Source organism: Xenopus tropicalis, chromosome 3 (assembly GCF_000004195.4).
Source record: "Xenopus tropicalis strain Nigerian chromosome 3, UCB_Xtro_10.0, whole genome shotgun sequence".
NCBI classification, from domain to species: domain Eukaryota; kingdom Metazoa; phylum Chordata; class Amphibia; order Anura; family Pipidae; genus Xenopus; species Xenopus tropicalis.
In genome coordinates, this window is record NC_030679.2 from 20,940,549 (window position 1) to 21,069,191 (window position 128,643).

The 128,643-nt window shown below is 40.0% G+C and overlaps 1 protein-coding gene across 7 annotated transcripts; it reads left to right on the top strand.

Moving 5' to 3' along the window:
• Positions 1-1,858: 1,858 nt before the first annotated feature.
• Positions 1,859-108,428, top strand: camk2a (calcium/calmodulin dependent protein kinase (CaM kinase) II alpha). Of its 7 annotated transcripts, XM_012958394.2 has the most exons (20): positions 1,859-2,509; positions 23,833-23,927; positions 45,847-45,906; positions 58,472-58,526; positions 60,376-60,441; positions 62,172-62,244; positions 63,061-63,163; positions 63,544-63,627; positions 64,460-64,554; positions 72,980-73,102; positions 73,198-73,281; positions 75,120-75,162; positions 79,328-79,368; positions 91,996-92,028; positions 93,537-93,585; positions 94,415-94,495; positions 96,367-96,442; positions 97,134-97,228; positions 97,311-97,539; positions 102,760-108,428. In XM_012958394.2, exons 1-20 carry the CDS (start codon positions 2,448-2,450, stop codon positions 102,761-102,763), a joined length of 1,551 nt encoding a protein of 516 aa, XP_012813848.1. In that variant the 5' UTR covers positions 1,859-2,447; the 3' UTR covers positions 102,764-108,428.
• Positions 108,429-128,643: the final 20,215 nt, after the last annotated feature.

Genomic DNA, 128,643 nt, shown 5'->3' on the forward strand with positions numbered 1-128,643 from the left:
CAATATGCTGTAAAACAGGAGCACCCTAGTTTCTATTTTCACTTTCATAACACCAAGGTAGTGAATGAATCAAGTCAGATTTACCGTCTTGCACTGGTACTTGAATATTATATAGTGATATAATTGTTGAGTTCTGAATAAATCAGATATATATTAGAGCATGATTAGCCATAAACCAATCACTGACTGTTTATAGGTTTTGCAACATTTCCCAATAAGTCACTACTTGCTACTCTTATTTTGAGTACATACAGGTATGGGATCTGATATCCAGAAACCCATTATCCAAAAAGTTTCAAATTATGGGAAGGCCATCTCCTATGAAGTCCATTTTAATCATATCTAGTTATTAAAAAATATTTTCTTTTTCTCTGTAATAATAAAACAGTACCTTGTACTTGATCCCAGGTAAGATACATGAATCCATATTGGTGGCAAAACAACCCTATTGGGTTTGTTTAATATTTAACTGATTCTTAACAACCTTATGGTATGGAGATCCAATTAGGAAAATATGGGTATGTTGTGGGAATGAACTGATTATTTCGGGCATGACTAGAAATGCGGCAAATAGTTAAACAAGAGGGAGTGGGCAGCTCTAGTAATGAGCGAATCTGTCCCATTTTGCTTCGCCAAGAAACGTCAAGAAAATTTTGCAAAACATATGCATGTCTTTTTTTGTGGCTCGCCCCTATTTTGCCATGATCACGGGCATTTTGACACAACTGTCCCCAATTTGACAGGACCACACCTGTTTAGATGTGACCGAGTCTGTTTTGACGTGACCGCACCCAATTTGACTCAACTGCAACTTTTTTTTTGCCGGGTGACAAATTTTTACACGGCAGTATTGTGAAATGCGGAAATTTCACTGGGCAACCGTGTCTTGTGAAAAAATTCGCTCAACCCTAGCCAGCGCTAGAGTTCCATGTGTTAAGGGTGAAGACACACGGAGCTACTAGTAGCAGCTACTTGTCGTGGCTACTAAAATAGTCAATGCTGATCATTTACTGATAATTGCCTCTACGTGTGTTTTAGCAGAGGCAATTCTCAGTATTGTCTATGGCAGGGGATTTTCTGGCGATTAGTAGCCATGTAGCTGCTACTAGTGTATGTAACTGCTACCCAGTGTCTTCACCCTAATTGTCAAAAGAGTTTCCATTTCAGTGCAGGAGCCATAAAACGGTCTGGTGGGGGAGAACAAAGTGGATTGAGTAATTACAGCACATGGAACCAATTAAATTATGTTAATTTACTATGGACTAAATTTAATAAATGGGAGGAAGATGATCTCTTTGGCAGCTGGTCTAATAGTGATTTTGCCACCAGGCAAAAGTTTATATATTGGCCAAAATAATGATATCCATTTGGTGAGCATCGATGTAACACCGATAGCAAGTATATTTATTACATTTTTATTCCAAGCTGCTGTGAAATGTCTGACATCCTGAAAAGGACATTTCTGCCCCAGCAATCAACCCTGCAGAATGAAATCTACTCTGAAACAATTTGATACCTGTTTTTTGTACAGTATCAGTCTTTGTTGCCATGGTAACAACATCTTGTCTTCTTAGGGACAAACTAAGAAACTGTCGTTACCATGGAGATGTGTCAGCCAAAGCAGAGAAGGGTCACTGTCCAGGAAAATTATCTTGATAGATCTGAGATGCTATCGTAAGATTTTTATTTGCCTGTTTGTTTGGCTCTTTTTAGTGTTCTGATCATTCGTTTAGGCTCCATAATTTGAGATTGTAAAAGTCAAAAGCAATTGGGAGGGGGGGCAGATGTTTGGGAAGTAGTTGCCCTGACAACAGGAGTTAGGGCGTATCAGAGGGTGGTTGCTATGGAAATCTGGATGCTGACGACGGCTGGTAAGGGAGGACAGGCTAGCTTCATGCTTAACTGCAGGCTTGTCAGTCAGAGCCCGTGCCATCCTCACCTTCAAGATAACAGAGAGCACCTAGCACAGCCTAAGAAAGATAGAGGGATAACAAAGCAAAAGAAAGCACAAAATAAAAGAGAAGAAACTGAAGGATACAGAGGCAGCTAGACACAGATAAGCAGCACTGGAAAGGTGACCGCTGGGAACAGCCAGGGGGGAAAAAGCAAGATACATAATTTAATAGAAACATTTCTTGATATACTGCCTAAAGAGAGAGACTGAAGGGCAAAGAGAGAAGGACAAGAAGAAAAGAAAGATAAAATAAGGCAGAGGGGGGGGTGAGAGATTTGTGCAGAGGGGAAATAGAATAATAGAGTTGAGGGAAAGAGAAAAATTAAAAGGGGGGAGTTTAAAAGGACCTTTGCCACCCCCCATACTGGCATATAAGGAAATAAAAGCACAGCATTAGCAACAAAACCGGGGATTAAAGGAAAGAAGGCGAACAGCCACCCTCAGTGCTCTGTCATTATCCCACCACTCTCGAGGCAACTGGGGGGCGACAGGAATGGCCACGATTACCTGCACGCGATTCAGCGAGGAATACCAACTTTTCGAGGAGCTGGGAAAGTGAGTTGCACAAGCTTTTATCTCGTATCATAGGTCACTGGTGACTTTGCTAGCAAAATTGCTTTAGATAAATATATATAGTTATTTTTCTTTTCAGTTCAAATGATTTCATTGCAATTAAAATCTTAATTTGTGTAGAAACAGTTTGCTAAAATGCAGGTTGTGTGGGATTACAGTATAACATAACTACAGGGTGCCTCTGTACCGATCAGCTGCTTTATAATACAGAAACTTACAGCAGCCTCTTCCTGATCTCTCTATGACATGTGCATAGGATCTAGATTTACACTGGTTGCATGGATGAGTAGGCTTGCAGATATATATATGGGATCAGTTATCTGGAAACCCATTATCCAGAAAGCTCCAAAGTATAGAAGTGCCATTTCCAATAGTCCAATTTTTGACTGATTTCTTTTTACTCTGTACTAATATTAATTGCTAAGCAAACATAAGTACATGTTGTTGAAAAAATTATAATAGTGTTTGTTTACTTTTAATATTTTATTAGCCTTAGATACTTAAATTACACTAAGACCCCGTATACAGAAAACCGCAAGTCCCAAGCATTCTGAATAACAGACCCTATACTTGTATAGAGTATTGTATTTGTGAGCCCGAGTATGATATTGTAGCATGACTGTCATCACCTTGTCTATTTGTATATCGTGTATGGCACTGCGTCTTCATTACAAGTCAAGTGCTCCCATTGCATAGAGTCTTAAGCGAGGCAGCTCTGCTGTTTGGCATCGGACTGTCAGGCATAGCGAGGAAAAGAGGAGAAACTGTTTGGGTAACATGCTGTGTTTATTGGAGGCAGGCAGACAAAAAGGGGGAACCTAAGCATACTGTAATGGTGCAATGGATTGGAGGCTTGATAGTATTCATTATGGCAAGGCATTAGCAGCAGTGATTCATATCTGCGCATATGTGCGAGCCCTATCTTTTCATGGCTCCTTATAGGAAATTGTTGCTGGCATATGTTTAGCGCTGGAAATTGGCTCACTTAAGCATCAAGGACACCTTAACCCCTTCAGCTGATAGCTAGTCAAGTGCAGTATTTTAGCTGCTAGAAAAGAATGGGCATTTACTAAGGGGAACAGACAGGACATTGCCTTCCCATTGCACCAAGCTTGTTCTTTATATAAAGGATATTATCTTCACATAATGGCCTGAGGTCATTATGGTGAATAGTAAAGTAGAGGTGCCGGCATATATTTATATTTAATTAGTAGGCAATGACAAGATCTACATTCACAAATGCAACAGCCATAAATAATATGGGTATATATATATATATATGTGTGTGTGTGTGTGCACCTTTCAGCTTCACCTGTACTCCAAGCAGTCATTATGACTTTCTAGAGCTTCAGAAAGCAGTAGTTGCATGCAGAGAGAGGGAAGAGTTAATGACTTTATTATTGTGAACAGTAAAGCAAAACTGTAAGAGGGAGTATGGCTGTAACCGCAGGGTAGGCAAGAGGGTGTCAAGGAAGGAGCTGTAATTGTGGGATAATGTGTATAGTAAGATACAATGGTACCATGGGGAAGGCCCTGCAGCTGGGGCGAGGTTGTATAGTAAGGCAAGGTGATATTAGGGAAAGGGGTTGTACCTGAGGTGTATAGTGTGTATAGAAAGGTTAAGATGGTGTAACCAACCCTTGATATGATGCCTCTGCTATCTGCAATCTCCAGCTGTTGCCTTAATTTGTTAAGGGATCCTAAGTACTGTTGGATAGTAACATAGAGCTGCAGTAGGCCTGTTAATGGGATCATTTACTGCTTATATTGGTCCAAACTCCTGCACCATCCAGCTTGGTTCTGACACTGCTTAAAGGCCGTCCGCAGAATGTACTGGTTATCAAATCCTTATGGAGAGCCCCTTGTGGGTTAAAACATTTTTCTCTTAATGGATTTGGAGATTCTCCAATGCAGGATAATGATTTAGAGTAATGTTTCCTTTACTATCCCAATATTTGCATCCTTTCAGCTTTATTGTTAACCCCTGCCTGACTGTTTCTGAGCAATCCCTGTGGCTTTGGAAGGGGTTGGACAGAGTAACCTGAATCTGATACTCCCCTTGCTAGAAGGAATCTTTCTGCAATTGTTTCTTCCCTCCCACTGCAGTGTAATGAAATCCAACACAAAAAAAGCCTTAATGGGAGACCCCTTGCTGTTCTCCTAAGTAGCCCCCCCCCCCCAAACAGCATTCCCAAGATATCGGATTGGTACTTTGCAGGGAATCCTGATGGGTCATTTGCATCTTGATCAATCATGCAGAGCATTCTGCACATAGTCTTTTGAAAAGAAATGTAGACAGTTTTGTTTTCTGTACGTAGGTATATAGATGATATTTCTGAATCAGACAACCGGAATACAGTCTATTTGGATATCCACAGCAGAGCAACCAAATCAAATTAAAGTGGACGCTGGCTTGTATAGTGCCAGAATAGCTTTTTAAAGTCCCCCAGCATTTACTGAGCCACCCAAAACCAACACAGGGAATATTGGAGATACAAAGCAATTTATAGAGATAAATTATAACAAAATGGTAAATCCCTGGGTTCTGAGACTGTTCCCAAGGGTTTAAGTTTACTTTGTGTACCCAAGCCTATTTTTACAAACATGACTCAAAATCCATAAAATGATTGCATGTAGCAAGTCTCTGAAAAACAAACCTGTGAAGCTATTTGCAAAAAAAAAATCTCTTGTTGCCAAGCAATGAAGTTCCAACCTCACATACTTCATTTAAGTGTGATTATTAGCGCTAAAAGCTTGTACTTGTAGCATTCTTGGATTCACTGTCTTAACGGTCCCTGATGTAATTCACTATTCATTATTACTAGATATCAGGTCAAGGGTGCCCAACCTAGGCAGCTACATTCTCTAGTATTCCACCGCATCTGGACCATATTCCTAACCCAGATGAACTGCTTAACTTTTGCAGAATCTAAGAAGCAAAGCAACAAAAATATAGTTTATAACATTTTTTAAAGCTTAAAAGACACACAAGTGGGGCTTATGCAGAGACAAGAGATCCTCTGCACTCACCCATTATCAATATATATAAGACATTAAGATATTCTGTGCATTAAGCTACTAAGAAATGCCCTCCCGTATAAACAAAACAGGGACTGTTTCTCCATATATCCCAATGTATTCAAGCTGGCCAACTATATCAATGTCTTTCCCCCCCAGTTTGGGCGGTCCTACACTTACCTTTATCTGATTCTAAGAATTATACTGCTTCAATATACATTTAAGGTTGTGGCAGATGGGGAGATTAGTCACCGCACGACAAATCTCCCTTGTTGCAGGCGACTAATCTCCCCGAAATGCCATCCCACAAATAAATCGCCGGTGGGATGGCATAAACGGCACCAAAATCACAGAAGTTTCCTCTCAAGGCAACTTCGCCGATTTCGGAAAATCGCTGCGCCGCGTATCCCATCCCACCGGTGATTTACATTCTAGCCGGTGGGATGCCATTTCGGGGAGAATAGTCGCCCACGACAAGGGAGACTAATTTCCCCGTCTGTCACGGCCCTCACAAAGGGACTAAGTTTTACCTGCAACTTGATTTTAGAGTTAAAACTCCCAAATGGTTGCTTTTTTATTGCCCACCACTGGGATCACCTGACTGTAGCTGGGAAGGATGGGAGCTACATTCTAGAACTGCCACTGCTCCTGTATAAATTATAGCAAAAAAACAAAAGTTATATTTACTATTTGTATGTATGTATGTATGTATAGTCAACTATCCCTACAAGAAGAACCACACAATGGTCTAACATAGTACATCACAATGTTGATATTCATATATATTATTAATATTCATTGATAGCCATTGTAGAAATAAGCTAATCCGAGCAGCCCAAACTTCTCTTATACTGGGGATAGACTTCGGTTTGAGCAGTTGCTCCCAAGCCAAGTGGCAGATACAAGTGTCTGGTTTTGTTTTGGTTCCCTGGCATCTCCTCCTTGTATTGGCACATTCAGCACAGCTCTAAAGAGAGAACGCCAGGGTGCATACTTATATGATATCAGAAGCACCTCAGATGACTTCCTGTGATTCAGAAGAACATTAGTTCTGCTCTGAACACTCCTGAACATATTTTATGGCTTAAACAGGTTACATCATTGACTTTGCAACCAACAAAAGTAAATCTGTGCCTTGGTCTTTGAGCCAATACCAGATGACTCTGTCCTTAAGCACAAATTGTATTGACGCTTGCAGAATTCCATCTGTTTCTTTAACCAGTTGAACTCAAAGGGGATTGCTAAAGTCTTGTCATGTAAAGGATTGTCCCGTGCATAAACATAACAGGGTAATGAATAATTTAATAAGGAGAATGCAGGATCTCAGTTATGAAGAAAAGAATGGCAACACAAGAGGTTAAAGGGGATATAATATAAAAGATCCATTTATTTCAATATATTAAAGAGCAGCACTGTATATAATGCTATACATGACCATGGTGGATAATCTGCCTGGAAGCCTGCTCAAAAAACTCAATTTTGTCTTTTAGTAAACAATGAAAGTGTAAATATTCTTGATGGTCAAGGCGTTCTCAAAGATATATTAGGGAGCTTTAAGGGAACAGAAACACCAAAAGTAGTCTTTTTGAGGCAAACACACCTGTTGTACCAGTGCAGGGCAACAGAGTATTATGTTGCAATTACTTTTATTTTTGGATGTTACTGGAAGTTTGGTGCCTTTTCGTAAACAGGAACTCAATGGGTTACTTAAATTTAGAAAAAAAATACCGCTATTCCAGATCCATTATCTACAAATGCATTATCCAGGAAGCTGTGAATTATGGGAAGGCCATCTCCCATAGACTCCATTATAAGCAAATAATTCTAATGTTTACAAATTATTTAATTTTTCTCTGTAATAATAATAAAAAGATATCTTGTACTTGATCCAAAAATATAATTAATCCTTATTGCGGGCAAAACAATCCTATTAGGTTTAAATAATTTCTTAGTAGACGTAAGGTATAGAGATCCAAATAACTGATCCCTTATCCAAAAAGCCCCAGGTCCTGAGCATTCTGGATATTAGGTCCCATACCTGTACAGCATTGCTGCGTCATTTTTGAGTCAGAAAGGAACTTTTGATTCAAATTGTAGAACTTCTCCCTGGGCCAAAAATCTCTGCTCTACATTTTACTTTGGTGCATTAAATAGTCTTTGAGATCGCACTACAAACAGTTTGCGGAATTCTATATTATGTACTTATAAATAGTTAATTTGCTAATAATTCGCTAATATTAGCAAATTAACTAATAATTAACTATTAATTTGCTAATAATTAATGTGCTCAGAAGTCAATTTATTGGTTGTCAGAAAAATGTACCTACAGAGTAAAGGGGTACAAAACACTGCAAAGCTTAACCATACCTATCTCAGCTGTTGCTGGTCTACAAAATCCCAGAACAATTTAACATGTAATGAAGGTTGAGGCATACTGGGAACTGTAGTCCAGCAACATCACGGTTGAATTATGAAAGCAATATTGCACAATTTAATTTTTATAAAACTATTCACCAAATCTCCAGGGCCAGCAGCTGCAATCAAATGCAAAAAATCATCCAATGAGAATCTCAGCTGATCAGTGTAAATCTGGCTGCCTGCTCTTTGTTCCTGCAATTGGAGTCTGTCCTTTATCCCCAGTGTCATATAATAAAGAAACAAATGACATGATTATCTCTATACAGAAAGATGCCTGACATAGTGCTGGGAATCAGCATTTTCATTGGTCACTTCTCTTATTTAAAATGAGATTTTTAGTCAGTAGAATGCTAAGTGGTGAATTTTTTTGCATCTATAATTCCGTTTTTCAACAACTTCTATAACAAAACTAGAGAGCACAGTGGGGCAACCTTATGATTGGGTTTACAACCCCTTTAAACTCAACACTGCTACCTTCTCTGTCGCACTGTTCTGCATGGTCATTGCCAGATACATACATTATATACATAAGTATATAAGTACACATAAGTATCTTTGTATGTATTCAAAGAGATTATTTTGTTACAAATAAAAGTGGTTATATAATGTAAAGTCAGAAGGGGGTGCAAAAGCCAATCAGAACTTAAGAACTTAAGCATGTTTAGCAAAGTTCAGCCATTTCTTCTGATCTGAAATAAATGCCTTTGTTGGAAAAAGCTCAACTACAATTTTTAGCATTTTGTTAAATAATGGCACAGGTGCTACTGTAAACTAAAGTGCAGTTGCCCATAGCAACCATTGACAATAAGTTAATTCCTTGTTCAACTTAGAGCCTATCTTAATAAATCAGCTCCATAATATGCTATGAGCCATGTTCAATTTCATGAAAAAAAATATATCTCATGGTTAATCATATGAAAATTCAGTTAATGAGAATCTGCAGCTGAATAAGGAGATACAGTCTCTTAAACGACTGGTTGCTAGGGTAATTTGGAGCTTAGCAACCAGATAGCTGCTACTGGACAGCTGGAAAAGCTGCTGAAAGTGCTAAATGATTCAAAAACCACAAATAATAAAAACAGAAGACCAGTTGCAGAATGTCTCAGAATATCACTCCCTACATCATGCTAAAATTTAATTAAAAAAACACCTTTAAGGCATCTATAAAACATTTACATATGAAATAAACCCAAAGTAATTGCTTTGCTACTGATATAGATTTGTGCAGCTTAGTTACCATCAGGTAAAATATACTGTTATTATTACAGAAAAAAGAAATGATTCTAACAATAAGAATGGTTCCAAAGGACTCCATGGAATATGGCATTCCTGTATTATAGAGATTTCTGGAGAATACATCCCATACCTGTATATGAACACATAGGTGTGTGGTGTCTTTAATGCCATTTCAAATCAATTGCATCCATAGATCCAACCCACAGAGGGAAGCCCGGAATTACTGACGGCTCCAGGCTGGAGTTAATTCTTACACCAACCAAGTTATAATATAAAGGGAGTCAGAGCCATAAGCTACAGGCCAATAAACATAAAACTAACCCTAGAGCAATATTGAAAGATACATATATGAAAAAAACAGTTCCACCAGTCCTCTGATCAGTGTTTATAAAGTAAAGCAGTCTGTGCTCTTTATCCTCCAAAAAGTGCTGTGGCATCACATCTGTGGCTGCAAGTGGAACGCATTTTGGAATGTAGGAGGGAAAAAAATGTTGCACAAACAGAAGGCTACTCCTACAGCTCTACAGTGCATTGCATCAAATAAGATAAGCACTCATTTCGTCCATCTTTGTAAGTGCATTACTTACATATTTTTTAAATGAAACAGGTTTACACAATGAAGGTAGGATACCCCTGTTTGTTAAATCCTTATTGCTCTCAAATAAAGACAAAAAAGACACGGGCGACAAAAAAATTGCGCAACAAATGCGTTTCATGATTTTTTCAGCATTTCGTGAATTTTATGTCGAAGCGAAACGGGACAGATTCGCTCATCACTAGTCCAACTCCAAACCTGTATGTGTGCCCTTGGTTTTGTGTGCTCTGTGAATCGTATGATCCCAGGGGGCCCTTAGTACTTAATATAGCAGTTTTCTAACTAAGATTACCCAATGGCACATACTACTAAGAAAGTATATTTTTTCTAAAACATGGTTTATTTGAATGAAGCAGGGTTTTAAATATGGACCGTTCTATGCAATATATTAATAGAGACGTACATTGTTCGGGGGTATAGAATTCCTTTAAAGTTGTGTTTCAGTCATGTATTGGAGTATAACCAGGCCACTTACTCTTGAGGTCTTTCATGTCACTACCTGGCACCAATGTAAAAAGGAGATTAAATGCATACTGTGGAAGTGAACAAGTTAAAGTATGAAGTGAGAATCAGAGCAATGAACTAAAATACGGCTGTGCTACATTAAACGTGCCCAAGCTCCCACGTGTAGCCGTGGTATGCACTACAGATGGAAGATGCAGCAGTGACCTTGAGAGCTAGTGACTAATCATAAAATGCCCAGTGTCACCTTGAATAGCTTTTATTAAAGTGCTAATTGCTACTTGTACCTTTAACCTGCGACACGACAATGACTTGTTCACCAACTGCTGACTAATGAGTGACCTTCTACTTTACTATTAACCCTTGGGTGTGACTGCAGTGCTGGAATGTCATTATGGGAATGGTGAGGGGGGGAAGATTCTAAGAGCCCATTCCATTATGGGAGGTATGATTGGGGGATTTGTAGATGGATTAAATTCTAAAAGTTAAAATATGTCATATCTCAATATCTTAGGTATGTACATCATAATCAGCAGCCTTCTTGAATTTGCTAATCGATAATTCCCAAAATGCCCAGGCTGGTCATGTTAAATCTGTGACCCAAAATGCCCAAGTGCCCAAGTGCCTAAGCTGGACCTTTTATAGTTACATATAGTTACATAGGGTTGAAAAAAGACCATCAAGTTCAACCCATCCAAGTAAACCCAGCCCACACAACCCACACCTACCAATCTATACACTCACATACCTAAACCATATATACAACCACTAGTACTAACTGTAGATATTAGTATCACAATAGCCTTGGATATTCTGATTGTTCAAGAACTCATCCAGGCCCCTCTTAAAGGCATAAACAGAATCTGCCATTACCACATCTCTAGGAAGGGCATTCCCCAACCTCACTGCCCTCACCGTGAAAAACCACCTACGCTGCTTCAAATGGAAGCTCCTTTCCTCTAATCTAAAGGGGTGGCCTCTGGTGCATTGATTGTTTTTATGGGAAAAAAGAACATCCCCCATCTGCCTATAATCCCCTCTAATGTACTTGTACAGAGTAATCATGTCCCCTCGCAAGATGTATAGATGTATATATAGAGAGAGAGTGAAAGAGCTTTCCGGAAAATGAATTTCTGAGATGCCTCCTATTTTAAGCAAATAATTCTAATTTTGAAATTTCCTTTTTCTCTTTTTCATTGTAATAATAATGATAAAACAGTACCTTGTACTTGATCCTAACTATGCTGTATGAATCCATATTGGTGGCAAAACAATCCTATTGGGTTTATTTAATGTTTAAATGATTCTTAAGATTAAGATCAGGAAAAGATCCCATATCTGGAAAGCCCCTGGTCCCACACATTGCTGATTCCTATACTTGTATATACATATTGCAAAATAATGCATAATTCCTGATTTGACATCCATAACCATATACATTATATATGTGTCTTTTACTGGCCATGCGCAGAAGAGGTCCATGCCAACTGCACCTCCAGCCAAGTCTCGCTCATAAAAAATTGAATTCAATAATTACAGCCAATAGCAAAAGAAATATTATAATCCATTTTACTGTATTCTATTAGAAATTCAAATTTTTGCTAACTTCAGATGGCAGCAACTCACTGCGGGGGATACTGGAAGGTATAGTTCAAATTAGTGGAACTGTGATGAATTCACCGAACAGTTAAAAAAGTTATAAGCTAGAATTCTGTATTTTTGTGCTGTTCCTGCAGCATTATACTTGCACCTACCAAACAGAATGCTGCTTGCTTTATATTCTAAAATACCAACATATGAAACATCCCTTTCAATTCTATTGCCAAAAGATTTTCTATTAAAGCAAATAGTTAAACAAGGGCAGTTTGTCTTCACTGTATAGCAACAGATTGTGTTTATCCTGCAGATGTACTGTTGGTGGGCACCATAGTACTTGGCTTAATGGCAGGAAGGCGTTCATACTGTGCAAAGTGGGAGAAGCCATCTGTGTTGACAGTATTGCCATGTTATGGATGCAGTGGATAGGAATTGATCAATGTACAAAAAAGCCCTGTCATGTGTGATTTCTCTTTTCACTTTTCAGATTAGTATTGGGCCTCATTTATCAAGACTGAGCAAATTTGAGACTGGGCAGGGACCTATGTTGACCAATCAGTGATTAGCCTTTTTCAACCAGCTGCAGGTAGAACAAAGAAAGCAAAAGTGGGGTACTCTATAGGTGTAAAATTGACTGGTGTTGATATATGCGACCCACTATATTTGTGCTCATTAAATCCCAAATAAAAATATGTTCTTTCATATCTAATGGTTGGGATGTAATGGTATGGTGCCTGCATTGGTAAACTGACCTCATGCATTTTGTTCCTGTCGGCAAGATATCAAGTGTTAGTTATTTTGCCTTAAATGTGCAGTAAAAACAACAAATGTACAGTAATGATAAACTGATAAACTGCACCAGGATTGGACAAGCCAGAGTAGTTTAATCTAGGTTAAACTATGACGTTTTGTCATTGCTCAGTGGGCGCACTGTTTATTTTAGTCAATAAGGTAAGAATTATGTGCAGTGATAGGTAAAAGTCATTTGTAGGAGACTGGGGAAGTGCTGTGGAACACCAGTAGGTCAGCCATGACATAGAGCAATGGGTCCCATGGCATGGATTATGCACAATAGAAAGGTATAAGGAGAATGGTGCCATGCTGCAGTATCCAGTAGGACAGTCACTGACATAAGGGAAGAAGGGCCCACAGGAACTGGGGTCAAGGCAAGAATTCTGCTTTATGAATGGTAAAAAGCATCCAAAAGGGATGCGGACATACTTGGTGTGCCCCTTATTCTGGAGGGCCTATGATGCCCCAGTCTGACAATACATGGCATTTATACATCCTCAGGGCTTCTGGGAAATACTGCACTAAGCTGTCTGGGAGCCCAGAACCCTTTATTTTAGCTGATTGCAAATAATGCCATATTTTGTGTTCCTACTTACCTTAACTAATCCCTGATTCCCTTTCTCTCTCAAGCAAAATGACAGCAGAACAGTATCACTTTATCTTCAGGTTTTCAATTTGTAATGAAGAGAATGTTTGTAATAACATTCCACTTTATCATTCCCTTGGCAATATTTGCACTTTTCTCAAGAGCTAAAGATACCTAAATATATCAATTTACTCTCCTGTTCTTCTCATGGCACATAGTACCATTGAATTTTTTTTTTTTTGGGGTGGGTAGAACTTTTAGCTACCAAAATGGTCTCTGATCTTCCCCCCTTCAAATGTATTATTTTTAATTAAGGATGCTACATATTTAAAAGTATTACTAATCTCTGAAGTCTAAAATATAATTGGTGGTTCAGGCTACGGTCTTATCTCTTTTAAACCAGACACATATAATATCCACATTTTGCATTTTGGACATCAGATCCTACACTGATATGTTGTTCTCTGACATATTTGTATTTCAAAGAACTTAAACTCAAGTTCTAATTGTAACATTGCTTTAAGAAAAGGAAAAAAATCTTAATAAATACAAAAGTATTGAAGCATGCTGTTTGCAGATATACACTCAGTTACAGCATTGTAGAAACTCTACATTTAAAGGAAAACTATAGCCCCACAATAAGTACTTAACAAGTATCCTATTAAGTGGCCTATTAAACAATATTACCGAACCGGAATATAAATATATATCAGTAAATATTACCCTTTTACATCCTTTCCCTTGAGCCACCATTTTGTGATGGGCTGAGTGTTCCCTCAGAGATCACCTGACAGGAAATAATGCAGCTCTAACTGTAACAGGAAGAAGTGTGGGAGTAAAACACAGAAGTTTGTCTTATGTGACCTAACATGTATGCGTGCGTTTGGATTGTTTGTGTGCACTGTAAATCGTATGATCCTGGGGGAGGCCATTAGTACTTAAAATAGCAATTTTCTATCTAGGATAGAAAGATTTACCCAATGGAACATACTACTAAGAAAGTATCTAGTAGAATTAAGTCTAAAACAACTGGACTTTTCTGAGTTTTTCGTTTCACCACTCATCCAAGTGGCTTCTTCAGTTCAAATGACTGGTAGGGAATTCCCCGGTATTTAAACCCTTGATGGTAGCACAGTCACAGACATCCAATCACAATGGTTCCATTGAACTTGTTCAGTTAGGTGTTAGCTGAAACTGAAAGGTGTGAGAAGGTATGATCCAATCACAATGGTACCAAGATTCTCATTGATGAAGGTGTTAATCCTTCAAAGTACATGACTGGAAGTGTGAACTGTTGTGAAACTGCCGGGGTAAGGATGTCAACGCGCCATTGTATGTTGGTGACAAGCGGTGTCTCAGGCCCCCTCCTCTGTTCAGGGATGGTTTTTCCAGGCTGGCATAAATGGCCTCTTTCACACCTCTTTCAAACCATCTGTCCTCTCGGTCCAAAATATGCACGTTACTGTCCTCAAAAGAGTGTCCTTTTTCTTTGATGAGTGGTGAAACGTTTTCAAGAAAAACTCAGAAAAGTCCAGTTGTTTTAGACTTAATTCTACTAGATACTGTATATCATGACCTGGATAATTGAGAATCTTCATAGACATACTAAGAAAGTATATTTTTTGAAAATGGTAATTGCCTTAACAAGGATACAATTGACTTCCACTCAGTTAAGCTGCCTTATTATATTATTAACGTTGGAAGTACAATTTCTAGCACCCAAAATCTTAGCAACCACTACATTTGGTCCAAGAGTTTGGTGGGGACCATAGATACACAAATGGATTTTTTTATAGGGAAATGCAGAGGCCTTCATAAGATTTTGCAATAAGGTAGTTTACAGTTTGTCCACTGACATTTATTCATCCTTGGAAAACTAGATTGTAGAGTTTTCTGCGTCTTCAACTATGCTCTCTTAATCCAGTAGGGAGCAGTGATATCACAGGTCGCTAAATGACCCTAGCAAATGGGCAGGGAGTTGATTGGCAGACAGCAAAGGAAATAGAAGAAGGATAGAAGAAAACAAAATTCTAATACAAATGCTATAACCTTAAGGGTTAGTACACTGGGGGACTGCTTTTTAAGCACCTGGTTTTTAGTAGCCCAAAAATTCAATCGTTCCAGGGCAGCTCCCATAGACAATAATAACCTCACAAGTGATTGTGTCGGCGATTGTAAGGCAATATTTACCTAAACTGAGTACAGAGATGCAGAATGCTGGAACCTCTCATTCACATTATAGAGGGTTCACTTAACCAAAGCATATAGATTGCTTTGGCATACACAATTTTTTTATTGTAATTGTGTCTTTCAAATGGAAATTTCTGCAATCTGCAATTTTTTGCATTTTGCAAGTTGCGTTCTGCATTTCTTGTATTGCAGCAGGACACTCTTTTTGGAATGCAGAGACATGCTGCTTGACCCTTAAATAGAATGATACTGCACTCTGCTTTTCGTGCCGGATTGAAAGGCTCAAGTGAGGCTAAGTGAGCACTAATTGTGGGTCGCCATTAGCACTCAAGCACTTGGAATAAAGTAAATGACCCCTAGGGGCTGATTTACTAATCCACGAACGGTCCGAAGGCGTCCGAATGATCGGTATTTTGCGATTTTTTTCGCAAATTGTCGCGACTTTTTCGTAGCATTACGACTTGCGCAAATTGTCGCGACTTTTTCGTAGCCTTTGCGCCGAGTACGAAAGTTTCGGATTCATTCAAGCTTCAGTATCGTGACTTTCCTTGGGCCAGGTTGGAGCTGCAGAGTGCCATTGAGCCCTATGGGAGACTTTCCTTGGGCCGGGTTGGAGCTGCAGAGTGCCATTGAGCCCTATGGAAGACTTTCCTTGGGCCAGGTTGGAGCTGCAGAGTGCCATTGAGCCCTATGGGAGACTTTCCTTGGGCCGGGTTGGAGCTGCAGAGTGCCATTGAGCCCTATGGGAGACTTTCCTTGGGCCGGGTTGGAGCTGCAGAGTGCCATTGAGCCCTATGGGAGACTTTCCTTGGGCCGGGTTGGAGCTGCAGAGTGCCATTGAGCCCTATGGGAGACTTTCCTTGGGCCGGGTTGGAGCTGCAGAGTGCCATTGAGCCCTATGGGAGACTTTCCTTGGGCCGGGTTGGAGCTGCAGAGTGCCATTGAGCCCTATGGGAGACTTTCCTTGGGCCGGGTTGGAGCTGCAGAGTGCCATTGAGCCCTATGGGAGACTTTCCTTGGGCCGGGTTGAAGCTGCAGAGTGCCATTGAGCCCTATGGGAGACTTTCCTTGGGCCGGGTTGGAGCTGCAGAGTGCCATTGAGTCCTATGGGAGACTTTCCTTGGGCCGGGTTGGAGCTGCACAGTGCCATTGAGTCCTATGGGAGGCTTCCAAAATCATGCAAAGTCTGAAAGTTTTGCCCGCCGTTTACAAGCGCTCAATACTTTTCACGCAAGTTGTAACGGCTATGAAAAAGTCACGACAATTTACGATAAAGTCGTAACGGCAACGAAAAAATCGCAAAAATACGAAAAAGTCGCAAAATGTTAGTTTCCAATATCTAGTAGAATTAAGTCTAAAACAACTGGACTTTTCTGAGTTTTTCTTGAAAACGTTTCACCACTCATCCGAGTGGCTTCTTCAGTTCAAATGACTGGTAGGGAATTCCCCGGTATTTAAACTCTTGATGGTAGTACAGTCACAGACATCCAATCACAATGGTTCCATTAAACTTGTTCAGTTAGGTGTTAGCTGAAACTGACAGGTGTAAGAAGGTATGATCCAATCACAATGGTACCAAGATTCTCATTGATGAAGGTGTTAATCCTTCAAAGTACATGACTGGAAGTGTGAACTGTTGTGAAACTGCCGGGGTAAGGATGTCAACGCGCCATTGTATGTTGGTGACAAGCGGTGTCGCAGGCCCCCTCCTCTGTTCAGGGATGGTTTTTCCAGGTTGGCATAAATGGCCTCTTTCACACCTCTTTCAAACCATCTGTCCTCTTGGTCCAAAATATGCACGTTACTGTCCTCAAAAGAGTGACCTTTTTCTTTGAGGTGTAGATAGACTGCTGAGTCTTGTCCTGAGGAGTTTGCCCGCCTATGTTGGGCCATTCTCTTACAGAGAGGTTGTTTTGTCTCACCAATGTATAAGTCTGAGTACCATTGTGATTGGATCATACCTTCTTACACCTGTCAGTTTCAGCTAACACCTAACTGAACAAGTTCAATGGAACCATTGTGATTGGATGCCTGTGACTGTACTACCCTCAAGAGTATAAATACCGGGGAATTCCCTACCAGTTATTTGAACTGAAGAAGCCACTCGGATGAGTGGTGAAACGTTTTCAAGAAAAACTCAGAAAAGTCCAGTTGTTTTAGACTTAATTCTACTAGATACTGTATATCATGACCTGGATGAATGAGAATCTTCATAGACGTTAGTTTCCAATCCGAATTTTTCCCATTCGGATTCGAATTCGTGGATTAGTAAATCAGCCCCCTAGTGTTTATTTGTCTATTTATTTCCTTTTTTCACGCAATATGCCACACCCTCGTACCTATAGTTTATTATGGGAAAAATCAGAGGAAAATAATATTTAAAACTGGAGTGGTCATTTACTTTACCCCTGAGTGCAAGTTCTAGAGTGCTAAGGGATAGAAACTTTCAATCCAGTTTGAAAAGCAGAGCACAGTGTCAAATGGCACAGCCGGCCCTGTTGTTACCATCTGCCGTAGGGTGACACACAAGTTATGGGATGGGCTGGATGGTTTTCCTTCCAACAATATATGTTTCTAATATCTGATGAAATAAATTTAGTTACCCTTTATTAAAGAAATGGCAGCACATACAATCAAGGTGATGTTCCAAAGTGTAATACACCCCTGGGCACCTCTGGTAATTTGTTACAGTGTTTTTAGTTTTTTTCACTTTACCTCCCCCTGATGGTCTAATTTGGTCATTATTTGACTTAGTTTAGAAAGAACTGGTCAGGGATCTTTAAATGGCTTCTTTAACACATTCTTCCAAGTAACTTTAAAAACATAATGTCGCATTAGGCTACATTTATGGTGAAAGCTTTCAGAGGGAGCAACAGTAAATAATTATTCTTTATAAAGGTGCAGAAAGCCAAAAATTATGGAAATTTGTTCAAGGTTTTTATTCCCATGATGGTTACCAAGGTAACAACTGAAATGTTTAATTATAAAACACTTTCATTTCCAAGTACAAGATCCTACATACCCATACACATTGTAGATAGTTTCATATGTATTTTGATTTCTCTGTTGGATACCATTCTGTGTGTGTAATTTTTTTAATGTACTCTATTCAATTTAAAGAATGCAATTTTCTTTGTACTGAATGTTAGAGACAAGGAATGGAGTTTTTAAAGAAGTATTCAGGGCAGAATTTCTTCATTATTCATAAAAAATAAAAATCTCAAACTGTTTCAGATTTATACAGCCATTTCCTTGGTTTGGATCCACCATTACTGAAGATGAGCAAAACAATTATGCAAGTTTAGATTTTGATTGGATACAAATTTTGATAAATATGAATATAAGAATTTGTCACATCTTTTTAATACATACTTTCCCTATGCGTCATTGTCATTAGAAATGACTGTGGGAGCAAAGGGGACAAGGATAAAATGTTTAAAGGTTAAATTAAGGTTTTAAATTAAGACACTTTCATGTGTATGACAAATCAACCCTTAGGGGGAGATTTACTAATCCACGAATCCGAATCCTGAAAGGGAAAAAATCGTATTGGAAACGAAAATTTTGCGACTTTTTTGTTGCCGTCGCGATTTTTTGTCGTATTTTGTATTTTGCACGACTATTTTGTCGGCGTGGCGATTTTTTCGTATTGAGCGATTGTAAACGGCGGAAAAACCAATCCGAAAAAAGTCGCGACAAATACGCAAAAGTCGCGACGACGACGAAAAACTTCGCAAAAATACTGATCATTACGAAAAAACGCATTCGGACGCCTTCGGACCGTTCGTGGATTAGTAAATCTCCCCCATAGGGGTAAATCTGCCCCTTAGGGGGGGGATTGTTTTTTCCGCTGTTTACAATCGCCCAATACGAAAAAATCGTGACGGCGACGAAATAGTCGCGCAACATACGATAAAGTCGCGGCGGCGACAAAAAAGTTGCGACAAATACGAACAAGTCGCAACGGCGACGAAAAGACGGCAAAATTTCCATTTCCAATCAGAATTTTTCCCTTTCGGGATTGTGATTCGTGGATTAGTAAATCTCCCCCATAGGGTCACTAAATGAGTGGATCTGGTTCAGATTAGCCCTTCACAGGCTGGGCCAAACCAGGTTGATTCAACTGATGTCTCTAGGGCCAACAATCAAATCATCTTTTGGGTCCTGGAAAACCATCAGATGAGGACCACATGAATGTGCTAATGCACTCCTCACCTGGGTTTAAAGTTTAATGTACAAATTAGTTAAGAATATTGCACAAGTGGCACAGGAATAATGTCGTTATTGATTAGGGCGCATTGAACAGACTGAATTATGGTTAAGGAAACAAGGAGCTTAGTAGTTGTGACTCAGAAGAATTGATTGTTGGAGAAAGCATGTAATGTGGGTTCGATAATTGGCTGAAAGTGTTTGATTATAGAGATATTAAAGAGGCATTGAGACCTTGATAGAAAATACCATATGGAGAAACGAGCTAGAATTTCTATTTCTTACATGCGTGCTGTTGCTCTGAATTGGCATAGAATACTAAAGTATACAAGGATGAGAACCTCTGGTGCATTTGTGATGATTCATGTGTCCTTTGAAAAGGAGATATCACACAACAGGGAGCAGGACTTCTGAAAGAAAAATTAAAGGTGATATGAAAGGCTGGGCATATACTGTAACTGGCACATACTGTAACTATCATGACTTCAGTTACAGTAAGTTAGAAACATCTTTCTGTTACTAAGTGTGGAAAAAACCTACATGAAAAATTATTTGTGTAGTAAACCAGATAATGTCCCAATTATAGATAAATAACATTATTATAGCTGAATAAACGAGAAGAAACAAATCCGATCTAGGATGGCCCCTCAGACACACTGAATGCCTGATAAAATCTAAAAATTTATGACAAATGAATACAGTTTTTAATATCCATTCTCACCTTTTTACTTGAAAAGTCCTTTTGGCGCATTTATTTATTTTGGGGGTTCTCAATCTTTGATCTTATTGCTTGATTAGGAAATTAGCACTGCTGCATTTAAATCATGCAGTAAACTCCACATTGGAAGCTGCAAGAAGGAAATAATGTGAGCAGAGGTCTGGAATAATGGTTATTAGGTCCAACCCCCCCCCCAAAAAAAACTCTCCCCAAACTCACTAAAAAGTACCTGTGATTGCATTTATAACTCCCTTTCATTTGAATAAGAATCACAGGAAAGAAATTTTTCCCCCTATATGGCTAAATTGGGTGGGCGATATCATGCTATTTTACGGTATACAAAGTCAGAGAGGAGACTTCTTCAATAAGCCAATGCAGTCCTGCATCTGACTAACAGATAAAACCTACACACTCAACACCTGGCCAGATATCGGTCAAGTAGGGCCATCGTAGGTGTCCATACACAGGCAGATAAGCTGTCAAATTGGTCTAAAGGACTCGAATTGGCAGCTGAAATCTGCCCGTGTATGGCCACTTTAACAAATGCAATTTCTGTGTTAACAGAAAAACATATTTTTAATCCAATATTAGAATGAATGGAGCTTATAACGTATAAAACACTTCTTATAGTAATAGATTGTTGAAACGGACCAAAGACCTAGTTGGCCTTGAGTAGATGACACACATACATTTTGCTGTATTATAGGGAAGACAAAAAGATTTTGAAGACCCTAAGATGGTCCTAAATAATTTTCAATATCTAGAACATCAGATAGTGGAAAAATGGTGGCCTCTTTTGTAGGGTCAGTATCTGAGAATGGAATATAATTTATCTAAAACATAATTATTAAGTCAAGGCATAATTAAAAATTCACCTCTCTAATCAAATATATTGCTTGATGATGCTAAAGATTCCACAGAATGAAGAGGATTTTGTTAGCAGTTGACTTTCACAATTAACTTTTCTCTTTATGAGGTGCTTTTTTTCACTTGATTGACCAACTTCCTTCATAATGAAATATGAAGGCACATGTATGTCTGCAAGTGCAGAGAGCAAAGTGCAATTTTGACACAATTGTCATGTTTTTTTCCCATAAAAGCTGCATTTTTCCCAGAATTCCACTATCATTGCAGCTGCAAGATGCATGGTGTGCTAGTGATGTCTGCCCATGATTCTTTAGGTATGTGCGTGCCTACTGATGCTGGGTGCAAAGGGAACCCTGGAGCTACTGCCTGGTCAGGAGGTGGTGGTAGCTTCAGGGTTTCCCATGTGTAAATAGGCATAGCAGCACTCGATACAGAATGGAAGGCAGGAAGGGCTAAGGGCACTGAGTGCAAATATGAGAAAATGCAAGAAGTACATTATAACGCAAGCACCTTTAATAAAAAAGTGTAAATGGTTTAACGCACAACTGACTACAAGGAGGGTGCAGAGACTGCAGGTGTGGACATACTCTTTTATCTTACAGCCATTGGCAAAGTGGAGTTCAACACATAAAAGTAATACACCAAAGTGAGTTTTAGTGCACTTCAGGAGATCACGGTATATCTGTATCCCATAGTATTTAAGGTTTAATAGGTCATTAAGAGAACAGACAAGAGGTAAAGTTTCAGGTTACATCTAACCATCTTTCAAGCCTGTTATAGATTAAAGCTACAAGGGAAACAATGTGGGATACATAATGTTTTCATTACTTCCAGATACTAACATGGACACACAGTAATGGAGGCATGGAATCTGACAGTGTGTGCATAGCTACTGTATCTTGACCCTTAAATATAATTACAAGGAACAGTAAATAAGCAATGTTAAAGAAATAGATTGTTTGGCAGTAATATTAGCACCCCATGTTTTACAGAGTATGTGGATCCAAGCACAGGAGAAAACGTAGTTTTGATGTTGACCTTGGAGATCTTAGGTGGTATGGAATTGTGTTGAAGTTCTTCATATTACATTTTTTTTTATATTCCTCTGTAGCTTTTGCCATTTGGGACCAGTTTATAAAAATGAAAATATATTTATAGCTCTTGCAAAGTACATAGAGCAATATGAATTTACTCTAGACTTCTTCTTGAAATGATCTTCGAACTGAAGATTCAAGTGATCCATTCTCCTAACCAAGGGCTGCAACAGCTCTGCTGGAAATGAAGGCCACTTGGCAGCTTTGCAATTTTTTTTAAAAGACGTAGTTGTTAGTTATCCATAATGGGTCACTCAAGCAAGTGAAGGAACAGATTGTAAAACATATTGACAGTGATGTCATTGGCATGCAGATAAGTGCTTTTCAACTGTTTATTTCAGCTTAAATGAACCCTGATAGCTTCCTTCTGCCTATTAAGTTTGTGTCTTTGGTCAGCATGTGTTTTTCAATAAATGCATGAGCATATGTTATTCAGTACAAAGAGTGGCCTTCCTGAGTGTATAGTCATTAATTAGTACGTGTGAGTTGCCATACGGCTTCCTCTGCTGAAGCTGAATAACTACAACAGCGGTCTAAACCCCCAGTCACTGTAATTCCAAGACTCTATGATATAAACATCAGTACTACACTGTGATTATTCCTTTTAGAATTCCATTTGGTCTCAGGAACATTTTTTCTTGCATTGACAAAAGTCTGTTCTTCATTTGTTGCATAAAAATCCCAACATCTCACAAAAACTGCTCTTCTGACATCCCAGTCTATATATATAACTGTTAATAGAATATTTTTGGGGATACACAATAGCCTAGATTTTGCATTGTGCATCATGCATTGTGCTCTCATATTATATATATATATATATATATATATAATAGGGTTTCTGGAGTAATTGGCTATGTTTCCTTTTGCAACAGATAGGGTTTGCACAGAACTAGAAGGGCTGTGTAATGGCCCTTAAAAAGTATTGTTGTCTCACTTTTTCTTTGGTCCTGTTAATAAAGATGTGAACTAAACAGTAAACTTGTAAGAAAGGCATTTCATAATAGCTATAATTAGCGGTGCACCAAATCCAGGATTCGGTTCGCCAAAATTCAACCTTCATGATTTTTGTGTATAATATATTTACTCATCACACATATGTGTACAAATGCTTGTTGAATCCTTTTACTACAAAAATTCCATTGACCCCAGCCCCAGTTCTTTCCAAGACATTCATAACCTGCTGGTTTATAGCACTAACGATATCTCAATAGCTGCAAGCGGAAGCCTTTATAGTTAATATACTGGGCTTTGCCAAAATTCCATTTAACCAAATGCTTCTTTTCATTCTTGTATTACTGCTCTTGCATCTGTGATGGATTTTTGACCTTAAATAGGGTTCCAATCTCCACTGCATTATAATTTTCACAAATCCAATATTTAATGATCCTCTTCTCACCTGAGTTATGGTTCCATTTGGCTTATAACAGGTACTTCAGTCTAGTTCTTGTAATCATTTCTTTTCTGGTTTGCACGCTAAGGCGTTAAATAAAAACAATGACCATATTATATGTTGTTTCCTAGGGGAGCTTTCTCCATTGTCCGAAGATGTGTGAAAGTTTTATCTGGTCAGGAGTATGCAGCAAAAATTATTAACACGAAGAAGCTCTCTGCCAGAGGTGAGTGTGTGCTAAGAAAGATCTTTTTTTTGCTCCCAGCTTTTGTTATTAGGCTCCATTCTTGAATCTAACAGGACCCAGATGGTCCATATGTGAAACCATCTGGAATGAAAAAATGTTGAATCTATAAAACAAATATTTCTTTCATTAACTAGCAAGGTTAGTTTAGGAAGTACCAAGGGAGGTTGCTTAAAACAGGATAATATAATGGTTTTAGGGGCAAACCATGTTCCTTGAGTGGCCACTGAAAATAGCTGATAAATTGGGGTGTTGGTGTGTTTGCTGTATGAATAACAAAAACAAATTGAGTCAATGACTGATTCATACTCTTATGAAGAGTAGCTCTTTGAGTAGCTGGGCATAGTGTTCCTGTGGTTTGACTCTTCACAAGTCACTTGATGTTCCAATGTTGTAGATACTATTTATCAACACAGGGCACATTTGCACATTTGCACCATGTGGCAGTAAACTATGGCATCCAATCAAATTTTTGTTTTCATTATTCTTGAAAAGATGGTTAAAAAAGGTGCAAATTTGCCAACTTAATTTTGACCTTCCAAAAGTATAAAATACGCTCATAAGCATGGTTTATATAATCCAGTTTTACTTTAGTTAAAGTATCCACATGGGTAGTGCTTGTTCCAAATGCAGAGCAGTCAACTGTTTGTTATTTTTTTATGAGGGTCTCCTGGATGTATATACAGGACATAGGGGGAGCTGGGATCATAGGAAGGTTGTGACTGGATGAAAAGTCTTCCAGAAATTGCTACAATGAGGTCACATCTCTGCAGTTGTTGTTTTCATTTACAGAGAAGTAAAATAAAGGTTTGGGCTCATTTGAAAATTCAGATGACAGAAGTCTGTGTCATCTATGGCCATATTGTTTCCAGGTCTGTTCTGTGTCCTGGTGTGTCATGTGTCTATAGTTCTACAGCCTTATCTGCCAGGCAGATCTCTCATCTGCAACCTCCCCCATTCCAATCCCTGATGTTACTTGGAACCACACACCATCAAAGTTAAATTGTATGACTTAACTTAGCCTAACATCATTTATACTAGGGCAAAGTGAGGGTTGCTGAGTGTTAGAAGTGTTATTGGCCTCTATTTTTTATTTACCCTACAGACATAGAGATTGGGTAGTACTAAGTTCCTCATAAATTCTGCTTTATCTTTCATTTCTCTTGAAGAACTCAGTAGCACTAGATGCCACAAGTACCTAATATCTGGGGCCTAGGATTACTGCCCTCCAGAAATAGAAATGGGTAGACACCTAAACATGGCCATAGACAGACCAATAAAAACTATTGACTTGGCCTTCCAGATTCAACTGGCAGCTAATCAGCCAGCCATTGGTGCCCTTGGGAGGTCCTGACCTAATAAGGCCAGAGATCGATTGGACAAGTTTTAAAATACCATGACAAAGGATCCCCTCAGTGCACTGGCGTGGTCCTATTCCAATGGTCTCTGTAGAACTAAATAATTTGCTACTGAGTTGAAATTGGGTAAAGATCTGAAATCACCAAACAAACAGATTTTAGCATGTATGGCCAGCTTAATTCAAAACATAATTAATGACTGCCAGACACTATAGTAATAAAGCTTTTATAATCATGTGATTGATTTCCATCATACTAGGCAGTTTACAGCCTGAATTTTTCAGTACAGGTACTGGACCTCCAGGTACTGCCTAAATATGCTGCAAAGGTTGTGGATCCACTCTAGGCTGGCACTAGGGCTCAGTGTCTGACTTGACTCCCTAGGGTCCACCAGAGACATTAATGGCTCACTAACATATCAATGTATTACAGAATGAACTACAAAACCCTGTTTGGGCACTTTAACTACAGAGGTCTTTATTAAAGGGAAATGCAGGCTTTATAACCAAAATTTGTTAACGAGCCCCACACAACACAGAAACCCCTAATATAACCATCACTGTAATCTGTTCCTTCAAAAGTATTAATAAATACCATTTTTATATGCTGAAATCCAGCTGTAAAACAGTTTTCGCTTTCTGCATCATTTGAAATCCTGGCAGGGGAGGAGGGGCTAAAACTGTAATGTTACAAATTACAGACAGCATGCAGGAACTACATAACCCACAATGCATTGCACTGTGATGTTCCTTTCTTTATTGACTCTTATTGGAGGATGCAGGCTGAAGGCAGGCTGAGTTCGACTACTGTTACATTTTATTTGAGTCTTAAAGTAGATAGCCAGATCAGCAGGGGAACAGGGGGCGGGGCTTAGGGAACTGTTCCAAACCATATTATTGCATTAGCAATGTTGCTAGAAATGTTTACTTTTCAAAAAGCTTAAAGGGGTTCTGTCATGATTGTTATGTTTAAACTGCAAATAATTCACTGCTTTCAGGTAACCTAGTGTTTCTCCTACTCCCATGTAACTGGAGGAGTCCCAAGCTGGACTTGAATTTCTTACTATTGAGTGCTATTCTGATATCTACTGGGAGCTGCTATCTTGCTCCCTTCCTGTTGTTCTGCTGACCGGCTGCTGGGAGGGGTGATATCACTCCAACTTGCAGCACAGCAGTAAAGTGTGACTGAAGTTTATCAGAGCACAGGTCACGTGGCTGTGGCACCCTGGGAAATGAAGAATATGGCTAGCCCCATGTGAAATTTCAAAATTAAATCAATCTGTTTGTCCTTTTGAAAAACAGATTACAATGCAGGATTCTGCTGGAGAAGCTCTATTAACTGATGGGTTTTGAAAAAAAAAAACAAAAACATGTTTACCCATGACAGTATTCATTTAAGTTGTGTTTGGGTGAATTTCCCCTTTAAGCCAGCATATTTAAAACTTTTTTTCACAGAAGTCTGCAAATACTGCTCCCCTTTGTAGTACTATATATTTATTATCTGTATGTTATGGCTAAAAATCTTTGGTGTTTCTTCTGTCCAACCTAGTTTGCTCCTTTACACTTCTATATGATGAGCATCACCCATTTAGCAAACCCATTTGTGCAAGGCAGTGAGACTTGGGTTCTTCACTGCAGCCTACATATGGCTAATGTATAGTCTATTCTATCTTGTACATCAGTCCTATTTGTCTAAAAAAATGCTACAAAGGTTTCCATGGCACTACCCTAGGCAAAGCAGGTTCTGGGGTAGACCTGGAAGAAATAACAACAGTTCTACAAACTATCTAATGCTCTGCTTTCCAGGCACAGTTATTGATTGTGCTCCGCTTTTGGCAGTCTTTGAGAGATGCCAGAAAATGTAACTAGCGTCTAGACAACTGTGTTTTGATGGGAAGTAGATTAATACAAGTCAGATTACCAGGAAGAAATACGCTTCTCCCTGCCAGCGGAAAAAGCAACAATAAAAAATAATGCAGATTGCCTTTCACACCATTATTCTGCTTGACGCAATAACACAAAAGTGTCAGAATCAAATACAGGTGTTTAAGTCTTATGTTGAAATAACGCAATATTAAGTGTCTGCTGCCGGAAGCAAAGATGCTTCAGTACATATTTGTCACAACAATTAAAGAAGGATAGTAATGTATGTTCACTTTTATGAAACAGTTCAATGCAGATTTCCATATCATTTACCTTTGATGTCTCCTAATGAATGCATGTCTAGCAGCATAGAACAGAACCAGCTAGAAATAATGACCCAGCCTTTACTAGTCCTAAAGGGAAACTATCATGCTTAGAATCTGTTTTTATATTTTTGCTATCTCAAGCACTTATCTACAATTTATTGTTATAATCCTCTGTTCTCTAATTATTATTTATGCCAGCAGTATGTATGATTTATGCAAGAGGCTCTATTATATCCTGCTCCAGTGTATGTCAAGTAGCTTTTCACTTTCAGATTGTCTGAAAAAGTTAAACACTTTCCTTTAGCCGGGGGCAGGCAAACACTCTACAGACATCCTGCAGCTTTAATTCAATTCTTTAATGCTTTATAAGTATTTTTCTTTTTTTATGTCAAATGGTTAGTACTGTATATACTTTTAAAATGGCTGCAGTAAAATAGAGGAATTTTACTGTTCTAAATGATACTTAACAAATTGTAACTGATCTCTTATACAATTCAGATACAGTAGTGTTCATCGCTTCCATGAATCCCTGGCCAAGTGGACATTAGAGTTTTACAGTTTACCTATCAAATTCAAACTACATTCATGCTAGGGGTAATTTATCAGGAGCCATTTAACCTGCCTGATGTTGATGGAGTGTGGAAAGAAGACAAAATACCCATAGGAAGTGAACAAATACATGGAGAACATACAAACTCCGTGCTCAAGTGGGGGCATTAGTGCCTCAGAGGACAATATGGCTATTAATAATTACATAGGGATTTTAAAGAAATGTTGATATCTGTCTGTCATGGAGGTGTTGGCCCTGTTGTTCTTCAAAGAAATCTGCAGCAATGTCACATTGTGGGGTTATGTATTAAAAGGCACTAAGTTTGCCCAGAGGCAGTAACCCATAGCAACCAATCAGCAGGTAGCATTTACTGGTTTAAAAGAAAACATCTTATTGGTTGCTATGGGTTACTGCCTCTGGGCACACTTAGTACCTTTTTTCATACTGTAACCCCCACAATGTCACATTGCTGCAGATTTCTTTTTTTAGAAAAATGACTGCCATCCCTTTCTCAGCAGCTGGAGCCTTTAAATCCCACAACACAAAAGATGCTACAGTATATATATATATATATATATATAGCGAACACAGGGTGGCACTCTGCTTCAGCTCTTACATCGGGTGCAAGGTAAATGATTTAAATATCCAAAAATCGACCAGCAACACCGAGTTATATTCCAAAAAGATCAATCGTGTATTAAAAACGTAAACGTAACGTTGGCTGTTCATGCCTTTTTAACATACGATTGATCTTTTTGGAATATAACTCGGTGTTGCTGGTCTTTTTTGGATATATATATAAGGTGCTTGAGAGAGGGTCAGCACTTACAGGACTTATACAAACAAATTATTTTTATTAAAGAGGAGACTCCTCTTTAATAATAAAAATAATTTGTTTGTATAAGTCCTGTGAGTGCTGATCCTCTTTCAAGCACCTTCAACATTATTTGGACCTGCACCCAGGCAACAGCAACTTATCTATACGTGAGTGCCGGCATTTACTTGGAAGTTATATATATATATTGGCCTTATGACTTTAACCAAAATAAATAACAGTAATAAAACCACATTCCAAAGCTGACCAGTAACAATGTGGGGTCCTAGTGCATATGCGTCCTAGTGCATATGCCTAGACCTACAGCTTAAGGTGGTGATCCATACCAAGAGAATAATATTAGGCACTCAAAGATCACATGATCAAGTGTAATAAACAAAAAGAAAACATTATTTTAAAATCATAGGATATAGCATAGGGGAACTGAGAGCTGCAAGTAAAAATGCAAGGTGCCTCATACTTATTTAGAATCCCTCCAGTAGAGATATTAGTAGGGAACCAATCTTAATTTCATTGCAGTCATTAATAGTGATGGGCGAAATAATTCGGCAGGCATGGATTCACAGCAAACTTCCGCCTTTCGCCATTGCCTGTTTTTTTGCAAAACGGGCGGAAAAATTTAGCTTGGGAAAAATTAATCGTGCAACAAAAAATTGTTGCCTGCGGAAAACCAAATTCTAATTTTTTTGGCGCACACAACAATTTTCCTTTGCCGGCAACATCTTTGCTGTTTCACTAAATTTTCCCCATTTCACGAATCTTTTGAATTTCCGGACAGATTCGCTCATCACTAGTCATTAATACATATGAAGAGATTTTCCTCAATCTTAAAACCTGGCTAACTGGTATATAACAAACTAAGATGGGTGTGAGTGTGTGGCTCGTAAAATAGTATCAGTAGAGAACTTTTTTTCTGTATATTGAGGTAAAAACCTGATCATGAGATCCAGTGAGAGTAAGATAAAAAAATGAATAGATCTATTCAGAAAATCTTAGTAAAGCTCTAGTTTTCCAAACTTGTGTTCTGTTTTATACCAAATAAACAATAGGCACACAGTATTTTAATGACTTAAGGGCACCTATCACCCTAAATTTGTTTCCATCACCAGAGGAGCAGGGTAATAGTGCCTGCACTCTATTTTTTTTTTTAAATAAAAAACTATTGTTTCCCCCAACTAGAGTGCTGGCTCTATTTCCCTGCTCCTCTGGTTTGTGTCCTATTTTTAAAGTGTATTTCACATACATGACTTATGCAAAATGGTCTATGACAAGGCTTTCTCAAGGACTCCTATGGAGCCCAGCAGGTCTCACTGGGAAGAGAAGCTGCCCTGTCACAATAAATTACCAGTAAATCGTTTGAACATGTAGTTACGGAGGCATGTCACATCATTTTCTCCTGGGAAACAATGCTGAAACAATTTATATCAGAAAATAGGTCATGTTATTATATGTGTATATATTATACACACATACAGTAATACATAATGCACTAAAATATGTCACTTATATGTCACCCATCATGTCAGTGAAATATTTAAGAATGCTTCACCAGTGCTTCTTTATCTCTCTCTACACATACAGTACATTCCTGCCAAGAACTTCTAAATGTCCCTTAAGGTGGCCATACACGCACCGATAATATCGTTCGAAACCTCGTTTCGTACGATATTCGGTGCATGTATGGTATGTCGGTGAGTCGACCGATATCACAGGAGGCTGCTGATATCGGCCGACTCGCCGATCGGACCAGTTTGAAAATTTTGATCGGGCGCCATTGAAGGCGCCTGACCAAAATTCTCCCTTCAGCACTGAATCGGCAGAAGGAGGTAGAAATCCTATTGTTTCTACCTCCTTACCTGCCGATTCAGCCCTGAATGGTGTGTGGCGGATCTGACGATGTTTCGTGTGATGGATGGCCAGCTTTAGTTACACCAGATAAATAGAATAAATAGGTAAATCTGCCCTGTTATCAGGAGAAACACAGAATCAGCACTTACTAAGATCTTAAACACCATTATGGGGACCTGGGGCACTTGTGCTTGCCCTTCTTAATGGAAAGTACCAGAGGGCCTTGCCCCACCCCAGGCATCTATGTTCTCAGCAACTTCCACAGAATCATGCACGCTGTGGATTTATTTTCATCTGGACCCCACTTTTAATAGTTGGATCAGGCAGGTTCTGATGGCAGCACAGTATATTCCCCCGACCATTCAAAGAGTACAAGGAATTGCAAGGAAGACAAGGAGACACGGAGTGAGCTCAGCGTAAGAAGCCAACTGGGCACAGCAGCACATTTCCATTTGAATGCACAGCAGCACACTTTCTCAATGGCTTATCTTTAGACTGGGCTCCATGTCTCTCTCCACTCCACTCTTCCTATGTCACTTGGTATGTATCTGCCCCCTCATCAGACATGGAGTGCAGAGATGGATTTAAACAAAATTATGGAAGTAATATGGGGCCCCATCGATCCACTTCCAGTTTAATGTCGCCCCCATAGCTGGCTTGGGCTGGCAATCTATGGATTCTGCCAATCTATGGATTCTACCCTATGATATTACAGAAAGAAGGCAACCGAAATTCACAAAAACAGATGGTCTTCTAAAAAAATAATTGAAACATTAAATAAACTCAAAAGGATTGTTTTGCCTCCAGTAAGGAATAATAATATCTTAGGTGAGATCAAATACAAGGTACTGTTTTATTATTACAGAGAAAAAGGAAATCATTTTTAAAAATTAGAATTATTTGTTTATAATGGACTCCTATGGAGATAGTATCCCTGTAACTCAGAGCTTTCTGGATAAGGTGTTACCAGATCAGGGATCCCATACCTGTACTATATATGAGGTATTGGGGGAAAACAAACAGGTTAGACATATTGACACTACACACATACATGCACAAAGGCATAAACTAGGGATTCACCAAATCCAAGATTCGGGCAAGATCTGGCCTTTTTCAGCAGGATTTAGATTTAGCTGAATCCATGTGCCTGGCTGAACCGAATGCACACATGAAAATGCTCATACATTCATTGCATTGCTCTAGAATAAGAGGGTATTAAAGACTTAAATGAAGCAATTTTATGTGTCCTATTTTTAAAATGTACCTCCCATATATGACTTATGAAAAATGGTCTATGACAAGGCTTTCTCAAAGACACCTATGGAGCCCAGCAGGGATCAATGGAGAAATGAGCTGCCCTGTCATAATAAATTACTACCGAAGCATCATTTGAACAAGAGGCACATCACATAATTTTCCCCTGGGAAAGGATGTTAAAACAATAATTCTATCTATCTATAAAATAGGTCATGTTAAAGGCCTAAGCTGGTGTATGGCCAGCTTTAGCCTGGGTCTATAGCATAACAGCCACCTGGAAACCTTCATTTGTGGTTAGTAACGGGCACTGAACAATGTGAGTAAGCTTAGTACCTAGTGCCTGCCCTGTGATATTACAGGAGGGGAGCAAACAAAATACACAATAACAGATGCATCACTGGGAGACTGGTGAATGTTATAATATCTTTATTTTTCCATTTTTCATATTTTCATTATACTATATACACAGGGATATGACATTATACAACCAATAGAATGTACTATAGACTAGTTATGGATAATGATAATTTAATTCCTATAAATAATTATGAAATCCTAATTGAATCATATTCTGCAATAAATGTGGTCAAAAAGTGGTTGCTAATATACAGTGGTGTGAAAAACTATTTGCCCCCTTCCTGATTTCTTATTCTTTTGCATGTTTGTCACACAAAATGTTTCTGATCATCAAACACATTTAACTATTAGTCAAAGATAACACAAGTAAACACAAAATGCAGTTTTTAAATTAGGGTTTTTATTATTTAGGGAGAAAAAAAATCCAAACCTACATGGCCCTGTGTGAAAAAGTAATTGCCCCCTGAACCTAATAACTGGTTGGGCCACCCTTAGCAGCAATAACTGCAATCAAGCGTTTGCGATAACTTGCAACAAGTCTTTTACAGCGCTCTGGAGGAATTTTGGCCCACTCATCTTTGCAGAATTGTTGTAATTCAGCTTTATTTGAGGGTTTTCTAGCATGAACCGCCTTTTTAAGGTCATGCCACAACATCTCAATAGGATTCAGGTCAGGACTTTGACTAGGCCACTCCAAAGTCTTCATTTTGTTTTTCTTCAGCCATTCAGAGGTGGATTTGCTGGTGTGTTTTGGGTCATTGTCCTGCTGCAGCACCCAAGATCGCTTCAGCTTGAGTTGACGAACAGATGGCCGGACATTCTCCTTCAGGATTTTTTGGTAGACAGTAGAATTCATGGTTCCATCTATCACAGCAAGCCTTCCAGGTCCTGAAGCAGCAAAACAACCCCAGACCATCACACTACCACCACCATATTTTACTGTTGGTATGATGTTCTTTTTCTGAAATGCTGTGTTACTTTTACGCCAGATGTAACGGGACACGCACCTTCCAAAAAGTTCAACTTTTGTCTCGTCGGTCCACAAGGTATTTTCCCAAAAGTCTTGGCAATCATTGAGATGTTTTTTAGCAAAATTGAGACGAGCCTTAATGTTCTTTTTGCTTAAAAGTGGTTTGCACCGTTTTTGCCCAGTCTCTTTCTTATGGTGGAGTCGTGAACACTGACCTTAATTGAGGCAAGTGAGGCCTGCAGTTCTTTAGATGTTGTCCTGGGGTCTTTTGTGGCCTCTCGGATGAGTTGTCTCTGCGCTCTTGGGGTAATTTTGGTCGGCCGGCCACTCCTGGGAAGGTTCACCACTGTTCCATGTTTTTGATATTTGTGGATAATGGCTCTCACTGTGGTTCGCTGGAGTCCCAAAGCTTTAGAAATGGCTTTATAACCTTTACCAGACTGATAGATCTCAATTACTTTTGTTCTCATTTGTTCCTGAATTTCTTTGGATCTTGGCATGATGTGTAGCTTTTGAGGTGCTTTTGGGCTACTTCTCTGTGTCAGGTAGCTCCTATTTAAGTGATTTCTTGATTGAAACAGGTGTGGCAGTAATCAGGCCTGGGGGTGACTACAGAAATTGATATTGAAATTGAAAATTGAAATTGATAAACCACAGTTAAGTTATTTTTTAACAAGGGGGGCAATCACTTTTTCACACAGGGCCATGTAGATTTGGAGTTTTTTTTCTCCCTTAATAACGTAAACCTTCATTTAAAAACTGCATTTTGTGTTCAATTATGTTATCTTTGACTAATAGTTAATGGTTTTTGATGAGCAGAAACATTTAAGTGTGACAAACATAAAAAAGAATAAGAAATCAGGAAGGGGGCAAATAGTTTTTCACACCACTGTATATATATACCGTATATACTTGAGTATAAGCCAAATATAAGCCGAGGGACTCATTATCCAGAATGCTCGGGACCTGGGGTTTTCTCGGATAAGGGATCTTTCTGTAATTCGGATCTCCTGTCTTAAAAAAAAAAAAATTTAAACATTAAATCAACCCAACAGTATAGTTTTTCCTCCAATAAGGATTCATTATATCTTAGTCGTGATCAAGTACAAGGTACGGTTTTATTATTACAGAGAAAAGGGAATCATATTTAAAAATATGAATTATTTGATTAAAATGGGGTCTATGGGAGATGGGCTTTCCGTAATTTGGAGCTTTCTGGATAATGGGTTTCCGGATAAGGGGTCTGATACCTGTACTTAATTTTACCTAAGAAAACTGGAAAATGTATTGACTCGAGTATAAGACTAGGGTGGGAAATGCAGCAGCTAATGATTGTATACAGGTATGGGATCCCTTATCCGGAAACCCATTATCCAGAAAGCTCCAAATTACGGAAAGCCTGTCTCCCATAGACTCCATTTTAATAAAATAATATAGAATTTTTTATTTTATTTTATAATAAAACAGTACCTTGTAACTGATCCCAACTAAGATATAAATAATCCTTATTGGGTGCAAAACAATCCTATGGGGTTTAATTAATGTTTTATTGATTTTTTTAGTAGAGTTAAGGTATGGAGATCCAAATTACGTAAAAATCCCTTATCCGGAATACACTTGGTCCCGAGCATTCTGGATAATGGGTCCTATACCTGTACTGTATATTATTTACTGTAGTGTACGTGTTCAACTTCAAATTAATTACGGTAATAATAGTTAACAGTATTGACATGTATTAGCAATGCTGATCACATAACATATAGTAAGTGATATGTTATGTTTAGACAAATAAAACTGCATGCTGAGGCAATAACACTTTCACAGAAGATGAGGCAGGATGAATATTTTACATTTAAGCTAATGCCACACAGAGGGACTGATTCTCAGCTTAAGGTAAAACACAGACCAAACATCAGCCCCTCTGCTAGCATCAGCCTCCTGCCTGCACCTGGAACCATTGTGTCGGGCCTGGTTCTGACACACACAGTGGATATTGGCAAAACAGTGCAAACTTCCATGTTTGCAGATATCCGCCGTGTGTGCCTGCATCCCATCCGACACAATGGTTCAGTTTTTCCGCAGGCTGAGAATCAGCAATGTGTGGCATCAACCTTTATAATCCCCACTTGACAAATATACAGACAAAATGAGGAAAAGTATATCGACAGGAGATAACTGGGCACGTGACTCCTGAAAAATGTAGGAGAGCTGACATGTCTGCACTCTATTTAGTCAGTATGTACAAAGCATGGTATGGATTTTATGTGGTAAAGTGATGCCAGAGACTATTTTGACTGGACCCAGGAGCAAAGGATTATATGTAATTGAGAAAACCCGACGAGGGATCTCACGCTACATTGGATGTGATGCCAAAGGATAAGAGGATTAGGGAAACCATAAAAGTTAGCAAAACAGACACAGCTGCTGCAAGATGAATCCCCCTCCCTTCCCGTCTTTCCCCGTGCCCTATCCGTGTTCTCAGCAGGCAAGATGCAGCTTTACTCATTTCAGAGCTGCTGGGTGAATCAACAGCAGCAGAAAGGAACCAATGATGGGAAGCGAGAAAGAACTGAGTAAGAATGGTCCTGCCAGGTGGACAATGGCTGCCACGGGGGAACCTGACAGTGATAGGAGATTCTGGCAGCCTGCCTGGCAGCAATGCCTATTTACTGGTTAGGGAAGATATTCGCAACCTCCTTTGTTGGCAGAGATTTTACCACACAAAGGTTTTGTCTCTGACAATAGAGCAATGAAAGGCGACTGGATATAGTAGAACTGCAACTTTCAGCATTTCTCAGTAACTCAACTGATATAATGTAGGGATGGGAAGAGCCTGAACTCAATGACAAATGCAGTGTTGAAGGTCACCAGTCCATTTCAGTATTAAACAAGATTCTTTGCACACCTTTTGGGCATGCATTAGTGCAGGGGCAAAGAGAGGGCATCCACCCTGGGACCAGCCAGCTCCAACAGACTAATATGTAACTTCAATTTGTATGTGTGAATTACATTTCTCCATGGAATGGAAGCCCTAAAATGTTTCCTAGGAGGCCCATTCACTTATAGTTAGGCTGCTGTGAAGTAGACATCATGCTGCGCAATTACAAAGAGCAGCCAGGGATGTCCGACATGCGTCTCTCCTGAGTCTGTCTGTGCCTGTCAGCTTTCATTGGTGAAGGTGATGTTAAATCAGTTTTGATGTACAGGTGCAAGACCATGAGGAGACTTCATCTTTGCGCCATTCATATGCACATGACCCACGCATCCACCTACACTTGCTCACACCTTACTCACCAATAAAAACTGCGTGACGATATCATTGTTGGAAATGATAATGGCCACAGCTTTATTTATAAATACAAACAGTGCAAATAGATTAAATACAAACTTGTAACATATTTAGTCATAACAAAACATCAAATAATAAGTGCAAAACATTAACGAACCGGAAACACTGACCCCGAGACCCTTGCCAGTCTGCCCTTCCACAACCACCCTGAGCCATGCTATCCTCCAGCCGCCAAATCCCTAGCTCAGAGGATAACCGCCGCCACTCCGGGACCTATCCGGTCCCCTCTCTCAATTAGCCATGTTCAGTACCCACCCAGCGCTTTATAGCGCACCTTTCTTATTCCATCCACCAATGGTCACCCACCTTAGGGGTTAGACCATCCACTCTACCTGATCTGGCATACCAGAACAAGCTTCCCTCCCCGGCAGACTGACAAGGACCCGCCAAAGCTGTGACAACTACCATGACGCCGTTCGTCCGCGTCAGTCTCCTGTTTCTCCCCCCCTTTCTAGCTAAATACTGTGTACCCCTAACCCTCCAGGCCACATGAGTGACAACTAGAAACATTAAGTAACCCAATAGAACCAACCCCCAGCTAAGGGAGGGTGGGTGGGGACCTTTCCTCTGCTGCTATCTTCCAAGATGGTGGATAGCCAGCCCTAACTACTCTCCTATATACCCTCTCCTCCCCCTTCCCCCCCCCCCTTTTGCCTTGAACTGACCTATCCCCGCTAGTGATGCAGGGCTGGGTCATGCAGCCCCTCCTCCGACTTTGCTGCTCCGGGGCTAACATTATAATTTGACAAATATTAACCGGGTCAACTTGTCCAACTGATAATTATATGCAGGGCTTACCCCTCCGGATGCTGAAAAAGCTACTACTGAAGCACTGCAAAGCCCTGAAGAATATACAGAGCAATTATTTTGATATTAGAGGTTCTTCACCTGCAAATGTCGTATACACTACATAACATACAACTAGTGATAGGCGAAATGTTTCGCCAGGATTCGCGGTGAATTTCTGTGTTTCGCCATTGGCAGATTGTTTCGTGAAACGGATGAAAACATTTGCCGCGGAAAAATTTGTTGCACATCCAAAAATTGTCGCCGATGTCAAAAAAGAATAGCCGCAGTTGACAAAAGAATAGCCGTGCGACAAAAGAATAGCCGTGCGACAAAAGAATAGCCGCGTGACAGAATAATAGCCATGGGCGACAAAAGAATAGTCGCGGGCGACATTTTCGCCATTTCGTGGATCTTTTGAATGACTCGCAAATTTTTCGGCGAAGCGAAACGGAACAGATTCACTCATCACTACATACAACAATACCATAGAATTGCGAAGTAAAACAATAAACACAATAAATGAAAATTGCATTAATGTGACCATGGTTTCCAAAAATGATTGTAATTCAAAAATAAATGTATTGTAATTCTAACTTATGCACGACAATGGTGAAAGGTGTAAATAAGATCTTCAATGTCTGCATTTATTTTACTGTTAATAACAGGAATGCTCTAAATTTGGTTTAGGATTTGGCTTAATCCTAGCACTTTTTGCAGGATTCAGATATGGCTCGAATCCTTAGTGATCAGCCAGTTCAGAATACAAACTCTAAAAAGGATAATTCCCCTTTGAAATAACTGGCATGATGGGAGGATCTTCATTTTTATTTTTTTTGTGTGTGTTTTATTTTAATTATTTCGTTTGTTGTATAGCAGCACTTCAGTTTGGCATGTCATCAGTTATCTGGTTTCTATGGTCCAATTTACCTTGTCAAACAGACAGTGGTTTGAGTGAGAGTCGGGAAGATGAACAGTAGAGGACCTGAATAGAAAGTATTAAAAAGTAGCAATAAAATTGTAGACCTTGAGCAGTGGCAATTCTGTGTCTCACAATGACTGAGGCAGCTTTTCCCATTTCCATCCCCTACCACCATCTCTTATGTGGCTGTGTCAGACTCCCGGCTCTCTCCGCACTACAGTGGGGATATGTAGTAAGATGCTTGCAGCATTGAAGGGAAACCTTTATAAACCCAGGCACACTAGATAGGGAATGCCAGGAGATACATGGTGCTAGGAGCCCTCAGGGCCATTGGTAAGTACAGTGATGTGCTCTGGGCCTTGCCCTGGATTTTAAATCTTGAGGTGTAGAGCACAGCAATGTTCAAGACGTAAATGCTGGGCAAATTAGCACTAAATGATGCAACCTGGACTCATTAGTAGTATGTTGTACTAGCAATTGTGTTTAGGGCATTTCTAAATGACCCCTCATATCTCTTCCTTTGACATGCATCCGTGCAGACTAAAGGTGCCCATACACGTTAAGATTCGCTCGCTTGGCGATCTCACCTGATATCCCAACCTACGGGTGGGCGATATCAGGGACTGTGTAGGTTAAATGATCGAATTATATTGGCGGCAATGGGGCAGTCGGTTCGGGGACTGCATTGAGTCGATGTGGTCCCCGATCCGACTAGATTTTCTAACCTGCCTGATCTAGATCTGGCCGATTTGAGGCAAGTTTCAATTCTAAGTGATATGTGACATTACTAAGTGCCAATTACAAGTGATGACATCCCTAGTCATCTATATAAGGTTATGCCATACAAGTTATTCATGCCCCTTTGCCATACTGCAGGATTTTTAGGATTTGTCCTCCTGATTAAAACAAAAAGACTCATTTGTTTCAAAATAGCTAAAGCATTATTTTAATCATTCTACCTTCAATGGCTGTTTGATGATAGCAAAATATTCTTTGATGGGCAATTTGATACCACTTTGTAGAAGATGCAAGCCTTTTTTGTGATTATGTCCTATTGACATTCTTCAGGCTGACACAGCATATGAGATGGCAAGAATAAATAATTCTCAGAGGCACAGCTTAAACTAAAACCATTAAGGTCAAGTATGCTTCAGAACTCAACATATTTGCAAGTAATCTTCTGTCATCATGCAAAACATCAATAACAGAATATGAAGGCTGCTATATTCATTTAAAGATAATATTTAGCAGAAGAAATTTAGGGAAAAAACAGGCTTGCAGCTTTCAGTCATTTTGCAAGATCCCATGGGAACAGATAGTTTCATTGGTCAATTGTACTGTCTGAAGAGGCCAAATGCACAATGGCCACTTAGTGAGGGCCCCGCATATTAACTTAACATAGGTCTAAAAAAGACACATGTCCATAGCGTTATGTTACTATGTTACCTTTATCTTTTACAGCAAAAGCAAAGTGTAGTATTTACTAGGAATAATGCCATTATTTACACATGCTGAAAACCACAAAATACAAATATAAGAAAGTAATTACACCAATAAAGATCAGTAAGCTGAATACAAACATCATCAAAATGTATTCTTTCCTATTGTTCAGTTGAAACAGTAATTACAAAGTATTGTGCAATTTAATCAGACTAAACACAATTTAGCCAAATGTGAAAATGAAAATCCTGACCAAGGACGTTTTACTCCCCTGAAGCTGCTGTTGGTAATACTCTGTGGCTAATACTGTGGCTAATAAATGGTTAAGAACCTTTTGATCCAATTGTATATACAGCTAGCATCTGCGCTTTTTTTTATCACTTCACAACACTTAGTAAGGATCATTGTATTTGCAAAATTGTTTTCTATGATGCAAAAATCCAAGTTTTAATGCAGTAAGTATTACTCCCCAACCCAGTCTATTGTGCTCAGTGGGTATATGGATAAATTGAGCAGCCTGTGCTCACTGGTCCCCATCATCTGCTTAAAATACAAAAAAAATGAAAAATAAAGATGGTCAAGGGAGCACTTTTAGAGCATTGAATTGAATTTATCTCCAGGGTGTCTGTCCTACAGAGCTCACACACAATGCTCCGTTATATAGTGGCATTTCGGTCGTATGTGTCTTTACATCACTGGATCTCGTACAGTCCAAGCAATATGGTATGCATTCCAACTTTCTGAAACTGCCAGATGGGCAGTGAGCTCTATTAGATATATAATAGAACTTACTGAATGTCTGTTCTTATAAAAGAAATGTTGTGCAGTTAATATTGATTTTATTTTCGATCACTTTATTTTGATTGGCGATACCACCCAGTTTGCACAAAGTCTGCTGAACATCACATCCCTTTTAACTCCTACAGCAGCCCACATAACAATAAATATGTGCCATGCTACTGACAATATGGACAATTTGTGCTATGGACAAGATATGTGATGTGCTACGGATGGGGAAGCAAGATGTGAAAACATATGGAGACACCAAAGCTAGCAAATTAATTGTTATGGGCAGCTGGGGTAATTTAGTACCTACGTTTGCTAATTCACAGATTCTGTGGGAGCACTGGCATAACTACTGTTAGGGGCTGATTTACTAAGACACGATTTCGAATCCGAATTGGAAAAATTCCGATTGGAAACGAACATTTTGCGACTTTTTCGTATTTTTTGCGATTTTTTCGGCGTCTTTACGATTTTCGCGTAAAAAATTACTAAAGTTGCGCAAAGTTGCGATTTTTTCATAGCGTTAACACTTGCGCGCAAAGTCGCGCCTTTTTCGTATCGTTAAAACTTAAAAGGCGCGACGTTTCGCGCAAGTTTTAACGCTACGAAAAAATCGCGACTTTGCGCAACTTTCGTAATGGCTACGAAAAACTTGCGTTTTTACGCAAAAATCGTAAAGACGCCGACAAAATCGCAAAAAATACGAAAAAAATCGCAAAATTACCGATCATTGCGAAAAAAACGCGATCGGACGCATTCGGCCCGTTTGTGGGTTAGTAAATGTGCCCCTTAGTGTAAGGGTGGGACTGCTTCACTGAAATGTTCCTGTACAGTTGAGCTTAGTGTCCAATATGTTTCTAGATTTGAGAGTCAGGGCAATTTAGACCACACTCCTCATATACCCAGTTTTGCCCAGAAATACAACTGATCCACATGAAGCACTGCCCACTTTTTCTAAGGTTCAACCCTTCCAATCCTCATGTAGTCCCAATGGGTACCACTGGGGTAACATACAATCTAATACCTGAGCTTATAGCGTTTTATGACCATGCTCAGATAAATGAATAGGCACACCTTGGTTGCTGGGTGTTTTGCTTCGGCTCTCTGAAGTCCGCCAAAGTTGCCTTGGGAGAAAACTACGAGCGACTTCAGAAAGCAGAAGCAAGCTACTTGAGAGGTGGTAAAAATAGATGACTTTTGTGACTGACTTGAACCAATGGGTGATTTTGCTTAACGGAAGTGATAAAAGTACCCAAAATGTTACCCTCAGCAGGGTATATACCATAGGTTAGTGCTGCAACAAACTACCTATAAGTGAAGAGAAACTGGAACCAGTTACTGGCAAGATGCATGCTGAGTTGTCTGGCACTTAGGCTAATAATTTCCATCTAATCCAGGCAACTAAGGGCTGTTACTTTCATGCTAAGTGGTAAAAGCCATTCAACAGGCAAGCAAGGGGTAATATAATAACACTAGTAGCACTTAACCATTCAGATTTGTGGTTTTACATTGGAGTGTAGCAATTAAATAAAGATAAATATGACCCATTTTAATTCTGGCTTAAGGTTTATGCAATGACCACTATACTGCCATGGTCCACCATAATAATATAGTGTTGCTTCCATGTAATGTGTTATAGAAACCACAGTCACTAACCCTCCCAGCTGGCACTTGGTTACACAAGTGGAAATGTAACTGTGTTTCACATGGAAGCAGAGGTACTTGGGTTTTGCTTCTGTTTCAGTGATTTTTTATGACTGTTTGGGTGAGAAAATCCGGATGGAGTATTTATGTACTGCTGCCACACAAGCTGTTCGTTCTTGTGGGTAGGTCCAGCATTTGGCATCTCACAGTAAGTGGACAGTTGTCTCCTAGCAGCTCTAATTGAAGGTTTTTATTTGGTTCAATTTGCAATTAAAATTCAGAGCATCTTTCCATGGTTGTTTATGACTGAGCCTTAGCCACTTAAAAAGACACATGCCGAGTAGTCTGCTGTGCCAGTAAAATGGTGTTGACGGTTATTTTTTTCACTATTATTTTTCGATACTATTTTCTATGGGGCCTATTACTTAAATCAGATTTCTGTTCACGGTTTCCTGCTAGTATTTCTATTCTCTATTTATGGAAAATTCTAACAGCTTTAGTTTATTTGATGATTTACTTCCTGCATTTATTTAGAGTGCTACCATGTTTTCCCTGCAAAGGGAAAGTTTTGGTTTGTCTGCTATCTTATTCCACGTAAAAAATAACAACCTCCCTAAAGCCGACCTAAATCTTTGCATCCTATGGGACGACTGACCCCTAAGCTGACCTGTGAAAAACATTGGATTTGAAGAATCAATATGTAAAGTCACCAAAACATTTCTAATAATCCCGTAGGGCAAGTGCCATTTAAGACTGGAAATATCATTTTTGAGAAGACAAAAATTATTAGGTCACCTCATGGGTTCATACGATTCATGGTCCACACAAACATGCCAAGGGCACACATACATGCTAGGCCCCATCAGCAAATTAATGGCCAAAGTTCTGTCTTTTACTCCCACACTTCTTCCTGTTGCAGTTAGAGCTGCAATATTTGCCATCAGATAATCTCTAAGGGAGCACACAGCCCATCACAAAATAGTGGCTCAAGGGAAAAGGGCAATATTTACTGATATGTATATTCACTATTATTTATTTCTACCAGAGATCCTTCTTTTGGGATGCTGGCCTATTCTCCGTTATAGGCCTGCTACATACATTACAAGGACATAAGCCCTTATTGAAAACCTTGTAAGTTTGGGGCACACCCACCATTTATAGACAGTTCCTATAGCATAGTGGAGATGAAGAGGGATAGTAACAAGCCACATACCATTGGTAAAGTGTTTTTTAAGAGGACTACTTGACTACCGATTAATAAAATATCTCAATGTGTCTTTAAATAGATTTAACCAATTATTATCGAAAAATAAATGTTGTTCTCTCTCCAACTTCTGGAGAAAGCTAAGCCCTTCACAGCAGGCAAATGTTTATATATGTTGGAGAGTGGCACAAACTGTTATTGAATTACCCAACTGCATTTTATGGATACTCTGTTACAATTAGGGATGCACCAAATCCAGTTTTTTGTGTTCGGCTGAACCCCCGTATCCATTGTAAAGGATTCGGCCGAATACCAAACCAAATTGGAATCCTAATTAGAATATGCTAATTAGGATACGGAAGATTACATTTTGTTGATGCAGCGACATTTAACCCTTTCAAGTCCTAATTAGCATATACTAATTCTGATTTTCTTCGCCCAGGACCGTGGATTCGCCGAATCCGAACCCTGGCGAAAAAGGCTGAATCCTGGCCGAATACCAAACCGAATCCTGGATTCGGTGCATCCCTAGTTACAACCCTACTGCACACTTGTTAGGAAACTAAGGGCCTTGTTTATGATTGCTTTGAGCTTGAGCAATTTTACTACCTCATACTGGGTTTTGGGCCCAATTATCGTGTTATCTTTGCTTTGTTTTCCAAATGGACTTTTGTAAAAAATAAGTACTTTTAGGTGCCAGACTTTTGATTTTAGTGATGAAAACATAATTTTGCCCCTTTATAGGTCTCTGGTAAGGCCTCACCTTGAGTATGCAGTGCAGTTTTGGGCTCCAGTCCTTAAGAAGGATATTAATGAGATGGAAAACTTACTTATAAGGAAAGACTGTCAAGGGGCCATGATTGATTCCTCTTTAAAAGTTTATTAGTACACATAGGGGATTTTTTTCCACAAAAAAACAGAGGCCAGTCTTTTGGACCTGGAGAACTGATCTTTCATTTAAAGCAGCCTAAATGGTTCTTTACAGTGAGGGCAGTGGTCCACCTTATTCTAATGTGCAATAAGTCTGTTTTTACGCTGCGTATTTTCTCAGCCTAAAAACGCCGCACAAGCCACACAGCCCCTGACTGTGGCGTTTTTCAGCCTAGTACTGGTGACATAGCAAATCCCGTTTCCATGGTGCTAATAGTGCGAAATAGTAAAAAACGCTGCGTATTTCCGCTAGGTCTGACAGCTGCCTTTGTGTATACATAGGAATAGCTTGCTGTGCAAATACTGGCGTATTTCGGCAAACGCTTGAAAAATCCGTGGTAAGGCGTTTTCTAGCGTATTTACGCATTGTGTGGTATGCTTCGAGTCTTTTCAAGTTATTTCTATGGATGATGATATTGTGCATTTTTCAGCCGCCGAGAGAATTAGAAAATACGCAGCGTAAAAACGCCACATGTGGCATCAGCCTAAGAACAATGTATAACTATTGTAAAACTATACAATCAATGTATTTAGGTGAAACTAGAGAGATACCCTGCACCTAATAATGGAACTAAGTTTATCTAAGTAAAACAAACAAGTTACCATCTGGGACAATGATGCATGTACCTACCAGCCAGCACAAAGGCAAAATGTAAAAAGTTTGTTTGACCCTGAGAAAGGTCACAGTATGTAACTGAAACCTTGAATTTTACAATGAACTCTTTGATTGTGCAAAAGCTGAGAGTGCGGTAAATTATTTTAATTTTCATATACAGGTATAGGATTTATTATCCGGAAACCCGTTATCCAGAAAGCTCAGAATAACAGGAAGGCCATCTTCCATAGACTTCATTTTAAGCATAAAAAAAAGTCTAAATATTAAAAAAGTGATTTTCTTTTTCTCTGTAATAAAACAGTACCTTGTACTTGATCCAAACTTGCTTCCAAAAGCTGCATTAATCCATATTGGTGGTAACACAATCCTATTGGGTTTAATATTTAATTGTTTGTAGCAGACTTAATTTCTGGTGATCCAAGTTACAGAAACCTCCCTTACTCAGAAAACCCCAGGTCCTGAGCATTCTGGATAACAGATCCTCTACGTTACCTGTGTGTATATACTGTATATATATATATTGTGCTTATTTTGTTTCTGCTTCTTTTTTGTGCTTTCATTAACATTTATAAAAGAAACATTATTTTAAAGGTGTTATCCTCATTATAATAAAAATAAATAAGCAAAATTCAGCTTTTCTTCAGCAAGAGTTTGGCATTGGTAGTGCCCACTATTTACCTGTGTCTGCTTAACCTGTCTTGGTTAAAGTACACACAAGTTCCAGTTCTCCATATAAGTGGTAAATGGATGCTAAGGCTCTTCTGACCTACTCCTAGTATAACTACTAAGGCAATACAGCCATCTAAACTGATTTGTATGAGCATTCATGCGTTCCCTAAATATGCTTTTGTTTCCTCCCAGATCACCAGAAGCTGGAGCGCGAGGCTCGAATCTGTCGTCTCCTGAAGCATCCAAATATAGGTCAGTTGTAACATTGCTTGCATTCAAAGACGTCCTTTCTTTCTGAAAGCTGGGACTTTAATAGTCCCAAGTCACCTGATGGGTTGAAAATGCATTATGCCTGTTGTTTTTAGCCAGCTATTAGAGATCTATGGATTTTGTCATTTGTTGTATGAAACAATTCAGAACCATGAAACTTTATGCACTTATTATTATTAACATTTATTTATAAAGCGCCAACACATTCTGCAGCGCTGTACAATAAGACTTACCCCAATCAAAATCTTTTAACCTGGCCGATCGGCGAGTCGACCGATATCAGCAGCCTCCTGCGACTCGCCGACTTGCCATACACGCACCGAATATCGTACGAAACGAGGTTTTGTACGATATTATCGGTGCGTGTATGGCCAGCTTTAGAGTAGAAAGAATATAATAGATGAATGCAGTATAAGCAAAAATATCAGTTAAAGTAAATACGGATAAGAATAGGCAGAACACATTTTAAAAACAAGTCTTATTTATGTGTCCAAACAAATTGGCAGATTGGAGTGTAACTGGCGGCCCAAGCAAGATCTGATTGGCTCCTTCCCCTTTGCCAGTACCTCAGAGCACCCTTACCTTGTACAGTGCCCCACCCCCCTATTTTTTTGTGAATTACACAATTTTGACTTCTCACCCCTGGCCCCCAGCAATACATCATTGTGTTTTGTACTGTATGGGAGATAGGATTTCCATAGCAGTTAGGGTTGTTCAGTTTTTTCTCACTTAATGCAAAGATATTATCCATGGGATCATTAAGGCTGCTTTGCATTTGCTTTAGATTCAAGCAAGTATAATACTGTATCTGATAAAGCAACATTACCATCAGTAGGAGATTTCTAGTGCTGTAACGGGTTATTGGGCACTGTATGAAGCCCATCTGTAATCTAAATGAACAATTACAATTAGCTTCCATAATTTACAGATGGATGGTGCTCACTTCCCATGGGAAGACTGGTATTTCCCCTCCCCATCATTCTCTCTTTCTCTATTAACTCTTATTGTCCAGAAGGAGCAATAACAAGAATGGAACCCATTCAAAATGGCTTCAAATTACGATTGTGACATCACTGAAGTTTATTTTAATAAAGGTGCAGGACCAAAATGCTCAGGACCTGGGGTTTTCTGAATAAGGGATCTTTCTGTAATTTGGATCTCCATACCCTAAGTCTACAAAAAAATCATTTAAGCATTAATTAAACACAAAAGGATTGTTTTGCCTGCAGTAAGGATTAATTATATCTTAGTTGGGATCAAGTACAAGACACTGCTTTATTATTACAGAGAAAAAGGGAAATCATTTTTAAGTTCAATTTTTGCTTAAAGGACATATAAACCCCACACACAAAAATGTAATCAGTGAACAGCCTCTTTGAAATCTTTCAATACCTATAGTACCACACTGGCTGATTTGCTTCTTCTCCTGTTACCCACTTGGCCCCCCACCCTCAGAAATTTGCCTTGGCTGTTGGCTTGTGGGCATGCTCAGTTGTTCGAAGCTCAGATTACTAAACACGCCCCCCAGTCTAGCAGCCAGTAAATAAATGGCATTGCTGGTTCCCATTGAAACTCAGCTCTAGCTGTCTGCTGCAATTTTTTTCTTGTATTCTTGATGAAATGTATGCTGAATAAGGGTCTGTATGTGTATGCTGTTTGCAGATTTAAATGTACCGTATATACTCGAGTATAAGCCGATCCGAATATAAGCCGAGGTACCTAATTTTACCTAAGAAAACTGGAAAAACTTATTGACTCAAGTATAAGCCTAGGGTGGGAAATGCAGCCGCTACTGCTAAGTTTTAATAATCAAAATAAATACCAATAAAATTACATTAATTGAGGCATCAGTGGGGTAAATGTTTTTCAATATTTATTTAAAAGAAAAACAGTAAACTAGCTCTGTAAGCGGAGAAGAGGGTCAACAAAAACAATATGAGTACTACCCCACGCTCATTGCACAATGGCAAACTGGCAGCAGACCCGGTCCCGGAGGAGATGTAAGGGGAAATAAGTATTGCTAGTGGGAGCCTAGGCCAGGGCACTGGAGGGTCTGGTTGCGGGTGGCCTAATTTGCACACAAAGGACAGAGGGTGCTAGTCTAGAGGGACCCATGGCACCCGACTCGAGTATAAGCCGAGGGTGACTTTTTTCAGCACATTTTGGGTGCTGAAAAACTAGGCTTATACTCGAGTACATACAGTATCCAATTATGTATCAGAGGAAAAATGGCCACCAGCTGAAAGCTTCTGTTTGCTTTAGGAAAATGTGATGGTGCTGGCAAATGGAGGGGATATATGCAGTACAAATGATGCCATTTGGGTGGGGGAGACGTGCCCAACTGATATACATTGTAGGCAAATGTAGTCTATGGGAGATGGCTTTGCTGTAATTTGGAGCTTTCTGGATAAAGGGATTCCAAACGAATCCCATACCTGTATGTACATTTTTTTTTTTTTGCACCATTCTGCAAAGCATAACAGCAAGGGTCAGAGTCATAGGAAACAGTACCACCACAACTCCTAGAATCCCTTTGGCTTCAAGTAAGCTACAGGGACTTCACGTGGTGTAAACTAGTCCTGGCCCAATGCCCAAATTATCATAAACCAGCTCTTTATGTTGGATTAAGCTGGACCAGACTTTTACAAAAAATCTTGTGAATCATTCTAATACTGTAGGAAAGGGCTTATGAGCTATGGATTTCTATTTCTAATAAACAAATACAGTACTACCTCTAACTGAAGGGCATAGTGCCTTCAAATATCAATATCCACATCAATTTTAAATTACTCTTCTCTCTGCAGACAGATCCTGAGGATTCATGGGATATATGTATAAGGATGAAACGTTTGTATCTCTTGCATTATAATTGCAGTATTTTTGCATTTAATAGAAATTGTCACCCTAATTCTAATTACCCATGCCCCCGGCTCCTTTGCCTACATGCCAAATATTGTCTGCATGTCATATGCGCATGATGTTTCCATGCAGGCACGCCAAGAAACTTGAGTGTCAGGGATTTATTAATCTTTCATATTATTTCTAAGCAGCCTGTCAGCCTCAATCTGTCTCTTTTCAGTTGCACGCAAGGAACCTGTCCTCATATGGGACCCAAGAACTGCTTCTTGTATTGTGGTTGCCAAGGCAACAGATTACTAGAGGGGTTTTTCACGTATTTGCACAAGTAATACTGCTTACAAACATACATAAACCATGGATCCAGGGAGCCATCATGGAAAAAAAGATCATACTGGAGAGTTATTGCTTTAATGTTATATACACCATATGGCAGAATTATCGCAAATCAGTGAATATGGATTTATGTACTGATTTGATGCATCAAATGGTGCTGCTCCTTTACCAAATATGTAATTTACTACAGGTATTTGTTTCATGATATTCATACTTATAAAGAAGCATTCAGATTGTAAAGATGGCCATACACTGGCCAATTTCAGTCCTTTAAACTAATTCGGCAATTTATCTGCCTGTGTATGGGCACGAACAAGGGGCCTCCCCGACCAACATCTGGCCTGAAATCAGCCAGATCTCAATCGAGCAGGTCTGATTTTTTTAATTGGATCGAGGACCACAAACCAGCACCGCCTATACCTACTGTTTTAATTTGATTGTTTGGCCCTAGAGCCTTGGGCCTGCCTTGTGGCATAAGGAGCAAAACAAGTTTACATAAAAATGTCATAGTGAAATGATTAGTACCCGGCTGATTAGCGAGTGCAGTTTTATATAAGTTGCCTCTCAGCACCTGAGCCCAAGTAGAGGAAGACATGTAAGAGAATACCCATGGCACACCCCCACGTTGCCCACATTAAGGTAGGAGATCCAAATTATGGAAAGATTTCTTATCCAGGAAACCCTAGGTCATCCTGAGCATTCTGGATAACTGGTCCATTACCTGTATTTTTAAATGATATCCTGAAAACTCCCTGTGTATGTATGTATGTATGTATGTATAACTTTATTTATAAAGTGCCACAAGGGTACGCAACGCTGTACAATCTTACAAAATACAAAATTACACACAGGGAGGACAAGTGTTATAATAAATAAATACAATAAATATATATATATATATAAATACAAAGGGAGTAAGTGCCATGTGGTATGAGACACAGTAGGAAAGAGGTCCCTGCCCCATAGATCTTACAATCTAAGTGGTTGGGTAACATACAGGCACAAACTGGAAGGTAAGAGTGCATCAGGTATGGGCATTTGCCATTAAGAGCAGGAATAGGCAAGATAATGTTTTAGTGCTCCAGAAGGTAACAGCTGAGCTTTTTCTTAAAGAGAATTAGTGTGTGTTCCTCAGGGATAGAGTTCCAGAGGTAAGGAGCAGCGAGATAGAAAGGTTTAAGACGAGAGAGCGCAGTGGGTGTGGATGGTGTAAAAAGATGGAGGCTCTGAGAGGAGCGGAGGAGACGACCAGGAACATGTAGGGAGACCAGTGAAGGAATGTAGTGAGGAGCAGAGGAGTGAAGGGCTTTGAATGTCAGCAGAAGGATTTTGTAAGCTATCCTTTGCTTAATAGGCAGCCATGCTAGAGAGCTTAATTGAGGCTGAACAGGTTCCCTCTTAGGAGAGAGCAGGAGGATCCTGGAAGCAGCGTTTAATATTGATTGCAGGGGAGAGAGGTGGGAGTCTGGGAGGCTGGTTAGTAGGAGATTGCAATAATCTAAGTGGGAAAGGATAAGGGCATGGGTTAGTGTTTTAGCTGTTACTTGTGAAAGAAAGGGATGGATCTTGGCAATATTGCGTAGGAAAAAGCGGCAGGTTTTGGCAGTGTTATTAATATGGTTAGAGAAGGAGAGTGACTGGTCAAAGATAACCCCAAGGCAGCGTGCAGAATTAACAGGGTTGATGGTCATGCCATCAATAGTAATGTTGAAAGGAGGAAGAGGAGAAGGGCTAGGTTGGGCAGGAAGACCATGAGCTCTGGTTTAGCTAGGTTAAGTTTAAGGTGTGCTATAGCCTTGGACATGTTTTACTCATTTGCTGCTTAAAAGTGTTAAAAGTAACTATTTGCTACCTCTAGTAGTTATTCTTCCATATTTCATAATTATTTTGCTCACTAGAGACGCTGTATAAAGCAGGGATCCCCAACCCTTTTTACCTGTGAGCTACACTCAAAGGTAAAAAGAGTTGGAGAGCAACACAAACATAAAAAAGTTCCTGTGGGGTGCCAAAAGAGGACTGTGATTTGCTATTTGGTAGCCCCTATATGGACTGGCAGCCTACACAAGGCTATGTTTGGCAGTTACACCTGGTTTTTATGCAACCAAAACTTGCCTCCAAGCCAGAAATTGAAAAATAATCCCCTGCTTTGGGGCCACTGGGAGCAACATCCAAGGGGTTGGGCAACAACATGTTGCTCCTGTGCCACTGGTTGGGGGTCACTGGTATAAAGAATATGGAAAATACTTTGGCAGAAGCAATATGGCAACTTCCCTCTAAAAAAAATTTGCAGATAAATAAGGGTGGCCCATATGCCATTTTATCTTAATAAACATCTCCTCCAAAGCAAAGGTTCTTAATCCTTCTGTTCTCTGTGAAGATGATATTAAATTAGGAATTAAATTCCATCAGAAGCTATTCATTTGCAATGTGTGGTTTATCATGTATAGGTTCAGACTCAGTTGCAGTTTAATGACGTATCGCATGTAAAAACATTGGTAGGTAGGGATGTCACCTTGTCTGTGGCCCAGTCAGTAAAAAGTATTTCAGGAAAGGAGGAGAAAAGCTGGTAACTCTATCTGTAGTGATGTCCTGTTTTGCTTGCCGGAAAATTTGCGGAACTGCTAAAAATTTTGTGAAACTGCGAAAATTTTGCTAAATGCGCCTACTGTATGACATTTTTGATACAACCTTACCCTTTGATGTGGCCAATTCTGAAATGCGTTATTTCACAGCGAATCCATGCCTGGTGAAAACATTTGCTCATCACTACCTGTCAGTTGAATCAGTGTGGCATTCACATATGGGCTCCAATAGACAAAGAAAACAGATATGGCAGCACAACACTTCTGCTTGTTGGGTGGCCGAAGCAAGAGAATAGTGCAAAGCTGAAATGACTTGCCCTACATACACTTAATGATATTCCATTTTTTCAGTCCCTGAGGCATCCATATAACGTACATTTTCTTGCTCTCTCCTATAGACTTTTTCTTTCACTTTCTTGCCTGAAAAGATTTAAAATGCTGTCATTTCATTCTCTAGAATCTGAATAATCAGTGAGTGGAATAATACAAAAGGGAGCGGTGAGAAGCTGAAAGAGTCAAATTGGGGGCAAAATATCAGAGGAGACATTAAAAGAAGGAAATGCTAAGGGCTTAGAAAGCCCAGGGTCACTAATTGCTAAGGGAAATCGATTCACAAAATCTGCCATTAAGCTGTAATTCATGTTTACAGTAAGCGGAACCTACTGGACAGATATATTTGAGGAAAAAAACAAGATTTGGGATTATAATATAAATTATAGAGAATATGTTTTTGTGCCACTAGTCATGGTACAACTAAACTTCCTACTCAGGCCTGGATTTGTGGGAAGGGCACAAAGGCCCAGGCTTAGGATGGCACAACATTAGAGGTGGTATGCTGCCCAGTCTGACTGTTGGCCAGGTTGATGGCTTACATCTTGTATGGTTTGCCAGACAGGTCGTCAGGCAGGTGGGTGGGCAGCATGGATGATGCTGACATAGAGATGCCCAGTTTAGAAATCCCTGATCCTCCTCTATGAAATGGTATAGATGTGAGGTATAACTGAGGCTTATCAATGCATGCCTTTATGTACTATACTTGGGGGCTGATTTACTAAGACATGATTTCGAATCCGAATTGGAAAAATTCCGATTGGAAACGAACATTTTGCGACTTTTTCGTATTTTTTGCGATTTTTTCGGCGTCTTTAGGTTTTTTGCGTAAAAACGCGAGTTTTTCGGCGTCTTTACAATTTTTGCGTAAAAACGCGAGTTTTTCGTAGCCATTACGAAAGTTGCGCAAAGTCGCGATTTTTTCGTAGCGTTAAAACTTGCGCGAAACGTCGCGCCTTTTAAGTTTTAACGCTACGAAAAAGGCGCGACTTTGCGCGCAAGTGTTAACGCTACGAAAAAATCGCGACTTTGCGCAACTTTCGTAATGGCTACGAAAAACTCGCGTTTTTACGCAAAAATTGTAAAGACGCCGGAAAACTCGCGTTTTTACACTAAAATCGTAAAGACGCCGAAAAAAATTGAGTTGTGACTATTGACATTGACTGGTTTCTGCACATTCTATTGTATTGCTATTAATAAAGCTGGCAACCCACCTTGATTTTCCAGGGATTTATCAGGAGTTTACATTCCTGGTGGGGACTGAGGTGGGGTATGTCGGGGCACAATTGAGTATGGCTAGGGTGTAACAGGCATTCCAGGTGTGTGACCAAAAGCTTACAGAAATGACTTCCAGGAGGATGAAACCTCTGTATCAAGCATCTTTCTATACTGATGCCAATTACAGAGCAGACTACTCATACTATTAGGTTGAGACCCTCTGAGCCCACAAAAATTGTATCATAACTGCTAATGCAAGGCGTTGACTAATAAACCTTCCTCCTCTTACCCTGAGTGTTAGAGCTCTGAAACTAACCATAGTCTCCTCCTATGGCCTGTTACAGCCTTGGATCAACATCCACCCTCAAAAGAATGATCTAGGCTACCTCTCTTCCTTATATATCATAGGGGTTAGCTGGCTGCAATAGATTTACAGTAAGAAGTCCCCTGGTTGTGACAGTAGTTAAATGCAGTCAGTTTTGGACAATATGACACTGCTCCCTGAGTGCTAAAGCAGCCCACATTGCCCCATGGGCCATTACCCTTACAGTTGCAATAGTTTGTTGCTTTGGTGGGCCTGTTTTGAGGTGAGCAATGTGTGTCTCTGATCTCTTTCTACCTATATAAATGTAGTGGCTTTGTATCACTGTAGCTTTTTTGTCCTGACCTATTTTTACAGTATCTTAAGTAATGGTAACTTATGGGTTAATAAAACTGATTTTAGTGTTATCATGGGAATCGTCTCTGTGTAAATCAGCTCTGTACTGGAAAGACTACCCTTTGGGGAAGTAGAAGTGTGTAGAGCAGCCTGGTACATACAAAGTCTGACTGCAAGAACCTGGCCCCCAGGTTGGATTCATGTTGATCACTGCACATGTGTGATGAGCCCCACTGATGGTACAACACCTGCTTCTTATCCCATTCCCAGGAGACATGTGTCAGAAGCACACGGCTTCTCTCCTGGGATGTTGATTTGGGAAGCTGACAGTTCTTCTGCACTGTCACTTCTTGATATCTCAAAAGGGTCACAATGATGGCCTCTGGCAGTTATTTGAGAGGGAGCTAGGTAGGAGCTGCAGGGTTATGTACATACAAGTCTTGTAGTGTCTGTCTTTCTGTAAAAAAAACTTAAAAAATAAAGTTTGTGCTGTTTATTGTCACATTAGGGCAGTGCTTGACAGACTTTTTTAGATCAAGCCCCCACCGGAGGTCCAACCTTTAGGGCTATGACACACGGAGCTACTTGTCACAACTACAAAATGCCAGAAAATATCCTGCTATAGACAGTACTGAGAACTGTCTCTTGTAAAACACAACTAGAGACAATTATCAGTATTGTGCATTCTGTAGCCATGACAAGTAGCTGGCTACAAGTAGCTCTGTGTGTCATTGCCCTAATTCAGGGCCCACCTTAGCTAATAACATAGTTGCAAGAGTATGTAAAGGAGCAACTACATTTTCACCCCTAATCTCTCCTTAACTGACCTTCAAGTTGGGCTTTAAGGCATGTCTAGGAAAAAACCTGGTGGGCCCCAACAGCCCAGACCCAATCCTTGCCGGTGCTCCCCCGCTAACCTCCCTCCCCCAATTATGCCTAGTTTTACAATGCTATTGGCGATTGGACAATCCTGCATCAATCTATGAGAATATTGTCCCACCCCATCCCCAAGACATCATCGGTCTGGCCCTGTGATGTCACTTCCCCACCCAGTGACATCACACTCCTACTCCCTGCCCGGAGTTTCGGAGTGTGCAGGAAAGGTGGCAACCCTAAAGTGGCAGTCCCTGGTTTAGCAGCCCCAGTAGGCCCTGTACACCCCAGTTTGACCTTGAGAGCATATAAGCTCTCTTCCTGCATGTAGGTTGTCACCTTTTCTGGACAGTTTTCCTATATTTTTATCTTTCTTCCCTATTAATAACATTGGCATCAAGCATTATTAGTAGCAACTCTATATACGAGCAGTCAAAACTGCAGTCCCGTATAAAATGAAGATGTGCATGAGGCCTAAATTCATTGCATTCGTATCATCAGCTCAAGCCAAGTTTTCCTATCTATTTCATGTCCCCCCATAAATCAGCTAATGACGTCCTTAGCTAGCGAGGCAGCAAATGTAAATAAACCTTTCATATAAACTGTAACGGTGCTGCCATGATGGAAACCTAACATTCCTGCCATAAAGCACAACTTTGCTGCTGTTTCTATAAAACACTATCACAAGTTACAACACAGTCAATTAAAAAGCTTTCTCCATGTATTTTCCCATTCAAATATATTCAAATGTCCTGGGAGTTCTAGCTTTATTAGTTGCTCAAAATACTTTTTACAGCTGCATAGCTGTAGATTACTATACAATATATGTTTGCCTATCATTATCCAAGCTTTCTTCAGTCAACGCTGCCTCACAAAACAAAGAGATCTCTATTTAATTTTACCGAATTTAATTTAATTACCCTTAGCTTACAATATTAGAGACCCCTTTACAAGCAAGTGATGCAGCACTGCCCCCTGCCAGCCCAGTTGAGTACTGCACACCAGCAAAAAGTACTTTAATACATTGTGATATTTTTTTGGTGGAATATAAATGCCTATTTCTTAATGCGCTGCATGTGAGAAGCAGTTATGTTTAGTTGTTAAAAAGAGAACAGTAGTGGAAGAGGGTAGCAGTAAGGGATTGGGGGCCTTAAGGTGCACCATGGGCCCTCCCCAGAAAGATCTTTGGGGGAGACAGTATGCCTGTGTTTAGTCAGCACAGGCAAACTCTGACTGAAGAATCTTAAGTTCTTTATAGAAAGGGTAATGAAGAAAATGTCAACCATTCTGACACCTTTAAGAACAGTCCAGGCAGGGAAACCCAAGAATCAAGAGAAGATGGCGTAGGCCTGCCCTGAAATGAAGAAAAAAGCTCAAATTAAAATCACAATGAATGGTACAAACTTCATTGTACATTGATAGCTGAAAATTTCTAATCACAGTGGCTGCCTGGGGGTTTATTTAGGTTCTTCATTGTGTAACTGTAGTAGGCATGATGGAAGAATTACACCACAATTAACTGAAAGCTAATTACCAGGCACACAGCGTACGATTGGATGTCAGAGGATAGAAATAAACTAGTATTTCCCTTGTTGTTAAATGTCTTTAAATCTGTTATTAACCTGTCAATGTATGGGATCTCCCTCCTACCTTGTCCTCCTCTCACAGTGAGGGGTTTTCCATGGTATTGGGGTGGGTTTTTACTAAAACCATCTAAGCATAGTGGAAACGCAGTTACGTAATCAGCCTCAGATTTCCTAGTGGGCTATGGTATTTATAGCAAACATTAGTGAGAATAACTGAGCTGATTTGTTTAGAATAAAGACTGCAAGCTCTTGTGAGCAGGGCCCTCTGATCCCACTTTTATTCTGTAACCTATTAACCCTGTTAAATTATTGTTTGTGATTAATAAATGTAAACTGCTGTGGAACTTGCTGGCATGATATAAATAAATGAGAACTATGATAATGGTAAAGGCATAATAGACAAAAGCTACTAGTAATCCTTAAATATTTTCTGTTAGGTTAATATCACATAGAGAGCTACTTCAGCACTAGGATTGGGCAACCTGAAGATTTTGAAACACTGAGCTCCAGTAAACCTGTTGCAAAGTGAATAATCCATATGTGTAAAAGAAGTTTATTGATACCTTAAGATCTTTACAGCAAAAGAATGCACAGGCCAGGTACCACAAGGCATTCCTACAGAATTCAGCAGAACAGTCTCTGTCCACAAATGCATTGACTTAGCCTAGAGGGCAAGCACCCCAGTGACCAAGTCATTTATTTATAAGAATGATATGTGCTTGTTTGGGGAGGTGGTCAAAAGAGCAGTTTTTTACCTGAATTGGCCAGCAACACTGTGAGCCTAATCAGGGTTTCCAATTATTTGGCTTCTGGACAATGATCAGATCATAATATTGCCTATGGAGACCCAGCGGGAGATTACGACATCAATGCAGTCCTCATCATCTGATGGGATTTCCAAACCTGTCTAACAGGCACCTGCCAATTTTAGGCAGATATCAATCATGCAGGAACCCCCAAAACTGATAAGATTTGACAGACCCGTGTATGGCCAGCTTTACTCTCAGGAACTTGTAAAGGGATTAAGTGCAGCACAGAGTTCCTTTATCTGAGACCTCTGTCTTGCTTGCAACTCTTGTTAGCGGGGTCTTTTATTCAAAGAGTACTGGATACCTAAAAACTAGTCTCCTATATACTTGAAGAGCATTGTGAGTGAGACCCTGGCATTATTAATATGCAAAGCACAAGGAATCCTGGGAAGGAAACCCTATTGTGCTCCAAATGTCCATACATCTCAGAATAAAGAAGGGTTTTCTGTTCAGTATATGTAGTGCCAGGGAAGCGGATTCTTGTGAAAAGCATCGCAAGTGGGTATACTTTCTCCTCTATGGCTTGAAACAGCTCCTGGCTCAGAATTTCTAACTAACTTTGTATTTGTAAAGTTACATTACTACCAATCTCATTCTCTCTTTTTATATTAAGGCTACATAAAAATTTCTACAACAGTATTATGTGATAGGATGCTTCAACTTGATGAGGTCTTGACTTTTTTCTAGTGGGACAAATGTGGGTGTAAATCTAGGGGTACATGGCCATGGCAGGGTCAGATTGGGGAATGGCCCTAAAGCATCTTGATTATGTTGATATTATATAAATAAAGGGTCATTTCTAGTTAGAGTGTATGAGGCTGAGAAGTTTATTTAACATAGAGCAATCCTCGAGATGACATCCATACAATAAAACACATCCCAGGGGGTTTATCTATATAAAGCTTCCCCAGTGTCTGCTGCCTGAGTTAATGCTTGGTGAATGCACAGTACAGAATCCTTGGAAAAGTTCACTAGTAAACATAAGCCAAGCAACAACACATGCAGGGGATGCCTAGGGAGCTAAGGAAACATGGCAGCCCTGGGCCGATGAGGTTTTAAACAAAGAGTCTCATAACCCAGGGTAAGTGAATACATAATAAAAATAGGACTTAACATAAAGTTTATCTGTAGCCTTTAGACTGCCTGTTTTAAGCCAAAATTAGGTCTTATAATATAGATGATAATTGTACAGATATGCACCACCAGAATAGTATTATGCAAACAGATCAGTGACCATATAGTGTATACAGGAGTATAAATAAATATGTGCAATAATGTGGAACTTATTACTTTCAACAGTAAGACTTCATGACAGCATTTCTGAAGAAGGGCACCATTACCTGGTGTTTGATCTGTAAGTATTTACAGTGTTTGTGTTATTTATAAATATATAAAGTCTAAGTTTGAATGAACCCAAACCTGCAAACCTGCCTGCCCTATCCTGTCTGTGTGTGCCATACTCTGCCTGCTCTATGCTGCCTGTGTGCTATACTCTGCCTGCCCTATGCTGCTTGTGTGTGCTATACTCTGCCTGCCCTATGCTGCTTGTGTGTGCAACACTCTGCCTGCCCTATGCTGCCTGTGTGTTCCATACTCTGCCTGCCCTATGCTGACTGTGTGTGCCATACTTTGCCTGCCCTATGCTGCCTGTGTGTGCCTGCCCTACCCTGCCTGTGTGTGCCATACTCTCCCTGCCCTACCCTGCCTGTGTGTGCCATACCCTGCCTGTCTTACCCTGTCTGTGTGTGCCATACTCTGCCTGCCCTATGCTGCCTGTGTGTGCCATACTCTCCCTGCCCTACCCTGCCTGTGTGTGCCATACCCTGCCTGTCTTACCCTGTCTGTGTTTGCCATACTCTGCCTGCCCTATGCTGCCTGTGTGTGCCATAACCTGTCTGCCCTACCCTGTCTGTGTGTACCATATTCTGCCTGCCCTATGCTGCCTTTGTGTGCCATACCCTGCCTGCCCTACCCTGCCTGTGTGCCATACTCTGCCTGCCCTATGCTGCCTGTGTGTGCCATACTCTGCCTGCCCTATGCTGCCTGTGTGTGCCATACTCTGCCTGCCCTACCCTGCCTGTGTGCTCCATACTCTGCCTGCCCTATGCTGCCTGTATGTGCCATACTTCAAAAAAGAGTTAAAGTTCTGTGATCCAGAAAGGGCAAATGGCTTACCCAGGTCAGGCCAGTCTAACACTGCAAACTAGGGTATTTTTTTGTCACTTGCAATTCATTTTTTAGTGTCAACAGCATTACAGAATGACAAATAAATCCTACTTATAGAAAGGGTATATTTTCTTTGTAACCTATTGCTTAAACAGAAAGGCAATTTATAATAAACCATGTATAGTAGACGGATATCATGGTCTGACCTCAGATGAATGATTTTTAAGTGAAGTAGAGGATTTTCATTTTATTAGCTCATTTATATTCAGCAAATCCTAAAATCCTAGCCTGTTACTGGTAATATGCACTAAAACCCAGCTAAGAGAGCTGAGATAAAAAGGATGTTCTCCCTTTTACTTTAATTAACTATATATATATATATATATTATTTTATTAAGCAGTGCTAATGAATTATAATTTCCTATACTAGCTGTCTTCTAGTTAAATCTGGGGAGGCAATGGGGAGATCATAAATTAGTCCTATGAAAACAAGGATAATGAATTTGATATAATGATCTCCCTATCCTCTTTCTCAGCGCTGCCCACGCTCCCTGGCGTAGGAAACAAGTTTATTATACAGAGGATAATGATTCATGTGGGAAGGGCCAGCTAAGGCTTGATGGGCACTGTTTGATAAAATAAAACAAACAGTCATGCTATTTTACATTTGAACACAATTTAATATAAATTCTATTACTTGTGGGCTTATAATGAATGTATGTATTATCCCACTGTATCTGATATTAGAGTCCCTGCACCGACTCTTCAGTGCAATATTAATGTGTCTAGTAACAAGGAAGCAGTACTTAAATGAAAATTGAAGTTGAATTTCAATTTAAGTGGAGTTTATGACCAGAGAGCATTTTTAGCTTCAGGCTTGAAGAAGTTAGAATTGGATAGTTGAAAAAAAAAGGTAATGGTGGTAAAGGTAAAGGTAATTGAAAAGTTGCATGGAATAGGCTTAACATTCTAAAAGCTAATCTAAAGGCGAACTTCCCTTTAACCTTGTTTGATTTATATCTTGTGTTTACCTTCAGGGTTACAGGAGGAGAGCTGTTTGAGGATATTGTTGCCAGAGAATATTACAGTGAAGCAGACGCCAGGTTTGTGACAGCCACATACTGTACAAATATGCTATCCCACTGACTTTAGAAAGAGAACTATTTCCAGCTTCAGATAAAGTCAAGCCAGTTTTTATTTATTATAATTCAATAGCAGACCAAGGGATTAGACTAGGGCTGCATTTACTACCCTGCAGTGAACCAAAAACAGCTGCAGGCCCAAAAAAGCAGCCTTACTAATAATAACATAGGGCTGTGGCAATACATAAAATCTTCTGGCCATTCCAGAAAGATAAATTGGCACTGTACAGTGTTATTATTACTTTCTGATGTGTGCTGAAGCTTTACAGAGATAATATTATCAGGAGCCAATAACCTTCTGGTAAGTTTAATAGTGTGATTAGAAACCAGAGTAGCTAATGAAAACCCAGTAGTATATTTTGACTGATACACTCTACCCCCAGAATAAATTCTTCACCAACAGATAGTTTATATCATATTAATTAGCCTATTAAAGAATCTTACCAAACTGAAATACATATATATATATATATATATATATATATATATATATATATATATATATATATATATATATATATATCAGTAAATATTGCCCTTTTACATTCTTTCCCTTGAACCACCATTTAGTGATGGGCTGTGGGCTCTCTCGGAGATCACCTGACAGGAAATCATGCAGGTGTAACAGGAAGTAGTGTGGGAGTAAAAGACAGTCTATTAATTGGCTGATGTGACATAACGAGTATGTGTGCCCTTGGTTTATTTGTGTACACCGTGGGGCCAGCCTTTAGTATTTAAAATGGTAATTTTGGCTTACCCAAAGGAACTTGCTACTAAAAAATATATTTTTATAAACGTGGTTTATTTAGGTGAAGCAGAGTTTTACATTTGAGCTGCTTTATGCAATATATTTTTATAGAGAACTACTGGGTATGTTTGAGGGTATAGTTTTCCTTTAACAAGACAGAAGGCTGTTTTGGGTGCAAAATGCACACTATGCAGGTTACAAGCATACAAATGATGCCTCAGGCTGCAGATTACAGGACCAATTCTCATTTTATCTGGAAATGATTAAACCTACAGAGTAACTAAGCCAATCCTGGGGATTACTTTTTGTTTTTAAATGGCACAGGTCTGGACTGGGATTCGAAACAGATCCTGGCATTCAATTACACATAGACCCAATTGGTCAAATAAATAGTAACTGTCTATGGCATCTTAACAGCAGCCCCTCTGGCATTTGCCAGAATCCCCAGACTGCCAGTCCTGGCCTAGATTGGCAGCATTCACTACAATGACAGGGATTGGTTATCTTTGTAGACAATGTGAAATAACGTAAATCCCAATGGTTATGAAACCTGTGTTTCTGGGTAACCACTGAGCAGATATGCCAATTTTCCAATATTGCCCAATATGGTAAGACATCGGTAACTCCACCGAGGAAATGTAATAAAAGGCTCTAAGTTTCTGATTACATGTGTAAAAAAAAATCTTATTAGTTTCTATGGGTGACAGCACTTGGGCCTTTTATTATATATGGGGGGGGGGGGGGTACTGGTTTAGTATAGAAAAGTCAGGGCAAATGGCCATATGTGCTATTAGTGTTCATTAATGTGCAGTATTTTTCTTTTATTAATTAACCAAGGCCAAAGCCTCTAGCGGAGTATAGTATGAAACCTCTGGGACTGCCAAATAGTCTATTAACGTAATGAGAGCAATGTAATGTCCTGTTTTTGCTTTCTTTTTTGCAGCCATTGCATTCAGCAGATTCTAGAAGCAGTTTTGCATTGTCACCAGATGGGGGTAGTGCACAGAGATCTGAAGGTGAGGGTAGCGGCAGTATGAATCCAGCAGTTGCCTCTATACAGACACCCTTGTGTACATGTTTGCCTGCATCATTCTCTGGGTCTTTCCAGTTTTCCTCATTGGTCACACACCCCATACTCCAGTTTTCTTTCATCATGTTTCCCCTACACATTCTGCATACTGAGAGCATATTCCATTTCCCTGGTTGTATGATGTTTCTACATGTACTATATTGCAATAATGTAATAAAATTATTCCCTTGGTTCTTTCATCAGGGTGTTTCTACACCAATATCTACAACATGGTGTATGTGCAACTGCAGTAAAGAGCCATCACACACTCTGTTCTTTCATCACAGTCTTCCTTTTTAAATACCATACATACCAATTCATTCTGTTTTTTTACCCAAAGTGCAATTTTATACCAAGACTGTCCTTGGCTTCCCTCTGCCATAGCACTAAGGTGCACCTACATTGATCTTTTATCATGATGACTGCTGCACCTGCCATAATCAGGCCAAGCTACTTGAAAGCAGATTGTGTTTTTTGCCCATTCCCTCCTCAGTCCTTCAGAAAACAAAATAACCTACCACAACCCCAAGCTCAAAATGTTCTCTAAGCCGCCTGACCCTTGGACCTATGTCCTATGCACATCTCTATTCTAGGTGGCAGTTGGTAACTAGAATTCTCCAATTCTCTCCATTCTTCCCTCCATTCACCATGATATAAAAAAGTTGGTAGAACAGCAACAAACTCTTGCTGCAGTTTGCTATTTTATCTGTTTTAGAAAATTACACATTGTTTTAATTGTTTTCCTTTGTTTTCCCTTGCACAGCCAGAGAACCTTCTTTTGGCTTCAAAACTAAAGGGAGCAGCTGTCAAACTGGCAGATTTTGGGCTGGCCATTGAGGTGGAAGGCGAACAACAGGCTTGGTTTGGTAAGTGAAGTACAGAGCTAACCTTTGCTATTTTCTGTAAGGCCCACTGTTTATTGTGATATTATTGTAAAGCTCTACAAAATGTGCTGTCAATATATGCTGATGATAATAATGATATCCTTGCCCACCCAGACTATTACTACCAAGGAACAATTTAATGCTCAGTTCTCTTGCGAGATCCCTAGTACAAACCCGCAAAGTTCAAATGAAGGGTGATAGGATGGGGTCATTACAGATAATAAAATAAATACTACAAATATCTGTTATTAAATAGTACTTTATCAGTTATTTGTATTTTGTAAATTTTTGCCCTAAAAACCCTATCGAGGGGTCATGGCAGCATCATGGTTTGGAGACTGACATGTATCTGGTTCTCACAGGCTTTGCAGGAACGCCCGGCTATCTCTCCCCAGAAGTTCTAAGGAAAGACCCCTATGGAAAGGCTGTGGATCTCTGGGCCTGTGGTAAAGATTTTAACCCTTCCTGTTAAAAATGTCTACTGAACAAATGATTCTTTTTTTAACATTCCTAAGCAGAAACAATTTCTAAGTTAGTCTAAAAGATTCTTTTATTCATCAGAATGCAAACTCACAACCAACCTACTATTTCTTTTTAAAGACAATTATAGTTCTAAATAACTTGACCACATGCATTAAATTCAGTGCAGCTGACCATAAAGAATTGTTGATGAGGTTTAGAGGGTATAGATCACTTCTTATTCAATGCAGCTGATGCAAGACTTTTTAAAATTACAGTGGAACCACCAGGGGACCAGAAAAGATGGTGTAAAATCCAGGAAAAATTTAAAGCAGGAAAATGCATTATATATTGGTGGGACCACAAATAATAATGTAAAACGAGAGAAAATTTAAAATCAGAGTATGTAAAATTGAGGTTTTATTTTAGGTCACCTGCAGTACCAATGTATTCAGAGGTAACTCAGTTACATGGACTGCAATGAAGCAGTGCCAATGTGTAATAATGATATGTCGGGTGTATAGCTGTAAGGGGTGCCAGTCATCACTTTGACCATGCAGTACTTTTAGCCTGTTGGCCAGTCACTCACGTTCTGTTGCTGGTGCTGCATTCCATTGCTGCGGAACCATAAAGATCTTAGTTAAATTGCTATTATATATTCATAGATGATTCTGGCCCCCGGTAACCTGCAGGGACCTGCCACCTGAGGCAAGTTTCTCAATCCTATTTTATAAATGTGGGAGCAGTTATACGCATATAGTTTAAGGGTAAAGCAATATTTGAATACTGACAAATTTATTCTCTCTAAATCTTGGCTAGGGGTTATCCTGTACATTTTACTTGTTGGTTACCCTCCTTTCTGGGATGAAGATCAGCACAGACTATACCAGCAAATCAAAGCCGGTGCTTATGATGTAAGTGTCTTTATATACTGTTTCTCCTTACTCCGATGTACTCTCAATTATGCGTAAAGGAAAGTAACCCCCCTATCCTCAGCACTCCCCTGCATTGCCCCTCTCCAAATACTTTCCCTGTAACATTCTCTATACACTCACATACAGACCCACACTGACCTATCTATCCACTCACATACAGACCCATACTGACCTATCTATACACTCACATACAGACCCATACTGAACTATCTATCCACTCACATACAGACCCACACTGACCTGTCTATCCACTCACATACAGACCCACACTGACCTATCTATTCACTCACATACAGACCCACACTGACCTATCTATCCACTCACATACAGACCCATACTGACCTATCTATCCACTCACATACAGACCCACACTGACCTATCTATCCACTCACATACAGACCCATACTGACCTATCTATCCACTCACATACAGACCCACACTGACCTATCTATCCACTCACATACAGACCCATACTGACCTATCTATCCCACTGACCTATCTATCCACTCACATACAGACCCATACTGACCTATCTATACACTCACATACAGACCCATACTGACCCATCTACACACTCACATACAGACCCATACTTACCTATCTATACACTCACATACAGACCCATACTGACCCATCTATACACTCACATACAGACCCATCTATACACTCACATACAGACCCATACTGACCTATCTATCCACTCACATACAGACCCATACTGACCTATCTATCCACTCACATACAGACCCATACTGACCTATCTATCCACTCACATACAGACCCATACTGACCTATCTATACACTCACATACAGACCCATACTGACCTATCTATCCACTCACATACAGACCCACACTGACCTATCTATACACTCACATACAGACCCATACTGAACTATCTATCCACTCACATACAGACCCACACTGACCTGTCTATCCACTCACATACAGACCCACACTGACCTATCTATTCACTCACATACAGACCCACACTGACCTATCTATCCACTCACATACAGACCCATACTGACCTATCTATCCACTCACATACAGACCCACACTGACCTATCTATCCACTCACATACAGACCCATACTGTCCTATCTATCCACTCACATACAGACCCACACTGACCTAACTATCCACTCACATACAGACCCACACTGACCTATCTATCCACTCACATACAGACCCATACTGACCTATCTATCCCACTGACCTATCTATCCACTCACATACAGACCCATACTTACCTATCTATACACTCACATACAGACCCATACTGACCCATCTACACACTCACATACAGACCCATACTTACCTATCTATACACTCACATACAGACCCATACTGACCCATCTATACACTCACATACAGACCCATCTATACACTCACATACAGACCCATACTGACCTATCTATACACTCACATACAGACCCATACTGACCTATCTATACACTCACATACAGACCCATACTGACCTATCTATCCACTCACATACAGACCCATACTGACCTATCTATACACTCACATACAGACCCATACTGACCTATCTATCCACTCACATACAGACCCATACTGACCTATCTATACACTCACATACAGACCCATACTGACCCATCTATACACTCACATACAGACCCATACTGACCTATCTATCCACTCACATACAGACCCATACTGACCTATCTATACACTCACATACAGACCCATACTGACCTATCTATCCACTCACATACAGACCCATACTGACCTATCTATACACTCACATACAGACCCATACTGACCCATCTATACACTCACATACAGACCCATACTGACCTATCTATACACTCACATACAGACCCACACTGACCTATCTATACACTCACATACAGACCCATACTGACCTATCTATCCACTCACATACAGACCCATACTGACCTATCTATACACTCACATACAGACCCATACTGACCTATCTATCCACTCACATACAGACCCATACTGACCTATCTATACACTCACATACAGACCCATACTGACCTATCTATCCACTCACATACAGACCCATACTGACCTATCTATCCACTCACATACAGACCCATACTGACCTATCTATCCACTCACATACAGACCCATACTGACCTATCTATACACTCACATACAGACCCATACTGACCTATCTATCCACTCACATACAGACCCATACTGACCTATCTATACACTCACATACAGACCCATACTGACCTATCTATCCACTCACATACAGACCCATACTGACCTATCTATACACTCACATACAGACCCATACTGACCTATCTATCCACTCACATACAGACCCATACTGACCTATCTATCCACTCACATACAGACCCACACTGACCTATCTATCCACTCACATACAGACCCACACTGACCTATCTATCCACTCACATACAGACCCATACTGTCCTATCTATCCACTCACATACAGACCCACACTGACCTATCTATCCACTCACATACAGACCCATACTGTCCTATCTATCCACTCACATACAGACCCACACTGACCTATCTATCCACTCACATACAGACCCACACTGTCCTATCTATCCACTCACATACAGACCCATACTGTCCTATCTATCCACTCACATACAGACCCATACTGTCCTATCTATCCACTCACATACAGACCCATACTGACCTATCTATCCACTCACATACAGACCCATACTGACCTATCTATACACTCACATACAGACCCATACTGTCCTATCTATCCACTCACATACAGACCCACACTGACCTATCTATCCACTCACATACAGACCCACACTGACCTATCTATCCACTCACATACAGACCCATACTGACCTATCTATACACTCACATACAGACCCATACTGACCTATCTATCCACTCACATACAGACCCATACTGTCCTATCTATCCACTCACATACAGACCCACACTGACCTATCTATCCACTCACATACAGACCCACACTGACCTATCTATCCACTCACATACAGACCCATACTGACCTATCTATCCACTCACATACAGACCCATACTCACCTATCTATCCACTCACATACAGACCCACACTGACCTATCTATCCACTCACATACAGACCCATACTGACCTATCTATCCACTCACATACAGACCCATACTGTCCTATCTATCCACTCCCATACAGACCCATACTGTCCTATCTATCCACTCACATACAGACCCACACTGACCTATCTATCCACTCACATATAGACCCATACTGACCTATCTATCCACTCACATACAGACCCATACTGTCCTATCTATCCACTCACATACAGACCCACACTGACCTATCTATCCACTCACATACAGACCCATACTGACCTATCTATCCACTCACATACAGACCCATACTGTCCTATCTATCCACTCACATACAGACCCATACTGACCTATCTATCCACTCACATACAGACCCATACTGACCTTTCTATACACTCACATACAGACCCACACTGACCTATCTATCCACTCACATACAGACCCATACTGACCTATCTATCCACTCACATACAGACCCATACTGACCTATCCTATACACTCACATACAGACCCATACTGACCTATCTATACACTCACATACAGACCCATACTGACCTATCTATCCACTCACATACAGACCCATACTGACCTATCTATCCACTCACATACAGACCCACACTGACCTATCTATCCACTCACATACAGACCCATACTGACCTATCTATCCACTCACATACAGACCCATACTGACCTATCTATACACTCACATACAGACCCATACTGACCTATCTATCCACTCACATACAGACCCATACTGACCTATCTATACACTCACATACAGACCCACACTGACCTATCTATCCACTCACATACAGACCCATACTGTCCTATCTATCCACTCACATACAGACCCACACTGACCTATCTATCCACTCACATACAGACCCATACTGACCTATCTATCCACTCACATACAGACCCATACTGACCTATCTATACACTCACATACAGACCCACACTGTCCTATCTATCCACTCACATACAGACCCATACTGACCTATCTATACACTCACATACAGACCCATACTGACCTATCTATCTACTCACATACAGACCCATACTGACCTATCTATCCACTCACATACAGACCCATACTCACCTATCTATCCACTCACATACAGACCCACACTGACCTATCTATCCACTCACATACAGACCCATACTGACCTATCTATCCACTCACATACAGACCCATACTGTCCTATCTATCCACTCACATACAGACCCACACTGACCTATCTATCCACTCACATACAGACCCACACTGACCTATCTATCCACTCACATACAGACCCATACTGACCTATCTATCCACTCACATACAGACCCATACTCACCTATCTATCCACTCACATACAGACCCACACTGACCTATCTATCCACTCACATACAGACCCACACTGACCTATCTATCCACTCACATACAGACCCATACTGTCCTATCTATCCACTCACATACAGACCCACACTGACCTATCTATCCACTCACATACAGACCCATACTGACCTATCTATACACTCACATACAGACCCATACTGACCTATCTATCCACTCACATACAGACCCATACTGACCTTTCTATACACTCACATACAGACCCACACTGACCTATCTACCCACTCACATACAGACCCATACTGACCTATCTATCCACTCACATACAGACCCATACTGACCTATCTATCCACTCACATACAGACCCATACTGACCTATCTATACACTCACATACAGACCCATACTGACCTATCTATCCATTCACATACAGACCCATACTGACCTATCTATACACTCACATACAGACCCATACTGACCTATCTATACACTCACATACATAAACTATATATACAAACATTAGTCCTAACTGTAGATATTAGTACCACAATAGCCTTGGATACTATGCTTGTTCAAGAACTCATCCAAGTCCCTCTTAAAGGCATTAACAGAAGCTGCACAGTAACCAAGCGAAGTTCATAAATGCCATCTTTTCCTGTCTTATGATCTTTTTCTGTCAGTTTGTTGACATGGATCTTGCAGGAGCAGTGCAACTCACCAGAAGTGAAAGCAAAGGGGTGCACAACTGGGGCCCTTGCGGTGGCAGCCCCGGTGGGTCCTGGATACCCAAGTCTGACAGTGGTCGAATGTGCTGTATGTCCAGAATTGGCTTTAACTGTGAAATCTCCTGCAAGATCTGCACAAAGTGACTTTTGACCCAAGCACCTTTAATAAATGACAATGGCTGTGGCCATCTTAGCCCTAACTTAACTGCCCTTGCATTGTAAATGACCTTGAAAGTTCTTATTACAGAGTTGGGTTGCCCCAGGCAACCCCGGCCCTTGGGCAGGGAAGATCTGTGCCCCAAAAGATGCCCCATTAGCCCCCATCTTATTCACTGCACATGTTCTGTGCTGTGGCACTTACCTGAGCTTAGGGACCCTCTCACAATATACCGTATTTACAGAATATAAATGTCACAATATAAGGCTGATTAATAAATTAAACAGATTGTACATGGCAGCTTTGACACTGTATTTAGCATAAACATTTGCTTAATAATTTGCTATGATCTGTAAGTGTAGCTTCCCATTAGCTGCCCGGAGCCCATAGAGCATGTGCAGTGTCACTGACACTTATTACACAATCCAGGATGGGGAGCTCCTGTGGCAAATTTAAAGGCCTCAATCATTGCTTCTTTAGAGATGCTGAACCTTTAGGCTGGTGCAATAATTTCAGAATATAACATATGTCCATTGTAGCCATATTCATGTTTAGAATAACAAATAAAATCAATAGCAGGGAGATCATAAAGTTATATATTTTGTATATAAGTATATTCTCTAGTGACCAAAACAACTGGTCACTAGACCAAAAATGGAATGGTTATAATCATGTTTAGGGTTTAGTTATCCTTTAATGAATGAAACAAAATGAAACAGAGGTTAGCAGAAAGCAATCAATCCTGTTTGTGCTGTAGAGATGCTATTGCACAGGAACATTAGGGTATCAGGGCTGTAGATCCTACCTCCTCTCTTTCTCTACTTAATGTGAGAGTGACTGGCAGCTCACAATCCAACGTTATAAAAATAGGCAGATCGCTAAGTGTTAAAGGGTCTAAAAACACAAGCCTTGCCTTTGCCTGAAAGGCTATTTTATTGCTTCTCATATATCTGCAAATGTTTTTATAAGATATTAGAGGAGAAGCTGAACAGAAGTGGCTTGTGGCATGGCAAACATTCCCCTATGGGTGGGGGGCATGTAGTTAAATAGCTTGGATTCCATACAAATGAAAGTCTGTCCATCAGTAAACCGATCCCTTGCTGCACATAATCTCAGTCTAAATTCATTTGTCCCTGCTCCATGACTGGCCAAAACAATTAGGCTGAAAGAATGTTACCAATGCTGCAGCACATCTCATGGAAAATGCATTCTTTTAATTCAATGAAGTGCTGTCTGCCTGTGAAAAGTTGCAACTAATCTTGTAGTAAATTTCATTGATTTAAAGCCTCTGTGGCAATGAAGCATAAACCACAGTGAAAATCAATTTTGTAAATAAGCCACAGCACAATAAATTGATTGCTGCAAACCAGGCTACAGGGCCAAGGCATGCAAAGGTTATGGAGCATAATCTATGGAACTCCGCATGGTGACAATAGGTATCATTTATTTACCCCAGGGGAGGGGCACAAGTGCAGGAGAGCTAAGGGGTGCAAGAACATATGCGTTGAACATATGCATTCCCGGGAAGTTGTTGGTCTTTGCTTGGGGCAGAGTGCAGCATCAGGAGGTGCAGCCCAGCCCTGCCCTTACCATCTTCTGCCACTTTGTAACTTTTGTATCTGAATGGCATACGTTAGGGAGTGGATACCGTAGGGGCAGGGAGGACAGCTATGTGCCTCCCTAATGCAGTCAGAGCTGTATTAGTGAGGGAACCTGCAGGGCTCTGGCTCTAATGCAGATCACAAAGGCCTGAGGATATTTGCACACAACCTAAGGCACTATGCAAAATGTAAAAAAATGGCTGACTGTGGCCTTCTGGAACACAGAGACCTACAGCATACCCCTTGGATTGAGCGCTCAGTTGGATAGGGGTGAGTGGGAGGAGGCAGTTAGGGACCAGAAGGAGGGGAAGGCCTCATTGTGTCTGTTCTCTCTCTTCTAGTGCAGGGAGTGCACCTGCTTTTATGCACAAGCAATGTGCCTCCCATTTGCCCCAGTCAAAACACAGAGAATGCAAGCATAGGGGTGTGATGGGTCAGCTACTTCTGGTGGGGTGGGCCTTAGTATCACCCTTATAGAGTAGTAGCCAAAACATGGTTGTTCAAAGGATACAATCTTTAAATTAATCCAGAGGCTGCAATCTTATGTGGGGCCAGGATTTTTCTCCTGCAGGGAGGGGAGCAGGGGGCAATTGATGGATGCTTACCATGCCCCACTTAACCATGCAACTTGGAGGTCCCTGTTCCCTCTATTTTTACACCACTGCAATCACCATATATTTTCGATTAACATTTTTTTAAAATGGCATTTAATGTAGAAGCTTGTTCCCTGTCCCCAGCAATGACAGTGGGTGGTTTGGCATTGATGTGATTGACATGGGAGGACACAGCGGCACTGACACCCTCCCATGTCAATCACAGCATAACAACCACCCACTGCCAGAGTTTAAGATGGGAGGGAGGCCTCTAGTGTTCAAAAGAAAATTAGAAACTCATACATTCCTTTCATTTAATATTTTGTACTTGACCCTCAAAGCCATCCTCATAATTGGAAATAGGGTTTCCTTAAAGGAACAGTAACACCAAAAAATGAAAGAGCTTTAAAGTAATAAAAATATAATGCACTGTTGCCCTGCACTGGTAAAACTGTTTGCTACAGTAACACTACTATAATTTATATAATAAGCTGCTGTGTAGCCATGGGGGCAGCCATTCAAGCTGGAAAAAAGGAGAAAAGGCACAGGTTACATAGCAGATAACAGATAAGTTCTGTAGAATACAATAGTGTTTTATCTGTTATCTGCTATGTGCCTGTGCCTTTTCTCCTTTGAATGGCTGCCTCCATGGCTACATAGCAGCTTATTTATATAAATTATAGTAGACTTTCTGAAGTAAACACACAACTTTTACCAGTGCAGGGCAGCAGCACATTATATTTTAGTTACTTTTATACACTTTCATTTTTTGGTGTTACTGTTCCTTTAATAAATCAATGTTCCTTACACTGAAGCTAGCCTTATAAACAGATATCTGTTTTCTGTTCTGAAAGCTAGGCTTTGGGCGTTTGAGTTTCCCAGCTGAGCTTTCGCCTTGTTGTGCAGAACTTTATTTGTTCTTTATTAGTTTCCTTCTCCAGAGTGGGACACTGTCACTCCAGAGGCCAAAGATCTCATTAACAAGATGCTGACAATTAACCCATCGAAAAGAATCACTGCAGCAGAAGCACTGAAGCATCCATGGATCTCAGTGAGTCACTCTGTATCACATCAAGAGAAATCTATCTTGTTTGCGTCCTGCAACTGCTCATTTTCTTCTTTCTCTTGTTCTTTCTAATCCTCCAGCACCGCTCAACAGTCGCTTCATGTATGCACAGACAGGAGACAGTAGACTGCCTGAAGAAGTTCAATGCTAGAAGAAAGCTAAAGGTAATGTCGATACATCAGGCTACTATGGTGGGGCTATAAGTAGTAAAGTGAGCAAAACGCATAATTAAAGCCCTATATTAGAGATTCATATATGGCTGTAATAACAAATAATAAATTTCGTTTATTTAGTAAGATGGGCATAGTTTGCCACAGTCAAGCAACCAATATCAACCAACCCTTTCTTTGTAACTACTGTTATCCGCACTAACCTTCAGAGTGCAAGCTCAGTGGGCGCAGGGCAGTAAGTTCAGGGTGTGAGGCCCGGACTGGCAATCTGTAGATTCTTGCAAATGCCACAGGGGCTGCTGTAAGTTGCAATAGACAATTACTACTTATTGTGCCGGTGGAGGCTGTCTATACCCCTTCATGCCTTCGGGCCTATTTTGAATCTCAGTCTGGACCTGATTGCTGCGGAATAAACAGACTAGCTCATATTTTACCCTGAATATCAGGATGACTTGGTAACCCTGCTGTGCTTAGTGCATTATTTCCCTGAAACTATTTCAAACCATTTTATCAAAATTGCAATGATAAACTGCCTAACAATTGGAATATGTTAGTGTAAATTATGGCACATGATGAATTATCAGTTCTGTAACATTGGCTTCAAGTGTTGCTTTGTATGATTGTTACAGTGTGCTACATTACCCAACGGCCCCCAGTGACTTCATTCCATAACATTACCATTTTTATATAAATCAGCCTTTGATCTAAAAATCAATATATACAAAAATTAGGACTACTCTGGTCTCCTGGACTTTAATCTTTTACGATTAATTACAGTTCCAAAGATAATGTGAATTGGAACAAATTTGGTCAGATAGTGATCATAACATGGTAAATTGAACATTTTCTAATTGGGCCAGTGTGGTGGAGTATTATGGGGGGGGTCTGTCCTTGGTCCTTTGCTTTTATTAATGACCTGGAGGGGGGCATAGAAAGTACTGTTTCTATTTTTGCTGACAATACTAAATTGTGCAAAACTGTAAGTTCCAGCAGCAAAAGGAAAAAAAGGTTGAAAAGTGCAAAAATGTTATTCACATTGGAAGAAAAAATATAGATGCAAGTTATACACTAAATGGTAGTGTGTTGGGGGGATCCTTAATTGAAAAGGATCTGGATTTTTGTGGATAGCAAGTCTTATTCCAGACAGTGTCATTCGGTGGCTACTAAAGCAAATAAAGTGCTGTCTTGCATAAAAAAGGGCATTGACTCAAGAGATCAAAACATAATTTTGCCCCTTTATAGGTCCCTGGTAAGGCCTCACCTTGAGTATGCAGTGCAGTTTTGGGATCCAGTCCTTAAGAAGGTTATTGAATAGCAAGAGAGAGTGCAGAGACTGCAAGTAAACTGGGAAAGGGGATGGAAGATTTGGTTTTTCACATTCAGGGCAACGTATACCCCCAACAAACTACCATTTTATTGTTTCTACAAAGTGCATAACACTTTTCAACTTTAACCTAATTTTCCAGTTTGCTGCACTGTGCAATTTTGCCAAATCGCTCTTACCAATTTTGCCAAATCACTCTGCAAAGTGGCAGCATCCCGCATGGAACTTATAGTTTTGCACAATCTAGTATCATCAGCAAAAATAGAAACAGTACTGTCTATGCCCACCTCCAGGTCATTAATAAACAAGGTAAAAAGAAAAGGACCAAGGACTGACCCCTGCGGTACTCCACTAACCACACTGGCCCAATTAGAAAATGTTCTATTTACCGCCACTCTTTGTACTCTATCCTTCAGCCAGTTCTCTATCCAATTACACATATTATGTTCTAGGCCAATATTCCTCAATTTCCTCAATAATATTTTTCTTTTTTTATCTGTAAATTTAGGGGGCCATCCTGACTACAATGCTGGCAACTCGAAATTTCTCTGGTAAGCAGTTATCATAATCATACAATACCAGGAGTTAGTCCACTTCTTCTAAAACAGTTTATACTTGTTAATAGGAAAAATACATGTTTTATCAAAATCTTATATATATTATAGTTTGGACCATCTTTACTTATCATTAAGTACCAAATAAGACTTTTTGGAAAGTTTTTTTCCTATATAAAGCCTTACATACCTAAAAAATGGCCAAACATGTTCAGTTACTAGTTAAACATTAGCTGATCCCTTCTATGCTGCTTTAGCAGCCTAACACTACAAGAGCAGATACTGCCTCTTGATTGGGCATCTCTTGACTGAATTGGCTGCTGATCATCTCATGTATGGGATTAATAGTGGAATATACTATCAGGAAAGGACTTCATAAGACAGTGGATGGTGTAAGTGGCTGCATACAAACCACTATGGGATACAAATATTGTGCAAAATGCCAAACACTTTATTTACTCAGTTTTTCAGTTTGGCAGTAAAATTGTATTCCTAGTAAATCCTTTTCACATCATTAACCCTACCTCTGCCGCTTTTCAGTAAGTGTCTGGCAGTGAGAACAGGGGGCTAGCAAAAAAGGAAGGGGTAGAATTTTTTTCTATATAGGCACCAGTGGGCCATGCCTCTGAAGCCGCCAACCTTGCCAAAGGTCCTTGGCTATATTGGTACAAGTGGGCCATGCCTCTGAAGCTGCCAACCAAGCCAGAGGTCCTTGGTCATATTGGTACCAGTGGGCCACCATTCTGAATCTTCCACCCTAGCAATAGGTCCTTACATGCCAATATATGTGTTACTGCCAGCAAGACATTTGTTTGCAATATTTCAATAAAACACTACAAATGTATAATTTGTTAAAGAGGAGGTTCACTGATTGGTTAACTTTTAGTATGTTAGAGAATAACCATCTCTTAGCAATTTTTTTTACAATGGTCTTCATTTTTATTATTTATAGTTATTTAATTATTTGACTTCCTCTTTAAAATGGGGTCACTGACCCCAGAAGCCATAAAACTATTGCCCTCTAAGGCTACAATTGCATTGATATTGTTACTCTTTATTCTCTTTCTATTCTCTCACTCTCTCTTATTTCTCTTCCAGTGTCTTATTCAAACGACTGCCTGGTTGCTATGGTTATTTGCACCCTAGCAGCCAGATAGCTGCTAAAATTACAAACTGGAGAGCTGCTGCACAAAAGACAAAATAATTAAAAAAACATAAAAAATGAAGATCAATTGTAAATTGTCTCAGTATTACCACTGATATTGTGTGCAAAACTCAAACATTTTATTTAAAGGTGGACTTCCCCTTTAGGCATATTACAGCTTAGCAATAGTCATTAAAGTAAATGTACAATTCAACACAATGGCCAAAACAGTACCATCTCTAAATGTTCAGTAATACCAGTGTTGATCTGGTACCTCCAGCCCATCGTGTGTGTGTGCACTGGCAGGAACAAGATCATCCTATAAGCGCCCAAATGGGACTGATTTCGGCTCAGAAATGCTGAAGTTCGGAAATCTGCCCCATGTGTGTGGTGACAGGCTGATCCCTTGCCTGTTGGTGTGTAGACAAGACAGGGCAGATGGAGAAAATGCCAAGTGTGACACTGGCCCAACACAGAAACAGATGGCTTTATTTAATTACCAGATTACAGCACTACAGCCAAAGAATTTCTTTCTTACAGATATGGAATAGTGTTTTAACTGTGATTTTTTTAATGGCACTTTCCAGCCATACGTTTAGACAACCTATCAGCGGCAATTGTATTGTCAGTTAGTTATTTCCCATGCAGAGAGAGCCCAAGAACCTTATACGGCATCCCACAATCAGTAAAATAATTGTAGCTTTAATACATTACAACTTGTGAATAATAGAAAATGGGGCTTATTTAATAACAAAGGGGCAAACTTAAAGAAGTGAATTTACCCACTACAGGCAACCAAACATTCACGTTTGTTTACCTTACATGTTACAATGTAAGTGCTGATTGGTTGCTGTTATTGCATTAGCGCCTATCTGCAGATAATAAACTTTACAGATTTACCATTAGAGCTATGACACATGGTGCTGCCAGCTACTTGTTAAGGGCTCTGGCACACGGGGAGATTTGTCGCACGCGATGTTTTTTTTCGGCGCTTTGGCGACAAGTCACACGACAATACACACGAAGAGATTTCATGTGAGTTGAGCTCCAGGCAATTTGCTACCATGTAATAGTTAGCCCTCCCATAAGGGAGGAGTAAGCTACGCCGTCTTTACGCAGCATCTTTATTAATCGGCGTCTTTACTCCGCATGTTCATTCCGCATCTTCACTTGGCGTCTTTGTTTCGCGTCTTCACTCGGCGTCTTTGAACGGTGTATTCTTGGCAATATGGCATATGATAATAATATGATCATATTGATAGGTCTCATATTACTCTATTACTATTTACTACAAAAGGAAAAACAACAGAGGGCTGCTGCTAGAAAATATTGGGTACATTATGAATCAGTGTCTAAGCAAAGGACAGTTTCATGTACTGTATGGTGAACTATGCAGCTATCCAGAAAAATTTGTGACATATTTTAGATACTAATGTTTACTAATCTCCCCAATATGCCATCCCACCAGCGAGAATGTAAATCACCGGTGGGATGGCATACATGGTGCTGCGATCGCCTAAGTTGCCTCAAGAGAGATTTCGGCAAATCGCTGCGCTGCGTTTACCATCCCATTGGCGATTTACATTCTCGTGGGTGACTAATCTCCCCGTATGCCACAGTCCTTAACGCCAGAAAATATCCTGCCAAAGACAATACAGAGAACTGTCTCTGCTAAAACACACATCGAGAATTATCGGTATTGTCTATTTTGTAGCTGTGATAAGTAGCTTGCTACAAGTAGCTCTGTATGTCATTGCCCTTAAAGTACGATAGACAGACTATTCTTTTGGACACTGGGTATTGCTAAAGTACGAGTACTGTATGTTATAAAAGGCCAGTTCAATGGCACAAAGAAACTTTTTCTTCTTTGTATTGTTACATTAAGACATGTGAGTGGGAGCTTCCAGTTTGATTGGCTGCCTTGAGCAATTATCCTTGGGCTGTATATTTCAACACACTGTAGAAACTGGCAGTGCCTCTCTATGGCGGGGGTTGGGCAAACTGAGATGTTTTTGAACTACAACACCCAGCACCCAACTTAAAGATGGATAGTGGGCATTGTAGTTTAATTACTTCGAAAGGGTCTTAGATTGCTTTTTTATCTCTTTGAAGAATGCCTTGATTATGTCAGGAAATAGAAATTCTAATGATTCTGCACAGTATAACAAGGAAAGGAATAACAATGAGCTACAGTTTAATGCAGTGAGCTCTGCAATTGACTATGCAGTCTGCATGAGGATAAATAGATGGCAGGAAAACCCTATTTATATTAAGGCTATATTTTTCTTTCACTTGCCTCTTGGATGGGGATCCTGAATGCAGTTAAGGAACGTGCTGAATCAGACTTCAGCTTTGTATGAGTCAGTAGAAAAGGCATTGGAGGACAACTGTTTATCATGCACTTGTGCAGCTGTCTTCAGAAGATCTTTGCTTCAAGTGACCACAGAAATTATTGGTCTAAAATTAGAGAAGGATAGAAGGACAGAATGAGAGAGACACAGAGAGAGCAAGTGGAACAGCACTTATAGGGAAAGAGAATTAGCAGATTAGAGAGACAGAGACACAGGCTCCAGATGAACGGAAACAAGTGTCGCTAGGGACATCAGAATGACTTCTCAGGAGTGTCAGTGAATGTGATTAAAGGCTACCAGAACAAGTGAAATGTGATCTATCCAAGGAGCAGAACAAGAATAACTAATACTAAAGATAAGGACCAGGAAAGTAGATAAGAACAGAACAGAAAACTACATTTGTATAAGACATTAAAGAGGCACAGCCTGGAAAGAAACATCATCCAACAGATCGGACAGTGGATTTAGGGAACATTGCACCTGTCAGCCAGTCATTGGATATTTCCTCTGGGATGTGCTAAACCTTATTAATGCTGGGAGGGTGCATCTCACATTATAACTAGTTCTTGGATAACTCCATTCTTGCTCCTCGCCATGCTCCTTCTCACATTCTTTGTTCTGGTGGTTCCTGGCCTGGTCCTTCTTACCGCGTACCTTCTCTTCCTAGGGGGCAAGAGTGGAAGCAACAAGAAGAATGATGGAGTCAAGGTAAGAAGATGCACTTTGGAATAATAATGTAGTGAAATGTAAGAAAACAAGAGCAGGGATAGAAGCCTTTTTCTCTTTTCAGCTCTCATGAACTAAGTCTCCCAGCATTCTCAGCTGGCCATTGGATGCTGAGACTGGTAGTGCTGGGAAGATTCAAGTTTGATATTCCTGTTAAAATTATAGCGAAAAGTTATAGAAAATATTTCATTATTTGATCCAAATCAAAATGTCCAGCTTGCATGCACACTTGTCCATTGGTAGCCATTTCACTCTTTATTTTCTGAACCTGGTTGGCAAGAATGCCAGAGGTGATGAGAATAGGTGGCTGCAAAGAGAAACTGTTTCTCCCTACATGCTAAATAACAATGCATGCAATTTGAAATGGCCTGGTATAGTAATAAAACATTTTGGTCTATGTAGCTCTGAATATGGATGATGCTCTTGGAAGTAGGTAAACATTGCATCTTAGATACATTTGCCTTAGATATATTTGCTGCAGTAATATTTTGCTTATGTTTGTGCTATTTTTTCCCAGACCCATTATAGTCACTGCATTTGGATAAATCTGTATTTAACTTTTAATATGCTATGGAATGGCTTCAAGTTTATTGTTACTTTTTATTATTTATCTTTCTATTCAGTCCCTCTCCTATACATATTCCAGTCTCTCATACAAACTGCCCTCTGGTTGCTAAGGTAATTTGAACCCCAGCAACTAGATAGCTGTTGAAATTCCAAACTGGAGAGCTGCTGAACAAAAAGTGAAATCATTAAAAAAAACATAAAAAATAATAAATGAGGACCAACTGCAAATTTTCTCAGAATAACACTCTCCACCACATACTAAAAGTTAAAGCAAAGGTGGACAACCCCTTTAATGTCTTTTCTTCCTAGCCTTTAGGGTGAAGACACAATGAGCTACTTGTCATGGCTACTAAACTCCAGAAAATCCCCTGCCATAGACAATACTGAGAATTGCCTCTGCTAAAACACACACAGAGACAGTTATCAGTAAATGATCAGCATTGTCTATTTTTGTAGCCGTGACAAGTAGATGCTACTACTGTGTGCCTTCATGCTTATTGTGTGGTTAGAAATCAATTGGGGTTTTTTTCATATGACCCTGTTGACTGCAAATATTATCACAGAGACCCTTATTAACTTGTGTAAGTTGTGTTTAAATATAGTAAAATACATTTTTTATGAGATTTTCACTGGGTGACAGAATGTTTTCAGTTGCCTTGTGTGCCAGTATAAAAAACATCTGAATTGAACTATTGCCCCAAAGCCTTATGCACACTTGCATTTTGCATTGATCTGTAGTGATTCAGATTGTACTTATCTGAACAAGGCACGACAATGTATTCCAGTAACTTTGGACAAATGACATTTCACATACTGCCGGCCACTATGTTGGAATGTATTGTCTGATCGGACCCAATAAGTGGGCAATGCACCCCTTTTCTCAACAGACTGACATGAAATTCAGATGTAAATTAATTTTATGTTAATTCTGATTGACAGTAAAAATGCTCTTGGGAAACCTGGCTTTTTTTAATTGGTTTTATGGCATATTGCCATTTGTGGCACAAGGCTGCTGTGCCACTTCCTATAACCTATGCTACTTATGATAGGGCCCTCTGTGCAACTCCTAGAGAGAAGCCCGCTGTTGCCTCTTATGTGGCATTACATAGTAAAGGACATACATATTATGGAAGGGCTGTCTTCCATAGACTCCATTACAAGCAAATAATTTTAATTTTTAAAAATGATTTCTCTTTGCTCTGTAATAATACAACAGTACCTTGTACTTGATCCCAACTAAGCTGCATGATTCCACATTGGTGGCAAAACAATCCTGCTTGGTTTATTTAATGTTCAAATGACTTTTTGGTAGATTAAAGGTATGGAGATCCAAATTACAGAAAGATCCCTTATCTGGAAAACCCCAGAATGCTCAGGCATTCTGTATAGCAACCTTTCTTCCTCATGAGCCACTGTCAAATGTGAAAAGACTTGGAGAGCAACACAAGCACCATAAAAGTTCATGGAGGAGCCAAATAAGGGCTAAGATTGGCTATTAGGGGCCTCTATGCACACTATCAGCTTACAGGGGCTTTATTTGGTAGTAAATCTTGTTTTTATTCAACCAAAACTTGCCCCCAAGTAAGGAATTCAAAAATAACTCCCTGGTTTGGGGGCACTGAGAGCAACATCCAAGGGGTTGGGGAGCAACATGTTGCCCCTGAGCCACTGGTTGGGGATCACTGCTGTATAGGATGCCCCATACCTGTAAATAACTAAACCTGTATTTAATCTGTAGTTTCTTGCCCAAAGGGCATTCAAATCTTTATAGTTTTTATCTGTAATTTTGTTTAGATTATATGAATAAATACATACACATAGGGACTGCTACATTTATGTAAAAAACTAACCATGATTTAGAGGACTAAAATCTTTTCCTTTTAAATCTATTTTTTTTGTTTATTAATTTAGCAGTTTTGTTCACCTGCAAGGACCTTCCAGCTTTGGCTCCAGTTCTTGTCACTGCCTATTGCCTTTTAGGAATCTTTGTCCCATGAATATTGCTTGATTTGTCATGCAAGCATGTTTGTCAACATTTCAGGCACTGTGGCCTAAACAACAATATCTATTGGTGTGAAGTCATTCTGAGGATGATGCTCTTGACTATTTCTTAAATGATCTTTACATGCGTGGCTAGTCTGCCGACCAACTATGGGCTTGTTTACAAGATAGAAGTCTTTAAGCTAATGAATTATTCTTCTATACAAGGAGCCCAAGAGTGCTGTAGTTCTGCCCAGTTCAGCCTGCACTCTGCTCTTTGCTCCAGATAAAAGATCCAGCTGAGTGTACAGAATGCCTCATTAGTGGTGCAGGTGGTAAAAACATGGCTCCACTGTGGCCTGCATCCTCTGCCGCCCCCTAACCCCAAATGCCTCTTAAAGATCCAACCTCAATATTCTTGTGTCTCTTTTCATTATATGGTGTGAAGTGCAGAGAAGCCTATACCAAAATGCAGTGGCTATGAAAGCTGAATCTATGAAGACAGAACTCATTGCTTTATTGTCATTTCTTTAAGTTAATATTGACCTAATCAGTACCCTTTGGCTTTATCTGGTTATTTAACAACCAAGAGAAAACTATGGGAATCATTTGAACCCCCTCCCAGGGTGCATGGTGCATGGAGCATGGGACTGAAAAAAATCCGGAGCTCCGTGCAGAAAGTACCGTTTGGAGAGATAGCCCAGCCTTGTCCCTAACGCCTGCCCCAATGCGGGTGCGCTTTCTTCCACTCCCTAACTTGAGCGTGCAAATGACGGGGTGGGAAGGGAGGACACCTAAATACCTTCCCTCACCTGCCCCTTTAGAACCGAGTACGGCCTAACTGGCTAGATACCCTTTTAAGGCTCATAGCACATAGGACATATTCAGTGGCAGACAACCACTACAGTCCTGTCAAGTGTGTTTTTTATATTCATGCAAACTGCTCGCCACCACTCAAATGCATGATTTCTGGCCAAAATCTCATTTCCTTTAATACTAATACAGGCTACACTTCTCTGTCAGATGAAAATTACTGAGAATACAGGTATGTCCCCATACAATTATAAATAGAAAGGTTAGAAATGAGCAAATGTTTCCATTATCAGTGCACCATGGGGAGAGAAAGTTTAGGCTATGATTAAAACTTCTGGATTCAAAGCACAGAGTCAGTCTGAGTAACACTAAATATATTTCCCTATTTCACCCGGCCGATTAGTGTATGAGTGTATTTAAACTGTACTTTTAGATGGAAAGTGCATTTAAGAAAATGGAATAGTATTTGGGAGTGGGTATTTATCCTCTGCACAAAGAACAGGAGCTTCTCCCAGTGACTCACACAGACCATTCCCAAGAGTCGTGACATTTTGCATTAAGTTCTTTCTGTTTCCTGGGATATCTGCCAAATTCCAATGGGACTGGAGGCCAAGGGAATTTCTAACAGTCCCCGAAGAATATGGAGTCACTTTTTATAGAACCTATGAGTGCAGACTGGTGTATTTGAGGCCAAAGTTCCACGTCACACAGCGGACGTCTCATGTTGGGCGGCAAGAGCAGCGACCAACACTTGTGGATTAGCAACGAATGGAATTTCCTTTACTGGAGCTGGCTAAACATATGTTCAGCATTCCATTATCCTTATAAGCCCGTGTCTACCTAAAATAGACTCAATTTCATCCACAGATATAAAATGCATTATGTATAATAGGAAACACACTTGTTTTCTCCAGACATATTGGAACAAGGTGCCATGACCCACTAGTAATACAAATTCTGGAAGTTACAATTGAAGCTAAAACAGTTAGAGAAGTTAAAATTAAGGGTCTGGTAAGACTGTAAATTAGCCTGGTCTTCATTTCTTTATTTGTGTTTTTATGTTCAATTATTTAGCATTATATTCATAGTTACATAGTTACATAGTTACATAGGGTTGAAAAAAGACCGTTGTCCATCAAGTTCAACCCATCCGAGTAAACCCAGCACACAACCTATACTAACCAATCTATACACTCACATACATAAACTATATATATACAACCAGTAATACTAACTGTAGATATTAGTATCACAATAGCCTTGGATATTCTGCTTGTTCAAAAACTCATCCAGGCCCCTCTTAAAGGCATTAACAGAGTCTGCCATTACCACATCACTAGGAAGGGCATTCCACAGCCTCACTGCCCTCACCGTGAAAAACCACCTACGCTGCTTCAAATGGAAGCTCTGTTCCTCTAATCTATAGGGGTGACCTCTGGTGCGCTGATTGTTTTTATGGGAAAAAAGAACATCCCCCAACTGCCTATAATCCCCTCTAATGTACTTGTACAGAGTAATCATGTCCCCTCGCAAGCGCCTCTTTTCCAGAGAAAACAACCCCAACCTCGACAGTCTAACCTCATAGCTTAAATCTTCCATCCCCTTTACCAGTTTAGTTGCACGTCTCTGCACTCTCTCCAGCTCATTAATATCCTTCTTAAGGACTGGAGCCCAAAACTGCACTGCATACTCAAGGTGAGGCCTTACCAGGGACCTATAAAGCGGCAAAAATATGTTCTCATCCCTTGAGTCAATGCCCTTTTTTATACAAGACAGCACTTTATTTGCTGTAGTAGCCACAGAATGACACTGCCTGGAATTAGACAACTTGTGATCTACAAAAACCCCTAGATCCTTCTCCATTAAGGATGCCCCCAACACACTACCATTCAGTAGATAGTTTGCGTTTATATTATTCCTACCAAAGTGCATAACTTTGCACTTGTCAACATTGAACCTCATTTTCCAGTTTGCTGCCCAGTTTTCCAATTTTGTCAAATCGCTCTGCAAAGCGGCAGCATCCTGCATGGAACTTATAGTTTTGCACAATTTAGTGTCATCAGCAAAAATAGAAACAGTACTCTCTATGCCCACCTCCAGGTCATTAATAAACAAGTTAAAAAGCAAAGGACCAAGGACTGACCCCTGCGGTACTCCACTAACCACACTGGCCCAATTAGAAAATGTTCCATTTACCACCACTCTTTGTACTCTATCCTTCAGCCAGTTTTCTATCCAATTACAAATATTATGTTCTAGGCCAATATTCCTCAATTTGATCATTAACCTTCTGTGCGGTACTGTATCAAACGCTTTAGCAAAATCTAAGTAGATGACATCAACTGCCATTCCAGCATCAAGGTTCCTGCTCACCTCCTCATAAAAGGCAACTAAATTAGTCTGGCAAGATCTGTTACGCATAAAACCATGCTGGCACAAACTAATAGTATTGTGAACTGCAATGTATTCAACTATCCTATCCCTTATTACCCCTTCCAGAAGCTTTCCTACTACTGATGTCAGACTAACAGGCCTATAGTTTTCAGGCTGAGAACGAGATCCCTTTTTAAATAACGGCACCACATTAGCAATCCGCCAGTCTCTCGGCACCATGCCAAACCTCAATGAATCCTGAAAAATTATGTGAAGAGGCTTGGCAATCACAGCGCTCAGCTCATTTAATACCCTGGGATGAATCCCATCCGGTCCTGGACCTTTGTTTACCTTTACATGTTCAAGTCTCTTTTGAATTTCCTCCTGAGTGACCCATGCGCCAGTAGCTAAATTACTAGCACTGGGTATATTAAAAGGGAAGCCTTCATTATCTGGCTCCTCAGATGTATAGACAGATGAAAAATAAGAGTTCAAAATTTCATCTTTTTCTCCGTTCTCATCAACCAACGTACCTCCCCGTGATAATAAAGTTCCCACCCCTTCTTGCTTCATTTTTTTACTATTCACATAATTAAAAAATAATTTTGGATTCTTTTTACTCCTAGCTGCAATATCCCTTTCCATCTCTATTTTAGCTTGCCTGATAGCTTTTTTGCATGCTTTATTTGCTTCCTTGTACCTGATGAAAGTTTCCGCTGTCCCAGCTAACTTGAATGCTTTAAAAGCACGTTTTTTATTACCAACCTCGACCTTAACTCTTTTATTCAGCCATAAGGGTTTTGCTTTGCGATGCCTCTCCTTGCTTACAAGGGGAATATACTGTTGTGTATACCTGCAAAGCAATGTTTTAAAGATGTTCCATTTTCCTTCTGTGTCTAACCCCATGAAAAGCCTTTCCCAGTTGACACATTGCAGAGATGCCCTTAAACTGGCAAAGTCTGCACGTCTAAAATTGAGCGTTTTAGTTACTCCCTTATAGAGCTGTCTCTGTAGCATTATCTCAAAGGAGACCATGTTGTGATCACTGTTCCCCAAATGCTCACCCACACAAATGTTAGAGATAAGTTCAGTATTATTAGATATTACCAGGTCCAAAATAGACTCATTCCGAGTAGGTTCTTGAACCACCTGAAATAAAAAGTTGTCATTTAGCATATTTACAAACCTACTAGCTTTTTCTGACTTAGCCACCCCATTACTCCAGTCAATGTCCGGATAATTAAAGTCCCCCATAATAACAACTTGACCCAATTTTGAAGCCTCCTCCATTTGCAAAAGTAGCTGGGCCTCATCCCCCTCATCTATACGGGGTGGTTTATAGCATACACCAATGATCATTTTCTTTGTGACCTTCAGCCCTACTGAAATTTCTACCCAAAGAGATTCAACGTTTTCATTGGTAATGTCTTTATTACATGGCTTTAAATCTGACTTTACATAAAGACAAACCCCTCCACCCTTTTTAATCCCTCTGTCCCTCCTAAAAAGCGTATACCCATTTAAATTCACTGCCCAGTCGCATTTTTCATCCCACCAGGTCTCAGTGATACCAATTAAGTCATAATTTTCAATACATGCAATAGCCTGCAGCTCCCCTATTTTTCCCGACAAGCTACGCGCATTAGCCAGCATGCAGCAACTCTTCAGTTTGAAATTTCAAATGAGAAACTAAAATATGAATAGGATTGGGTCTGAGTAGAAAGATAAGGAATGCAAAGTAACAATAACAATACAATTGTAGCCTCACAGAGCAATAGTTGTTTGGCTGCTGGGGTCAGACCCCCTTTTCTATTCTGGAAAACACATAATTCAAAAACACTTAACAAAAATAAAAAATGAAGACTAATCAAAATGTTACTAAGTACTGTCCATTCTATAACATACTAAAGTTCAACTTAAAGGGAAGCCACCTCTTTAATCTGCTTCTGATTTATATACAGGGTCGGACTGGGCAGCCGGGACACCGGGAAAAATCCTGGTGGGCCCTGGCATCCCAGACCCGACCCTTGTGGCTCGGGGGGGGGAGGCTATGGGCGCGGGCCCCGGTGGACCCTTCATCCCCCAGTCTGACCCTGTTTATATACCCCAGCTTCTGTGAAGATGTTACTGGCTCAGATTCTTTACAGCATGTTCTCACTGTTTCCAAGGTTGGATCAAATTTCCCCTGTGCTGTAATTACTTCTTTCTTAGTAGAATGTCAACATTTTGGTTACCAGTTGTGTTACTGTTGTACAATGATAGAAAATAATGAAGCCTTGACACAATGAATTAAACTAGCAGTACTTGGAAAGAGAACCCCTTTTTTGACCCCCAGGCCAATTGGTAGATCTTAGGGCAATGATACATGGAGCTTCTTGTTGCAGCTACAAAATAGACAATACTGATCATTTTCTCTCTGTGTGTTTCAGCAGAGACAATTCTCAGTATTGTGTATGGCAGGGTATTTTGTGGCATTATGTAGCCACGATATGTAGCTGGCTGCAAGTAGCTCCGTGTGTCATTGCCTTTATAGGGAGAAGGCTGTATCCAAAGCCTAATGCAGTCTTCAGGTTTTTAAACCTACCCAATGTCTGGCCAGATTTGAGTTAGATAACCTGTCATTCACACACAATAAGCTGAATACTAAGGGGGGAATTTTTAATGCTAAAAAAACTTGAATTCAAATTATGGTTCAAAAACTGAAATGTCTGGTATTTATTAAGTACAGAAAACCCCGAAATCTCGAATGTAAAAATTCCCCATCTAAAAGCTTGCGAGTTTCTATAGAAGTCAATGGGAGTTGTCCTGGGCAAAGTCAAGTCATATTTTCAGTTTGAGATAATTGAGTTTTTGGAGTTTTATTCACATTTATAAACTCAAAAATTTTAGGTATTTGAGTTTACCAAATTAATAAATGATCATTAATAAACATTAATAAATAAGTGCGCATTCCATATGCAAGTTTATTCAATTTAGAAAGAACCAATAACTGATAAATAAGCCCATTAGTCTGGAGCCCCAACTTAAGTCTCTTCCCAGTGAACCAGCAAAAAGCTTGGCAACAACAAAAAAAAGCACTTTTATTTAAATAATTTTTAACTATATATCAGCAACAATAACTATATTGTATGCCTGTGTGAAATGTAGTTCAGATGAAAGCTTTTTCTTTAAGGCTTAAAATGAAAGAGCAAATCAGGCTGCATTTTCCACTAACTCAGCAAAGGCACACAGACTCAGTGTCACACATTTCATGGGGGATATTGGGTTCATCAAACGACACCATTGCAGCCTGGTAAAAATCTCTTTCAGAGCTGTATTATATCCTGCCCGCCCCCCCATACACACTTTGTTTCATTCCTCCCTGTGCCTGTACAGCCAATTAGCTGGTATTTCTATTTGCCATTGCAGACACTTACTATTGGTGCTATTTACTGGATTAGCTGAGTGCCAATTGGCTAGATCCCCATTCTGGTGCATAACAGCTCCACTTGTGTTCTGTTTCCTATTCAGAACATCTGCCTTTGTTCTCAGGTTTCCTATAATGTGCCTTCTGTAAATAAATATACAGTATATGACATTTTCTAACAGTGTTATCGGTATAATATGTAATCTATTCTATTATTAACTCCTTTCTTTTTGTGCTAAAAGAATTTAAAAATCCTATTTCTAGGGGCTGATTTACTAACCCACGAATCCGACCCGAATTGGAAAAGTTCCGACTTGAAAACGAACATTTTGCGACTTTTTCGTATGTTTTGCGATTTTTCGTAGCGTTAAAACTTAACGCTACGAAAAATGCGCAACTTTTCGCGTAAGTTTTAACGCTACGCAAAATGCGCAACTTTTTACGCAACTTTCGTAATGGATAGGAAAACTCGCGTTTTTACGCAAAAATCGTATTGGATCCGAAAAATTCGTAAAGAATCCGAAAAAATCGCAAAACATACGAAAAAATCGCAAAGTACCGATCATTACGAAAAAAACGCAATCGGACTCCATTCGACCCGTTCGTGGGTAAGTAAATCAGCCCCTTAGTGTTTCCCTCTAGACGCTGACTATTTCCCATTAAGCATGCTTGCAGGCTCAACCAATTGCAAAGCTGTCTGCAGGGGTGCTGCTTGTGGCTGGTTAGGGACAACTAAAGCATAAAAAGAATATAGTAGGAGGCGTAGGGTTATGGTGCAGTGGCCGAAACTGAACATCAGTCAGGGCAGAGTCATGTCCGAAATCTGGGCAGGCAGTTTGGAACCGGACAAAATAGGTGGCAATCTTAATATATAGACTGCATATTGTAAGCTGGTACCGATGGTCAGATAGTTACTGGGGATATTATCAGAGGGATAGTTCTTCACTCCTAAAGGCCTGTATCCACCTTGTGTGGTAAAAAAAAGCCAGGGCATTATTCAAAATGCATAAAAGCGTGCAGTCTGCTACGCACTATGTCCTGCACGTAGATGAATTGCCGCAATGTTCTGTCTCTAAACTGGGGCACAGGGACCTTGTTCTCCTTGATGAATACAGCATACAGTTCTTAGCAATGCTGGCCAACGTATAACATGTAGTGGGCTGATTATCTCTCATATATCATGTCTGTGGCCTGGATTATATTAATATGATTTCATACAATAATGTCTTTAATGCCCTTGAGCAGATTGGAGGCCATAAAATCCATTGGAGGGCCACATCCAGTCCATAGGCCTCCAGTTTGACAGCCGTGGAAAACAGTATTTCTAGCTACATCTACAGTATGTTAAGCTTTAGTTCTCCTTTAACCTTGTATGCATATGTAATAGGGAACAGTCTCAATGAGCAGCACAAGGCACCAGGAGTGAAAAAGATCTCTCAAAATTAAAAGCATAAAGTCAAAGTATCTTTAAAAAGGCGGTTTGCCTTTTTATTATACATTACATTATAAATGCGTTTTTGTCACAAGCTGTGAAGCAAATCCTTTGCCTATCTTGCTTTCTTTCTTTTCCTTTTTTAATTTCTACTACATTTACCCCTACAAATCAAGAAGTTGCTTCCTCCAGCATATCGTATTATAGAAACTGTATCTCCTCTTCTAACATGTCTATGGGTTTGCCAACATGCTCTTTCATATCAGACAGCCACTTTGTTATTAGAACTTGTGCAAAATGCACCGTACCTTGTCTTGTCAACAACATCACCCAGCATGGGGGGTAGATGTTCCCAGCAACTGGAGGACTGCCAGTCTTATGTACTGGTGCTTCTTTCAATAAATGACATCTATGTTCCTTTGGCTCACTTTTTATTCTGTATATGTGTGTGTGTCATTCTCTTTCTGTTATATAATAGTTCATCTGTGTTGTTTGCCATAAGTGCATTTGTATCCCTCCCTATTTTGAGCATTAGATGGAATGTTAGACTGCATTCTCAATCTCTGTGTCTCACTGTGCCCCTCTTCTTCTACCTGTAGGGCAATGGCACATGGGGGCTAATGTGTGTGTCTATGCAATGATGTGTCACCACTTTGGTGCCAAATTTTTGGGCAAATAAAAAAAAAAACACAGAGCTTCCAGCACCCAAAGTAGCTCAAAGTGCTGTTGCCTTTAATCGTGTCTGTGCCTCTCAGCTACCCTGTGCTTTCTATTCAGGATATGTGCCATACATTCCCTAGGTATGTACTACGGTAGAACACTATAATGGTGCCATTCTGGAGTGATCACTCTACTTTTAAAAGTGTGACAGTGTTTTTGTTTGTGTCATGATCTTTTTAAATGTAGATTATTCCTAAAGTGGTTTTAAAAACCCCAAAACCCCAATGCCCCAAACCAAGAAAAAAAGTTCACTTTTTTTTTACACTCTCCATCTGACAATAAAAAGCATTTAACTGTCAGTCTCACAGCCTGATGCACTACTTAAATGCTCAACAGATACTGGAAGCCTCATCAGCAACACAGTGCAATGTGCAAAGTTTGGGTTCAAATTGTCATGCAGCAATTATCCCAGAATTCCAGTGTGATCGCAGCCACATAATAAGTTGGCCCAAGCTGTTTGCACACGATATATGTGCTGGAATGTCAGTCCTTTTGGGCACAGTATTAGTAATGCCTCAGTTTAATGAAAGTTAGCTCAAAACCTTTTTTATAAAAAAATATATTTTCATTGTTATAAAATTCCACAGATGTGGCAGGAGTGTTTAACATTATTCACACATTTCTGTGTTTGTGCTTAATTGGAATCATTTAGGGTGATGGCAAAAAAAAGATAATTTTGATGATTTAATAGATTCCAGATGTAACCACTAGAGGTCCCTAGATCTTGGAGGAGTCATTCACTGCTGAGATTTTACTCACACTGCAAGGTTTTGACTGAGAAAAGTTTTCGGAGGACATTTGTTTATGTATTTATAGCAACAACAACTCTAAATAGTCACAATTTCATCCATTAAGTCTGAATAGGAAAGCCATGCAGATTCACATAAACCACATGTACATGTACTTGGCCCTATTTTGCAATTGCAGTCGCAGCATTACTGGCTGTGACTTTACCCTTGGTCAGTGAATGTGAGTTGACCAATTGGCTGCAATGGGAATATGGCTGCCTGAGGAAGTCTATGAGCACATATCCCTTTGCTTCTAGCTACATGTGCCCGCTCTATCCCTGCATCCATTTCTGTTCTTGTTGCCTTTAGCTCTGTGCTACTGTCTCTGTCCTCACTCTAACTGCCTGTCTGTGTTTGTGTTGTTCTCTATGTTTACAGCTGTCTGTGCTGCTGTGGCTGCTGCAGGCTGCCTGACTGTCTGTGCTACTGCTTGTGGTCAGTGTGCTGTCCCCTGTGCTTCTCCCTATGGTCACTGTGCTGCTGGCTGCGTGTCTCACTCTTCCTCCTATCTGTTCTCCTTGTTTTTCCAGAAAAGAAAGTCAAGTTCCAGTGTCCAGTTGATGGTGAGTCTTTGTTTTGTCTTTTTCAGTGCTGGTTCCTCTGCGTCCCAGAGAGGAATAGAGCCTGTTCAGTCTGGCACAGAAGCACAGGGATACACAGGGGTTACAGGGCCCCCATGTTATGCCATAGCTTTTGGCAAGGAAACAGTTGCCAGTCATGGACCACATCATTTTATATGGTGTCCAGCAGGCTATTTATATTTGATTCAAGCCATTCTGGGAAATGATCACCCCTTAATGGGAGCAACCATTTGTAAATCAAATCATCCCATTAGGATGATTGCTATATACAAAGAGAAGTGTGATCACACTTGGGGTTTATTTAAAGACAAAGGGGCGGGTTTATCTGGTTAGGTAACCCATAGAAACCAATTTGGTGCTTGCTTTCATAATAAACTGCACTAAAACGAACTGCTAATTGGTTGCTATGGGTTACTGGACTAGGACATAACTTAGCTCATGTAGCTATATGGAAATAAGCTGACGTCTGATTCATAAAGCATATAATTATGCAAAACAGCTTAAAAAAACCCAGAAAAAGCTTAAAAACACTAAATTCCCCTCCCATGTTTTAAATGTGCTGTCTACTTTTATACTATAAGGTACAATTGTATGGGAAAGGCAAAGGTGTAAGGTGCAATAAGGACATAATTCTCTGAAACTTTACTCTTCACAGGCCCTTGAATGACACTCTAACTTTATGAGACCTTATAAAAACCCAAATATTATATCTAAAAGGACACCATTGTCCTTGGGATGACCATTATTATGGCCAAAGAGTCTTTAGGGGCCAAAGTTATTAAGGAAAGATGGTTTATACATTAAGTACGCTGGTACCAAGCTACCATAAGAACTGCAGGCTTTTGTAGGTCTTGTCAATCTGTGCCAGTCTAAACAGTATTCAGTTGATGTCCTCTCAACAGCACTTGTGCCTTAGTAGGGCAGAGGCTATAATAGGCACTAACAAAAGAAACCCAGTGGTACCGTTGTGCCCACTACTTCATGTCCAGAACTGTGCCAGCCTCACCATGGACCCACAGAGGAATGAGCAGCTGTGTTTGTATCCACAGCTCTGTGAGCAGTCAGTAGGTGTTGCTGGTACTAGGCTAATATATATAAAAGCATTGGAAATCCTGTCTAAGTTCCCTTATGGTATGCACACACACACACATATATATATACACACAAAGAGACTACTTTTCATATTCACTGTACACCGAATTCTATATTAGCACCAATTGTTTTACCATCCAAAACCTATATCCTGCTGGTGAAATGGTAATAGCAAAGGTGGGATGATTACCACGGTTCTCGCCATCAAATGTTCCTAACATATTTTTTTCCCTTGGCAAATGGCAGCCAGGAATGGACAGAATGATGCATTGGAGAGAAATCCTTGTGCAAATATGTATAGATACTGTTGTTCCAGAACAAGTGACTGGCACAAAGGAAATATGGTTGATGACTTTGTTGGAGTAACAGAAATATTCCTACTTTTGGTTTTTGCCCAGGAATCATCAGAGAGCACCAACACTACAATTGAGGATGAAGATACTAAAGGTAAATTAGAAAGTACTAAATATATGTTATGGTAGGGCAAGCAAAAACTCAGTAGCCGGGAACTGAAATCTGAAGCAGGGAATTGTGGCTCTTTTGTTAATACGAGCCCCTAATGCAGGCAGGAATGGTGATCTGTTGATTCTGGCAAATGCCAGAGGGGCTGCTATAAGATACCATAGACAGTCACTATTTAGTGGGGGTGGTTTGGGCCTCTACGTATTTAAAATGCCAGGGACTATTTTGAATCCCAGGCCAGGCCTGACCTAATGCATACATTTCCAAAATGTGAGGTTGGCTTCCATATTGGCGGATTTAGAGCCTGAATGTCAGTTAAGGGTTGATGTGGGGTGAGTAATAATTTGTTGTTTTAGTTATTTTTGGAAGTCAACACTTGAGGCTAAGGTGAAATTTGGTGTATTCCTGGAATTATAACAGGATTTCAGATCTGAAAACCGCTTCCTCAATGACTTGAGCTAGGTCATGTTGCCATTTTGTTCCTGAAATTCAAAATCTGACACTTCTATAAGTCTGTGTGCTAAAGAGCATGGGTGTAATGGAGGTAAAGCAGGCCAATCAAATGAGGGACCCAGGAGCATAAAGGAGGCACTAGGAGTCCTGATTAAGGCACAGTTTTATTATATATATATGCACACAAATCATCTCATAAAAGTACCAAGGATGGGACAACCCTTAACAAATGTTGCTGTTGGGACCATTCAGATGCAATTAGGATAATGTGAGAAAAGAAAACAACACAAATGATTTTTATTTACTAGTTGTCTGCAAATATTAACAAATAATATATTAAGAGAAATTGTTGATTTCATAGACTTCTCACTTGCTGCTCAAAATGAGAACATTACGCCAGGGTTAGAAAATCCCATCGCACCCAAAAAGCCTTCACAAACAGGTTGTGTGCATGGGGTGAGAGTGCTGTGCATCTTTCTACTCAGTTTTACCTGTGAATGGCATGTTATGGGCACTAACTCCTAGATATCCCTCACCTTTGGCCTGACGTGTGCTTTCACATCAGAAGTCACAGTGGTGGCCAATAAGAGGTTAACGATTGTCATTCAAAATATTTGTTTATCTACAATCATGTGATTGAAAATGCTCAACTTAATTCACATAGGGAGAGAAATACTGATATTGGGAGAATCATTAGGCTAACCCCAAGGAATGCATTTATCTTCAGCTACTTCTACTACTACTCGTCTTTGAAACAAAAACAACACTCCTGATTGGCAGAGGACCATGAATAATCATTTTGAAATATTAGACACCCCTTTGTATAAAATTAACAGAAATGACTATATAAAATGCCTTATGTTTTCCCAGAAACAGTAAATCATAGAAATCAATAAGATGGTTGCTTTTAGAAAGGTGAGCAGTAAATGCTGCCTGCTGATTGGTTGCTATGGGTTACTGCTCCTGGGCAAACGTAAAGGAAAAATTTACCCCCAAATAACATAGGTCTCTATACAAATATATTGCATAAAACAAGCTCGTATGTAAAACCCTGCTTCATGTAAATAAACCATTTTCATAAAAAATACACTTTTTCAGCACTATGTGCCATTGGGTAATCCTAAATAGAAAATTGCCATTTTAATTACTAAGGGCCGCCCCCTGGGGTCATACTAATCACAGTGCACACAAACAAACCAAGGCACACATACACATTAGGTCACATTAGCCAATTAATGGACAGAGCTGTTTCTTTTACTATACTACTTCCTGTTACAGTTAGAGCTGCATTATTTCCTGTCAGCTGATCTCTGAGGGAGCCCACAGCCCATCACTAAATGGCGGCTCAAGGGAAAAGATGTAAAAGGGCAATATTTACTGATATATATATTCCAGTTTAGCAAGATTTTTTCATAGAATACTTAACACTATTGGTGAAGTACTCATTTTGGGGGTATAGTTTTCCTTTAAGGCCTTTTATTACATATTGAAGCATGACAACTTAAAGGGCGGGTGCTGGTTAAAAGGTATAAATAATGATTATAACATTGCATTGGAACTAAACAACAGACCTAAGAACAGATATTTGATTGAAAGATGCTTAAATCTGTATGGAAAGCACAGTGTGTTGTCTGCAGACAATAGTGGGAAACAATTGTGCTCATAAACAGGTCTAATTTAGAATATGCCAATCCAAAAATATATTTCCTAACTATAAAAATATCAGAAAAGTACTTGGGCACCCCTGGCATTAATACTAATGTTACCCTCTTTGGAAGAAATACCTTTTCTCCCTGCCCAGAGCATTTCATTAGGATTAAGGCTCTGACTGTATGTTGGATCACTGCCCTAATAGAAAATCCACACTGTGGTTTTCCTTGTATTAGGCAAATAAATGTAGTAGGGCTCTGTTTGGCCCACCCAAGAATGTCTCTTTGTACGAGAGTGGACTTGACTGAATTGTGAATTCTGCACAAAAACCACACACAGATGGGAAAAGAAGCATAAAGGGTGGTCCCATAAAATGTTAACTGCACAACAGAGATGTCACATAAAACTAATTTTATTATATATAAATAACCAGTTATGTACCAGTATGCAAGTTTGATGCCAGGACTCTATGACATATCATTTACCAGCATGCCGTTTGATGTGAGATGATTTTACAGTGGTCCCACCAGTTTGCAATGGTGTTGAGGCTGCACACTATTATTGCTCCTTATGTATGAAATACAAGGACAAATCCCAAACTGGCTTTAAAACTAACAGCAATATATATGTTTTCCTTTCTATTCCCTTTTCTCCACATTGCAGTGAGAAAGCAGGAAATTATCAAAGTGACAGAGCAGCTGATAGAAGCCATTAGCAATGGAGATTTTGAATGTTACACGTAAGTAATAGTACCTGCAGCTTTAGGAAAATATCCACCCGGGGTGAAAATTGGTTCCCTTCTTGAGTCCTTCACTACCTTGCCAGTCCCTTGATTCCTGCCCCCTCTCCTGGCAACCTAAAAAAAAGAACTTGTTATAAAATATTGTTTATGGTATGTTAAAGGGATTGCTCACCTCTAAAGTAACTTTGCATAAGATGTATAATTTTTTGGTTATTTGTTTATTAGCTTTTTGTTGATCAACTCTGCAATTTCAAATTTCAGCAGATATCTGGTTGCTGGTCTTGTTCACCTTAGCAACCAGCCAGCAGTTTAAATGAGAGACTGGAATAGGAACAGGAGAGGGACTGTAGAGAAACATAATTATTAAAAAGTAACAATAATAATATAATTGATAGGTAAGTGACCCCTAGTTGAAAGCTGGAGAGATGTAGAAGTGGAAGGCAAATCATTTGAAAACTATATTAAAAAAAATAATGAATACCAGCTGCAAAGTTGCTAGGAATGGGACATGCTATAACATACTAAAAGTTAATGTAAAGGTGAACTAACCTTTTACAGAGAATTATAAATGTCCCTGTCTCATTTCCCCATATATTTTGCTCTGCCATGTTTTTTTTTGCCTTGATAGCAAATATGCTGAGAATTTTATTGATATAATTTATGTGCTTATCTTCGTCTTAAATCCCAGGAAAATGTGTGACCCTGGAATGACTGCGTTTGAGCCGGAAGCTCTGGGAAATCTAGTAGAAGGGCTGGACTTTCATCGTTTCTACTTTGAGAATTGTGAGTTACATTCCACCTCCTTATTGTACTTTATAGTCTCTGTAATGTTTCAATGAAAACAAAGCTCCTTGCTCTCTTTCAGTGTGGTCGCGGAGCAATAAACCTCTACATACCACCATCTTGAACCCACACATTCATCTGATGGGGGATGAATCTGCCTGTATTGCCTATATCCGAATTACCCAGTACCTGGACACTAGTGGTGTCCCTCGCACTGCCCAGTCAGAGGAGACATGTATCTGGCACCGTCGTGATGGAAAATGGCAAAATGTTCATTTTCACCGGTCGGGAGCTCCATCTGTTCTCCCACAGTAAGAGTCTTATTTGATTCCACCTGTCTTCTCTATTCTATTCTATTGTGTTTGGTCGTATGACAGCTGGCCATAATTGGTATACTTGGGTTTCTCCAGTCTGTGAACTACTGTGGGTAGCTGAAAGACTCCACTCTATGTGCTCCATATCTGTGTATCAGAATAGGAAGGTCCCTGTGCCAGTGCAGTACCTAACCACTATCTTTGGTTCTGCCCTAACTTATATCTCACATAATGTGAAAGATTGATGTCTTTGCAACAACTGCAACCACTTGTTTGTTTAAAAAACTCTACATTTTCTACTTTCTGAAAATAATTTCTGGGCAAAAGCTTCACATTTGACATAGCATAGTGGAGTAATGGAGAGGTCTATATGGTACACAGGAATGCACTGGCTGCTTATTGGCCCATGCATGGGATAGACATGTTGGCCTCCACAACTGATGTCTGATCAGGGCTTGGGCAAATATCAATCATCAAAGCTATAAGATCCAACCTTTTCAATGCTCCCAACCTTTTTTACCCATAAGCCACATTAAATATAAAAAAAAGTTGAGGAGCAACCAAAGCATAAAAAAGTTTCATAGGGGGTACCGAATAAGGGTTGTGATTGGCTATTTGGTAGACCCATCAGGACTGGCAGCTTACAGCAGGCTCTGTTTGGCAGAACACGTGGTTTTTATGCCAAAACTTGCCTCTAAGCCAGAAATTAAAAAATAAGTTGCTGCTTTGAGGCCACTGGGAGCAACATCCAAGGGGTTTGCGGGACACATGTTGCTCTTGAGCCACTGTTTGGGGATCACAAGTCTAATAGTATGGTTGAATAAACTATTTTTTTTAAAAAACATACACTTTTCCTGGGTAAATGTCAGAGGTTAAACACAGACGGGGTCCTTTTGGTTTAAAAAATGGAAAAACTGCAGTGCACTCCAGTGTAAAATATGTACATTGCTTTGCTTGGGCAAAGGGCCTTTTCAGGGAGATCTCTCATTCAAGGGGCCATTTCACTTCTTTTTCTGACTCCTTCCACCTTTCAAATGGGGGGGGGGGGGGTCACTAACCCAGCAACCAGATAGCTGCTGACATTCCAAACTGGAGAGCTGCTGAACAAAAAGCTAAATACAAGTTTTGGATTCATTATCTGGAAACCCTTTATCCAGAAAGTTCTGAATCACGGGAAGGCCATCTCTCATAGTTTCCATTTGAATCAAAAAATTAAAATTTTAAAAAATGATTTAATTTTTCCATGTAATAATAAAACAGTACCGTGTACCTGATCCCAACTAAGATATAATTACCCCTTATTGGGGGTAGAACAGCCCTATTGGGTTTATTTAATGGTTAAATGATTCCCTTTTCTCTGTAATAATAAAACAGTACCTGTACTTGATCCTAACTAAGATATAATTACCCCTTATTGGGGGCAGAACAGCCCTATTGGGTTTATTTAATGGTTAAATGATTCCCTTTTCTCTGTAATAATAAAACAGTACCTTGTAATTGATCCCAACTAAGATATAATTACCCCTTATTGGGGGCAGAACAGCCCCATTGGGTTTATTTAATGGTTAAATGATTCCCTTTTCTCTGTAATAATAAAACAGTACCTGTACTTGATCCCAACTAAGATATAATTACCCCTTATTGGGGGCAGAACAGCCCTATTGGGTTTATTTAATGGTTAAATGATTCCCTTTTCTCTGTAATAATAAAACAGTACCTGTACTTGATCCCAACTAAGATATAATTACCCCTTATTGGGGGCAGAACAGCCCTATTGGGTATATTTAATGGTTAAATGATTCCCTTTTCTCTGTAATAATAAAACAGTACCTGTACTTGATCCCAACTAAGATATAATTACCCCTTATTGGGGGCAGAACAGCCCTATTGGGTATATTTAATGGTTAAATGATTCCCTTTTCTCTGTAATAATAAAACAGTACCTGTACTTGATCCCAACTAAGATATAATTACCCCTTATTGGGGGCAGAACAGCCCTATTGGGTTTATTTAATGGTTAAATGATTCCCTTTTCTCTGTAATAATAAAACAGTACCTTGTAATTGATCCCAACTAAGATATAATTACCCCTTATTGGGGGCAGAACAGCCCCATTGGGTTTATTTAATGGTTAAATGATTCCCTTTTCTCTGTAATAATAAAACAGTACCTGTACTTGATCCCAACTAAGATATAATTACCCCTTATTGGGGGCAGAACAGCCCTATTGGGTTTATTTAATGGTTAAATGATTCCCTTTTCTCTGTAATAATAAAACAGTACCTGTACTTGATCCCAACTAAGATATAATTACCCCTTATTGGGGGCAGAACAGCCCTATTGGGTTTATTTAATGGTTAAATGATTCCCTTTTCTCTGTAATAATAAAACAGTACCTGTACTTGATCCCAACTAAGATATAATTACCCCTTATTGGGGGCAGAACAGCCCTATTGGGTATATTTAATGGTTAAATGATTCCCTTTTCTCTGTAATAATAAAACAGTACCTGTACTTGATCCCAACTAAGATATAATTACCCCTTATTGGGGGCAGAACAGCCCTATTGGGTATATTTAATGGTTAAATGATTCCCTTTTCTCTGTAATAATAAAACAGTACCTGTACTTGATCCCAACTAAGATATAATTACCCCTTATTGGGGGCAGAACAGCCCTATTGGGTTTATTTAATGGTTAAATGATTCCCTTTTCTCTGTAATAATAAAACAGTACCTTGTACTTGATCCCAACTAAGATATAATTACCCCTTATTGGGGGCAGAACAGCCCTATTGGGTTTATTTAATGGTTAAATGATTCCCTTTTCTCTGTAATAATAAAACAGTACCTGTAATTGATCCCAACTAAGATATAATTACCCCTTATTGGGGGCAGAGCAATCCTACTGGGTTTATTTAATGTTTAAATGATTTTTTAGTAGTAGACTTGAGGTATCTCTACCTCACTGTGTTGCCGAGTTCTCTAAAGAAGCTGACCAAAACCTTAATGAGAATAATGCTAAATTATTGTGTTTTTCCGCCATGTTTTTTCTCAAATCATGAATAAATGAAAATTGGTCCCAGAGAGTAATGTGACACACATGTGATATCATTGAGGGGCCCATTTACTAAAGGTCGCAGTTTCTCTTTTCATGGGAAAAAAAATGCGAGGTCATTGCCAGCTGTCCTTTTTCGATTGGCTAATCTTCCTTTGCTTCGTGGTTTGGGAGGTTTTCTGTGTTTGACGTTTTCATATGTGGGACAAATTGAAAAATCACTTGGTATTCATGGTTTTAGAGAAAGTGAGTTTAATTATGGTTTTAAAAAACCACTAAAATGAGAATGTTGATAAATGGGCCTCTAACAAGGACTCATAACTAATGACTTCACTCGGCTCTATGAGGATATATATTAAAGTTTCTTCGTGGCTCTGGTGTATTATTTTTTTATGATTCCATCCTTTATGGCCGCTCCAACAAAAAGCTGCCTAACAAAAGCAACTAAAAATAATGCTCTCTGTTGTTCTTCTATAACCTACTGCAGGGCACGGAGATTGTCTGTAATCGCAGCCTGTTCACTGCCATGGAAACAAAAAGGAACGTGGAGTTCTAGCAGCTTTTCTTGAGCCAAACCAAATTCATATAATTTCAGAAATCAAGCAATTGCGAACACATTTAAATAGCCATCGGCAGCCTTGAATTAGAATTGAAAAAAAAAAAAATTAAAAAAAAACAAGGGATGGTGTCAGCCTATTTCCAGCTTTTTCTCCTTTTGAACAAATAGATTTTTTATAGAGACACAAAGGCTCATTTATGAACGCAAGAGCAATGTTTTAAAACAAATTAAATCTGATGGTCACGGCTTGTGAGTGCTTAACCAATACCATTACAATTTACCTTCCGCTTTCGTAAAACTGAGCCCAGGTTTTTCAGTTGGTAAATAGCGCACTTCCCATACCTTGCAATAGCTGTGTGTGTGGGAGCAACACACTACCCTGGAAGTAATAGAACCACAAGGCAGGTGTTGATTCTAGGGCTTCTTTGTGTCTGTGTACCCTTCAATAGTTATGTAACAATCGTGACCCAAGCCCCCTTGAAAATACGCTCACGCCTGATAGCATTAGCATTTGGCACCCAGCTGCTTTGGTGGTGAGAAGGCAAGGGCCCCACTGTGGTTGCAGGGTCTGCTGTATGTAGGGTTGCCACCTTCTTATTGAAACAATAATGGGCAGGGGGTGGACCATGAGGGGGAGGATCATGATGTAACTGGGACAACCAGTGATGTCACAGGGGTGGAGTTATGACATCAAGGAGGTGGAGCCAAGCCATTGAGCATGGAATTTTGTGGTGATTTGGTAAGTAGGCTAGGGGCTGTTTTACTTGTTTTTACAAATTTTCCAGCGAGTACATTGCTAGTAAATTTGGAATTCCAATGGCCTTGGCTGCTATTTTATCGCTAGGCTGGCAAAGTACCAGCCATGTGACAACCCTACCTGTATGGTGGTTACTCCACTGCCTTTTACTTTGCTCCTTACCCACAATTCATCAGAGCAGCCTGAACTGGTAAATTGGGGCTATACATAAGCTCTAAGGAGCATTTATAGATGCAAATATCTTTGGTAATAGTGTTGAAATGCGCATAGACTAGCACCCTATTTTGTGCTTTGCATTTGCATTACCAGATAAACTTTAGGGCTGCAGCAGATGGGGAGACTAGTTGCCCACGACAAATCTCCCTTGTCACTAGTCTCCCCGAAATACCATCCCACCGGTGAGTATGTAAAGGGAAACTTCCGCGATTTTGGGGAAATCGTGGATTTACATACTCGCTGGTGGGATGGTGTTTCGAGGAGACTAGTTGCCCGCGACAAGAGAGATTTGTCGCGGGCGACTAGTCTCCCCATCTGCCACAGCCCTTAGTGTTTGCTGAACTCAACTGATGATGTTTATTGATTTAATCACTATGCTATGGATATATAAGGGCTCTTGCACACAGGCATTTCTTTATGCACTTAAAAACATGATAGATGCATAAAATGCATGTATTACTATTCCATATACCCATGTGCATCTTTGTTGCATTTCCAAATGCAACCCTCTATTTTATTGTCTTCCAATGGCAGACCAAGAGCAAGAAAATAAAGCAAGACTGTCACTGTTTCAAATGATATAGGAGTTAAACAGAGATGATCTGATGATTTGTTCATTTTTCTTGCAGCTGAAATTGCGGCAAAGAACAAGGGCTTTCATGAACGCAGCCAGAAGAGGAAGCCCACCGCGATCTTCTGCACGCCCCCCCTCTCTTTCTCTGCTCCCCTCTTATTGCACTGGTTCAGCCATTATTTTCTTTGTGACTTTTACTGACGAGGGACCAGGCGTCTGACATGTTCATAATAATGAGAGAGTATGTAGATGTGTGTGTGAGTGTATGCATGCCCATTGTGAACAGGTTACCTCCACTGACTAGAAGACATATGTATGAGTGTATGCATGCCTGTTGTGTACAAGTGATGTTATACCACTGATATGAGGATATGTGTGTGAGTGTATGCAAGCCTACTGTGTATAAGCTATGTCATACCACTCTTAAGAGAACAGGGAGAGAGGGGGATAGGTCTTCTTTAAAATCTATCTAACAAAATATGGGGATTCTTATAGCTGCTAATGAGCAATTATACCCCACAGACCTTCAAATTTGTCTTCTATGAGTAATAATTGAGTAGATCTGGGGGTGTTTATACAGAGTATTGAAAGACTTTTACAGAGCCGACTGACAAGTCAGTATTATCTGTTTCAAATACTGAAAAGGCCTGAAGTGGTAATCAGTTCTGTAACGGGCGGCCAAGGCAAAGCCACTCCATAAACACCCTGACTGTGTATTCAAGCAACAACATAACCAAAAGCACAAGTTAGGCCTCAAGTAATGTATTCTTATTGTTCTTAGATGGGAAGTCTGATCTAACAAAATGAACTCTCTGTTACTTGTTTCACTTCATTCGGCATTAACTGAGGTTGCCAAAAACACTCAGAAGCGCGGCCAAGAAATAAAATGAACCGCAGGTTTTAAAATAGATCAAGTCAGATATTTAGCAGGTATTGTATCTTCACCTGTTAGAATGTAAATTTGTTTTTATAAGCTAAAGTGCCATAAATAAACTGCTAACGTTATTATAAAGCAACCAATGGGTTATTATCACACAAAAAAATTAGTGCAGAGAGAACATGCAAGTTAGAGTAATAATAAATATATAAATAAACACACATACACACATATATATATATATTTTGTGGAAATACATTAGTGTGTTATTAAAAAAAACTGTATTTCTATTGCAAATCTATTATATGCATGCTTTTTATAGAAGTTTCTAGAAGGAGATTCTTACAATAACTTAAGAGTAGAATGCTAAAAATGAATTTTTCATGAAGTGGGAAGGTGTCCGAGCAGCGTATTACTCGGCGCGCCCTTGGGGCAGAAAGACGGGATACTGGCGATTCGTTGATTTCAATTGTTTATTAACTGCCTGTTTAATAGTTGTTTGTTTGCCAGAAAACTGAAAGGACTGTATGAGGTTCTAGATTTTCTGAAACAGGGGTTTTGTAGATTCCTGCAGTCACTGTATTTATTCCCTTTTTATCTTATTCACTGAGAGTATAAATATCAGTCTAGGGTTTAAGAAATGCTTAGTGGTCCAGTCTAGTATATCTAGGCCATAATTTGCTCTGATGTGGGTCAGTTAGCTTCTATTTCCAATCTGGGGGCCAGATCATTTTAAAAGAATGATTTCCAGAGGTTTATGGCGATCTTGGTCCATAAACACCTCTTGGAGGACCTCTAGTTGGACAAACCTGCTCTAGAATATTTCAACTATCAGCCTGTGGTTGAGCCAATAACATCAGCTTCTATGTTTAAAATAGGACATTTGCACAAATTCAAGGTCTGGTGGGGGAAAGACTGGAATACTGATGATTCATTGATTTTAATTGTCTATTTGCTACTGCCTGCTTAATAGTTTTTGTTTGCCAGAAAACTGAAAGGACTGTGTGAGGCTCTGGATTTTCTTAAAAAAGGAGTTTTGTAGATTCCTGTAGTCACTGTATTTATTCCTTTTTTTATCTTATTCATTGACAGCCCAATGTATAAATATCAACCTTGGGTTTAGGAAATGCTTAATTGCCTTGTCTAGCATATCAGGGCATAATGTGCCCTGCTGTGGGCCATTTAGCTTCTATTTCTCATTTGGGTGCTAGATCGTTTTAAAAGAATGATGTCAAGAGGTTTATGGAGATCTTGAGCCATGAACATCTCCTGAATGACTTCTAGTTGGGCCATAAACATCTCCTGGAGGACCTCTAGTTGGGCCATAAACATTCTCTTGTACGGCCTCTAGTTGGGCCATAAACATCTCTTGAAGGACCTATAGTTGGGCCATAAACATCTCTTGTAGGGCCTCTAGTTGGGCCATAAACATTCTCTTGTACGGCCTCTAGTTGGGCCATACACATCTCTTGTAGGGCCTCTAGTTGGGCCATAAACATCTCCTGGAGGACCTCTAGTTGGGCCATAAACATCTCTTCTTGTAGGGGCTCTAGTTGGGCCATAAACATCTCTTGTAGGTCCTTTAGTTGGACAACCCTGATATGGAATATTTCAACTATCAGCCTTGGGTTGAGCCAATCAGCTTTTATATTTAAAATAGGACATTTGCAAAAATTCTAGTTCATGATGATATGAATCGTTAGGGCATAATTTTAAAATTATTTTGTGCTTGTTTGTTTTCTTATTTTTAGTAGTTGTTTTAAATGCCCTGCCTACATATTAGTGTTGAGATTGTAAAGAGGAATTTGCATTTGCAGTTGGGCTTATGTTGTTTGGGAAGGCAAAGAATCTGCAGGCTTTTAGTTGGACTTGAAAAGTCATCCTTGGATCATCTCAAAGAGCATCTTCAAGCTTCACTCTTTAATAATGAAACATGTTGATATCAAGCATGAAGATATATGTGAAAAGGTTTTTCAAATGGAAAATGGAGCACTGAAACGGCCACATGAGATATTTTTTCGGGACTGATCTATGTCAGTGAAGCTTCTGGAATCCAGAATAGAAAATCTATACTTTTGTTGATCTTTTTCAATTATTCCCTAATAACCAGCTGGACTCCATGACCACCCTCTGACTAGGAAATGGCAATGATAATTCATTTAATTGCCCACCATTCATTACTGATCTACTAGATAGGAAGGCAAAACCACACCAATGGATGGAGTCTGGGAGAAATTCTCAACTTCATCTTTGTTTTCATAGGCATGAAACTGACAGGTTCTTTTATTTTGTGTGGAGAAAAAAATTATAAGTCTGTTCTTTCCAGTTGATGTGGGAAACATTGTATTGCGGGCAAATACATTTTCTGACCTTTCGAGTCCTGTGTATGGTTAACCTCATAATGCAATTGGCTTCGATGACAAGGCTTTTTCTATGTCCTAAAGACTCAGAGCAATTCTTGCATGATGTTTTCTGTTGCCCATGAATGGAGCTGTGCCAAATGTCTCTGAAGCTAGACAGTTTTGCATTCACTTGTTTGGGGATACATTTTGGGACAGGGTTGTTTGCAGAATGTCTTGTTTATAGTCTTCCGAATATTGTACTGATAAACAAATAAAATACATGGTGTTATACCTCTGCTTCAGCAAATAACCTCTCGCCTGCTGCAGAGCAATGCATTTCAAGACTGTTCCGATGGTGCTTTGAGACATTAAGACATTAATAAAGGCTTTATGATATGTCTTTGAGCTAAACCCCAGGGAACTCTCAGCAACCGTGAAACAGGTCACCATATCTCTACTACCCTTGGGCTTAAATCTGGGCATACATTGTAGGATTCAATTGTTGTCACTAAACAATTTGATCATAACCTGATTTGGCTGCCACTATGTTGGACAAATCAAGATAATCCAAATTTTCCCCCACCCAAACCAACAACTGGATCATAATGGAAACCTAATGAGACAACGCACTTGTCAGAGGGGATTCTCAATCCTACCCAACTGATATATAGCACAGATATTAGTTGGGAAGGTCTGCCAAAGGGCATGCTATATGGGCCAATAAGCTGCTGATTTATGAAAGTTTCTGGCATCTGTACTTGCATTGATAGTTTTCCTATTATTCCCTGTTCACCATCTGGAATCCATCACCAGCACCTGACCTGAAAATATGTCAGTGATAATTTTATTTGATCGTCCACCAAATGTTACTAATAAATGGCTTTGTAATTTAGTAGATAAAAAGGCAAAACCACATTAATAAATGGAATCTTGGCCCTCCCAAGGGCACAGATCATGGGCCAGTAAGCTGTACACACTGCCTGATAGGCCCAAGTCAGCCTATGTATGGCCTCAGTTCTACAATGGGCGGACGACAGAGGTGGAAATTAAAGAGTGTTGATTCGAAGTTTTCAACAGGATCGGTGATCTTGTTAGTTTTTAATAGCATAAACCTTCCATAGCAGCTCTGCTTATCCCAACTGTATTCTCCAACACATTATTATGTGTTAAAGCTGGGATCGGTATCCCATAATATTGGACTCAAACTATGTTGCTCAGTTCTTCTCTCTCAGCTCTCCTGGGCCAGTGGCCCTATTGATGCATGAGGATTCCCTAATGCAATTTTCCTCCATGCAATATTCTTTTTCTTTTCTAGCTTGGAATTCCTAACAGTACTATGCCCATTATTAAAGTGTAATATTGGCAACAACACTGTTCATTAAAATGTTAGATAAGAGCAATATGACTAATGTAGTGCTGCAAATAAGAGATTTATTGAGGCATTCTCTTGCATCTCTAATTACATTTAGGGGTGCAAATGGGAGAGTTATAAGTAGGGCTCAGATCCTCTGTTATACAAGCGGAAAAAGTTGCTTTAGGAATTTCGAAAACAGCTTACATTTTTCAACATTATATTGTTCGTTTAATGATCAAGTATCCCAGAAGGAAAGGTATAATAACTGGGGGTACCAATTTGTTAGGCTTTCTGTGATTATAATCACTTACCTGACACCCCGGGCATTCCTGTTAGCTGAAAACTGCATGGGCCCCAAGTACTATTGTAGGCGCACCACGCGCCATCTTCTTCCTCTTTGTGGATCCTCTGTATGGTCCCAGGGCTTGTGCACATGCTCAGTAGAGCCAAACACTGGCCTGCGTTCAGGTTATAACTCTACTCCACAATGAAGAAGAAGATGGCAACGTTGCACTCCTACAGTAGTACCCCAAACTAATGCAATGCTCTATTGCACACTCTGCACTAGCAATGCAACTCCCCTCAGGGGGGTTAGAATTACTGAGGCTGCCTTAGGGTGGCATTAGGGGCCCCTGAGCACTCCACAGTGACTATGTTTTTCCTTCTCCATTATTCATCAGTATTGTTTCTATGGAATGGAAAGAACCACTAGACTGTGATTGTTACTGTACATGGGGCCAGAAGTACATATGACACTCTATTTCCTTGGAACTAGTGACGAGCTCAGTACGTGCCAGAGAAACAGTCTTTGAAATCATTGACTTTACAGCAGTAGAGGGGCAAAAGCACAACAGCCACTCTGCTTTACACTAAAAAGTATGAAAAAAAATAAAAAGCAGTCTAAAATAACTAAAAAAAAAAAAGATGAAACCTTCGTTTTTGTAAGTGACTTAAAACCGTTAACCGGTGTAACGTGTTGCAGAAGTATTTGTTCAGGTTTATTACTTTGTTTTTCTATCCTGTGGCTGTTACACTGGTTAGATTGTGGTAAGCAAATACTAATGATGCATTTTCTGGCTGTATATTTTATCCTTGATGTTTAATTTCAATAAATGGCACAATCCTAAATAAATTTGTTTCTGTGCAATAAATAAAGGGTGGCTTCATTTTGTTGGTTCTCCTGCTGACTCCTAAAGAGACACTTGACCACTATAGTATTCATACATTTATTGCTTTTGTTATTAATAAGTAGTTTGCCTTTAGATTAACATTTGCTATGAGATAGACTGTGAGCCAATCTGTTTGCTTTGGTCTTCAGTTGTTATTTTTTTGTGTTTTTTATTTATTTAGCTTTTTTTTTAGCAGCTTTCCATTTTGGAATTTCAGCAGCTATCTGGTTGCTAGGGCTCAGATTACCCTTGCAACCAGGCAGTGGTTTGAATGAGAGACTGGAAATTAATAGGAGGGAGACTGAGTAGAAAGAGAAGAAAGGTAACAATGACAATAAAATGGTGGCCTAACAGAACAATAGCTTTTTTTTGCTGCCAGGGTCAGTGACCCCCTTCTGAAAACTGAAAAGTGGTGGAACAAGAAGACATGTAATTCAAAAACTATAAACAGGACCAATTGCAAAGTTGCTAAGAATGGGCCATTCTATAAGATATTAAAAGTAAACTGAAAGGTGAACTGCCACTTTAATGGGGAGACGTAACAACAAGTGGATTCTGGCAAATGCCAAAGGGAGCTACTATAAGATGCCACAGACAGTCACTATTTATTGGGCGGGTAGGGGGGCTGTTTGGGCCTCTGTGTACTTGAAATGCCAGGGCCTATTTTGGATCTCAGTCCAGCCCTGCACAGCAAGGCTTTACATACATCATATTAAAAAAGCACTCCACCCCAAAATATAATTCTAAGCAACTTTCTAATATACATTAAAGGTGAAGTAGAGGTAAAAATCAGTGGGGGCAACAAGCTGTAAGGCAACTCTCAGTGATTCTAGACTAGGCTGGGGTTAAAAAAGGCACCCGCCTGGGGCGCTGTTTGCTGAGCAATGATGCCATTTTCTTCTCCGAATCCAGGAGGGCACATGCACAGTACAGAAATCTCAGAAATGCGCTTGCTCATACAGGAAGGCTGGAAGATGGTGATAGAAACAGAAAACAGTACTCTCAGCTGGTGCCTTTTTTAACCCCAGCCCAGGGTTGGAGGTGACTAGAACCGCTGAGAGGTGCCTTACAACTTGCTGCCCCCACTGATTTTTGCCTCTGCCTAACGCCCTTTACCTTTACTACTCCTTAAATTGAACATTTTTATGGGTTTCAAAGCAATACCCTTTTCTGTTCTCTGGGCCTGACTCTTGAACAATATATCAGGGCCCCCTTCAGTTCCATATTAAAACTCTGCAGCATTCTTAGAAAGCTCGATAAAGTTAGAACAATGCACCAATTTGCCCCTAGCAGTTACCTATACCAGTCAGTCAGCCTTTGATCTAGCTACTTCTACACTTTCATGACCAAAGGCACAGGTACTTCTATGTTTAATTCCAAGATGATGCTGTTTTATTAAAGCATGTAGCAGTGTGTAGCAGTGGCCCCCAAACTGTGGGGCTTAACTCCCTGGCTGGTGATGGGGGGACTCAGTCTGAAGACCATTTAAGGTGAGAATTGGAAACAATGGGCATTTTATCTCCAAGATACACCCAAAGCCCAGCTAGAAAGTCAGTTTGGATGACATTTGGTTTGAATGTGTATTTGCTGTCCAAGATATTCTTAGAACTATGACTGAATAACTGATACACCAATAGTTTCCTATATCTGTACCCATTTTTGAGTTAAGGGGGCACCTGGCCAAAGGTTGATCTTCAAAGGGGACCCTGGCCAACCAAAAATGTCTGGCAACCATTAGTGTATAGTGAATGCTACAAAGTTGAAACAAAAGTTGCGTTATTATCAAGGTGTGGATGGAGAAGCAAGCATTACGTAACTCCCAACATTTAAAATATTAAAAACAAATCACTATTGGTCTTTCCAAAATGCTGCCTAGTTACACCCACAAATGTCACTGCTTTGCCTAAACCCCCACCCACATCTCAATAATCCCTTTCCTGTTTGGAGTCTGTGACTATAATAGAATTATAATAAAAATAATATTTGCAGGAATGATTTTTCAAATATTTAATAAACTTAACTTACCTGCAGTGTTTAATCTGTGTAGGAGTTGAGCATTAGGCCTGGGCAGTGCCCGCTGATGGGCTCTGAATGAGAAGACTTTGCTATTTTTATGACAGAAATCATTCAGCACAAGTAGTAAAAGGGCTAATACCTTTTGGTCTGTTTGGGACTCATTATAAAATAAAAAGTTCATGTAACTATGTCTGTGAGGTTGTATGAAAGGCGCACTGAAGGACCGCGGGTTAAATATCTTGAATTATTTTGTGTGTAAAACAACACTTTTCCCAGAAGATGGCAGTGTAACCACATACAGTATATGGTGTGGCGCCATAATTCTGTATCCCCATGTGATGCCACGTCTGCCTCAGTTCACTTTTCAGTAATAACGAACAGACAAATTTCTGCAAAAAATAAAACCATATTGATATAATTATATGTGCCAGCTAAAGCCATGGTAAGTTTTCCTATAGTGACGACTGGGTTCTGCCCAACCCTAGCCTGCCACTTCTGAAACCAACCCAAAGTCCTTGACCATTTAATGGTCCTATCTAATAATTTCACGAGTTGGTGAGATTGGTATTATTGCATTCCCAGAGGAGAAGGGATGGTGGGGTTACACGACCAATAGGGAAGGAGCCTGCTTTAAGTTTGATGCCAGAAAGCATGACTGGAGCTCAATTTCATGACAAGAATCCTCCAGGCCTGTGGATTTTAGGCCAACCATCTTGTTTCTTAAGATGGCCATAAACGTTCCGATCTTTCCGGTGACCATCGTTGGCAGGAAAGATCATTCGTTTCCCCTCACTGACATTCAGGGTGCCAGTAAAATTTGAATCTACCATGATGTCCATCTGACCCTCAAATTAATTGCTAGCAATACTGTGTGGTCCACCTATAGCCACCAACAGCCAGCCACAGAGCCAGTATAAATATTATATAATAAAATACAACATCAGTTGGTGATATATGATGATTTCTAACATACCCACTCAGATCCCCTACCCAAATTGTTACCCAATAGTGAATTTTCATGGAAGTTTTGCGAAACAATTCGCCAATGGCAAAATGCAGAAATTCGCTCAACACTATTACCTAATACTACCCATAAAACTAGCAGTGTTGTTGCCATAAATCTAGGATTGGCATCATCCATGGCAAAGGTTTGCACACTTATTCCCTACAGTCCCATTTGATCATCACCCACCCAATCATAGGTTGGAAACAGTTATAGAAATTAGATTTATAAATGTCACATCTCATATTCTATAGTTCCAGCCATACAAATCATAATGCTATAGTTCCAAGTATTTACAACACTAAGGGGGAGATTTACTAATCCACGAACGGTCCGAAGGCGTTTTTTCGTAATGATCGGTATTTTTTGTGACTTTTTCATCGCCGTCGCGACTTTTTCGTATGTCCCGCAATTTGTTTAGTCGCCGTCGTGACTTTTTTGTATATTTTCCGCGACTTTTTTCATGCCGTCGCGAAAAAATCGGATTGGTTTTTCCGACGTTTACTATCGCGCAATACGAAAAAATTGTGACGGCGACAAAATAATTGCGCAAAATACGATAAAGTCGCGACAAATATGAAAAATTGCGAGGGCGACAAAAAAGTTGCAAAATTTTCGTTTCCAATACGATTTTTCAATACGATTCCCTTTCGGGATTCGGATTCGTGGATTAGTAAATCTGCCCCTTAATAAGCATTTGACTGAAACTTCATCACCCCAAACTGTAGCCACTCCCTCAGGGCAACCAACCTTTAGTCTATAAGGTTCATTTACATCCACAAGTGCAGTTATGGTCCCTGCAATTTTCAGCAGTCAGTACCATTTTTATTAAAGGTAATTGTACTCATTGGACTTCCCTATGGTTGATCTTGGCACTGCTCAGTCCTTCCCGCCTTCCGTTCAGAATTGAGCTCAGCCGCCCTTATTGACGCAGCGCAACCCAGGTTATACTGCAACAATCACTGCAGTTCATTTGCGGTAAAAGAATAGGGTGTACGTGCCCTCACATGCAAACACCAGAAATGACCCTAGGCAGATTTAGAAAATATTTGACACAATTGTGTGCAATTTGTGGTGAAGTTGCACTCATTTTGCCTAATCGGATGCAACTGCAGGAGGCATAGTGCAAATTGCGCCAAGAGCATCTCCTCATTTCAACCACAAAGACACCAGAATTTAGAGAAAAACACTGCATCGTGAGAAAAAAACTTGGCAATTGTGCACTTAACTCACTGCACTTGCAGACATACAGTACATGTGTGCCAATATGACTGGCTACATGTAACATAGACTAACCCTTACACTTTCCCATATCATTTCCAAAGGAGGCAAGCCATTCTAAAGGGCAAGTTAAGTATGTAATAGACGAAAGTTCTCTGAGCAAAGTGGTCTTTGTTTTTTATGGTTTTGAAATTATTTGCCTTCCTAATTGCCTGCTTCTGGCAGCAACCAAATTCTGTAGCAACCAAATTACAGACTGACTTCGGGTCACTTTTTCATTGCTTATGTTACTTTTTGGCAACTTTATTATTCCTCTTTTGTTCTGCCTTCCTAGCCACTGTCTGGTTGCTAAACAAAAGGACATTAATTAAAGCAAAAACAATAAAAATTGACAACCAGTTGCAAAGGATCTGAGAATATTACAGTCTGCATACTACTGAAGGTTTACAATGAACTACCCCTTAAATTACACATAGTCCTCCAGTGATGACCTCTATATTCTAGCACCTCATCAGTCTTCTGTTATCTATGTAAGGGAGATAGCTGTGCAATTTATTCTTGTTTATATTACACTGTAATAAAATACCAGCCGGGCAGACACAGTGCTGTTTAGGTGTTTGGGGATAGAAAAAATCTGTTTAACAATCTCATGAGCAGAGAACTGGGTGCACATAGCGCAGGCAGAATTCTCATCAAGGATCCTATTGCTTTCAGTGATCTGGATTCTGACCACATTGAGGGTATTCCATGAATGCCAACTTGATACATGGTTCCAATATTGGCAGTGGTTTAATAACTGCACTTCCTGAAGCTGCCTAGAGAGGCCGGGATATATCCCAGGAATAACACTCTCCTATATAAACTAATGTCTCTTTTTTATACATGGATTTCCTTATTTAATCCTGTTTTGTGCATTTTATTGTTACATTTCTTCTTTCTTTTACAGACTCAGTATATGGCTTATCCCTCTTCAAGGCACTTGCACCATGAAAACGCATTGGTTAACAGATTCCATGCAAGTTCAATTGCTCCCAACACGCCACATGTTCCAGCACACGTACACATGGCCGTGCCACTTGCTTCCTACTAGTCTTTGCTCCTTCCTTATCTCATAGCAATCTTTTTATCATATCCCTCAAAGATTCTTCCCTTTAGAAAAATGTGTTCAATAGGTCATGCCTATGAGAGCAATATAAGCCAGAGTGACACTGCTGCCACGCTTGAATAAATATTTGCTGGCAGTTGTAAGAAAGATCTACATGACCTTATATAAAGTGAAAATATATTGATGGCTTTAAATATCTTTTAGTTTACTGAAAAAAAAATGTAAATAATTTTCATTTGGTACCCTGGTTCTGAAATAAACATACATACGCCTTTTGCTCAAGCATGACTGCCGGAGTGCAACTGCAATATATTTTTAAGGCTTAAATGTAAAACACAGGTGGATAAAAAGTTAATTGCTGCATTAGCCTAACAGTTAGGGGGCTGATAGAGAGCATGTAGGCAGGACTCACAGGGGATAATCCTCTTGCATCTGTTGTAGTGAGGGCTGCCTACTGGGCTGAGCTGTTGAAGGCAATGACAGGGATCTTTAGCAAATGTAAAGGCAAAGGAACACACACAGCACAATTGAGAGTATAAACTGCAGAGCCGTCACCCTGCAGAGATGTTCCTGGAGTGTTCTGGATGAATATACCGGGCTGAGGTAGGGCTGGTGATGTGGTTGTAGAAGCACAGCCAAGAAAACAACTGGAAATTATCTCCAGGGTCAGACTGGGACGGTGGGACACTGGGAAAAACCCAGGATAACCCTGTGTAAATATTGGGATCTTTTGGTACGGATAGCCCCCCCCAATTTCCAGTACCGCCTATGATGGCATAATAGGGCACCCACAGTATCTTGAACATGTTTAGGTACTATAAAGTAGTATGTATCGCTGTAAGGTATATGTACACTCTAGATATTTCCACTTCTAATAAAGAAGAAGGATAATCCACCTCCCTAAATGCCTTCTGTACCTCATTGGGACATTTAGGGGCACATTTACTACGATGCATTGTTTTCTGGCCTTGAAACACAATATGGTATAATTTCGAAGTAACCACGATAATTTCTGTAGTTCTAAAATGTCTCGACAATGCTTTTATCGTTCGTACGAAAATATTGCAATTGCGTTCGGAAAGTCACAAAATGTTTGTGCCAAAAACCTTTCTGGCTACGATGCCTTCCATGTCTGGCTTTGGAAGCCTTCCATAGGACTCGATGGCACTCAACAGATCAAACCTGGCAAAAAAGCCAGTCCCAATGAAAGTGTAACCAAAACGTTAACAAATCCCGAAATGTTCGTATTCTTTGAGCAAAATGCGATTTTTTCATGGAAATTTACCAAAAACCACGAAAAACTCATGAAATTCTAATGAACTTTTTGCATACATTCCGAAAGATTCTATAATTTAGAAGAAATACGAATTTATCTCAAAATTGTTTAGTAAATGGGCCCCTTAATGTGTTTTTCAGGATTACGGCCCTACCCTATTCACCATAGTAAACTGACCGTGTGATTAGATTTTTTTTAACATGGTCGGAATGGAAGTTGGAAAATTATAAAAGGGCATTTGGATCGGTCTCCTTAATAAGCAAATTAGTTTCCCAGTGCCCTTCATTTCATCTCACCTTAACATCTAAAAAGGACACTTTACTTGAACTCACTTGCAGGCAGAATATTTCTGCTTGGCTCTCTTCTTGGTTGATGGGATCATTGATAAAGGCTCTGAATAGCTAAGCAGCCATATATCGGCCCATCTGATGTTTGGTTATAGTGTAGTATCAGCAAATGAAAATTGCTTCATGGTCCTTGCGCTCCTCTCCCCAACGCATTTTGGGCCATCAGAGAGGGGTGTTCTGGATGCCTGCTTTGAAGTGCCCGGGGGGGTAGAAAAAGGGCCAGTTTTCGTTTATATGCCTTTTTTGGTCTAGTCTGAGCACTTTTGTAAAACTGCAAATAGAAATGGAAGAATGTTGTGCTCAAGCATTAACTACGAATGGCTGCTAAATAGTAGGCAAAGTATTCTGATCAGGGTCGGACTGGGCCCTGACCATTGCCGGTGATCCCCTGGCTGACGGTGTTTCTCCTCTGAAACGTAAGCGCGCTCAGGGAAGGATGTCAGAGGGGGTTAGGGAGGCTCATCGGTGGCCTCTAGGGGCCCTGCTCACCACAGTCCGACCCTGATTCTGATCTAAACTCAAACATTGTGCCACGTTGTTAAAAAAAAAGTGGCCACATTCCCCACCAACTATATCAGTATCTGTCCATCTGTATATATTACATGCACTGTAGCAGAAGAAGGAGGTTCCTGAACAACTCTACTGGGGTGGGTTCACCAGAGAACTTGACACTGAGGTCTGTTCTTGCAACCATTAGATGTGTACAGAGCTAAATGTATTAAGTGTCATATAGATCTGGGGTGGAAATAAAAAATGGCTGATTGGAATTGTCCTTGGCTGGGCCCACTGAGAGATCCTCTGGTATTCGGGCAGGGCTACCTTTACCCCTTGTATTGTTTTTGTATGTTTTCTTGCATGTATGTATACACCCAATTACTATACAACTCTGCAGATTATGTTGACTTTTAAAAATACATATTACTACTACTACTACTACTAATACTTTAGTAGGCCAGTCCAAACCACTATAGTACCATACACACCATACCCTGCATTTACAGGGTCTTTTTTGTGCATTTTGCTGCCCAACACAATTGTTTTTAATCCCCCCTATCAGTCTGTAATTACAATTAACACACAAAAAATCCACAGCACAGCAAGCACTGGTAAAAACACCTATGTATAAGGGTTCTGTAAGTTTAATACATCTCTTCCTATCCTTGCTACAACCGATCCATAACACAACTGCATTATGGTTCCAAGAAAACTGAATAATTTGAACGATATCTGACCCCGAGCAAACCAATCCAGTTGTATGAGCTTAAAATTATTTGAAAAGAATGTGGATATTTCTCTTTTATACACACTGCATTGTTTTTCGCTAACATGACCTATATAAAAATACACTATGATTGTGCGGAATTACAGCTGGAGCCTGTAGACAGTAAATATGTGTCTGTGTGGAGCCGGTTGCTCTGAAGTTCCCTACGTCCCACATTGTTTAATGAGAAAAGACTGCATTGCTCAAAAGATTACGAAAGGCGGAAGGTAGCCGTGTTCCTTTTTTTTTACTGTACAGGTGATGGGAAATGCCTGAAACTGATGGGCGGCTCTGGGAACCCATGGCACTGATAAGCGCTCAGGGTTTAATCATTAGCCTCCAGTCATAAAAGTAGAGTTTATGGAAAAATTGCTTATTGCATTGTAGGGGCAATAAAATTTTATGGATGGAATGAATCCCTCGTTCTGACCTTGACACTGTTTACACAGGCAGAACCTTTTAAACTGTTTAGTCACATTTCAAACCTGTGATTGGACAACTCCTTGCCAATCCGCAGTCCCATTGGCTGTTCCTCTGAGCCCGGCAGCTGAAAAGTAATTGTGAGATGTAAGAGTATTAAATCTAATAATTGCTGTTACCGTCCAAGTGTTGTTTGTTATCTCATTATCCACTTCATTATCCTAACGGTGAAAATGGGATATCCAGGTACCTGCAGCCATTAATTTATTTATAGGCACAAGATAATCTGCTGTTCTCCTGTTCCGACCTATGCATTTTTGGGGTGCAGAGATCCCTGCTCTTAGCTTCCCACAAGTACACAGAGATTAACTTTGCAGGCTATCAAGTAAGATATTTCTGTTCACACTTGGATATTCAAGCTATAAAGCTGTGTCATGTTCTTTATGTTTGTAGTCAAACTACATGTAGTCATAATTATGCATTAAGGGAAGTCCTGTTATCAGCATATATATATGTATGTATGTATGTATGTATGTATGTATGTATAACTTTATAAAGTGCCACAAGGGTACGCAGCGCTGTACAATCTTACAAAATTACACACAGGGAGGACAAGTGTTATAATAAATAAATACAACAAATATATATCGAATTTTTCGCCGTATAAGACACACTTTTTCTTCCCCAAAACTTGGGGGGAAAAGTTTGTGCGTCTTATACGGCGAATGCTCCTTCCTCTATGTGCCGCGGCTCTCTGCCGCATACTCGCTTTTATAAGGTTGCGCCCGTGCGTAATGACGTCACACGCACAGGGCGCAACCTTATAAAAGCACAGAAGCCGCTGGGAGCCGCGGCACAGAGGAAGACATCACAGGAGCCGGAGGCCTCTGGGGGGAAATGGAAGGTGCTTGGGGGCCCGGGGGGGAAGCTGAAGTATGCTGTGGGTGCCGTGGGGGAGCTGGAGGATGCTTGGAGGCCCTGGGGGACGCTGAAGGATACTTAGGGGGGCCCAGGGGGAAGCTGAAGGATACTTGGGGGGGCCCAGGGGGAAGCTGAAGGATACTTGGGGGGGGGGTCTGGGGGAAGCTGAAGGATACTTGGGGGGGGCCTGGGGGAAGCTGAAGGATACTTGGAGGGGGCCTGGGGGAAGCTGAAGGATACTTGGGGGGGCCCAGGGGGAAGCTGAAGGATATTTGGGGGGGCCTGGGGGAAGCTGAAGGATACTTGGGGGGGCCTGGGGGAAGCTGAAGGATACTTGGAGGGGGCCTGGGGGAAGCTGAAGGATATTTGGGGGGGGCCTGGGGGAAGCTGAAGGATACTTGGGGGGCCTGGGGGAAGCTGAAGGATACTTGGAGGGGGCCTGGGGGAAGCTGAAGGATACTTGGGGGGGGCCTGGGGGAAGCTGAAGGATACTTGGGGGGGCCCTGGGGGAAGCTGAAGGATGCTTGGGGGGGGCCCTGGGGGAAGCCTCATTATGTGCAAGCCCAGAGACAATTAACTTTATACAGTTGATATAAAATATTTTACTACAGTATTTGCTTCAGAATCTTTTTTTTCTAGATTTTCCTCATTTAAAATTGGGTGCGTCTTATATTCCGGAGCGTCTTATAGGGCGAAAAATACGGTATATAAATGCACAGGGAATAAGTGCCATGTGGTATGAGACAAAGTAGGAAGGAGGTCCCTGCCTCATAGAGCTTACAATCTAAGTATGTAGGTACTTCAAGCAGGAATAAAAATGGTGTACAACTATGCAGTGCTGTAGTGCCAATAAGTAGTGATGGGCGAAATGTTTCGCCAGGCATGGATTCGCGGAAAAATTCGCTGTGCGTCCAAAAATTGTCGTGGGCGTCATAGCCGCGCGACAAAAGAATAGCCGCGGGCAACCTAATAATAGCCGCACGACAAAAAAATAGCCGCGGGTGAAGAAATAATAGCCACGGGCGACAAAAGAATAGCTGCGCGACAAAAGAATAGCTGCGGGCGACAAAATAATAGCTGTGCGACAAAATGATAGCTGCGGGCGACAAAATAATAGCCGCGCGACAAAAGAATAGCCGTGCGATGAAATAATAGCTGCGGGCGCCAAAAGAATAGCTGCGCGACAAAAGAATAGCCACGGGCGACAATTTGTGAATTTGTGAATGTGAAGTTGTTTGCAAACTTATAGTGATATTGTACATCTGTGAGCATACCGTTGGCCCTTTTACAATTCTGGGCTATATGGTCTGTATCTCACGTAGATATTTATTAAATTACTAGATGCTGTACCTTTCAAATTGGACCTAATAAAGGGGTGTAAAACCTGCTCATACTTTATTACAGATATGAGGAGTCCTAATTACAGATTTCATGATGACTCTCTTGCTTACTGATGCTGTCAGCCATATTGACTGTAATCATGGGGTAATTATAGTGCAACTTTGATTTGCTGATATTAAACCTCATCAAAAGGAATCTATTTGGGGTTTTTAATGCAAGATGCTTGTGTATAATACAACCGATTGCATGAAACTACAGAGGAGCCTAGGACCATGGCACCTGTGTGTTTTAGAGCCACAATTGCTTGATGAGGGTTACTTGCTTCACATTCCTACTGGGATTCTCACCATTTTGATTTTCACAGCCTGAGATGAGCGTAAATCTGCAGTTCTGTAGGTTACCCCAAGTTTCTCCAATTTGGGCTGCTTTACTGCTTTCTATTGGATGGAACTGTAAGGCAAATTTATATATATATATATATATATATATACATTCACACTAGCTAAAACATTAAAGTCATCATCTGGATATGGGCCATTGATGACTGCACTCACTGCATTGGTTTATCTTTGCATGTGCACTTCCTTTACTCTTGCTCTGGCTTACTTTGGCTTAGAGATTAATTAAATGCACCATGTTTAACGTCAACAGAGTTCAGCGGAAAAAAACACAGTAGTAAGCTGCAGCACTTTCGCCTTAATGGGATGACTCACTTGCATGAGAAGAAGTTGTATCAGCGTTGGCAAACACTTAGGAAAAGGATGTTGTGGCAAAAAATTCATATATTAAATTTGAAATTCCTGGCACTTTACTCAGTTCCCTTTTGAAAAGACCACGGGAAGGAAGAGGTTACAATACAACCTATCATGGAACACAGGATTTCAGTTCTGGATCAGGAAACGCAACTTGGCAAACTTGCTTGGGCCATACCTTCCTTCTTCTGCAACCAGAGTTGTAATTTGCCCCAGAGCCCACAGTAGATCATAGTAAATCACCTTAGACTACATAGAGCAGGGGTCCCCATACGTTTATATGCATGAGCCACATTTAAGTAGAAATTGTGTTGGGGAGCAACAAAAGCATGAAAAGGTTTAGCTGGGGCAAAATAAGAGCTGCAGTTGGCTATTTGGTAGTCCCTTTGTGAACTGGCAGCCTACAGAAGGCTCTGATTAACTTTAAACCAGATTTTTATGCAACCAAACTTGCCTCCAAGGCAGTAATTCAAACGTAAGCACCTGCCTTTAGGCCACTGAGAGCAACATCCAAGGGGTTGGAAAGCAACGTGTTGCTCATAGGACACCAGTTGGGGATCACTGGCCTAGAGACAGACTTATGAGCACACATTCAATTAACCCCCAAAATATGCCTAATATGGTGATCATAGGCTAATAACAATGTCCCACAGGCACAGTCAGTAATAAGTGAACACTCTGGTGCTCAGTACTGAGGGGGGATAGGGGTCCTCCTGTTATTTGGTTTAAAAAACAGACCGGCACATGGAGCAGCTCTTGCACAGAGAAAAGCAGTCCCATGTGTCCCGGGCTGTTTCATTGATCCTAAGTTAGGCACATGGTAAACCTAGCAACAATATTGCACCTTAATGTAATGCAGTTGGATTTTGGAAGGCTGCTGAATAAAGGAATAAATATATATTTGTGTTTGTGATCACAAAAGGGCCAACTCCTTCCCTTTATCAGTGGACAAATGACCATTCTGCCCCTATCTGAAGAAGGGTCTGTTTAGTACCCACCATCACTTAGTGACAGATGCCCACATTATTTTTTTTTAAACTGCTTTACTACTGCAACATTTTATCTGAAATTTAGGCAACCACTGCCTTTTACACTGTTCTTATTACTGGCCTAATTGACCTGTGTTGTATCTAAGAATTATGATACGTCCAGCATATATGAGAGTTAAGTTGAATGTCAGAAAGAGAGGTAGATGGACGGAAAACACAGCTCTGCCCTCATCTATTCTATAGCATATTGCTCCATATATTGGCATACCTAATGGAATGATGGACTGATATAGAGTGCAGAAGCTGGACCTGACCCAGACCCGCAACCCACATTTTGACTCACTTTGTCTGCTACCCGACCCAATCGGTGACCAGCTAATAACCATTAAACAGGAAGTGCTGCAAACCAGAAGTGGCATCATCATGAGTGGGTGGGGTTGAAAAAAAGTGTTTCCAAAATGTTTAAAGGGCAAAATATAGATTATATAGGTAATATAATGTAAGATAAAAAATATAGATAAGACCTGCAACCCGACCCATGAACCGCTGACCCACATCTATACCCACATCTATACCCACATCAGAGAATCTTGGGGGTGACCCATGGGTGCCTGACCTACTACAGGAGTGTAGCCTGATATCTGCCCCAAAATCATCCAGATATTTATTAGAAAAGTAAAATTTATTTCTGTAAGGATTGCATCCATTTTCACAGTGATGTTATTAGGCCTTTCCAACAACCCTAGTATGCCATAATTCCATGGCGACATCTCTGTCAATATGTTGGTGGCCATACTGGATACAGTGTTTACTGTGAGACATGCCTAACTGTGGCTTCCATTGATTGGCTGCTGCATCTGCAAATGTATATGCTGTTAACTGGTTGGGACTTAACATAGGTATTGTGTAGTGATGAGCTAATCTGTAGCAAATCTTTATAAAGATTTGGGAAATGGCAAAAAATTGTGACAATTTAGTGTCGCACGGCAAACTTTTGCGCCTGTTTCATTAAAAAGTCCGCCAATGGCGAAACATGGAAATTCACCGCAAATCCATGACTGGCGAAAAATTCCGCTCATTGCTAGTATTGTGTAGAGTGCACTTTAACTGATGTTTAAAGGGATACTGTCATGATTTTATGGTATACGTTTTATTTCTAAATGACACTGTTTACATAGCTGTAATATTGGTGTGTAGGCGCCATCTCAGTGCATTGTGCCTGAGTCTGAGCTTTCAGAAGGAGCCAGCGCTACACATTAGAACTGCTTTCAGGTAACCTATTGTTTCTCCTACTCCCATGTAACTGGAGGAGTCCCAAGCCGGACTTGGATTTCTTACTATTGAGTGCTATTCTGATACCTACTGGGAGCTGCTATCTTGCCACCTTCCCATTGTTCTGCTGATCAGCTGCTGGGGGGGGGGGGATATCACTCCAACTTGCAGCTCAGCAGTAAAGTGTGACTGAAGTTTATCAGAACACATGGTCACATGGCTGTGGCACCCTGGGAAATGAAGAATATGGTTGAAATTTCAAAATTAAATATGAAAAACAGATTACAATGCAGGATTCTGCTGGAGAAGCTCTATTAACCAATGCGTTTTGAAAAAAACATGATTTCCCATGACAGTATTCCTTTCATTTGAACAGGGTACCATGAGACGTAGGTTAAGGGCTCCTTTCATGCTGTTTTGCAGCTGACTCTTGAATAGGCAACTCCCAGATTCAACCTGCCCAGGCCACACTAACCTACAGCGCCCCAGACAAGTGTTGTGAATTGTACTTAGCTGCAAGCTGGGGCTCTTTATGTTTGACATACCTCCTGTTCATATCAGTTTTAAATAATAATGTCACAAAAAAGTGTTAAGAGTTTATATGACATTTTTACTGTAGCGGTGGTGCGCAATATTTCTTAAGTGCAAATATTAAAAAGTCCCTCATAAAGATTTTATCTATATGCTCAAGCTTCCAAAAAGGAAACTTTCAATTGTTTTAATAGCATTATACAAGGCTGTTAAATAGTTTTTCCTGAAGTGTTGCAATAGCTGAGTGTGAAGCACATGGGCCACTGTGTATTTGCTTTACCAAAGTTTCTTCTTTTTATTGGCGTCCTATTTTAGTCATGTTGGTCAGCATGTCAAGGTAAATAACTCATAGATAAACAGGTTATTAGTCTCCACTTCAATATTGTGTTCTTAGATTTATAGTAAAGATAAAATCAATGCTATGTATAAGCAGCATTCGGTTTCCATTCACAGAACCAAAAATAAGCAGTAATTTACATTATAAGGGCATAGGTCAGGTTATACTGTAGAACATAACTTCTTTGCATGTGACAGAAAGGATCAGGTACCCACAACCATCAACAACATCATTTCCAACTCCCTCTACCCACCATATCCTTCAGCTTCTACATTAGTTGCTTAAAGCTATTTCATAGTACAGGTATGGGATCAGTTATCTGGAAACCCATTATCCAGAAAGTTCCAAATTACGGAAAGGCCATCTCCCATAGACTCCATTATAAGCAAATAATTATAATTTTTTAAATGATTTCCTTTTTCTCTGTAATAATAAAATAGTTCCTGTACTTGATCCCAACTAAGATATAATTACCCCTTATTGGGGCAGAACAGCCGTATTGGGTTTATTTCATGGTTAAATAATTCCCTTTTCTCTGTAATAATAAAACAGTACCTGTACTTGATCCCAACTAAGATATAATTACCCCTTATTGGGGGCAGAACAGCCCTATTGGGTTTATTTAATGGTTAAATGATTCCCTTTTCTCTGTAATAATAAAACAGTACCTGTACTTGATCCCAACTAAGATATGATTACCCCTTATTGGGGGCAGAACAGCCCTATTGGGTTTATTTAATGGTTAAATGATTCCCTTTTCTCTGTAATAATAAAACAGTACCTGTACTTGATCCCAACTAAGATATAATTACCCCTTATTGGGGGCAGAACAGCCCTATTGGGTTTATTTAATGGTCAAATGATTCCCTTTTCTCTGTAAAAATAAAACAGTACCTGTATTTGATCCCAACTAAGATATAATTACCCCTTATTGGGGGCAGAACAGCCCTATTGGGTTTATTTAATGGTTAAATGATTCCCTTTTCTCTGTAATAATAAAACAGTACCTGTACTTAATCCCAACTAAGATATAATTACCCCTTATTGGGGGCAGAACAGCCCTATTGGGTTTATTTAATGGTTAAATGATTCCCTTTTCTCTGTAATAATAAAACAGTACCTGTACTTAATCCCAACTAAGATATAATTACCCCTTATTGGGGGCAGAACAGCCCTATTGGGTTTATTTAATGGTTAAATGATTCCCTTTTCTCTGTAATAATAAAACAGTACTTGTACTTGATCCCAACTAAGATGCCGTCCCCTAAGTCATTTATGATCAAATTAAATAAAAGTAGATGCACTACAGTACAATGTGGGACCCCACTAGAAACACTACTCAAAGCAAAAAATGTACCATTTTCAACCACCCCCTATAGAGTCCAATTTAGAGTCTTAGTTGCCCCGATGTTGACCCCAGGAGGTGCAAGTGTAATTGCTCACAGAGGCACAAGAGTGAGCCCTCTGGCCTTGGGTGTGATCTCTGCACTTTGCCCACTGTGTGGGGCATTGTACATAATGCCCTATTGTTTCAAAAATGTCTACAGAAATCCTGAGAAATCTCTCAGAATAGGGAGAATATATGGGGACAGCTACATTGTACAGGTGCCCTTTGGGTGCATGCCAGAAATTTGTTATGGACGGTAATGGAAGGAAAGACATTTTGTGCAATCTAAGCAAATATGAAATGGCTGTTGCTCAATGATGTTTGTACATCATTTGTTGCACAATGACCTTTGCAGCCCAATTTGCTCATTTGATCGTTGTACCTCCTAGGGCAAAGGTGCAATATTTGCAACAGGTCTAGTCACCTATAGAAACCAATCAGCATTTACTAGGCACCTGTTTAAAAGCAGACATCCTATTGGTTGCTTAGGGTCATTGCACGTCGGCACATGTTGTGCCTCTTTTATCCTATATAAAGTTAAGTGCTTTAAGCAACAACCATATTACTCCCGGTTTACTGTTTGGCCTAGAGGGTCCGTTACTGATGCCCAATTTTATGCTTTTGAAAAATAGATAATGGAGTATGAAACCCTAAAAAAGACTTAATCATGGGGTCCAATAACTTCTAGGTAAGCCATTGACAAGACTGTGTCAATGAAGAGGATTGTTCTAATAAGAGTGGGTGTTATCCTTAGTTTATTGAAATGCAAAAGAAGTCGAAAGGTCCCCATACACAGGCCGATTATAGCTACCGATATCGGTCCCTTGGACCGACTCGGCAGCTTATCGGCCCGTGTAGGGGCAGAACCGAAGGGCATGCCTGACCGATATCTGGCCTGAAATTGGCCAGATATCGATTGGGCAGGTTATAAAATCCAGTCGGATCGGGGACCGCATCAACAAGCCGAACCGACTGCCCCATTTCCGCGTGTAGAATTCGATCGTTTGGCCCCAAGGCCAAACGATCGAATTTGCCTACATGCCTCCCCGATATCGCCCACCCGCAGGTGGGGATATCTGATGAAGATCCGCTCGCTTGGCGACATCGCCAAGCGAGCGGATCTGGCCGTGTATGACCAGCCTTATTCTTAGTAACAGACAATACTTCCCCTTTAATTGAATGAAAGCCCGGTCCTGTAACTCACTGGATGCACTGAAGCCTCCAACATAAGGGAATGGGATTTTGTCCTCCAGAAAGTTATGTTGTGCTAATTACCCATATTACTATGTTATAAAAGCAGAAATACAGAACGTGAAAGGTCAGGGTAGTATTTTTAGAGCTTGGGAAGCAACAGGGATGTCTGGGCTTTCTTAGCAGCATTTAATCTGGATGTCGGAATTATTTGAAAGAATATTAAAGGGCAACAAAAAAAAACAGTTTTCCCATAATGACTGAAAATATAATTGTAAGCAATATTTTATCTTAATATTCTTAGCATACAGTAACAATGTTCAGTAGCATTTATGTGTACACTGAACTGTAAAACAATTTTGATTATTGTATATTGGAAAGTCGCTTAAGAAACTTTAATATTCTTTCATTATTTGGACTGAGATCACCTTTAATATGTGGATGAGCTAAAGATAGAAAGCATTCATTTATTGTAGTGTTTTCCATTCTGAACTTCTCTTTTCCAATCAATGTACCAGAAAACAGGAAGTTGTCAGGATTCTCTCTAATGTTCCCCATAGAGGTGTGTCATGTGGTCAGGACAGAACGCCACACCCTTCATTGCATTTTACATGTTCTCTTTTTGACCAGTTAAAAATATATAATGATGCAGGTGCCAATAAGTAAACAGCAGAAGAAATTAGTTAGGCAGCGATTGAGGTAAATGTGAGAACAAAAATCAAAATGGCTGCCCCAAATATCAGATGATGGGCCTGATTCACTAAAGAGCGATAAAACGTGCGCTATTCTTATTGTGCGCTAAAATTTTTACCGCCGCTTAATTTTGGCGATTTTTCACACGATTCACTATAAGCATACTCGCGCTTTTTTACGCGCGATATTGCAAGCGAAAGACTATTTCAATGCGGTATTTGCCTGTACATGCGCTAAATTACGCAAATAATCGCCGAATATGAATGGTTGCATAGAAATAGTGTATAAAAATTGTCGAAGCATATAAATGGTGTATATAAATATTAGCCACATATAAATAGTAGATGCTTATAAATAGTAGCCACTAGTGATGAGCAAATGTGTTCTGGTTTCTTTAGTGAAAAATTAGCAAATCTTTCGAAAGATCCCCGAAACGGCAAAAATGTTGTGCGGGCAAAAAAATTGTTGCCCGTGACTATTATTTTTTGACACTTGTATCAATTTTTGGATGTGCGGTGAATTTTTGCGTGGCGAATTTTTTCATGCGTTTTGCCATTGGCGGATTGTTTTGCGAAACGCATGAAAAAATACACTGCGAAAAAATTCAACGCACGTCCAAAAATTCGCTGCGAATCCATGCCTGGCGAAACATTTCATCACTTGTAGCCAAATAGAAATAGTTGCGCAAATGAACGCACGCCATGTTAGCCATACACGCCAATACTTGCGGAAAATTACTGTATTAAAAATGAACATTTCGCTACAAACTGGCGGCTGCGTCACTCTGGGGGAAACACAAACTTGAATAAATAACACTGTAAGTCCATATTTTATTGCAAAAAATAATTTACTGTACTTTTGTATAATTTTTCGCCTGCCTGTAGTAGGTGTTAATTTTCGTATAGCCGAATGCGATATTTAGCGCGCAAAAGTTATAGTGAATCATGCGATCGTATTCTTTTCAGCACGGAAATTAACGCAAAACGGTAAAACTAGTGCGAGAAATACCCCATGCGAAAATGGCGATTTTTCGCACGTGATAATACTATGGTGAATCGCGCGCAAGTTATTTTGCGTTTTTTAACGCGAAAAAGCGTGCGATAATTTTTATCGCCCTTTAGTGAATCAGGCCCGATATGGTTTATTTCCACTTCCTGTTGGGTACCTAGATACACTGCAGAGTGTAAAACACCTGCCCCTGTTCATTCATTGACTGACCTAGAAATCATGCCCCATATGAGCTTGAAGGTGGGCTTTAGTACTTGGGATTGGGATTATCGCTTTTGGGAGTAATTTACTGAGTCAAAATATTTCATCTAGGGAGCGTCTCGCTATTTCCTAAATTTCTAACTGTGCTGCTATTAAAATAGAGCACAATACATAATGCAATAATCAGTCATATAATATGGGAACAAAGGCACTAGTCCTTATTCCACATACCTGTTATTCATGGGGGGCCTGCATTTAATTCCTGTATCAGGTTCTTAAGAACTCATCTAATTTCTGGCACCAGAATTGAACATTTTGTTCTAACCCCCCCTTTGAGACCTAATATTTTGCCGGGGCCCTATGGGTGTTTTTTCACAGTGACCTTATCCGAGGTGACTTTTTTTCTCTGCAACTTTTTTCCACACAGAATGTTTGGCATCTAAGTTTGCCCCGGGGCAGTAACCCATAGCAACCAATTAGCAGTAAGCATTTACTAGTCACCTATTGGTTGCTATGGGTTACTGCTTCAGGACAAACATAGTGCCTTTTATTGGTATGGTTTTTTTGCACAAAATACATTGCGGTAAAATTTTGTGGTAGAATTTCATTGCCAGTCCATACTGATAAATTTTGCTCAGCGTTATACACTTAGTTCTAACATGCCATAGAACAAAAGGATGTAACTCCATGAGCAGCACTGCCAATTAGTAAGGAGACTTGGGCATGTTTTAACACTATCATAGGGATCTGGGGCCTTGGCCATTGCCCTGCCTGAGGGAAAAACTCTAACTGGGGGCAAGGGACTGAGAAATGTGCAGCATTCAGCCCACAAGTAGAGAGCAGTGTAGGAGTAGATAATGCCTATATCAGGCCTGTTACATGTGCCATTTTCTCTGAGGGTGCCTTCTCGCTAATCCACTCTGAT

Bases quoted from the DNA above. Each gene is read 5' to 3' on its own strand.
- camk2a (XM_012958394.2), top strand. From the start codon at position 2,448: ATGGCCACGATTACCTGCACGCGATTCAGCGAGGAATACCAACTTTTC. The intron at 63,628-64,459 runs GTAAAGATTTTA...AATCTTGGCTAG, and splicing joins TGTGGATCTCTGGGCCTGTG to GGGTTATCCTGTACATTTTA. The intron at 73,103-73,197 runs GTGAGTCACTCT...CTAATCCTCCAG, and splicing joins TGAAGCATCCATGGATCTCA to CACCGCTCAACAGTCGCTTC.